The sequence below is a fragment of the Lissotriton vulgaris genome, chromosome 10 (genome assembly GCF_964263255.1).
Source record: "Lissotriton vulgaris chromosome 10, aLisVul1.2, whole genome shotgun sequence".
Taxonomy (NCBI): domain Eukaryota; kingdom Metazoa; phylum Chordata; class Amphibia; order Caudata; family Salamandridae; genus Lissotriton; species Lissotriton vulgaris.
Genome location: NC_141698.1, coordinates 17529703 through 17634505, shown reverse-complemented (window position 1 = coordinate 17634505; position 104803 = coordinate 17529703). Strand labels below are relative to the sequence as shown.

The 104803-nt window shown below is 45.0% G+C and overlaps 3 protein-coding genes across 4 annotated transcripts; 2 read left to right on the top strand and 1 right to left on the bottom strand.

The window, feature by feature from the left end:
* Window positions 1–34922: 34922 nt before the first annotated feature.
* On the top strand, window positions 34923–73841 carry RENBP (renin binding protein). Its single transcript, XM_086940246.1, has 11 exons — window positions 34923–35094; window positions 46803–46907; window positions 51753–51828; window positions 52062–52137; window positions 52861–53033; window positions 53427–53651; window positions 53841–53922; window positions 54071–54246; window positions 63570–63701; window positions 66405–66492; window positions 71336–73841. The coding sequence occupies exons 2-8, from the start codon at window positions 46807–46809 to the stop codon at window positions 54184–54186; spliced, it is 849 nt and encodes a 282-aa protein (XP_086796372.1). The 5' UTR covers window positions 34923–35094; window positions 46803–46806; the 3' UTR covers window positions 54187–54246; window positions 63570–63701; window positions 66405–66492; window positions 71336–73841.
* A 482-nt stretch (window positions 73842–74323) lies between these two features.
* On the bottom strand, window positions 74324–77414 carry METTL18 (methyltransferase 18, RPL3 N3(tau)-histidine). Its single transcript, XM_086940245.1, has 2 exons — window positions 77262–77414; window positions 74324–75773 (listed from the first exon to the last, which is right to left on the bottom strand). The coding sequence occupies exon 2, from the start codon at window positions 75486–75488 to the stop codon at window positions 74379–74381; it is 1110 nt and encodes a 369-aa protein (XP_086796371.1). The 5' UTR covers window positions 75489–75773; window positions 77262–77414; the 3' UTR covers window positions 74324–74378.
* A 209-nt stretch (window positions 77415–77623) lies between these two features.
* On the top strand, window positions 77624–100211 carry NAA10 (N-alpha-acetyltransferase 10, NatA catalytic subunit). Of its 2 annotated transcripts, none has more exons than XM_086940244.1 (8): window positions 77624–77794; window positions 87089–87187; window positions 87282–87340; window positions 87974–88019; window positions 90866–90981; window positions 94139–94183; window positions 95625–95709; window positions 99645–100211. In XM_086940244.1, exons 1-8 carry the CDS (start codon window positions 77774–77776, stop codon window positions 99900–99902), a joined length of 729 nt encoding a protein of 242 aa, XP_086796370.1. In that variant the 5' UTR covers window positions 77624–77773; the 3' UTR covers window positions 99903–100211. The 2 variants fall into 2 exon arrangements, with proteins under 2 accessions (XP_086796370.1, XP_086796369.1); XM_086940243.1 differs by having other exon boundaries at window positions 77652–77794; window positions 87965–88019.
* Window positions 100212–104803: the final 4592 nt, after the last annotated feature.

The window sequence follows — 104803 nt, the reverse complement described above, 5'->3', positions numbered from 1 at the left end:
AACGCAAAGCCCCTCCATCATCTTAATGTAACGACCCTTAAGATGACATCTAAGCTCTACCTAGGCGCCGTTCCAGGCTGTCCACCACTCCAGCAACAACTGGGCTTCATCTGAAGTCACCTCTTCACTTATTATTATTATTAGAATCTGTATTGCGCAACGAATCATCGCCACAGGGATCTCTCGGCGCTTTTGGCAGCACAGTACTGGTGGCTAGGACAGAGTTGCGGGTCTAGAACAGCCAGGTTTTTAACTGCTTCTTGAATTGGCCCAAACTGGTGCAGGTGCATAACTCATCCGGCAGACGGTTCCAGTGAAGAGGGGCTAGATGAGAGAATGCGCGCCCTCCCATTTTGGCTCTCCTGATTTTACAAGGGCGAAGCAGATTCCCATTGCTGGATCTTAGTGAGCGGGCAGGAATATAGGGTATTATCTTTCTCCTTAAGTAAACCAGTCAGTCCCCTGCAGTGCTCTAAACACCGTCATCAGGAGCTTAAACACAGCTCTCTTCCTCATAGGCAACCAGTGCAGCTGTTGCAAAAGAGTACGAGAGGGGGTACGCACTGGTTTATAAAGGACCAATTGTGCCGCTGAATTTTGCACTACTTGTAGCCTAGCTGCTAGGTCCTCCCTGAAACCTACTAGTAGTGAGTTACCATAATCAAGTCTACTAACTAATAGTGCCTGTACTATGGTCTTTCTGCCCTCCAAAGGGATCCAAGGGAAAATCTTCCTCAGCATCCGCATAATGCCAAAGCAAGTGCCTGATACTGATTTCACATGTTCCTCCAGCGAAAGTTTGTTGTCAGTCAGTATTCCCAGGTTCGTGCATGTGTGGTTGGGTGCCTCACCCAGTTCCATCGCCCACCAGTCCGAGGATCATAGCTCCGTAGCCCTCCCAAACAGGAGGATCTCTGTTTTATTGGAGTTCAGTTGCAAGAAATTCTCGCTCATCCAGGTGGCAATTTTCAGCTTGCAGGCCTTAAACTTTGCTCTAGTTTCTGCTAGATCCGTCTCGATGGGGTTTATCACCTGAGTGTCATCCGCATACGAGATTGTCTCAAAGCCACAAGATCTAATAATGGTAGCCAGCGGAGCCACATATATGTTGAACAAAGTGGGGCGTAAGATGGAGCCCTGCAGGACCCCCTTGTCTACTGCCGTGGTCTGAGAGACAAATGTGTCTAATTGGACATATTGTGTTCTGTTGTTAAGGAATCTCTGCAGCCAAGTCCAGGCCCAGCCTTCAACACCAATCTCCCTCAGCCTTATCCACCATATCCTAAGAAAATTAGGCCAAAAAAGCCTTCATCTGGTTAAATGTCTCAAAAGCACCAAGACATACCCTTCAGGAGTCTATGACCAATCGGATGGCTTTCTTTCTGGTCTATGCCACCTGCCAAAGCAACCTTAGGGGGGCAGGTCATGCCGCTTCCCCTCGGCTGCTCTTACTGTAGAACTTCCAAATTAAATGCAAATCAAGAAGCAAACAGCTGGACATTAAATTGGTTAGAGATTTTTTGGGGAGAGGTAGGTTCACACTTTCTTTAAACACACCAGGAAAATAAATGCTTTTAAACTTGCAAATTGTTAAATATTGAAATCTCTTTTCAATATTTTTATTACTTTTGCTTTGTTTCCTGACTTTCATTGTATACCAGTTTTGTAGTCTAGATATGCTGATGTCGTTTTGAGCACAGGCCTGATGTAGAGTCTGTTGGGTGGAGTTTCTGTGCACTATGGTGGTGTTTTGGTTTTATCCAAGGGATGAAACCCACCATCATGAGAGCCTATTGATAAAACAATCTTCGGTGGAAAGCTCGCAAGTGCATGTTTCTTCTGGCTGAATCTCCACCAGGAAATAAGGGAACAGGAAATATAACCCAAAAATGGGCCATGTTATCACCATCCACAAATCTAGTCCCCACAATATGCTGATGGGTGTTTCCCACCATGTTAAGGACACCACACTCATGTTTCCATGAACACATATACCTCTTCCGGATGGGAAACGGCCTTTACAACGTGGGCAGAGCCGCGCGTGCCATTTCTCCGCAAACTCCACCGCGTATGTCTTAACCATGCATATGCGGGGTTAAGGCAGTCCATGGTCTCGATGCTGGGACGGGCGGGCCCAGGAACAGGAAGATCGGGAGAGGACGCAGTGAGGCAAATGGGGCTTGGGTCAGGTTTTGGGGGTCGTTTTCAAGGGTTGGGGAGTCAGCAGTTTTTGGGACTCATGGGAGGTTGGAGTCGTTTTTTGGGCTTGTGGGGGGTAGGTAGTGTTTAGGGCTCAGGGGGTCGGGTAGTGTTTAGGGCTCGGGGTAGTTTTTGGGCTTGGGGTGTCAGGGTAGTTTTTAGGGCTCAGGGTGGTGGGTTGAGGTGTGATCATTACCACGCATCCTTTTACCAGTCATGCTCCTACCACAAAATTGTGTGGTAAAGGCAAGCGTGGTAAAGGAGTGCATTGTTTAGACACATTTGTTGTTGGGACTCCGCAGTAGCGGCACGCATAGTTTAGCCATGCGTGGCTCTGTCATACAACCCCCCCAGACATGTTGGTGGACCACCACCTTAGATTGGGCGGCCGATCTGCTTCGCCCCCCCCCCCCCCTGTTCACTAGTTTCTCTGCACTTTGCGCGTTAGCTGGACTCTCAAAATGTGGATTTTCAGCTTGAGGTGCAGGCGGTAAATCCACCGGTATCACAGTGGACTTCCTATTACCCTCTCCTCTAAAATGTAACCAGGCTCAGTCTTCTGAGGTCAGGTAGCGTCTACTTGGTTCAACAACCCCTGTGACTCTCCCCTCTCAACAGGAAGAGCACACTTCTCTTGAGATGCTACTTAATTTAGGCCTGAGTGACCCCCCTGCGTCTCCCTTATTTAATTTGTAAATAAGAGACAGAGTTCAGGTTATTTCTCAGGAAGCCACTGAGGCTCACACCACCCCTGCCAGCCCTGCAAAGGCTAGTTCCAGTGCTACCCACTGACGATCACACACTTTGACATGTTCCAGGCCAATCAAATCAGTAAGGATGCACTAGACACACTATTTTTGATTTGTTTTTAAAGTATTTGGTATTGTAAAACACAAGATGATTATGTTTAAAAAAGATAGACAGTGCCACCAAGTGGTGGACCGTCATAATTAAGTGCAGTTGTTTAGAAATAAGAGTCAGTTCTGGGCTCTGGCAAACACCGGTACACAATAAGCACCACGGTACAAGCTTCCTTTATTGTGAAGCTACAATCAGTGAGTGTGACCACAGCTTCACACATAAGTAAGACCTCCATAGGGAGCGCTTCTTCAGGGTCAGGCCTACTGAGGTAATTTAAAACAGACTTAAAATCATGTCAACACTCGCTCTGAGGACACACACAACCCGCAAACAGTCCAGGTGACTGCCAGGCCTTTCCTCTGGGCCCTGGGGCCGTCAGTGGTACTGTGGCAGGTACTATAATTTACCCCTGGCATTCCAGGCCTCAGGTACTGTTGCCTTCCAGCTGGATAACAAAGTTTCTACCTAGTACATTTGACTCCTCTTTCAGTTTAAGTTTTAGTAAGGGGGGGGGGGGTGTTTTGTCAAAATATTGATTTAAAAATATCGGGAGACAAATATTGTGATGCACAAATATCGTTGACAAGAATGTCATTTTTCGAGGTAAGCAATATCTTTATAACTAATATCGATGTGTCGATGAATCTCCAAAATAATATCGATGTTCTCCGCTGTCCACCCCCCCCCCCCGCAGCATTACTTAATGGCGCTGCTGCGCAGTAAAAGTCCACTAACCTTTTGGTGGACTTTCTCGGCGCAGCTCCTTCAGGTATCTGCTGCTGCTCCCGTTGCTGCTGCTAAGGAGTTCGAGGCCCTCCTGTACCCACAGGCTCCAGCCTGCGCCCCATCCCTGGTGGTCCAGAGGTAGGGCCTCACTGCTCTGCTGCCCCTCTGTATCTCTTTCTGCATGTCTCTCTCTCTTTATTTTTTCCTGCCTCTGCCTTTTGTGCTTCTGCTTTTCTTTCCTTTTCCCCTGTTTTTCCTCCTTATTCGGCCCTGCCGCTGCAATCCCTGAATGGCCCGCCCCCCTCCAGTGACCCTTCCCGCATTTCCCCATCTCCCAGCTATCCAGACCCCCCCCCCACCCCCAGCACTTCTTAATGGCAGCTGCACAGCGGGTGCGCTGAAGGTGTGCCAAAGGCAAGACTGTCTGCGCCCATCCGGGCGCAGTGCCAGGAACCCTGGTTTTCGGATCTTCCATCACTACGACGCAAGCACCCTCCTTACCCTCAACTCAGCACTCCACGCCGCCTGACACTTAGCGTTGCCAAAGGAGACTAATGGATTCTTCACCTGCCGGAACTACAATCGCACCATCACACACACCAGGTCCTCTTGTTACCCAGCCGACCAACACTGCACCAGACCGGCTCAACTGTATCCTCCTCAACGTGCGATCCCTCCACAAACACGACACGGAAATCTCGGACCACCTCGATGCTGCCTCTCCCGACATCACTTTCTTCATGAAAACCTCACAAATTCAAGTTCTGGACCAGACGCAGAGGCATCACCATCTCCACAAGAACACCCTCCAACTGACCACGCACCCAAACGACCCAACGACAACCATGGAACACCTCCCCTTCCAGATCAAGACCGGCCCCAAAACCTCCCTCTGCTGCACCCTTGTCCACAGGCCCCCCGGGCCCCACCCGCCCTTTACCGACGCCATCGTAGACCTCATCGCACACCAGGCTCTTGCATCCACTCAGTACATTCTACTTGGAGACCTTAACTTCCACATAGACAGCCTTGGTGAACAGCACACCGCCTCCCTACTGGAGAACCTTGCCAACATCGGACTCAAGCAGCGAGTGACCGCACCGACCTACACAGCAGGACATATGCTCGACCCCGGTTTTTTTCCTGCCATTGGGAACATCACCTACAGCCACACCACCAAACTCCTCAGGACCGACTACCACTGTGTACATCACACCTTCGCCATGCCCACTGTACACCACTGCCCCCTCCTGTCGCAGCTGGAACAAGTTCACCTAAGTTAGTCTTGTTGACCTCCTTGGCACGACCACCTCGCCAACACCAATAGACGACAACATGCACCTCACAACCATCACTAATGAATCTCCATCTGCACTGACACTGTGGCACCACTCAAGAAGACACCAGGCAAGCAACACTGCAAGAAAGCCAGCTGGTTCACACCAGCCCTCCACGATTACAGACGCACCTACTGATGACTAGAGAGAGGATGGAGGAACAACAAAACCTCAAGTACCCACACAACCTTCAAATTCGCCATCAATGCACACCACCTTCTCCTCAAAACCACAAATAAAATGGCCGTCAAAGATAGAATAAACGCCAATGCACACAACAGCACAGAACTCTTCACCATCGTCAAGGAGTTCGCCAGGCCCAACAGCGAAACCACAAATATCCCACCTTCCCAAGGCCTCTGCAACAAACTCGGCACCTCTTCCACCAGAAGATCAGGCAGATCTACAACAGCTTCGACCCTGCCGCTACGCCCACCACCACCGCACGCAACCATTCAGCACCCCTACAGACTGAGCTCAACTAGACTCCGCTCACCATAGACGACACACTCACGACCATGAAACGTATCCACTCAGGAGTACCATTGGATCCTTGCCCATATCACATCTTCCAGAGAGCAGCCGCCTCCATCGCCCCCAGCTTCACCACCTCATTGATTGCTCCATCGAAACCGCCACCTTCCCCGACGACAGGAAACACGCTGAGATCAACCCCCTGCTGAAGAAACCGGCTGTCGACCCGACAGACCTCAAGAACTTCAGCCCTTCTCCTGCCTCCCTTTCCCAGCCAAGATCATCGAGAAGGCAGTCAACGCCCAACTCTCTAAGTTCATCAAAGAGAACCACGTCCTGGCATGTATAAGAATGTCCCCCCTTTAATAGTGTGTCCAAGTTCCACTCAACGAGGAGAGCGAAGATTGTATGATTTGGGTGCATCAATTTGCATTATCCTAGAGACATACAGAAGGTGGGAAAGAATACTGTTTTTATCCTATGACTTTCGGGCCAGGAATGACGGCAGAAACCGCTGCTGGAACTTCATGGACAGTCTGACCTGGTTTAAGATTCTTATTACATTTCTGAATGCACATCCTGTTGTTTTAAACATATTATCCCAGGGCGCGGACTAGGAAGTAAAGACCTCATTCAATAGATCAGTGGGACCAAAGAGAAGCTCCCAGCTAGCAAACAAAGAAGAAACATTAAGCAATTAACAATCATACCAAATTCCTCCATAAGTCAGAATGGGATATACTTATACAATTAGTTAAGTACCTTACTACTTTATCAGCGTATTCTGATATAATATGCTTTGTACCATGAAAAGCGAAGCCATTCGTTTTTAATTTTCTCCATACTACCTGGCCCAGTAGTTCTGCTACTCAAGCAAAAATCAAACAACAAAGGAGGCAACCCCGCCTCGTGCTCTTTGGTATTGGCAGAATCGCAGGTGTGGTTTAATTAGAACAAACACACTATGTAATTAGGGGGTAGTAAATGCACTTATCGAGGAAAGTAGGCCTTTGAGTAAACTTGTTTGAACAGCCTACACATTTTGCCAGTCTACTGTCTCGAAAACCTTTTGTATGTCAAGTCTGACAGTCGCCTTCAGCCATCCTGCTCACTACAAGACCTAGAACAACCTCCTGAAACTGATCCTACCGCTTCTGCCAAGAACGAAGTCAGACCGTTCAGAATGTACCAATCCGGCTGCAGGAAACCGGAGTATTAGTTGACAAGGGTGAGAAACCGTTCAAATAATAACCACAGTCCTTGTCAGGGTGAACCACAGAAGACACTAAATTAACCTGTGCTTAACCCTCTGGCAGCTTGGCATAAAGTCAGCAGTCAGCTTCATTTATAGACAATGTGTAAAAAAATATTTATACAGCACTCAAACACTTATAAAGTGAAAACACAAGAAAGGAAAAATCTCAAACCAATTTAGAAAGATATGGAATATTTTAATAAATGAAATGACACCAAAATGACAAAAACCCAATTAGTAAAACCAGACATATGAATTTTGCAAGTTTGAATTTAAAATAGCACCAAAAAAGACAAAGCACTAATCACGGGTAACTGGTCAAGCTAGACTGAGTCAAAGTCAAAAGTTAAGGCTGACTGTGTTGGATTGGCAGTCGAATACAAGGACCAGATTCATCCCAGTGGAAAGTATGCCATCTGACTTAGAAACTTTCATGGCAAAAAAGAGGTCATCGACAAGTTGTTGGCAGGGCAAGCTGCATTCGAATTGGGACTCGACAATGGGCGACTGCTGACAAGCAGCGTCCTGCTGCAGTCATTGACGAAGTCGAAAAATCTCCGAGCATGCAGAGTCTGAAGCCCTTGTCCAGGAGAGTCTGCAAAGTCGATTGGATGCTGCTTAACATCAAGCCTGGTAAAGCCCTCTATGCTTAGAGTTAGAAACGTTTCTGAAAGTTGGTTTTCCTTCAGCAAGGCAAACCAGAAAAGTAAGGCCTATTGGTGGTTCAGCGGTGATGGCTGCGACTTTAACGGCAACCCGTTTCCGAAGGATCTCCAGGTAAAAAGTTTGCAAAAAGTTTCTAAGTCCTGCTTCTTGCAATATGGAGACTAAAGGAGTACACTCTAACTTCAGCCAAGTTTCCAGGACTCATTCCAACAAAGGGTAGGAGCATTGTCCAGGGCAGATCCAGTTGGAACTGGTCAGCTGGGCAGTTGCAGGGAGCAGGGCTTCTGGAAGCTTGTTGTGTCGCTGTAGCTCAAATGGGAGGTCACTGACGCTTGGAGTCACTTTTGTAATTTTAGATTCAAGATAAGCAGGTCCAGTCTTCCTTCAGGTTCTTCAGGCATCAGGGCAGTCCTTCTTCTGATTATTCACAGTTCCAGGAGTAATCTGAAGAGAGATCTCTGGGGTGCACATTTATGTCCAGTTCCAACCTGCTGGTGGAGGGCAATCCTTTTGCCACCCCTTAAACCAGTTCTGGTCAGTCCCTCTCATTTCTCTGGGTGCGGAGCCAGCCTGACTACAGAGACAAAGAATAGGCAGGCATTGGTGTGAGCTTCATCTGCCAGGGACAGGGAGGGCATCCTTTGAAGCTCATGAAGGTGCTGGATGCTGGCCCCAGGCCATCCTGTCAAAGAAGGAAACCTACTCCCCACATCCAGAGCCTTTCGTCCACTGTCGGGGAGCAATACACATCTCACCACAGGAGAGCCATCAGGGGTTAGGTGACAGCTGGACACTGGCAGAAAAGCCTTTTGGGTTTAGGTAGGAAAAAAACAACTTTCTATAAGTGTAATTTCCAAAACAGTAAAATAAGATCCAACTTGGCAATTAAGTTGAATTTTAAATTACTATTAAAACAAGTCCTTGAAATATTATCTATCTGTTCAAAAACTGAATTTAGCACTTATTAAATGTAATAGTTTAAATCAGTGTTAACCTATGAAAGAACCAGACTTGCAGCAGTAAAAAACGACTTTGGAGATTTTTCGCTGCTGGGACATGTAAAACATTATATATGCAGGTCCAACTTTTACATACAATGCTTCATGCCATATAGGTTTTTAAGGTCTACCTTAGGGGTGACTTAAAAGTATTAAAAAAGAAGGTTTAGGTCTAAAAAAAGGGTTATTTTGCCGGGTCTGAATAGCAGTTTTAAAGCGGCCCAGTCAGGCTGCAGTGGCAGGCCTGGAGAAGCGTTTTGCAGTGGTTCTGTAGTGAGTGACACTGTGCGCTGGAGCCCATGGATAGGTTTTAATTTACAGGTCCTGGGTACATTAAGTACCATATTCCAGGGACTTATAAGTACCTTTAATGTTCCAATCAGGGGTATACCAATTTTAATGTGTTTAAAATGCACAGCTCTAGCACCCTACCGCTGGTTAGGAGGAGTAAAGTGTGCTGAGTCTGATTGCCCAAAAAAATGGGTTCAGGAAAGGAAGGCATAAATCAGGGGTGACACTGCAGGTGGGTCAAGTTTCCAACACCGGCCATTGCTTGTCCAATCTGTCAGCAAAAACACTTCCAAGGATTTTGGCATCCAGGTTAACGAGGTTCCAGAGTCTATAACAGCCACATTCCTGACTCTTTGCTAGATTTACAAGGCAACACACCCAGCGGTAATGTAAGGTTTTCAGGGACCTCGCTACTATCCAGCACCTCTTCAAAAGTTTGCCCCCCCTCGGCCTGCAGCCAAGGCACCATACATTCGACTCGTCAAGGGTAGGAATGAGGAGCAGTTAAGACGGGAAACAGCCGTTACAATGCGACTATTACAACGCTCTACCATTACAACGCTACTTTTACAACGCAGGATCCATTACATCGCATGCCTTTAAAACGCATGACATTACATAGCAGATGCTATTACAACGTAAGTATTGGTAAGTATTTAATTTTATTTTATATTTTATTTAACATTATTTATTTAATTTAATTAATATTCAAAAAATATATATATTAATTTAAGTAATTTTTAAAAATAAGTATGAGTATAGGAGTATATGTTTTGGGGTACTGAGGTATATGTTTTGGGGTGTTTGGGTATTTTTAGGTTTCAGGGGTGGGTTTGGGTTTTGGGGTACAGGGGTATTTTTAGGTTTTAGGGCTGGGTTTGGGTTTTGGGGTACAGAGGTATTTTTAGGTTTCAGGGCTGGGTTTGGGTTTTGGGGTACAGAGGTATTTTTAGGTTTTAGGGCTGGGTTTGGGTTTTGGGGTACAGGGGTATTTTTAGGTATCAGGGCTGGGTTTGGGTTTTGGGGTACAGGGGTATTTTTAGGTTTTAGGGCTGGGTTTGGTTTTTGGGGTACAGAGGTATTTTTAGGTTTCAGGGCTGGGTTTGGGTTTTGGGGAACAGGGGTGTTTTTAGGTATCAGGGCTGGGTTTGGTTTTTGGGGTACAGGGTTTTTTTAGGTTTCAGGGCTGGGTTTGGGTTTTGGGGTACAGGGGTATTTTTAGGTTTCAGGGCTGGGTTTGGGTTTTGGGGAACAGGGGTATTTTTAGGTATCAGGGCTGGGTTTTGGGGTACAGGGGTACAGGGGTATTTTTAGGGTTTAGTTTTAAAATAAATCTTTTAATTTAATTTTAAAAATTAATTTTAATAATTTTATTATTTATTAATAATAGTTCTTTATTAATAATTGTTCTTTTAAAAATAAACTTAAAGTAATATATGTACAAAATAAATATTTAAAAATAATTTAATTTATTAAATTATTTAAATTTAAATTAATTACATTTTTTTTAAAAATAATATACTTACCTGTACTTACGTTGTAATGGCATGTGTTGTAATAGCATCTGCTATGTAATGTCATGCGTTGTAAAGCCATGCGATGTAATGGATCCTGCGTTGTAAAAAATGCGTTGTAACGGTGTGCGTTGTAAAATTTCACGTTGTAACGTCATACATCCGTTAAGACTTATGCTAAGAGGAAGGAGTGACTTTGGTACTGCAACATGTTCCATATTAAAGTGTTTGCCACTTGGTAAGCAAAGCAATGTTGCAGAGCAATTCAGGAACTTTTATTTTACAAGGTATGAGAAAGGCTTGCAAAGATGCATAGAAATGTCCCAAGGCATTTGAAGTCAATGAAACCTCCCTGTGGTACTCTGTGCAAGTTCTAGATCCCTTCTATAAAGGGGAATCTCCTCTGTAGTTTCAAAAGTGCTGCTTCGTTTTTGACCGCTTCAATACCTCTGAGGGCATAAGCACCGAGCTCAACACTTATGTTGCAGAACCAGCCCTGAGAATCGCAATCTTCAAGTACACCAGTATTGGCACGGAAAGCTATGTCAGTGGCCAGAGTTACCAAATTGTGTACTGGCTGTTTTGCCGTTGCCGGTCTCAAGTGCCAATGTTGAGAGGGCCTTTCCACAGAAGTTTAAATGGGAAGAAAAGAGCGAGTGCACATGACCAAAGACTCACTGAAGAAGTATTGTATAATGTTCCACAATAAGTTTAAATCAGTGCAGAAAGCAAGCAATAATAAAAGCAAAACATTCCATAAATACTGGAAAAACACTGTGTTGTTTTTATTGGCGCGAAAATGTGTAACCACTGTTTTTTGAAGATATTGAAATCACTTGAAAAAACTGGAGAAAAAAAATGAATTTACCAAAAATAGAAACTGAAAACAGGAAAGCCTATGTATGATACAAGGAATTACAATGAACATAGTGACCAGTCATAGCTATATCTTTCATTAAAAATATGTTTGTTATTTTTGTATGTTATCTTGCAGTCCTTTCATAAAGCAGGCAGGATGGATGGATGCCCTTTCTGCCATGGAGCAACTTTAGAGCGTTTCCAGCATTTTAAAATAAGTATTCTTATTGGGAAAACAGAATTCTTTGAGCAAAAAGTAAAATACGTTGTTGCATGTTTTGGTCACAGAAATCATTAATATACCTCATGGCGGCAGTTAACATGGTGCTTCATGGGCACAGCTCCCTCTCCAGATTTCGAGACATATATTTGCCAGAGGACGCCCCATGAAGCAAACAGCTGTATGGGGATGTCGGTGGAGTCAGTGTGGGCTATTTAATGGCGAAGAAATGTTTGGGAGGGAAACGGCCTGAGATTGTGGTCACTCTGTAGTAATGAAGTTCAGGTAGCCGAGGTGTAGTTAAAGATGATTTATTTAGTCTCAGTTACCTGTTGGAAAGTTCATGTGAAGCAGCCCCACCAGGAGGAGCCTGACTGGTGCTCAGCCCATACTCCACGTGTGACACCTCACCTCACAGGCACCTAAACATTCCATTCAGCATCGCCACACCAACATTCCATGCAGCACATTCACACTGGCTGAGCAGCTAGGGAGAAAGCAACAGGCTAAATACACATACAGGATAGTACACACCCCCTCTTAGTAGAGACTACGTATTGCACTTGATATCTGGGAGAGAGGATTACTTTTCTTTCTTCTGCTGTATCTTCCTAAAATGAATAGAATGTGGTCATAAAAATGGTGTCATCACTCAGCATTGAGCACCAGTGTAGCAGAGACCTGAGGTTTCCGGGGTCTGTCCCTGAGTAACTCATCCAGCCCAAGAGGTTTTCTCTTTGAATTCTGATACTTGTAATCCTGTGTTTATCAAGGGACAATAGGGCTTCAAGTGTCTGAATGGAAATAAAAAGCCCGGACTGGATCTGATTCTCACTCCTGGAGCCAGGGAACTCGAGTGCCCTGGTGTCCTTGTTCAGCTGCATACAGATCAATTATTCACACTCCTTGCTTTGCTTGTGACAAGGTGGTTTCTGTTTACCACCACTTTCACAATTTGTAAAGAAGGCAAGCAGTGTAGGCAGCTCACACGGCTACTGTTCTGACCTATATACTCAGTCCGCTACGTGGGAGAGTGCAGGATCCTAAAGTTGTTCTCTGTAGCCGCTCTTTTCCAGCAATGACATCCTCTGCAACTTAGGTCCTCTATTTCATGACAGGTCTTGGAGTGGAGCAGTGTTGAAGTGATCAGTAGTGCAGTAGATACAGTTACAGTAGGACCCAGGGGTATTTTACTACCCAACCGGCTGATAGGGGGCATTAGGGCCCATGACACCCTTACTACCCCCCTGGATCATGGCCAGTGGCTCTACATGGCTGCGTTTGGCAGCTGTAAATCAGACGCTTTGCTGCTAAGCATGGTTCATGGTGTCCTGCTGTCCTCTCTAAGAACAATACAGGTGTGCTGGATGTGTGCCCTGCCAGGTCAATGGTGCAAGGAGGCCTGGTTGGCTGGGCTGGTTTGATGCAAGGCTCTCCTGTGGTGCACTCAGGGCAGGAGGTGGAGCCGATAGTCAAGGTGGGCAGGTCCAGCACCCCAGGGGGTCTGAAGTTCGCTGAGAGGCACCTGTAGGACAGAGCTCTGTTCTTTGTTTACAAACCCTGGTCTGCTCTGTACTGCGCCTGGACTTCTCTGAGAAAGGCGGTGCAGGGCGTCAATGAAGCCAGACATGCACAAAAGAAGGCGGCACCCGCCATAAAACCTAGTTGGTCATCAAGGATTCATTAAAAAAAAACACATAGGCCCAATGTTTTTTCTTAGAAGTCTGCCACTGGCGCTGCCCAGTGCCAGGGTTGCTGAATACCAAGGCTGCCTGATCTTGATTCCACCACATGCCTCTTTCTTCCACCATCCTACACAACGTGGTGCATATGAACAAGCAATTAGCACCATTGGAGCGTTGCTTTTTTTGGCGCTACAGTGACGGTATGCCCTGCACCATATTTACAAAGCGCCTGCACCATATTTACAACGTGCCGTTTAGCCACCTTTTGTGGATAAATGCCACTTTGTAAAAATGTTGCCCTTTCACGCAGGTACGCGCATGAAAAGGGGCGTGCAATGGGTGTTGCTGTGAGTGTTCCACCGCAACACCCATTGCTTTTTTGATGCTGCCCCAGAGTTACAAAGAGGTGTTAATCTGTGGCAGCGCCAAAAACTAACACCATGCAAGAGCAGGCGTTAGATTGGCTCACAAGAAGAAATGCTTTTATTTCTCCTCCTTTTTGTTTTTTCTTCGTGTGCCTTCTTCAGCACACATGGAGCAAAACTCCATTAATGATTGTTTATGTGCAGGAAGGTGTGCCTATTTTGGTTCCCACTGTACACCGTAGGCCTGTGACGTAAGCGTTGGAGAGATGAGTTGCATGCAGGCTTATAATATTGAGTAGTGACTTTCACGCAGCGGAATAAAGATGTGTGAAATTGCTCTCTACGTGTGGCATAGTTATTGGAGAGTAGCTGGGCTGGCAGGACGCTACAGGCCGTGGTGGCATGGGGAGTGTGTGCTGAGCTCAGTGGATCACATGAGTCCCCGCTCTCATTCTGCATAAATAATTAAATCTTTATCATAACTATTTATGTACAATTGCTTCACTTTTGAATTACAATATATATATATTGTAAGTGATAAAGTGATCCAGTGATCAAGGATACTAAGGTATTTGAAACGCGTCTAACAATGGCTAAATAAATCAAGACCTGCTATAACCACGATATTTGGTGTCCGTTTCCCATTTCTTGGAAGCATTACCGGCTGGAGTGTGAGAGATAGCTGAGAGAGTACGACTTGAAAATATATATATATTCACTGAAAAAACCATAGGTTATAGACCATATATAGTTAGGAATTAGCATTTACAAAACCTTGAAAATTCACTGAAAAAACCATAGGTTATAGACCATATATAGTTAGGAATTCGCATTTACAAAACCTTATTTTACTCACACAAAACCATTGAAATTCCATATATAGTTAGTTGCACTAACTATATATCGCGCACCCGCAATCCACTGCTGATGATGTCACATATTACATCATTCATGACATGGTCAGTGACATCACTGATGACATCACTGATGACATCTCAAATGACATCACTGATGACATCTCAAATGACATCACTGATGACATCACTGATGACATCTCATTTGACATTACTGATCACATCACTGATGATATCATTCATGTGATACTACGATGAACCTCTTCAGACTCTAATATAACCTTAGATACAATCAGTGTAAACAGACACTCACAGACTGTCACTCATCCATGGAGTTACTCACACACCTAGTCAGTCATGCAAAGAATCAATCACACCTCCATTTCCTCAACTATACAGTTATAGAAACTTTACTTATTCAAACATATACTAACACATATTTACTCTCTTATACAATCCCTGATACAAGTTCACAATGATCCATACAGCCACTCACACATTCACTGGCTCTTATGCACAGTTATTTATATATGTCAACTCTCACATGTACTGTGTTTTACATATGTACTTACTTTGACATGTAGCACTGAGATATCCATTCACTCACCAATACACTCATGCACACAGTCAACCGCCCATACAGCTGTTTCCACATGCACTTTTGAAACCATACATCTAGTGAATCAACTGCTCACACATCTATGCACAGAGTCATACACCTCCCAGCCACCCACACACACACTCAGTCTCCCATACAAATACTTGGGCAACCAATCAATAACCCATATAGTTACTCATATAGCTACTTATCAACACATGCAACAGTTTACAGAACAACAGACATAATGATGCACAAATTAAGACAGTTTAGTCACTAACCCATGCTCTCAGTGAGACACATTTAATCACTCACTCATACAGTCAGTCATGCACCTACTAAATCCTTCATCCAGACACTTATACATCCACTCATTCTTCAATATGTAAGACATATTTTAACTTTACAGAAACATACAGTCACTGGATGTTGTCATCAGTGATGTCATCAGTGATGTCACTGACCATGTCATGAATTATGTAATATGTGACATCATCAGCAGTGGATTGCGGGTGCGCGATATATAGTTAGTGCAACTAACTATATATGGAATTTCAATGGTTTTGTGTGAGTAAAATAACCTATGGTTTTTTCAGTGAATTTTCAAGGTTTTGTAAATGCTAATTCCTAACTATATATGGTCTATAACCTATGGTTTTTTCAGTGAATTTTCAAGGTTTTGTAAATGCTAATTCCTAACTATATATGGTCTATAACCTATGGTTTTTTCAGTGAATTTTCAAGGTTTTGTAAATGCTAATTCCTGACTTTATATGGTCTATAACCTATGGTTTTTTCAGTGAATATATATATATACATACATATATAAACATATATCATCTGTATATCTATATAAATACAAACATAAATGCATGCATACATATACATATATGCATACAGATGCATGTTATTTACATGAAAGTTGAAAAAACACTAATAAAAGCAAAGCTAAAAAGCCACCTCATTACAAACAGAATGGTTTTAACTTAAACGAGGGCGAGATCTATTGCATTTTCAATGCTTGTTTACTTTGGTTCCATCAGGAAGGCATTAAGATGTGTCACACATTTGCCATAAATTCTGAATGTTAGCACTCTAGTTGAACATTAGATCACTGTAGTAAAGCTACTGCTCACCAGGGACGTCTGCTGCTGGTATTCAAAGTGCATGTTTCAGTCTGCATGTCAGAATTTTTTTAATGAAATAGAAGAGGATTTGAGAAGTCACTCAAAATGATCCCTAATTTTTCTTTCTGAAGCACTAATCATACTTTCTATGGCAACATTAACCCCCTCATGTTGTTCCTTTCTAAATTGAGTGTTTTCAGACTTACCACTTCATTCCAATCAAGATGGCTTCTGGTGTGCCATACTTTTGTCATAAGTAAGACTGTTAGCGCTCTAGTTGTTCTTTAGAACACTCTGGGACATTCTGCCATTGGGGTATACTTGGGGTACATCTCGGTGATATTTGGGCTACATTTAGGCTCTTTTGTCTCTGGTGGCCATCTTGGGAGACTGTATGTCAGAATTTTTTTATGAAATTGAAGAGGGTTTGAGAAGTCACTCAAAATGTGCCCTAATTTTTCTTTCTGCAGCACTAATCATAATTCTTATGGCAAAATATACCCCCTCATTTTGTTCCTTTTTAAATTAAATGTTTTAAGAGTTACCACTTTCTTCCAATCAAGATGGCTTCAGGTGTGCCATACCTTTGTAATAAGTAGGACTGTTAGCGCTCTAGTTGTTCTTTAGAACACTCTGGGACATTCTGTCATTGGGCTATACTTGGGCTACATCTGGGTGATATTTGGGCTACATTTGGGCTCTTTTGTCTCTGGTGGCCATCTTGGGAGACTGCATGTCAGAATTTTTTAATGAAATAGAAGAGGATTTGAGAAGTCACTCAAAATGTGCCCTAATTTTTCTTTATGCAGTACTAATAATACCTTCTATTGCATAATATACCCCCTCATTTTGTTCCTTTTTAAATTAAATGTTTTAAGAGTTACCAATTTATTCCCATCACGATGGCTCCAGGTGTGCTATACCTTTGTAATACGTAGGACTGCCAGTAGGTAATATATATATATATATATTGGCAAGACTCAGAAACCCCAAAGCTCCCGGGTTTCAAGGAATGAGAGCACTCGAAGCAAATGTGGCGTAGGTCAGCCAAGTCTTTATTCATTAAACTCCCTCGATAGTCAGTTAGCAAACGCGTTTCGGCGTTTCCGCCTTCGTCAGTGTAAAAAAAAAAAATATATATATATTACCTACTGGCGGTCGCCAGTAGGTATATATAGTTAGGATTTTTTCTCTATGGGATTTTTGAAAATTCTATGTCTAATAACTTTGGCGTTTGTGGACGGAATTGGCTGAAATTTTCAGGAAAATGGAACATTTTGTTTCTGAGCAGCCCCTGACAATTTGGGGGGGTTTCATCAAGGGGGGGCCGAGAAAAAAGGGGGGTCCCAAAACGCGTTTTTCCCATGTTAATTTCCATAGGGCGGTTGGCCTCACTTTTAGCTCGAACGGCTGAATGGATTTGTACAAAACTTGGCAAAATTGTAGGGACTGTTAGCCCGATGTGCCTTTGCTAGGTCTCAATATATGTGCTCCAGTGGATTTTGAGTAATATAGGTTCAAAAAAAGATATATATCTGGGCGGAGCCTAACCACACATCTGATCTGATTGGCTGACAGCACTTCATCCAAGAAGTGTTGGCAGCCATCTTGGGACCAATATACATGATAGCACCTCATTAAAAAGCATTGTAGTTAATAGAGGGTTTTAGGACTTTAGTTACATTATAAATCATTTGTTGATGGTACCATACTCGTTTTAGAAATTGTGGTGGGTTCTAAGGTGATTTTACCATGTGAAAAAACCTTCTGCTGTGATATCATGAATATTGTTTGAAAGAAAACTAATATCTCATGATTTTCCCACAGTGGTTTGGAAGGGGATCTATAAGCTAAACTGAAAGCATATTTTCTGTAAATTCACATTATCTTTCTCAGTCATGTGAAAATGAAGTCTGACATTCTCAGTAAAACATGTACATCCAACAAGGACGGAGACTGTCAGTTGATTCCTTTGTGTTCTACTGCAGCCTCCTAGAGTGTTCTAAAGAACAACTAGAGCGCTAACAGTCCTACTTATTACAAAGGTATGGCACACCTGAAGCCATCTTGATTGGAATAAAGTGGTAACTCTTAAAACATTTAATTTAAAAAGAAACAACATGAGGGGGTATATTTTGCCATAGAAAGTATGATTAGTGCTGCAGAATGAAAAATTAGGGCACATTTTGAGTGATTCTCAAATCCTTTTCTATTTCATTAAAACATTCTGACATGCAGTCTCCCAAAATGGCCACCAGAGACAAAAGAGCCCAAATGTAGCCCAAATATCACCCAGATGTAGCCCAAGTATAGCCCAATGACAGAATGTCCCAGAGTGTTTTAAAGAACAACTAGAGCGCTAACAGTCCTACTTATTACAAAGGTATGGCACACCTGAAGCCATCTTGATTGGAATAAAGTGGTAACTCTTAAAACATTTAATTTAAAAAGAAACAACATGAGGGGGTATATTTTGCCATAGAAAGTATGATTAGTGCTGCAGAATGAAAAATGAGGGCACATTTTGAGTGACTTCTCAAATCCTTTTCTATTTCATTAAAACATTCTGACATGCAGTCTCCTAAAATGGCCACCAGAGACAAAAGAGCCCAAATGTAGCCCAAATATCACCCAGATGTAGCCCAAGTATAGCCCAATGACAGAATGTCCCAGAGTGTTCTAAAGAGCAACTAGAGCGCTAACAGTCCTACTTATTACAAAGGTATGGCACACCTGAAGCCATCTTGATTGGAATAAAGTGGTAACTCTTAAAACATTTAATTTAAAAAGAAACAACATGAGGGGGTATATTTTGCCATAGAAAGTATGATTAGTGCTGCAGAATGAAAAATTAGGGCACATTTTGAGTGACTTCTCAAATCCTTTTCTATTTCATTAAAACATTCTGACATGCAGTCTCCCAAAATGGCCACCAGAGACAAAAGAGCCCAAATGTAGCTCAAATATCACCCAGATGTAGCCCAAGTATAGCCCAATGACAGAATGTCCCAGAGTGTTCTAAAGAACAACTAGAGCGCTAACAGTCCTACTTATTACAAAGGTATAGCACACCTGGAGCCATCGTGATGGGAATAAAGTGGTAACTCTTAAAACATTTAATTTAAAAAGGAACAAAATTAGGGGGTATATTATGCAATAGAAGGTTTTATTAGTGCTGCAGAAAGAAAAATTAGGGCACATTTTGAGTGACTTTTCAAATCCTCTTTTATTTCATTAAAAAATTCTGACATGCAGTCTCCCAAAATGGCCACCAGAGACAAAAGAGCCCAAATGTAGCCCAAATATCACCCAGATGTAGCCCAAGTATAGCCCAATGACAGAATGTCCCAGAGTGTTCTAAAGAACAACTAGAGCGCTAATAGTCCTACTTATTACAAAGGTATGGCACACCTGAAGCCATCTTGATTGGAATAAAGTGGTAACTCTTAAAACATTTAATTTAAAAAGGAACAAAATGAGGGGGTATATTTTGCCATATGAATTATGATTAGTGCTGCAGAAAGAAAAATTAGGGCACATTTTGAGTGACTTCTCAAACCCCCTTCAATTTCATTAAAAAATTCTGACATACAGTCTCCCAAGATGGCCACCAGAGACAAAAGAGCCTAAATGTAGCCCAAATATCACCCAGATGTACCCCAAGTATAGCCCTATGACAGAATGTCCCAGAGTGTTCTAAAGAACAACTACAGCGCTAACAGTCTTACTTATGACAAAAGTATGGCACACCAGAAGCCATCTTGATTGGAATGAAGTGGTAAGTCTGAAAACACTCAATTTAAAAAGGAACAACATGAGGGGGTTAATTTTGCCATAGAAAGTATGATTAGTGCTTCAGAAAGAAAAATTAGGGATCATTTTGAGTGACTTCTCAAATCCTCTTCTATTTCATTAAAAAAATTCTGACATGCAGACTGAAACATGCACTTTGAATACCAGCAGCAGACGTCCCTGGTGAGCAGTAGCTTTACTACAGTGATCTAATGTGCAACTAGAGTGCTAACATTCAGAATTTATGGCAAATGTGTGACACATCTGAATGCCTTCTTGATGGAACCAAAGTAAACAAGCATTGAAAATGCAATAGATCTCGCCCTCGTTTAAGTTAAAGCCATTCTGTTTGTAATGAGGTGGCTTTTTAGCTTTGCTTTTATTTGTGTTTTTTCGACTTTCATGTAAATAACATGCATATGTATGCATATAAGTATATGTATGCATGCATTTATGTTTGTATTTATATAGATATACAGATGATATATGTTTATATATGTATGTATATATATATTCACTGAAAAAACCATAGGCTATAGACCATATATAGTTAGGAATTAGCATTTACAAAACCTTGAAAATTCACTGAAAAAACCATAGGTTATAGACCATATATAGTTAGGAATTAGCATTTACAAAACCTTGAAAATTCACTGAAAAAACCATAGGTTATAGACCATATATAGTTAGGAATTCACAGTTACAAAACCTTATTTTACTCACACAAAACCATTGAAATTCCATATATAGTTAGTTGCACTAACTATATATCTCGCACCCGCAATCCACTGCTGATGATGTCACATATTACATCATTCATGACATGGTCAGTGACATCACTGATGACATCACTGATGACATCTCAAATGACATCACTGATGACAACATCCAGTGACTGTATGTTTCTGTAAAGTTAAAATATGTCTTACATATTGAAGAATGAGTGGATGTATAAGTGTCTGGATGAAGGATTTAGTAGGTGCATGACTGACTGTATGAGTGAGTGATTAAATGTGTCTCACTGAGTGCATGGGTTAGTGACTAAACTGTCTTAATTTGTGCATCATTATGTCTGTTGTTCTGTAAACTGTTGCATGTGTTGATAAGTAGCTATATGAGTAACTATATGGGTTATTGATTGGTTGACCAAGTATTTGTGTGGGAGACTGAGTGTGTGTGTGGGTGGCTGGGAGGTGTATGACTCTGTGCATAGATGTGTGAGCAGTTGATTCACTAGATGTATGGTTTCAAAAGTGCATGTGGAAACAGCTGTATGGGCGGTTGACTGTGTGCATGAGTGTATTGGTGAGTGAATGGATATCTCAGTGCTACATGTCAAAGTAAGTACATATGTAAAACACAGTACATGTGAGAGTTGACATATATAAATAACTGTGCATAAGAGCCAGTGAATGTGTGAGTGGCTGTATGGATCATTGTGAACTTGTATCAGGGATTGTATAAGAGAGTAATTATGTGTTAGTATATGTTTGAATAAGTAAAGTTTGTATAACTGTATAGTTGAGGAAATGGAGGTGTAATTGATTCTTTGCATGACTGACTAGGTGTGTGAGTAACTCCATGGATGAGTGACAGTCTGTGAGTGTCTGTTTACACTGATTGTATCTAAGGTTATATTAGAGTCTGAAGAGGTTCATCGTATTATCACATGAATGATATCATCAGTGATGTGATCAGTAATGTCAAATGAGATGTCATCAGTGATGTCATCAGTGATGTCATTTGAGATGTCATCAGTGATGTCATCAGTGATGTCACTGACCATGTCATGAATGATGTAATATGTGACATCATCAGCAGTGGATTGCGGGTGCGTGATATATAGTTAGTGCAACTAACTATATATGGAATTTCAATGGTTTTGTGTGAGTAAAATAAGGTTTTGTAACTGCGAATTCCTAACTATATATGGTCTATAACCTATGGTTTTTTCAGTGAATATATATATATATATATATATATATATATATATATCACTCCTTCCTGCTTCTCCCAGCTCGGCATGCAGGACACAAGGACCACCACACAGCTTTTCCAGTTTAAAGGGTCAGTTTATTATCTCCTCTCATTCTCTCTGGCATGACGCGTTTCGGGTAGGAACTACCCTTGATCACAAAACGGTACTTTGGTTTAGAGAACCTTTAAATACTCATTTTTTTACATTTTTTTGATAAGCACACCACGTGATTAATGAAAAGTGAAAACACACTTCTAAACAGTATATATAGGGTAAGTGGCTGTTTCATACATTTCAAAGCACATTTATGTAATCTCTTTCTTATTTTTAAAAACTTTTGTTTTTCAAGTTTAAACACATACTAGCAGCATAAATGCATTAGTAGTAAATCTGGACTCAATATGCATAAAAGTTTACACAAATCAATTGATATGGCACATATTATTACATTTCTAAAATGGGGTTCTAAAACCATTAACTATGTACATCTTAAAAACTGTATAAAAATATATATATCTAAATACAAAATTTATACTATTTCCAAAATAAATATGTCCATCTGTTACACACAATTTTAAGTAAATATGAATTCTAACAGCATGAACGCTATTATAAATATGTGCAAAATTATGCCATCTTGTAAACTTCACTATTTGATGTTCTGTAGTGCTTAGCCCAGTACTACCATTTGTGCAAATCTCCTGCGTAAATGCAATTACACATGTGCATATAAGCAAAAAGTGCAAAAAATATCCATATACATATATCCATGTGCAAAATAACACTAGATTCAATAATCTTAGTGTTCCTAACAACTGGTCCCAGTTGTTTGTAAACAGCTCACTTCAATTCCTATGTCAAAAAATGAAGTGCTAGGTGCTGTACAAATGAAGGTGAGTTGATGCTAAAATATACAGTATTAAAAAATGTATACATGTATAAAATATAACTAATTGTGCGATTTTCTATGCCTTAACTATAATCCATTAATATAAACATACAATCAAAAACACATTCTCTATAAAAGTGATCAAGGGGAAGAGTGGCTTATTTCCTCAGTTTTTTCCAGATAAATCAAAGTTCTGCAATCCTGCTAAACAAGTCGTATAGTTTATATGGATATATTGGAACTTGATGTTAATTACTGTTTTATCCTCTCTTCTCTCTTAATATTCCTTTACTATGTATTTTCCAAAATTTCTAGGAAAAAGGGAAAAAAATGTAAATATGAAGAGAAGGTAGTAGCCACACGGTTATAGATTCAGAAACAGATAAAATCAAAAGTACCGGACTAAGGAGACAATTTGTTTTACAGAAATGTATGTAAGTCCTCTGTGTTATTGAGGCCCTGGGGAAACTTAGAATTAAGATTCAGAATATATTTGGCCTCTAGTTGTCGCAAGAGAGTTTCCCTATCACCTCCCTTTCTGGGCATCGGGACGTGATCAATTACAAAGTATTTTAAACAGTTAATGTCCTTATTATGCACGGACTTAAAATGCCGTGCTACCGGATAAGCCGGATCACAATTGATGATAGCTCTTATGTGTTGCAGGATTCTCACGTGCACTTGTTTCTTCATACTGCCCACATACCTGAGCCCACAAGTGCACGTGAGAACATACACAGCATAATCCGTGCGACAATTGAAGTTTCCTTTAATTTTGAGTTCTTGTTCCCTGAATGGGGTACATATATACACACAGATACATTAAAGTACAGCAACACTTAAAAATCTGAGTTTATTAGATACAACTTAAATCTACTACATATATTACTTTCCTTATACCTTCTTTATATTGGAGAAGTGTGGCTCACTGGTTAGAGCAGGCAGACCCTGAAGCAGAGGTCAGACCCGGGACCAGGGTTCAATTCCCGACGCGGCAGGGTCTTGAGCTCAAATGTCCATGGACTCGATAATTCTCGCTTCGGTGCCTGACCTTATCATGGGTTCACACTCTGCAACTCTGGGCATTAAGCTTGCTTAATCTCCACAACGGCCCCCTCGCGGCGGGATGCCTGGCTTTCACCTTGGGGATGCCCTGTAGGGGCTATCTCACAGGGAAAAGCCAGGACGGGTTCCCAAAGCAAGCGCGGAGATACACCTTCGGGGGTCGATTCTGGCGCTATATAAGAAACATAATAATAATAATATTAATATAGTTACATCTAATTCAGCATCTCCAATGCACCACCTACATCTCACCCTATACCTATAGCAATATATCATCTACCTCCACTCTCTGACTCATCCCAAACCCCTTTCTACTACTGTGATCCCCAAAATAATACTTTCTAGATTCTTCCTCTTTGCATCATCTCATACCTGTTTCACTATTCAGATCTCCCAAACACGTCTTTTTAAGCTATGAGATCCCAAAAACTCTTACAAGACCCAACCCTCTTCTATCCCTCCACTATCCTTTTCAATCCATCTAACAGACTCACATGTCCACTGCTCAAATTATTTTCATATTTTGCTATACTAATTCCCCATTAATCCTGTTTGGTTCCGGATTAGTGTGCTACCCGCCAAAAAGCGCTTCAACACCTCATCAGGGGTAGCAAGCTCAATGTAAATACAAACCCTTACCTCTTCTATCCCTCCACTATCCCTTTTTCGATCCAAATACCAAACTCACGTGTTCACTGCTGAAATTAATTTTATATTCCCCCATACTAATGCACCACTAATTCTCCTTGGGTTCTGGAGTAGCGGGCTACTCGCTGAAAAAGCGATTTAACGCCTCGTCAGGGGTAGTAAGCGCTACATAAATACAATTACAATTACAGTTATCACCCAGCTGTTAACTAGTATTTAAGTACAGCACCCCCCTTGCCTGTTCACTCTTGTTTGTATAGCTCATAAGACTAGACTCCCAGCTCTCACCTGCATTTCTGCTCGAAAATTTGTCGCAAAGACCATGGCTGGACCAGTTTGTGCTGAATTCACAAAAATACAGATTTGAACAGAAGGGATCATAAAACTTAACTGCTAGAATGCAGATCTGTTTGAAACCTGAATATAAAGATGGGGCAGAAACTTATAGTCAGGGCCCCAAAAGTTCCTGACCAGACGGTTAGGGTCTCACACCAGTGCCAAATGCAGCGTTGACCAGTTTGACCTGCAGCGTTGGGGTACTGACCACCGGCTGCCCATGTCGGGGTCGAAACCAGTAATCCGGGGAAGAATTGACTCATCTGCCGGAAGGGGCTGCCTGCAGATAACCTCAAAGGTGAGAACTGACTGACTGCGCAGGTGTGACATTAATAGAGTTGGCTGTTCATGAAGAAGACGCCACTCAAAAGATGACAATGCTGGGAAGGGTCTTGGCAAAGCAACGCCACTGTTGCAACATGAGGTGTGACCTGCATCGAGAAGCTGTAGGAAGATCTTGAAGCCTCAATGTGTCTTCCCAGTAGAGAGCGAGCCAACAACTTTGATAGGGGTATCTGGGAATCCACCGGAAGGAGAATTCCAAATTTGCGACCTAGCGCTAAGAAGTGCCAAAGCACAAAGATGAACTTGACCTTCGGATATGGTCAAACTCTCAAGAGTAGTCCAGATCCACCTCTGATGAGAGGGGCGGAGGTTGAGGTTGGGCCTGTGGAAGACCCAAGCAGCAAGATCTCCGTGACTGCAAACTCCATGACCCCCAGCGCACCTCTGACTCACTGATGATGGGGCTACCATGACATGCCGTCTGCTAGGCTGTAGTCGGGACCACACAGTTTGCATACAATGGCAAGATTTGACCGCTCCTACTTGCAGTGTCTTGCGAGTTAACAATGGCAGAACTCTTTTAGCTCCTGATAAACTCCGTAGAGCTATGATGTAATGAATAGAGTGCATTGCAGTGAAGGCGGCTTTAGAATGTTGAGTTTGCAGTTCGACGCAGATGAATAAAGACATGGGATGCTATGCTGCAAGTGTGGGACAGCCATTGGCGAGTACCCCGGCTGGGAAGATGCTACACCACTGTGAGTAACGCATACAAGAGCTGCCGGCACAGTAAGGCATCTTGAGCTTTTCCACCATGTAGGAAGGTGCAGTGGCATTGCGCCGATATGGGTCAGAACCGTGTCCCGAAGGGAAAGAGCAAACCGCACAAGACTTACTCCAGTCAGCCCCACTGTGATTCCCTCCCGTACGGGAAAGGCCAAAGTCCCTGGCCAAAAAGGCTTTCATTATATAATCTCACAAAAAGGTCTCTTCCCGAGGAATTTTCACCATCTAAGTTACCACTCCCACTATATAGTACACACAAAAGGCAACCAGATGGTATCACAACCTCGCATGTGGATGGGAATGTCCAAATGAACAAACAAAAAAGGGGCATTTGCTTTTTAAAGACGAGAACCCTCACTCACCCGTAGGTGACATGTTTCATCATTGGGTTCCCTCTTGCACACAGTGCCCGCTAGGTGCACTGTGTGGGCTACAACTCTCCCTCAGGAGAGGAGCGTGTGGTGTTTTCTACTCCAATGTTTTGGGACAGTAGGGGCAGAGTGCAAAAAATATATCAAAAAGTGGGTTAAAACTGCCTCAAAAGGAAAATCTGTTTATTAAGTATCCCAATGGACAGTATTAAAAAACAGTGTGAATGACAGGAATAAGGATATTCCCTATCTGGTCAGGTCAACACGTTTCTGCCCGGATGACCAAAAGGTTTGTGGCATTCATCAGGACAATTTAAATGTCACTCTGCTAAAAGTGGGAAGAAAAAGAAAAAACCATACTTAATTCTATGGATATCTTCAGAACCAACTTCAGTCTGGTCTGTTTCAAGTCAGACCAAATGTCTGCGTCTCCCTTTACTCTGTCCTCTATATACGTGGTTCAAGGGGACCGGCTATTACTGCTACAGATCTCCAAATATAGAGGCCGTCCAAGGCTTTCACCCAGTCAGCGTGGGTGCTGTTTCACAGTAGGACTCTGTAGTAACTGCTCTCTGTGTCTTTTGTAGGTGTGTTTTTGAGGTGCCTTAGTTTCTTAAACTTGAGTAATAGCTCATCCACAGTTGATCAATTATTAAGCGATGTTTTCTTCAGTACTGAGGCCCAGATTGATCGGTCGTTTGCACTGTCCTTGCGTTGCACAAGGCGATGCAAGGTCCGCGCACGGCTTCAGTAATATTTAGAACCCCTGCGAGGGGAGGTTTGCGCCGCCTCGCGTGCCTTTGTAAAGAAATGTAATGCAATGCAGCGGCTTGCTCTGTGTTATGCTGGGGGCGTTCCTTGGGTGGAGCGCGAGCGTTCCTTCGCTTCCACTCATGGTGTTTGGTGCATTCCCAGAGTTAATAAAGCGAATGAACCTGGGAATGCGTCAAGATGCTGCGACGTCCCCAGTGAGGCGTAACGAGGAGAAATATCTTTGTTTCTCCTTGCTATTTTCTCTTTCCCCAGCACAGATGGAAAGAGGGAAATGCCTCTCAGGATTGTTGTTGTGCAGGAAAGTGCCCCTTCCTGCACAAAAACAATCCCGCTTACAGCGCAGACACTCTTGCACCATGGTGCAATGGTGCCCTGTTGGCGCTAGGTAGCGCACTGTGCACCAGTACAAGCAGAGAATATAAATGCTCCGTATCTTTGTATATATAGAACACTTCTGCTCTCAACCTTTCAGGCAGCGCTACAACTTTGCTGTCCTGCGTTGCGTGAAGGAATAGTAAATATGTCCCTGAGTCTCAGACCTGACGCCGCCTCCCTTACCAAGCCTTGGACTGCTCAGCGTTGCTGTCCTGCGTTGCATGAAAGATTAGTAAATATGTCCCTGAGTCTCAGACCTGACGCCGCCTCCCTTACCAAGCCTTGGACTGCTCAGCGTTACTGTCCTGCGTTGCGTGAAAGATTAGTAAATATGTCCCTGAGTCTCAGACCTGACACCGCCTCCCTTACCAAGCCTTAGACTGCTCAGCGTTGCTGCCCTGCGTTGCGTGAAGGATTAGTAAATATGTCCCTGAGTCTGAGACCTGACACCGCCTCCCTTACCAAGCCTTAGACTGCTCAGCGTTGCTGTCCTGCGTTGCATGAAAGATTAGTAAATATGTCCCTGAGTCTCAGACCGGACACCGCCTCTCTTACCAAGACTTGGACTGCTCAACAATGCTGTCCTGCGTTGCGTGAAAGATTAGTAAATATGTCCCTGAGTCTCAGACCTGACACCGCCTCTCTTACCAAGCCTTAGACTGCTCAACAATGCTGTCCTGCGTTGCGTGAAAGATTAGTAAATATGTCCCCGAGTCTCAGACCGGACACCGCCTCCCTTACCAAGCCTTAGACTGCTCAGCGTTGCTGTCCTGCGTTGCGTGAAAGATTAGTAAATATGTCCCTGAGTCTCAGACCTGACACCGCCTCCCTTACCAAGCCTCGGACTGCTCAACAATGCTGTCCTGCGTTGCGTGAAAGATTAGTAAATATGTCCCTGAGTCTCAGACCTGACACCGCCTCTCTTACCAAGCCTTGGACTGCTCAGCGTTGCTGTCCTGCGTTGTGTGAAAGATTAGTAAATATGTCGCTGAGTCTCAGACCTGACACCGCCCCCCTTACCAAGCCTTGGACTGCTCAGCGTTGCTGTCCTGCGTTGGGTGAAAGATTAGTAAATATGTCCCTGAGTCTCAGACCGGACACCGCCTCCCTTACCAAGCTTTGGACTGCTCAACAATGCTGTCCTGCGTTGCGTGAAAGATTAGTAAATATGTCCCTGAGTCTCAGACCTGACACCGCCTCTCTTACCAAGCCTTAGACTGCTCAGCGTTGCTGTCCTGCGTTGCGTGAAGGATTAGTAAATATGTCCCTGAGTCTCAGACCTGACACTGCCTCCCTTACCAAGCCTTAGACTGCTCAGTGTTGCTGCCCTGCGTTGCGTGAAGGATTAATAAATATGTCCCTGAGTCTGAGACCTGACACCGCCTCCCTTACCAAGCTTTGGACTGCTCAGCGTTGCTGTCCTGCGTTGCGTGAAAGATTAGTAAATATGTCGCTGAGTCTCCGATCTGACACCGCCCCCCTTACCAAGCCTTGGACTGCTCAGCGTTGCTGTCCTGCGTTGCGTGAAAGATTAGTAAATATGTCGCTGAGTCTCAGACCTGACACCGCCCCCTTACCAAGCCTTGGACTGCTCAGCGTTGCTGTCCTGCGTTGCGTGAAAGATTAGTAAATATGTCGCTGAGTCTCAGACCTGACACCTCCTCCCTTACCAAGCCTTGGACTGCTCAGCGTTGCTGTCCTGCGTTGGGTGAAAGATTAGTAAATATGTCCCTGAGTCTCAGACCGCACACCGCCTCCCTTACCAAGCCTTGGACTGCTCAGCGTTGCTGTCCTGCGTTGCGTGAAAGATTAGTAAATATGTCGCTGAGTCTCCGATCTGACACCGCCCCCCTTACCAAGCCTTGGACTGCTCAGCGTTGCTGTCCTGCGTTGCGTGAAAGATTAGTAAATATGTCGCTGAGTCTCAGACCTGACACCGCCCCCTTACCAAGCCTTGGACTGCTCAGCGTTGCTGTCCTGCGTTGCGTGAAAGATTAGTAAATATGTCGCTGAGTCTCCGATCTGACACCGCCCCCCTTACCAAGCCTTGGACTGCTCAGCGTTGCTGTCCTGCGTTGCGTGAAAGATTAGTAAATATGTCGCTGAGTCTCCGATCTGACACCGCCCCCCTTACCAAGCCTTAGACTGCTCAGCGTTGCTGTCCTGCGTTGCGTGAAAGATTAGTAAATATGTCCCTGAGTCTGAGACCTGACGCCGCCTCCCTTACCAAGCCTTGGACTGCTCAGCGTTGCTATCCTGCGTTGCGTGAAAGATTAGTAAATATGTCGCTGAGTCTCCGATCTGACACCGCCCCCCTTACCAAGCCTTAGACTGCTCAGCGTTGCTGTCCTGCGTTGCGTGAAAGATTAGTAAATATGTCCCTGAGTCTGAGACCTGACACCGCCTCCCTTACCAAGCCTTGGACTGCTCAGCGTTGCTGTCCTGCGTTGCGTGAAAGAGTAGTAAATATGTCGCTGAGTCTCCGATCTGACACCGCCCCCCTTACCAAGCCTTGGACTGCTCAGCGTTGCTGTCCTGCGTTGCGTGAAAGATTAGTAAATATGTCCCTGAGTCTCAGACCTGACACCGCCTCCCTTACCAAGCCTTGGACTGCTCAGCGTTGCTGGCCAGAGAGTCTTGTGTTATAGGATTGTCCTTGGTGCTCAGTCTCTGGTCCAGGGTGACCCCAGGACCCCAGAGGTAAAGGGCTCTGGTTCATCCAATCTGAGCCCAGGAACCCCTGACTGCCCAGGGCCTCCAGAAGAAGTTCCCACAGTATATTAAAATGTTTCAATCCTGTCTTGCTCACAGAGGGCAAGAACGAATTCCAGTTCTCTGATATAGAGAATCATGTAACATTTGTTTGCAATAAAGAGGAACGTACAGTGATGACACATCTGGTGAATGTGCTGAGCTGGGTGGAAAAACAAGCTGCATTGTCCTCCCCCTGGCAGGCAGCACAGTCAGCAAGTTTTGTAGATGAGTTACAAGCTCTTCATTTATCATCTTTAACCCAGCTGCCTGGAAAACACATCTCACACTGAAGAGAGGGGGCTCTTTACAAGAAGCATCACACAGACACTGTCAGGAGAGGGAACTCCCTGCACAGCTTACAGTAGCACAGGATGTAGTCAGGCAGACACAGGGTTACAGGCAGAGCCCTGCAGAGAGTGCAGTAACACATCAGACAGGGGTGAGAGGTCGCTCTCTGTGGAACTTACAGTAACACACTGTAGGAAGTGGGATCTGCTTTCATGGTTACCCCCACTTTTTGCTGGTGTCATTCTGTTTTTTGACCAGTCTGTCAGGGGTCCTGCTAACCAGGACCCCCGTCACTGAGCTCTCTCTCTAAATTGGACCATGGTAAGTACTGTGGTACCTTCCTAATTGACTGCTGGTGTGCCCAAGTAAGTCCCTAGTATATGGTACTGAGGTACCCAGTGCATTGGTACACCAGAAGTCTCCCATGGGCTGAAGCATGAATTGTGCCACCCAGGAGGGACCCTCCAAACTCTGATCACCGGCCTTCCATTGCAGCCTGTGTGAGCTGGTGCAAGCAACACTCACCCCAGATATACATTTCCTTATATCTCAGGTCACTGCACTTAAAACCTTTAAGTCACCCCTAAGGTAGGCCTTTCAATCCTGAAGGCAGGGTGCTAGTTTATAAGTGTGAGGGTGTCCTACAGGACACCCCCTACAAACCCAGGAGTCAATTCTCCAGGCTTTGTAAGTGCGGTCAGCGATTTTATACATATAGTGGACATTAATTCACTTACGAGATGTCTAACTATATATTGGCTGCACCGAAACCAGTCATGTTTGGTATCAAACATGTTGGAACCCTACTCCAACACTGATTCCAGAGCTGGAAGCAGGATCCCATGTACTGGGGGCTCCCCTAGGGTGTCCCCCTGTATTCCCAACACCAGCCTTTCAGGGTCTAACAGCAAGCTAGTGCTGCTGCGGACCATAGACACAGTTCTGCCTTATGCTTCTGAGCTGAGCGATAGCAGGGGAAGGCAGCACAATAGTTTCCCTGAGACAGGGAGGTGTGACCACTTCCCAGACAGGGTTTAGTGTACTGGGCTAGGATGGGGGCACTTGCCAGCACCACCAGACTGTTTGAAGGGCACATTTGGTGCCCTCCTTGCATGCTCCAGTTGGAACCAGTTCAGGAAGCCTTTGGCTCCCGTTCGGGTGCGAAACTGGACAAAGGACATGGGAGTATCCTCCCCTCTCTCCAGCCCCTCCTCAGAGAGGGACCCTTGAAGCATCCCAACCCTCTCTGGGGGGTACTTAAGGGCTTACCTGTGGGTGGCTCTTCAGATTCATTGTAGGTCAAGATTCAGATCTGAAACCACTTCTACTTCTACCACCTGGGCACTTTGGACTTCGTTGGACTTTGCTTTGTGAACCGAGACTGCACCAGGAAGACTCCTGCTGCTCCTGGGCTCGTCGTCCTGCCAGTCTTCTGCGTCGTCTGTGACTGTGTTTCCTCCAGGTTCTTCTCCAGGCCTGTGGGCATCAAAGACACCCGAAGGAATCTCCCTTGGAGCGAAGGAGTCACTCCCCTGCATCGGCAGGCACCGTAACTAAGCTGACCGGACTGCTGCTCCCAACGCCATTTGGACTTCGAAAGGCTTAGTAACAAAGGTGGTGGTTCGGCAACTCCCTCAAGGCCTGCACTATCTTCTTAGCAAGTTTGAGGGCAGTATCCTTCATCAGACCTACTGGAACAGCATTGCCTGTGCACCACGCTGACTTACCATTGCCAAGACTTGTTGACTCTCTACTCCAGAGATCTTCGGGCTCCAAGAAGCTCCAGCCTCCAGCATCTTTTCTTGCTAATATCTTCGTCCTCACTGAATCCTCTGCACCGTGGGCCTGCATCTTTGGTGAGCTGATCGAGGTCCTCTTGCGACTTCTGTGCCTTTAGCCTGTGGGTCCTCTGGGGGTCTTCTATGGCTCCAGCGGGCTCCCCTGTTTGCTTGGACCTGTTCTGACTTACCTGCCTGTGGTGAATCGTTTGGACCTTGCTGGTCCCGACACTGCACCTTCTTTGCTTTCTTCATCCGTTGCTGCTGTCAAGGCTTATTGGTGCTCCCGCCGGACACCGACCCCCTGGTTCTCAACTTCCGGCATGGGAGAGCTCATGAACGGCTCCTGGTCTTCCACAGCATCGCCTAGTCATCACAGCTGTAGTGACAAGGTCCCCGTCAACTCTCCTGCATCTCCCGTTATCGGTGGTCATTGGTCTTCTGTTCCTTCTGGTCACTCCCGAGTGGCATAGACTATGTCCCCTCCGCTTGTAGGTACTCCTGTTCAAGAATCCTCCCTTGGATTCCACCTGACTCTTTCAACTTCTTCGCCAGCGGCATCTTCACTGAAGTCCTCCATTGTGGTCTATGGCGTTTTTTGACGTCACTTTGCACCTATGCATCTAGCTTCCCTGGTGTAGGAATCCTGGTTCCTGGGGTATCCACCGGTGGGGTGGCTCCTCATTCTTCCATCTTCCACGGGGTTTCTTCAGGGTCCTCTGGGAAACGTCCTTCTTCTTGAAAACTGCAACTGCATCTTCCCCATTGACTTGCGTTGAGTATGCGGTGTGTTTCCACTCTGTACACAGCCTCTGTGGGGTTCCTGGGTACTTACCATGGGTGGTTCTTTGGGTCCCCAGCTCCTCTGAGTATTCTGGGTCAAGTCTCGACTTCGGTCACAGTTCGCATTCCACTTTATTAGTATATGGTTTGGTCTCCCCCTGGAGACCACTGTGTATTTGTGCTACTTCCCTGTCCTCCTTTTGAAATATTGTGTGAATTGTGTTTATATCTCCGGGTAGGAGATATACCAATGTGTGAGGGAGTGTGTATAATAAATAACTATTTTTATAACTACATTGTGTGGTTCTTTTTCGTTTGAACTACACTATATGATTAGTTCTGGTAAAACAAGCTGCTTCTCACTCCTTCTGGACTAAGCCTGAAGGCTGGTCTCCACAGCTACCACTTAGAGAGCTTTCTAAGGTTGTCTAAGACCACTAAAATCATCCTATGGGTTGACTGGATTAGTGCAAGGTGCGTCACTTAAACAAGTGTGCACTGTATCCTAAGCTAGTCTCCTACACACATCATACAGACAGGGACGAATGGGCGCTTTGCTGCCATGTTCCCCATGTCCATGTGTGAACGGCTGTGCCCCTTGTGTTTTTCTACTTCCATTGTGGGACTCGTGTTCAGGGTTTGTAATGAGTTAAGGGGGACTACAAGTTCCAGAATGCAAAGAGAAAATGTGGCCTGGATCCCCTAGTCTCCGGTCCACCCAATGAACTTGCACTCATTAAGGAGTTTCCTTTACCACACTTCAGACACACAGCTCCGAGGCCATCTCCCTGAAGAGTTTACATACCTCTCAGGTACTGAAAGAGAAAAAAACCTTCCTGCTCGTCAGTACCCCGTGCAGTGCTGCTGATTGGTGATTAAAGAGTAAAATCAGAGCACAACGGGGCTTATATCGGTGCAGTTCAACAACATCTCAATGCACAGATGGGCCTGCAGGCATCTTAACCCCTTCCATGCTGATGACAGAACGGTTCCGTCATCAGCTACGGGTGAGCTGTGCTGATGACGGAACCGTTCCGTCATGACTCCACCCGCGCAAGGCGGAGTCAGCATGGGCGGGGAATTCGCGCCGCACGGAAGCGGTTAAAGTAGACAATAATGTGCCATTGACAGTGGTCTCACTGCTCACTGACACCAGCGGCAGGCCCTAAAAAATGCAATAGTGGACTACAAGTACCATAATGCACTGGGAAGGAAGACAAATGCTCAATTCTGCTTTCTACAGTGCAGGGAGCGATGAGCACTGGAGAAGAGACACCAGAGTCTAAACCCAGGAACAGGCACAGATGGACCAGGACGGCTCTGGAAAACTGTGCAAACACTCCACTGCCTCAGTAGCTCTGGAAACTACAAGTACCAGAATGCACCAAGAAGACGGACATAACGCTTAGTTCTGATTTCTACGGTGCAAGGAGACACAAGAACTCTTAGACAGGCACAGGGGGAATGAGTCTAAACCCAGGAAAAACGCACAGATAGAGTGGGGCATTCCTGCAGAGCTCTGCACACACATCACTACCCTTGGTGGCTCTAAAAACGACAAGTACCATAATGCACTGGAAGGCAGATGAAACACTTAGGTTTGACTTCTGTGGTGCAAGGAGTATCAAGAACTCTTGGCAAGGGACATTAAGAGGAAATTAGTCTAAACGCGGGCAAACATGCACAGATGGAATCAGGCTTCCCTGCAAAGCTCTGCAGACACATCACTACCCCCCCCCCCCCCCCGTGGCTCTAGAAACTACAAGTACCATAATGCACCAGAGGCTGACGAACGCTCTGCTCTGAATTCTATGGTGCAAGAAGTCACGAGTAATCTTGGAACGGAGACCCAGAGGTAATGAGTCCAAACCCAGGAAAACAGGCACAGCTGGCGCGGGGAGCTGCGTTTCCCTGCAGAGCTCTGCACACACATGACTGGCCCTGGGAGGTGCTGAGTCAGCTGCGCAGCCGTCGGTCACATGACCCGGAGCCGAGGGACGCTGGCTGCAGCCTGGAGCGGAGAGTCCCCGGGTTTCTGGAGAGGAAGGACCGCTGACAGAGAGGAGGACAGACAGAGGGACGCTGGCTGCAGCCTGGAGCGGAGAGTCCCCGGGTATCTGGAGAGGAAGGACCGCTGACAGAGAGGAGGACAGAGGGACGGCTGGTAAGAGGAGACAGGCAGCCCTGGAGTCAGGGAAACATGTTAGAGTTACACAAGAAACAGAGACAGACAGACAAACATCACCCAAGCAGGAGGGAGTGACGCACGCAGAGGCCCCCCCCCCCCCCACCCCAGAAACGACCCACACAACAGAAGTTCTACAGAACTGGCACACTGCAGACTTAAAGGGACAGACACACTGGAGGAGAGATGCAGACACGCCGGGCAGAGATACCACAGCCAGATAACATCAGAACCAGGTGACGCACAACAAGTGACGCCAGGCACACAGAACACACAGACTTTTAACACAGCAGCCACGTGTCACAAGAGCCAGGTGACACACAACAGGTGCTGCCAGGTGCACAGGACACACAGACATGTAACACAGGAGCCACATGTCACAAGAGCCATGTGCCACACAACAGGTGCTGCCAGGTGCACAGGACACACAGACTTGTAACACAGGAGCCACATGTCACAAGAGCCAGGTGACATCAGACCAGGTGACATGCAACACAGGGAACCAGAGCCAGGCACACAGGACACAGGCTTGTAACACACGAGCCACATGTTACAAGGGCCAGTGGCCCTAGAGGTGGGGGGTACCAGATTTAGGTGGCAGGACAATCAGGAGATGCCTGACGAGCGGGGTAAGACACGTGATGGCTGGGCACAGAAGCCAGGTAAGACAGGTGATCCCACCGACAGGTGCGGCTAGATACGTACAGCGGCTGGAACCTTCACCTGTGGATGGAGGGAGCGCCCTGGACATGGTAAGTCACTGCTGGAAAGGCAAGGGTTGGTGATTGACAGAGTGGGAGGAAGGTGGAAGGCACACTAAGGGGGGGGGGGGGGCTCACAAATATCACGCTGACCCTAGTTTATAGGACAGGCTCATTCTGTGGTTTGTACCATAAAGCGGTAATAACGTTCACTGCTCTGTATCACCTCCCAAAATGTGACCCTGATTTCAAGGTATATTGAAATTCGTATTTGGGTGGGAATGATAGTTTCCAAGTAACTTGTTTATTGTGCATTTCCGCATATGAGGACCCATTTCACAGGATTAAGCCTATTAAAATTTTGCCCCAGCAAATGGCCCAGTAAGCGGGAATTCCCTGCAAAAAAGAATCGTGCAGTAACTCCAGCTTTCCCAGCACTTAACCAAATGCTTGGAATACCGTGCTAAATTCCCAACCTGAAATTACCAATCCCTGTTATATCAGGAGATTTGAGTGTAAATTTACTGCATCAAGAATGTTTTCAATCTCAGAAGGGGGGCCTTAGGTTGGGAAGTAGAGTTTGGCGTAGGGTGCTCCTGCAGAAACCGATACCCCGTCTTAGAAGTGCATTATATCCCATGGCACTTGTCTGGACTGAAGTCTGCCCTTTGTCCAGAGCTGGCCGACCTGCTGGCGTTAGTAAGAAGTGGGTGTCTTGCTGGGTGGGTTATCAATTTCCTTATCGAAGAGGGAGAACGCACAATGAGGGAAGGGACCCAGAAGACTGTTGCAGTAAACCAGTTTGCTCATGTTAGTGAGTAGGACTTTGGCCAAGTGTGAGGGAAGAGCGGAGAGATCTGGCGCGTGTTTAAGATTTGGAGCCTGTAGGCCATGGCAGTGGAACAAATGGCTTCCTCATGGCTCCTTAGGGAAAGGAAGGGCACCTGAAAGTTACGTGCAGACGGCGGTGGTGCCAGAGGGCACGGTGGGACTCAAATAGAGGCAGGAAAGGCACTTGGTCCTAGATAGTCAAGTATTTGTTTACACAGAGCTCAGCATGAGGGAGGAAGGGCCATACAGCATCAGGTGGCAGACAGACAACCTAAGATGTGGGTCTGAAGATGGCGGGCGAAGGATGAAAACAAGAAGATCTGAGTGTATTCCATGTGGTGGGGTTCAAGAATCTAGAGCAGGAATTGATGTCCTCTGTAGCGGTGGTGGATAGTGAGCAGAAGCCGGAGGAGGGAGTCTTGGGGTCCCCCTGGAACTCCCCTGCATCTTCCGTTATCGGTGGTCCTTGGGCTTCCGTTCCTTCTGGTCACTCCCGATTGGCATATACTATGTCCCCTCCGCTTGTAGGTACTCCTCTTCAAGAATCCCCCCTTGGATTCCACCTGACTCTTTCAACTTCTTTGCCAGCGTCATCCCCACTGATGTCCTCCATTGTGGTCTATGGCGGTTTTTGACATCACTTTGCACCTATGCATCTAGCTTCCCTGGTGTATTAATCCTGGTTCCTGGGGTATCCATGGGTGGGGTGACTCCCCAATCTTCCAACTTCCACTGGGTTTCTTCGGGGTCCTCTGGGAAACGTCCTTCTTCTTGAAAACTGCAACCGCAACTCCCCCATTGACTTGCGTGGAGTATGCGGTTGTGTTTCCACTCTGTACACAGCCTCTGTGGGGTTCCTGGGTACTTACCATGGGTGGTTCTTTGGGTCCCCAGCTCCTCTGAGTATTCTGGGTTAAGTCTCAACTTCGGTCACAGTTCACATTCCACTTTATTAGTATATGGTTTGGTCTCCCCCTGGAGACCACTGTGTATTTGTGCTACTTCCCTGTTCTCCTTTTGAAATATTGTGTGAATTGTGTTTATATCTCCAGGTAGGAGATATACCAATGTGTGAGTGAGTGTGTATAATAAATGAAAAAATGTATAAATACATTGTGTGGTTCTTTTTCGTTTGAATTACACTATATGATTAGTTCTGGTAAAACAAGCTGCTTCTCACTTCTTCTGGACTAAGCCTGAATGCTGGTCTCCACAGCTACCACTTAGAGAGCTTTCTAAGGTTGTCTAAGACCACTAAAATCATCCTATGGGTTGTCTGGATTAGTGCAAGGTGCGTCACTTAAACAAGTGTGCACTGTATCCTAAGCTAGTCTCCTACACACATCATACAGACAGGGACGAATGGGCGCTTTGCTGCCATGTTCCCCATGTCCATGTGTGAACGGCTGTGCCCCTTGTGTTTTTCTACTTCCATTGTGGGACTCGTGTTCAGGGTTTGTAATGAGTTAAGGGGGACTACAAGTTCCAGAATGCAAAGAGAAAATGTGGCCTGGATCCCCTAGTCTCTGGTCCACCCAATGAACTTGGCACTCACTAAGGAGTTTCCTTTACCACACTTCAGACACACAGCTCCGAGGCCATCTCCCTGAAGAGCTTACATACCTCTCAGGTACTGAAAGAGAAAAAAAACCTTCCTGCTCGTCAGTACCCCATGCAGTGCGGCTGATTCGTGATTAAAGAGTAAAATCAGAGCACAACAGGCCTTCTATCCGTGCAGTTCAACAACATCTCAATGCACAGATGGGCCGGCAGGCATCTTAAAGTAGACAATAATGTGCCATTGACTTGGTGATAAGCACTTGATAAATCTAAAGTGGTAAAATACTTTCAACCTTCAACACTTGATAACATTTCATTTATATGGGGCAAAGGTTACCTATCAATCCCTCTAACCCACACACATGCGAATCTTGCCATTGCTTTTGTGCGCGATCACAATTGGACTTAACCAATCCGATGCTTCTATTGGTTCAATAATCTTTTCTTTACATAATCTTTGCAATTCCTCCTTCAATTTTCCCCTCAATGCCATTGGCACATTGCGCACCTTAGGTTTGGCATCTTTTTTGACTATTATCTGGTGTTCGAATCCTTTAAGACATCCCAATTCCTCTTTGAACAAATTAGGGAAATCCTCCACCCATTTGTTAGTTTTATCCACATCTGTTAACAACACCTGTAGAGGATGGTTGGGATCCAAGATAATACCTATACTTTTCTGCTCTCACCACCCCAATAGACTTCTACCTGATTCCGCAACATAAATCTTAGCTATGGTGGAGCGGTACATGAATTGTATTTTGGCACAAAAATATCCTAACACTGGTAATTTAACTCCACAATATCCAAGTGGTTCAACATCAGTGGGAATTAATGTGATAGACCCGAAACCTTTCCAATTACTCTTATCAATTAAGGTGAAAGGGGAGCATGAATCCGCCCACATATGCACTGCAGAATTGTTAATAGATACTATGCATTTAGAAGGAGCATAAGTATCCATTAGATTATTCTGTAAGGTGTTCACATTTTCTACTACCATTACTTCAATGTCACTCTCATTCTCATTGTTGGACTTGGCCCTTTTGGCAGGTTCACCCCAAAACTTTTTGCATTTTCCTAGCCTGTTTCTGTGGCCTGGTGTTGGTGATTTTAGGCCTCTGCGCACTTTTTCACTGTGGTCCAGTGTAAAGTGTGTGCGCTCTCTGTGTGCGTGTGTGAGATTGGCCTGCCCTCCCATAGGAATGCATGGGTATAGGTGTGTCCATGGTAGTTCCTGATGTGTGGGGAGTGCAGGGGCGAGTTTGGTATGTGTGAACTCGTGAGATTAAATGCTGCGCGATAGTGTGCGCAGATTTAATGTGTCGTGTAGAAGTGCCACTTTTAGAAGTGGGCATTTCTGTGTGCAGTGTGATGTGAATTGACTGTCTGGCTTGTAAGTGACAGGGGCTGGCTGGTGTGCTTGGTTCCAGGAGTCCGGATGGGTCTGCCCGGTGGTGAATGGAGAGATCTGCATGTTGATGGAAGGGAGGAGTTGCACCTGGGACCTGAATAGGGCTGTGCCTTCCCTCCTCAACGCTGGCTCTACCTTCTGTGGTGCGTCTGATGTCTCTAGCCTGTTCAGTGAAAGGGAGAGAGGGGCTGAGCAAAAAAAGTGCTCAGGAGTTCCCCTGAACCAGCTGTAGCTGGTTCTCCCATTGCCTGCACCTTGTTAACAAAGGGAGTAGGTGTATAAAAGAGGGGCTGTGACCCCATGATTTTGTTCTTGTTTTTCAACTGGAAACTACCAGGGGCGTGCTGCTGCTGGGGCCCAGGGGGAGGCTTGCCTCCCTGGGCCATGCCCAGCCCCTGGATGCTCAGAGGATTTACCTTGTGGGGAGCTGTTTTGCCCCATCTTTGCTGCCCAGGACTTCTGGGACCTTTGGCTTTATTTTCCTTGCTCTCAGGACTTTTGCAAACCTTTTAGTGCCCTGGGAGCACTGTGCTTATCTCCTTGATTAGCCCTTTAAGAGGGAATCCCCAGAGTAGGGATCCCCCCTGGACGATAATGGCGGCGGGTGCCCACCCCGCTTATTTTAAGGTTTAATCTTGCAGGTGCCCACCCTGCATTTGGTCCACTTATTTTTCGTACTTTATAGCAGGTGCCCACCCTGCATTTTGTCCGTGTTATTTTTATTTAAATTACAGCGGGTGCCCACCCCGCTGTTTATTTTCATTCTCGAGGGAGCCTATCTCTTTCACTGCCAACGAAAGGATTCACCGCCGCTGCCCCGTTCGTCCGACCCGGAAGCCAGGCAATCCTGCCGTGACAGGGGCGGGGCCTGCAGCCAGACCGGAAGGGCGCCCAAGGACTGCGTTCAACGCGGTGCTCCCGTGTGGTTGAGGGAAGCCCTGAGCCGTAAGGAGAAGTGCCGTCTGGGGGGGAAGATAAGCACTGTGGCCGTTCGGCGGGGCTCCCGAAGTGGAGGGAGAGCCCCGCATGTGCCGCGCGCCGTAAGGAGAAGCCGCCCAGTTACATGGAGGCGGCGGCGGAAGCAGTGCCTGTTCCTTGTCCCCGGTGCCACGAGTGACGCAGAGACGCCCGAGACAAGGAGAGGAGACCGGCAGCATCGAGAGCCCGGTAAGTGGGGCTCCTTGTTCCTAGTGCCTTTGAGGCGCAGTACCTGGCCCAGTCTAGAGTGGCCCCGTCTGGCAGCGGGCTGCTCCAACGGTTCCACATGTGTTTAGAGGGCTCCCGGGGGTCCCAAGGCCCCGTGCCGCCCATGAGGGGCATTATCCTTCAGCTGCCCCACTTTGGCAGGGGTCAGCTGCAATGTCACAGGGCTAATTATTTTCAGAGCTGCACTGCTCCAGTGCTTGGGAGCATGTTCCTTTTTAGAGCCTAGGTGGCTCTAACACTTCGCATTAATTACTTTTAGAGCGTAGGTGGCTCCAACATGGGTTATATCAATTTTAAAGGCCTGTGTCCTTCCCCCGCAGCTCAGTAGGTTTTTAGAGGCAGAGGCTCCAACGTGTGTAGCAGTCGTTCTAAGGGCCAGTGAGACCCCATGCCGCATTTGGACTATCTACAGCTGCCCAGCAAGTAGTGGGCAGCTGCACCGTTTAGGCGCAATTCTGAGTGAGAGTCCCTGAAAGGGACAGAAGTGGCACAGAGGTGCCAGGCCTTCCACAGCTGCGCAGCACTTGGTGCCAGCTGCTACGTTTAGGCCCATGTTGTGGTTCTCAGCTGCCCAGCAAGTAGTGGGCAGCTGCAACGTTTAGGCTTGTGCAGATGGCGCACCCCTAACTTGCGCGCCCTGACATTCTGGACACAGGGCATTTGAGCCCCTTTGGAGATGGCCAGTTGGCCAGGGGGACTGGTAGATGTATAGGGCGCAAGGCCCTAATGTGATTGATGTGCTCATGCAATGTGGTGCTAGGAAATGTAATGAATTTAGTATGTTTTACGCACCCTGTTTTGATACCTCTAAAGTGTGGTTTATGATTATGCGTTTAATTTGCATTCCATGTGGTTATGCTAGTGAGGTTATGTTTCACTGTGTGATTTACGCCCCTAATGAGAGTTATACTTAGGAGGTAGGGTCTAATGTGTTTAGACTAGTGAGAGATTGCATAATGTATTTATGCTGGTGAGGTTGGCGCAGAATGTAATTTGCGCCTGATGTGACTGTGCATCATGTAGTTTATGTTACAGGTTGAGGTGGAGTACAGTGATTACCAGTGGTTACTGGTTGTATGTTTACGATCTATTTTTCTTTTACCAAGTTGGCTTTGTGATGGTTCTGACAGTGGCCCAGGTGGCCCTGTCCTGTGTAAATAATCCCTTGTGAATTTGCCCGTGCTAGTTGGCACAGTGTATGTTATGTGTTTACTATTCTAATGTGTTATGAGAATACAAAGGCTATTTTTATATAACCTTGTGTGGAGTTCCTTTTGTGGTGTGCCTGGGATGTTGTTGCTGTGTGCGTGCACAAATGCTTTACACATTGCCTCCAGGATAGGCCTGACTGCTCGTGCCAAGCTACCAAGGGGGTGAGAAGGGGTTATCTTTGGCATGGAACTCCCTTGCCCTGACTGGAGTGGTAGTTTCTGCCTGGCTTTGGCGCAAGCCTTAGCCAACCAGAAATCCCATTTCTAACACTCATCATCCACCTCGTCTTCAGTACAATTAATTCCAGATTCACTTATAGTATTTACAGTTTTCCTTACACCAGAAACATCATTGGTTTTACACACCCGAGAAAAATGACCAATTCTCTTGCACTTGTAACAGCGACTTTTTGCAGCAGGACACTGTATAGCATCATCACTGTGTCTGTAACTACCACACCTGTAGCAGTTTTTTTTGTAATTTCTTTCTAATCTCTTTCCTGCATTGGTGCTTTCATCACTATTAGTTTTACCACTTTTTTTGAATTGGAATTCAATGCGCGTACTTTGTTGGCCTCTGTTTCACTTTTAGAACTATATATTCAGTAACCATTGCACAGCCATTCACAAACCTCACACATATTCGTTTAAAGCAATCAATGATCATGACTGGTACTCATGCCATGGAGTGGATTCCTCTACCATAGCTTTCATGAAGTCGCTTTAGGTTTAAATCCATCAGAACTGCGGCTGTGTTCGAGATGCCCCATGCTGGTAGTTAAAACCTGCATTTGTCTTTGCTAACCAGCAACACCTCTTTCTTGCAACACACTCAAAACTGTATCCAAAAATAATGTTCATCCACCGCTGTTGCATAAATTAATATGTTGTCTTGAAACATCTGTGCCCCTGGATTGTCTTTAAATAAGGCATAGATAAAACATTTCAAACACACTTGTTGCAGAAGCCAACCCAAAAGTTAAACATAAGTCTAGGATCCAACTGGCATGACAGTCTGGGGAAAAGTTGTGATCTGTGTCTACAGCAGCCCAGTGATAAGGTAGAACATCTGGACTAGAGAAAACTTAGTTCCGGCCCCCATCGTCAGCCTCTCATCAGTTTCAGAAGTGGGGGACAATCGACCACAGTGTTACTATTTAAGGACCTCAGACTCCCACATAAATGGATTTTGATTTGAGTGATAGTCACTGCAGAAACAGACTCTGCTGTGTCAACTGGTTGATAACCTTTCTTTATACACATGGCATCCATTAATGCTTTGAAGACAACCCTCACATTGAGTGGAACACTTCTAACTTTACGCTCAAGTGGGACAGCATTTTGCTTAAGTATTATTTTGTAATCCAAACCATGCACTCAGCCAGTTCTGTCTGCCATCGCGCTGCTCCATTTTAATAAAATAATTCACATCAACAGCCTCTCACTCCAGAAGCACAACTGGTGTGGCGGTACCACGACAAACAATTCCTAATTTCCCATCATAGCCCTTAATGTTTATGTATGATGGATGGATGAAGATCACTCTGTCATTGAACCTGATGCAGTCTTCAAAGTAGCCGAAACTGTTGATATATAACACCTTGGGTGCTAAGCCTATTCCCCTCCTGTGCTGAGATTTACAGAATCCCCTTTTTCATGACTAGCTGCGCTCGTCATGAGCATCGAAGGGGTTAACTTTCCAAAAGTCATAACTCTGACATTAGCTGCGTGCAATCTACAGTTAGAGTACCTTTTTAAAGGTTTTGTCAGAAATGATGATCACCAATAAGCTTGAGTAAGCCATCATCTTCAAAATAAGACCCTTCCTTTGAGGCAATAACTCCTGCTTCCTCCACATACATTATAAAGACTAACTTCATCATGCTTCATCATGCTTCCCTTTGTTCCTCAAGGACACGTCTCAAGGGCACTAGCCCGTCAGCCCCCTCTCGTTCCCTGAAAAGTGACCCTTTGTTGCATTTGCTTAATCTTTTACCTATAACTGCACATTTGCTATTATTCCTTAAATGTGTTCCATGACCACATCTGTAACATTGGAGTTGTGATTGACAAGGTCGTTCTTTCTTATTGCCCTCCTGCCCATAAATAAAGCATTAACGCTCATCTACCCACCACACTCTTCACAAAATACCCTTGATGGCAGATCTGATCTTTCAGTGCCTTTGGCAATATCTACTGTCTGCTCCCACGTTGGATTCCTGCTGCATAATAGTCTTTCTTGAACTTTTTCAGAGTAACACAGCATTGTTCACTCTCATATACCGACCTGTCTGGTTCTCCAATGAATACTCGGGAGATCGGGTAACTCTTCAGATAGCTGTAAGTAGCTCACCTGTGTTCAGCTCAACCGAGTGATTAACATGTTTTTTTTTGGTTGCATTAAGAATACTTCCACAGATGAAAAACATGTCTTTGAGACAAAAATGTGGGTATTTTCAGAAATAATAAGTTAATGTTTGGAGCCCAAATGTATTTATTTAAAGTTGACAATTCAATGATCATTCACGCTGCATTGAGTAGACTTTCTACTCACAAATTTTCCTAGGTGCCAGACTGAATTACATATATGGCTCCTATGACAGGTAAAGGCATTACAAATTGATAAGGCATGTATTTGACATTACTGCTGGTGGCGGTCCCTTGTGTATTGCGATGGACACGGCTGGTGACCCTGCTTTGGGAGGCCACTAATGTAATCTTGTCTGATGTGGTCGCTATGGTAACAGCCATACGCGGTAGTAGCTCTATATGATTTTCATTGAACATAAGTAGCTCTTGTTATAACAAAGGCTGGAGACTTCTTGATCTCACATTTTCAAATTCACAGAAAGCAGCCAAAATACATATTACTTCTTTCTGAACATTCCTCAATGGTTTCCTCGTGAACACATCGCCTCTTCACAATGAGACTGTGTTCTTCTAAAATGCTCAGCTCTAATCTACTTATTGCTTCTCTGTTATTATTCCAGATCCCCCGTTCATCCGTAACTTCATCCGTAACTTCATCTGCAAATGATCAAATATCTTCTGTCCTTCAAATCCCAGTGAATTAAATAATAGTGCTACATTACAGTCTGGGTCATATTGCTTTCCTTCAGTTGCAACTAAATAATTGTCAAATTCCCTAAGCCAGTGGTTCTCAGCCTTCTGACTTCCGAGGATCCCCAAGTAATCATTACCGGAACCCGTAGACCCTCCCTTGAATCATTATTGGAGGGACCACCCCACTGAGTCATGACAGCTAGCCGTAGGCCCCGGCCTCAGCATTGTCGATGAGTTGAACCGCAAAACAATACACTAAAAATGTAGAAAAAAAATTCAAACAAATACACAAATTCTGACACATTTTATTTAATTCATAAACATATATTAAATTTTTTTTTTTAATATAAAGGCTGGAGCGTTTGTAAATTCAATTGAGACCACTCATCAGCCATACGTATTCTGCATGATGCTCTTGCACTGCTCCCACAAATCAATCTGAGTATACTCATTTACGTTTTAGTCTCCAATTTCAAATTAATTTGCAGTACATTAAAAAAAATCAATTATACAAATAGCTTCTTTATTTATATACACTTTATTAATCTGTTAATATTATTGAATTTTCTAAGGAGTGGCGGACCCCACTGAGGAGGCTTCTCAGGGGTCCCTGGACCACAGGTTGGGAATCACTGCCCTAATACACAGTTTGCATTTCCAACTGGGTTCCCTGAAGCAAGCAAGAAGGACGTTGGTGGTTGTCATATGCTTTGTGAAGCAGCCATTGTTTGATTGCACAGTTACACTATTTAGATTCTCTCTCCAGTGATTTTTACAATAGCACAACATCCCTTTAAGTAAAATATCACACCATCTCTGATCTACAATTCCTTCTGTACCATTTGTTTTTTTTAGTCGTAAGCGCTGACCTTCTTAATTAAAAACAAAGATGTCCGCCATGCTCCTGTGTTGCGCGTCCTCCTGCAAGGTACGTGTAGGGTCATCTTGGCGTGCAGACACTTCACGTTCCATCTGACCAGCGGGTCACTTAACACCAGGTCAATACGGTGCGTGGCAGGTAAGTACCATGAAAGAATAAGTTGAGAGAATGAAATTAAGTAAGTATAATAAAATATGAAATAACAGCATGACATAATAAGCCTTCAAATGTAAGATTCAACAGTGGGTTCTTGACCTTGTCTGAAGCTGGCTTCAGTCCCTCTGCAGCCGAGTTTGGATTCTTAACAATGTGAGGATTGTAAGTCCATGAAACATGAGCTGAAACAGGGCCTTCACTGTAGGCTGGATTTGACCAGATTTAACTCTGATATAGTTCACAAGTTCACTAATACCCCAATTAAAAACCCACCAGAAACAGAGATGTTGAGGTGCTCAGCTTCTGAGAGAAGAATCCAGATTACTCCTAGAATTAAAAAAAAAAAGTGAAAAATTTCATAACAGTGGTCCCGCCAGTGTGACTGGAAAGGAAGGTAAAGTGTGGAAGGAAAAGGGAGATGGATTTGGTTCCAGGTCTTGTCCGAGCAGAAGGCCTTGTGTGGTGTCCAAACAGTGTGTGGATCCAGTGTTTGTGCAGCTTCCAGGCACTGTTCAGGCTCTGGCCTTGTGTGGGATCAGCTGGTCAGGGTTCCTGGCCTTGTCTGGATCCCAGGCATGGTTCTCTCTATTTACAGCTCTGTCTGGGTTCTAGCCCTGGAGTAGCTGTAGGTGAGACATTTACTGCCTTTTTTCATTTTTGTCTAGAGAGATGGACGTGGCGCAGATCCAGGTCTGGAGGCGGATGATGGCTGACGACCTCGATCGAGCGATGGCCTTCTGGACCAAGAACTCACACGACCAAGAACATGGGTAGCTGCTTTTTAAAAACATGTTACCTTTTCTGTGCTTATCTTTCACTAAAGTGTACTTAAGCTTATTATATGTGCATGTGCCATGCAGTGGAAAGTACTTGGTTGGCTTGTCTCAGGAGGCTTTCTGTGGTTGACTGGGATGCAACCAAGGACATTGTCTCATAGTCATTTCCTGCAAAGCAGAAGAAATCTTGTTCCCGCCTCGGATCCCCCCAGATTCAAATCTTCAAATAATTATCATTTGACAGGACAGGGACCCACAGGCAAGAGAAGCAAAATGTTTTACACTGCAGTACTTTTAGCACAAGCGTGTTCTTTTAACGCGAGTTGAGCTTGCACTAAGGGAAGCCTTTAGCTCTTTTTGGCAGCTCAGCAGAGCAGGTCTTTGGAAATGTACTCGCTTGTGTTGTACATGACACTGTTCTCCTCCTCACAAGGTCCCTAGTAATGACCCTGTCTCCATAGATGCTGTCTATCATTTCCTTCTCGCGCTTTTGCAACAGTGCTGCTGTAAATACTGGCACTTTCGGGGCTTTGGCGCAATACACCTACGAGCCGACAAATCTGACGAGCCTTGTGACACTTGAATACTTCATTTGAGGAGGAACAGCAAGGCGCGAGTCACTTGAATACTTCATCGAAGGGGAAGGAGCAAAGCGTGTGTCACTTGCAGTGGCGGCTCCTCCGCTAAGGCGGAGGAGCATCGCCCTACTGCTCATAGAGCAGGGAAAAGGGAAAAAATAAAACAATAATAAGGTTATTATCTTTTTATTTTTGGTTGCCGCAGGCTGGGTGAGGGGGGGTGAGACGGGGGCTCATGGTGGGAGGAGGAGAGGATTGTGCACACTAAGGGGTGATTAGGATGGCGGGTGGATCGCCACTGCCAGCCCGGCGGTGGCAATCCGCCCGCCATCGTACAGTCATTTACCCACCGCCAGATTACAATGGCGGTGGGTAACGCGGCGGACGGAAAGTCTGCCGGACACTTTTCCAGTGGTCAGCAATAGGTACGATTGCCGGCCGGGCGGAGCTGGGACACCAATATGGCGGCGGTGCCGAGCCGGCACCGCCATCCATATTAGGATGCAGGGCATTTGCAGGCCTTTCCATGGTGGCAATGCCCCCATGGAAGGGCTGGCGGTGATTTGCTTTGGGGGCCCGTTGCGGGCCCCTGGGGGGTGGAAGGCTGCACTTGGGGGGTACATATGATACCCCCCTACATTGCTATGTACAAGGTGGCAGGCACAGGCGTGGTGCCTGCCATGTTCTGCATGGCAATGCACAACATGGCATTTTAACATTGCAGCGGGTGCTGCAGCCAGTATCACCCACCGCAATGTTAAAACGCCAGATGCGACTGCCGCGGTGGCAGTCGCATCATGATTGGGGTGGCGGGAGCACCGCATGGCAGGCGGGCGGTCCCGTTACTGCTAGGGTTGTGGGCGGACTAAAGTCCACCCGCTATCCTAATCAACCCCTTAGTGCGCATGACTGCTTGGCTGGCCATTTTGGACAGCCTGGTGGGGAAAATGCACAGGCTCCCTGTTGCAATCTGAGCGCCGATTAACGGCGCTCAGACCAATCACAACGCTGCATTGTAGCATTGTGATTGGCTCAGGGGAGCCTGTGTGCCGGGTGCTTCCTGCAGCTTCTTCTGGAGCAGAGAAGTGGAGGAGAAACGCGGCTGTCAGAAAAGGTAAGTGTCATTTTATTTTTATATTCCTCCCAGCCCCCCAACCTCTGTTCCCTACCAGCCGACACTGGTCACTTGAATACTTTGAGGAGGAACAGGGCGTGTGTCACTTGAATACTTCATTTGGGGAGGAGGGCAATATTTTCATTCACACAAGGTACCGTTACTGCAGTGTTCTCCATGCTCCCACAAGCATCAGATGTGGCAACTGTTGGTATGGGAGCCGAGAGCAATTTGCCACAGACATGATTGTGGCAAAATTGGTGCACTGACCCTGCTGGCAAAAGTATATGTCAAACAGAATGACCTTATTGTAAAGCATGTCCTGTTTGTGAGAGACAGAGGTCCCTGGAGAAGAAGAATGTCTAGGGAGGGAGTCTGGTACCCAGATCTATTTTATCATCTAGGAGATGCTGGAGGACCTCACGTTGCATGCATCGTGTAACTCACCCAACACCTACAGCCATCAAAATTCTTGATCTGTTAGGAATAACTGGGCCCAGTGCTACTCTTACTCCTGGTGTCTGACTGCACCACTGTGCTGGTCACAGGTTGAACCGTGCCTAACTCGGATACCATCCCCTAACCTATGACAGAGTCTGCCACTGGGACCAAACCAAGGCAATACGATGAAACCTTAAGACACCTGGGCAGACAGTCTCCATACCTTTTCTAAAGAAAACCTGGGCAAAAAAAGTGTAGGGGACTATAGGTTTCCTTAGGAGCCTGCTGCCAATGGCACCGAATGCCAGGTTTGCCAAGTTTAATGGCATCTCTTGCCTATTTCTTCCTCCGCCCTGCACTTCGTCTACTAGAGTTTGGTAAAGTTGTGTTATCATCTTTCTCCCTTTCCCCCGTGTGAATGACAAATACAGTACTTCATGCACTGAAGCTTCTAGGCCTTCCCTGCCCCACAGCCAGTGAGATGCACACGAGGCACATACAAATGGAAAAGAATACAATAGTGTGGAAGACCTGGGGGGCACATGTGTGATTTTTTTTTCCCCAAGAAGTGATGGGGCTACTTATAATATGTTGGCTAGAATTGAACACTAAGTACTGAAGCCAGTCTAGTTCAGATCCTGACACACTCTGGGTGAGACCCCCAACACGATCAGGGTCAGACCCCAGAGATGCTGTGGATCAACCCCTGATATGCTCTGGGTCAACCCAGGACTCGCTCTGGGTCCGACCGCGACACTACCTGGGTCAGAACCCGACCCGCTCTATAGGTCAGACCCTGGACACGCTCTACAGGTCAGACCCTGGACACGCTCTACAGGTCAGACCCTGGACACGCTCTACAGGACAGACCCTGGACACGCTCTACAGGTCAGACCCTGGACACGCTCTACAGGACAGACCCTGGACACGCTCTACAGGTCAGAGCCTGGACACGCTCTACAGGTCAGAGCCTGGACACGCTCTACAGGTCAGAGCCTGGACACGCTCTACAGGTCAGAGCCTGGACACGCTCTACAGGTCAGAGCCTGGACACGCTCTACAGGTCAGACCCTGGACACGCTCTACAGGTCAGAACCTGGACACGCTCTACAGGTCAGAGCCTGGACACGCTCTACAGGTCAGAGCCTGGACACGCTCTACAGGTCAGAGCCTGGACACGCTCTACAGGTCAGAGCCTGGACACGCTCTACAGGTCAGAGCCTGGACACACTCTACAGGTCAGAGCCTGGACACGCTCTACAGGACAGACAGTGGACACACTTTAGGTCAAACCCTGACATCAGATGTAGTTTTGCAGATGGTCGGGGGGGGTCTCGGTGACCACTACATACAGTGTTGCCAATGGAGAGGACAGAAGACCCCAGGTCTGCCGGCTGCCACTCATCCACCGGTGTATGGCTGCCTTCTCTAGAGGGAGACGTGACTGCTCTTTCAAGCTGACTGACGACCATCGAAGAGTCAGTGAGAACTTGGAGCCCTTTAATTCCAGGCCTTGGTGTTATGTGGAAGACTGTGATTGGCAGGGCCCTTTGTTAAGCTCTTGGTTTCTGTAAGAGAAGTGTTTGTTTGTGTGGACGTGGCATGGGCAGTCAGCAGCTCCAAGGTTTGCCACGCAAGTGGGAGGTCTCTGTCGACTGCTGCTGGGCGAGAGGGGCCACTTTCAGGATTCCTTCTTGCCCCATACAGGACACTGGGTGGGTGATTGCTTGGACTGAAACTACCAGTGCCTGGGTTGCCTGCTGAGGTGGGGTATGTTGGTGACTCCACATTCTTGCACTGCTATTGAATCGCTTTGTTGTTGAAAGTGTAAACTGCACAAGTTCAAAATTAGAAATTACAACAGGCAAACAAAAATGTGCTGTTACACACCAGTTTTTTTTTGACATGGTTGCTTCTGATATTCCTTGAAATAATCTATAGTCTATAGTGCAGAGTAGTTGTGTGCTTTTGATTAAAAAGAGCATGCAGATTTCTTTTTAAGTTTTCTGTGATGGGACAGCCAGTGTTAGCCCCTACCTGGGATAAGCCCTGCAGATGCACTGTTGCATAATAAACAAACCCACTTAACATAACTTAGAATAAACATATTTTAAGCATCCTTGTGTGTTTGCATGTCTGCATATTTATATTTACTGTCGGATAAATAACATTGATAAGGGCTCTTCCTTTACTGCTCAAGGAGGGCAGGGGAAGCTCTTCCTGGGCCTGCTGGATTCAACCACTCCTTTTTAATCTTAAAAGAGCCAGAGCGGAGACCCCGCCTGGGAGCTGTAGGGTGCAGACCTCACTACCAAGTCATTGTGTTAGTCGCTTGGGGGCATCACTCCCAGAAACTGACAGCTCATGGTAGAGGGGGGAGTCCGCCCCCAACTCTAGAAGAACCAAAGCTTCCCAGCGATAACCCAAACCGGATCATTGGTCCTATCTTCTAGAGGTCAGAATGTCAAAATATGCACTGTACAGAAAGTACTGGTTGAAATGAAAAAAGAAATAAAAACAAATGCACAAATGTCTGAAAATAATATGTAGGTTATTTGTGGTTCTTGAGAATATGACATACGGTTGTTGTGCAGCCAGACCTAAAACACAGGGTGGCCATTGCATCAGGACACCTACCTTTGACTCAGTCGATCTCACCATTGCATCAGGACACCTACCTTTGACTCTTTGTTGTTCTCTCCGCAGTGGGTTTTTCACCTGCCTCAGCAGAGACGGCGCCGTATATGATGACCTGAAGTACGTCTGGCTCCAAGGAAGGCAGGTGAATGCCCCCCCTTTGTCTTAATGCCCCACAGTCCCTACGGTGATGCTATTCACTGACACAGAGCTCTCCTCAAGCGGTACCACTTACCTGCGGCCTGCCTGCGGTGGCAACGCAGCCAATGGTGCAACTCCTGGGCATCTGTTGCGCTGTACTTGGGATCTCCTGGAATATTGTGTCTGCCCTTTATCACCCTGCTTAAGATATTCTTTTGCCTCCTTTCTCCTGGACAGGTCTGGATGTATTGCCGCTTGTACCGTAAGGTCGCCAGGTACCACCGGTCTGACCTTCTCCAGGCAGCCCTCTCTGGTGAGGTGTCGCTCTTTCTCCCTTCCTCACTCTTTCTCCATCGCCTTCATCTTTAGTCTCTCTTCCTCTCTAATCACCTCTCTCCTTCATTCTATTCTTCTCTTTATTTTCCTCTTTCTTTCCCTTTCTAGTACTCTATTCCGCTTTCTCTTTTGTTCTTTCCTGTATTTATTCTTCCCCTCTCTAGTCCATTTGTCTTTTCTCCCCAATCCTCCACCTCTCCTTGCTCCACCCTCTCTCTTGCTTCTCTTCCACAGTCCATACATGGATTGGAGTGATGGAGAACCAGGGGCATTGGCAGCCACCCTGGCTTGCTCTCTGCTATCCCTGGCACTCCCCTTACCACCCATGGTCTCCGGGATCTTGAAGGTGGCAGCAGCAGTGTTAGAAAAGAAACAGGACTGAAGAGCTTCCTTTACTTACTGGAGATTATACATCTTGCCCTCTTTCCAGACCCTCATTAGCAAAGAGGCCATTGTAAGTCTAAAGGTGGGAGGTACAAGGGTTCAATCCTGTGATGTCATCAGGTGGCCAAAGAGGTGCATGATGTCACTTCCCCAGTTGTGTCAGTTAGCATGAAGGCCACCGTTCAGTCCACAGCCCACCCGCCTTTAGTCCCTGTTTCTCTGGCTGAAGTGGCACAGGCCTTTCCTCCATGTGTGGGGGTGCTGTTTAATCACGCATGTCTTGCATGTGTATTCTCTTTTCCTGGTCTCTCCACAGCGGGTGAGTTCTTGCTCCGTCACGCCCGGGTTTCAGCAGGCTCAATGAAGTGCGCCTTCGTTCTCACTCGCGAAGGGAAGGCTGTGAAAGTCCAACGAACAATATTTAGTGAATGCTTTTACACAATGGCAATGGACGAGCTTTGGAGGGTCACCGGAGAAGAGAAATATAAGGTGTGTATCCCTCTACCCAAAATCCAGAGAGCCAGCCCTTAGAGACCAGTGATGTAACTCCCAGATCCAGGCTTTAAACAGCTGTCCTGCAGGCTAGACAAGTTCCACAGGTGGGAAGTGAGAATGGGTAGAGTTTGGGGGTTGAAAAGAACAAGAAGACTGCAGACTGGGGAGAGGAATGCAAGGCCATTTTGTAGAATCTTGTCGACGCGGGTGAGTAGCGTGTGGACACTCTGTGATGTCATGGCTCGCGCTGTAACACGCAGGGGACGGTTGGCACTGTGGTAGAGCAGATGTGTCGTCCCTACACATTTCTTTTGCTTGTTTCTCCCCAAAGCCTTTAAAAGCACCCAGAAGCTGGCCCTACCTTAAAGATTTCGCTTGTTTTGGCAGAAAGAAGCCGTAGCAATCATGGACCAAATCGTTCACTGGGTGCGAGTGGATCCCACTGGGCTGGGTCGGCCGCCCATGCCTGGCGCTGCCCCCTCCAGCAGCATGGCGGTGCCCATGATGCTGCTCAACCTGGTGGATCAGCTGGAGGAGGGGGACCAGGAAATGGTGGAGAAGTATTCGGCGCTGGGGGACTGGTGCGCGGAGCAGATCCTACTGCATGTCCAGGTAGGCGAGAAACCGCCATTGTGTCCTTGTTTAAGAGTAGACTTGAGTAGGAAGAAGGAGACTAAGTCCAGCCCCAGTAGTGGGAGGGGGGAGAGCAAATACTACTCCAGGCACTGTACAAAGACAGTGTACCTCCTTCAAACAACTCATTTTGTATATTCTGATTTTTGTTTTTTTACCGTCCACTAGCGGGATGGACAGGCGGTCCTCGAGAATGTTTCTGACGATGGCAAAGAGCTCCCGGGATGCTCAGGACGGGTTCAGAATCCAGGTACTGGAAACCAGCAATATACAAAAATTTTATGTATCCCTCCGATGGGTGTGTGCGGTGAATCTCCTCTGTATCCCTCAGTGGTAAATTGATGATATGCTGACACCTACTGCCTCCATTAGTTATGGTGTTTCTCTTTCTCCTGAAGGTCATGCCATCGAGGCTGGCTGGTTTCTCCTTCGCCATGCCATGAAGCGACAAGACCAAGTTTTGAAGACCAAGGCCATCGAGAAGTTCATGCTGCTGCCTTTCCAGACAGGCTGAGATATGGATCACGGTGGCCTTCTCTCTTTCCAAGATGTTGACGGTCATTGTCCCACTCAAGTAGGTCTAAAATCTGGGCCACCACTATTTTAGTCTCAGATGGAAAATTCTTAGAAAAAGTGGTTTGGTTATCCCATTGGTTAGTAAGATGTACCTAAAAACTCAGTTGTGTCACTTTTTCAGCCCCAATCCACCAAGTGCTAAAAATGGGACCCTTAGCCTCTGGCTTCTCGCCGGCTATGATAAAATAGATTCAGGTCCCATCTAATTTTCTAAATCTCAATAATGCCTTTTCCTTTCCATTGCCCCTTATACTCTAACATAATGCACTCACAGGAACAAACATTTTCCATTTGTTGATACTTTTACTCTATTATAAGAGACTACAATTTTTTATTTTTCCAAATTCTTATTCAGTCTTTGCTTTTTTTCAGCACTACAATATCTTTCTTTGACAGCGATGTGATTAGGATAATATTTTTGTGTCTTATTTTTTTTTTTAGTGTTGTGTTTTATGCCTTTCATCCAAAACGGCAGCTACAGGAACAAGGAAGGACATCAGGAAGCCTGGTCTTTTAATGGGTTGTGTTCACTGCTGTGCTGTGACATGAATACATGCCTGGTGTTAACACGTGGCGGCCTAGTGGCAGACAGTAGTTATTTGCTTGTTCTTTCTCCAGAAAGGAAGAGGTCTTTAGGTACTAACCTTCTATGAGGTGAGTTGGACAGCTTTGAGTAGACCAGTCCCAGGTACTGGGCGGAATAATCCCAGAGGGGCCAATCCAAGCAGGTTACAGTTTAGCAGCACTGCCCAGGTCTATAACTTGGCAAATCAACAGGGAAAAGAAGGCATTCCATTCTTCAGTACTGGTCTTTATATTATAGGCTTCCATGCACATTAGTGTAGAGTGTTTTGCTCAATGGCTCAGTGCTACCATCAGCTTGTTGTGGTTGGAAAATGGCACCCTGTGTACAGGAATACCCAGGGCTGGGCTCCCTCTGATGAGGCTGCACTCTCCCAGATATGGAAGATTCCCATAGCATTACAAAGGTGTATTACTAGGATTTCATGGTGTAGCAATGGCTGCTGTATAGCACATGCATACATGTTCGCCCATCTTGTGTTGGGCTTGGGTGTTGCAAGTTGTTTTTCTTTGAAAAAGGAGTTTTGATGTCAAGGTAACACGTGATACCTCCCTCCGAAACCCACAACTCACCAGGACACAAACTTCACCGCCAACTGTTTTTTTCTGCCAGTGGGTTTGGACGTCACAGGTTTCCACTGCTCTGCAAAAATAATATTCTCGACATCGGAGAACTGGAGCGCCAATATACCAAGGATATCAATCAATTATCGGAGCAGACTGAGCATCGACCAAAGGCCTCAAACATTTATTGATACTTCAACTTTGCATCACGAGATGAGCCGGTGGCTAGGCCGTATAAGAACGGGGAGGGACTGGGCAACAAACTATTTTAATATTGCCCATTGTGCAACTGCTAATTTCTGTCGTCTGACCAGAATCGGATCAGTCACCTCGTTCTACCAAGGGACCACAACAGAAGTGCCTGTGTGGCCTTTAATGCCTTCAGATCTAAGATACATTGGGCACTGATGGGCAGACACTGGACGCATCACTCTAAGATGCAATGCCAGGACTGACTCTGAGTCTCCCTGTAGCAGCCAAGGACTTAGAAGGACTTGAATCAGCCCCTCCACCCCCAAAGCAACATTCAATGCAGGAAGCTTAATGTCATCGAAGCTCCAGCCATGAAGCCAGAAGGACACCGAGCTTCAGCCAATGTAAACAGCAAAACACCAGACAACCTCAACTCCAAACACCAAGGAGAGCGTAAGAAATGGATTGTGGTTGATGGCAGTGAAACCATACTCAAGCAGAAACCACAATCCTTGTCAGGGTGAAGTCACAAGCAAACCCTCAATCAACCAGTGCTCAACCCTCTGATTTCTTGGTACAGAGCATTCGGGCTTAACTAGGAGGCAATGAGTAAAGTATTTATGCAGCCCTTTCAACAGTAATACAATGAAAACACACTGCAAAAATGATCCAAACAAAGGATTAAAAAAGAAATCCTGTCAGTAGAACCAGAGTCATGCAGTTTTAAAGATTTAGATGAAAACAGTGCCAAAAAGCACAAAATGAACATCAGTATAGATGCCGCCCTCGTAGGCTGGGGAACTCACATAAGCAAGCTTGTGATCTAAGGCTGGTGGTTCTCTCCAGTGTCTTTTGCACATCACTGCACTGAAGCTAATGGCAGTGCAGTTAACCTTTCAAAAGCAAATTCTTAACAAGGTACTACTTATTAAGACAGACATGATGACCATGTAGTACCTTCAGAAACAAGAAGCCATACACTCACCCCAATTCTCGAATCTTGCACAAACAATTTGGCTTCGGCCCATTCGTCATCAAGTATGCGTGTTGGCAGAACATCTAGGGGTGGACAACAACTTTGTGGCACACCACAAATGATGTGTTCCACCACACGCAAGAATCCAAGTTGCTGAAGCTTCACACCCAGGTACCCTCACCCACAGTCCCCGAGAAAACCCCTATAGATCACTAGGTCAGGGATCTTTACGTACGCATTTCCCTCACTGACTGAGCAGATGATCAGAAACATACAGCAAGCCTCAATGGCATTGGTCGACATAGCTCCCACCTGGCTCGACACTCATGGTTCATGCTACTTCTAGAGATGTCCATCCGCCTTCGCAATGAGTTACAATTGTACCCAGACCTGTCCACACAACACTAGGGACAGTTGGCGCACCCCAGCCTCAAGATGCTTAATCTTGCGATCTGCCACAGGAAGTCCTGGAATTTAGGTATTAGCAACTTCCTGAAGAATGCACGCAGATTCTGAAAGAGACTAGAAAACCAACCAGATGAGCATGCTATACTGCTAGGAGGAAGACGTTTGTTCATTACTGTAATAAGCGACACAAGCAGTGACAGTGCAAACCATAATTTGTTACTTTATTGATGTATCTATAAACGTCTGTTCTTTAGTGCATGTGCGCCTACCTACATTACCACTAATCTTCTCTTGGGGCATGAATACGGTCCTTACACAAATCCAGGGGCCTCCCTTTGAGCCCCTCCACTTGAGACCGCTGCAGGTTCTCGCATGGAGGTGGTTTTCCTTATAGTCGTCACTTCCCTCCGCAGAGTGAGTGAACTCCAGGCTTTGTGGGTTAAAGAACTTTTTTTATTCAATTCCACAAAGACAAAGTTGTCCTTAGAACACACCATTGTGCGTCAACCTCCACTTTCCGAAAGGGGTTTCCATACTTTAGAAGTCAGGAGAGCCATTATGTACTATGTGGTTCGTACCACGCCCATCAATAAAACAAAGCAGCTGCTAGTCGTGTTTGCCAAGCTGCAGGTTGAACCAGTATTTTAAAGTTTGACTTGTCAGGTGGATTGAAAAATGTATGCACATTGTCATGCTACAGCCAAATGCACATTACAGTATGCACACTGAGCACGTTCCCTCGTAAGGCAGGTGCAAGAATGCTCTCTCTAGGCAATATCCCATTATCGGAGATATGTAAGGCCTTTACCTAGTCTTCTATGTACACGTTCACTAAACACTACTGTGTGGATATATTCATGTGTAACAGGAGGCACACAGTAAGGGTTTTGGTACTGCTACAAGTTCATACAGAGCACATGGGATCTACTGCAGCTCTCGCTGCAAACGGGACATTTTATGTGAAATTATTGGTTTGCAGCTTGTAGTGCTGTAGATTCACATGCGCTCGACCCACCTCACCGGATGCTAGCTCGAGCTAGCATGTGTGGTACTTGTACTAGGGTTTATTCTATTGTCCACTACCTGTTTGTTATCCAGCTCCAGACATTATAATGCTTTGCATGTTCACGCTAACACTTTCCCAAAGGGAAAGAAGATAATCTGAGGTGGAGTCTGTGTCCTGGTGCATTGTGGGTTTCAGGGGAGGCATCATAAGTTACCACGCTACCGAAACTCCTGCAAGGAAAAACAATGTGCATCATCTGAGCCCAACACTAGATGGCAGGAGTGTGCACATCATGTGAATCTACAGCACTACACAGGCAAGTAATGTTTTCTGTGCTAAATATCTTTTGACCAAAATACCAGGGACTACATATTGTGAGGACAAGAATATCTGGAGTCAGATTATTGTCTGCAGTAATATTGTCATATAAGTTTAAGCTTAGGAAAGGGTTGGAGCTAGGCTTAAATTTGGGGCTAGAATTAAGTATATATCAGAAAAATATACGACATACTATTAGCATAGACAATATGTTGATAAAATACATGGAACATGCCAAAAACGAAAACGTTTCTTAACTACATTTTGGTTTTGATATGTATGCAGTGCCATATTTTTGTGGTCTATAAAGTTTTTTATTGGATGTAGTAATAAATTAAAATATGATACGGGTGCAACTTATCGGCGCTCTCCCATATTCTAAGAAGTTAATGTAAAGCACAATTATCATTACTTGTTAAAGTAGGGAAATGGCAAGTTGGCCACAAGAAAATCGTCTCTGCATTGGCGACATCTTTTAATGAACTCAAGTACCATACAGATACAGCAAATATGTGAGCTTTTGGGTTCACAAAGCAGGAGAAAGGAGCCCTCTCTGGGCTCAGATTGTGTATTTGTCGCATCATTTCAAGATGCCACAGCCACATATCTGCAAGCTTCCATCCTCCTCCAGTTCACAGCTCCCAAACCAATCAATCAATCAATCAATCATATAATTTGTAAAGCGCACTACTCACCCGTGAAGGTCTCAAGGCGCTGGGGTGGGGAATGCTGCTACGGCTCGAAAAGCCAGGTCTTGAGGAGTTTTCTGAAGGTCAGCAGGTCTTGGGTCTGCCGTAGGTAGATGGGGAGGGTGTTCCAGGTCTTGGCGGCGAGGTGGGAGAACGATATGCCACCTGAGGTCGCTTTTCGGAAGCGGGGGACTGTAGCGAGGGTGAGGTCGGTGGAGCGGAGCTGGTGGGTGGGGTGTAGAAGCTGAGTCGTCTGTTGAGGTACGTTGGTCCGGTGTTGTGGAGTGCCTTGTGGCGTGGGTGAGGAGCTTGAAGGTTATCCTCTTGTTGACCGGGAGCCAGTGCAGGTCTTTCAGGTGGGGTGTGATGTGGCTGCGGTGAGGGATGTTGAGGATCAGGCGCGCAGAGTCGTTCTGGATGCGTTGGAGCCGTCTCAGGAGTTTGGCAGAGGCTCCTGCGTAGAGGGCGTTTCCATAGTCCAACCTGCTGCTGACAAGGACCTGGGTGACTGTTCATCTCGTTTCCTTGGGGATCCACTTGTAGATCCTACGGCGCATGCAGAGGGTGTTGAATCAGGAGGAGGAGACCGCCTTGACGTGTTTAGTCATGGAGAGGGTGGAGTTGAGGATGACTTCTAGGTTGCGTGCGTGGTCGGTGGATGTTGGAGTCCCAGTGCGGTCGGCCACCAGAAGTCGTCCCAGGCCGAAGGGTTGGATCTGAGGATGAGGACCTCCGTCTTGTCCGAGTTCAGCTTCAATCGGCTGTTCCCCTACGTGCCCTATTCTTTTTTTAGTGTTGCTGCCTATTTGGCCCTCTTTACTGGAATAATCTTAGAGCTCATGGCTACACCCACCCTACCTGTCTTCAAGAATGCTCTAAAGAAACATGTCACAAATTAAGAGTCCCTCCTGCATGGTCTACAGGGCACGTCTCCGCAGCTCACCGGTTCAATGACAGCGGATGGTAACTGAAATATAAATATGTACATAAATGCTAATATGTATTTTGGGAGATTATGAAAGATCGTGTACATAAAGTAGAGAATTACAAATTTACGTGACATGTTTACAATTGCATTACATTTTCACTTATTAACTATTTTAGGTCACAGGTAAATCAATGGGATTTTCCCAGAGTCCACATTTTTCAGTCAAGTGCTGAAGCCAGGATTAGCACCCCGACACCAGGTCCTGAAATCCGCCTTCGAGCCAATAGACCACATCTTATGTAAAACCCTTCTATAAACATTAAATACTCAAGTAAACAAACATAACACATGTGATGGGTGAAAGGCTTGAATTAATCTGAGCCATAGGTATTTACTTGTCTGCACACCATGCCGCCTCAGTTTAAACCCAGCTATATGCAAATCAGTTTTGACCCTGCTCCAATAAGAACAGTCCAGCCCGAACTGCCAAGCCTTCCATGAACCAGAAAATAAGCAACACAGGTTTCCGCAGGTTTTATCCTAGTTATAGGCTCATCAGCCAGGTACAGCTTGGTTCCAGTGATACAGTGTGCATGAGACCCACGTCTGGACATACCCGTCCCACTTAGGGCGACACAATAAGTATATAAAACAGTGATGGATGGAATGCTTGAATTAATATCAGTTGTACACAAAGTGGGAGACCCAATATACCCTTGAGGGCTTGGGCTATATATGTGGTAAAGTAAGGTTTGCCTTCAAGGGATTTTTTTTACCAAAAATAGAAAAATTATAAAGAACAAATCTTAGGCCCTAGTGTTTTTGGCCCAGGCTAAACAATAGACAATCACTAAAGAAATTTTCAATGACTTTTTGATTTAAATGAAGCACTAAGCATTGCAACAGAAAAATATTTGACAAATATTTAACAAACGTAAAGAGCACAGAAACCAGTGTATATAAAAATATTTTTCTTTATATTTGTATCTTGAAGAGGGTACTAAGGTGTGTATATATACAATGTAACAAGAAGGGAAACAATATCCAATAATGACACCTTCACTCCAGGCCCATAGGAATGAATGGCAATTACCGAATCGGTATTTACCAATTCGGTAATTACCGAAACTTACTTATTCGGTAATTTTTTCGGTAAAAATACCTACATCTCATTTGCCTGTTCTTAAATACCGAATCGGTATGATTCGGTATTTAAGAATCGGTAATCTGGGATTACCTACATCGGGCCCTTAGTGCGGTATTCTACCGTGTGACTGTCCTGTCCTGCTCCAAGTGAGGTATTCTACTGTGCGACTGGCCTGTTATGCTCTTAGTGCGGTATTCTACCGTGTGACTGGCATGTCATGCTCCCAGTGCGGCATTCTACTGCGTGACTGGCCTGTCATTGCTCCCAGTGCGGTATTCTACAGTGCGTCTGGCCTGTCTTCCTCCTACTGCTGTGTGGCTGGCATCAGCCCTCTGTTGGCCACTTCCAGTGTTGGTGCACCGTTTACGCTGCAGAAGTCTGACAGGTGGTTTGAGACACATCCTCTAAGATATATTTGAAATATGCTGTGTTTAAAATGCACTCTCAGTCAGGCTGGGCCAGTAACATTGCTGAGAGGTTGACCGGTTGTGGCAAACGCACGTGTGTTCATAGGGCAAGGAGCAAACGGCAGCATCACGTGCAAGAGGATGTCTTAGTGATTCCCCCATATATTGGCTTGGGGGGACCAATCACAATGCTGCATTGCAGCTTTTTCATTGGTTTAGGGAGCCTAGGGGCTTCATGCGATGACGAGGAAAGGCTGAAGCTGGCGGCGCGACCAGCAGGTAAGTTTTCTTTACTTTTTCATCATTTTTTAATTTTCTAACACCCCTCACTTTCCCCTGCCCCACTGCCACTGTTCCCTACCAGCCGCTACTGTTGTGAAGATTCCTAGAGTGTGCTAACAAGCATGTTTGCATCACAAGGCCACTACTCAGCCCTGTTCGTATGTCAAATGCACGCGGCAGCTTGGCTAACAGTCACCCTCCAATCAATAACCATGACACCTGCAGGATCCGCCCCCAGTCGTGAGCCGAATGGTGGAATGTAATGGGGAGTGGCTAAGGTCTCATCATGGCCATGGTAATTCAGTCTATCTAGGGAGTCCTCAGTATGTGATCAAGAGCCTGCAGCTAGTTCAGAATGCTGCAGCGCGCACTTTGTTGAAGAGTCGAAAACACCATTCGTCTCCTTTACTCTTGTAGCCCTTCATTGGTTACCGGTATGCAAAATATTTAAATTCCAGTCCCTCTGCCTGGTCATAAAATGATGTACAACTAAAGTCCTCCCCTAATCCAGAAGCTGTAAACTCCTTACACCCCCAACAGACCTCTGCGCTCGGAGGTTCAGACTCTTTTTGAAGTTCCTACAGTCAAGAAAGCCAGAAGTGGGGGACGCTCTTTTGCCTTTTTGATATCTAAACTCTGGAACACCCTACCTCTTTCTCTCAGACTGACCAAGGGAGAAATTAGATTTAGGAAGCTTCTTAAAAAACACCTCTTCTGAAGAGTTCCTACTGAGTAAGGTAGGATGGACATGATTTCAGCGCTTGGAAACCCATCGGGTAGCCATGCGCATTATAAATGTCTATATAGTATACTGTAGTGTTCCACCCCCAAACACCCCATGAAGATACACATCTGCTTGGCCTATGTTCAAAGATAACCCTCCCCCGAAGGTTTCATGATTAACCATATTGAGTCCATGAAGAGTTAAAAAGCCCTTACGCTCAATTTAATGCTAACGTATTGAAATATTTTATTAGGTTAAGTCATTTTTGAAACGTACAAAATTATATTGTTTAATATGTACAACGAATAATTAACCTAAAAATGTAATGTGTGATGACTAAGTTTTAACATTTTAGTTGTAAAATAGTCCTTCATGCATTAAAATGAAAGCACGCCAGAGGTCGCGAAATAATACGCCAACAAGCCACTAGCATGCAGTGAGAGAGTAATACTCTGGGTGAAACAAAAGCCCTCTCCCTGTTTAAGCATTAGTAAGAATACATATCGCAAACAGCTCTAGTCAAGCCAGACCTTGCAAGCAAACGCTATCCTTATGCTAACCCCAACTTTAACTAGAATCTAAGGTGAAAATTGAATTATAATATTAAAAAAAAAAAACTTTAGATGTAGGAAAGGAGTTGTCAAGGTAAGTATTGTGAGGTAATTGTATGTTCCAGTTCAAATATAAAATGAGCATTTAACACTGTAGACCTCATCCTCGCTTCGATAGCTTCATAAAAAGAACACTGGTGGCAACGAAGAGCGGCCGCCCTCTAATCTCACACTGTGTCATTGTATTTGCCCCATGAGTGTATCTTAAAAAGGTTTATGAGCTCTCTTCTCCTTTGCCTGTGGCCATCCCATGTACCACATTGATGAGGTCATGGTGGCACATGTGGAGTTCAGATCTGCACTCCACTGCTCCCTCTGCCAGTCTGCCAGAGGGTCTTTCCAGTGTCTTTCGTATTGTAATCTATGTACATCCTGGTGCTTGCACGACCTTCCTTCATGTGGTTGCACACGAGCTCTGCAGACAGAATAGACACTCAGTCGAAGGATCACACACATGTATGACTCCCGCCTGTATCCTCTCTTGCAGCTGGAGTGGAACATGAAGATGTGGTGGCCGCACAGCGAGGCAATGATTGCGTTCCTCATGGCCTATTGCGAGACCCGCGACCCTCAGCTGCTGCAGCTCTTCCAGAAGGTCTACGAGTATGTCTCCAGCCGGGTATGTTCTGTTTGGCTGCTTGAATAAGTCCAGGTGGTTGGTATGGAGCTTTAGAAGGGTCCTAGGATGTTCTTGCTGTGTGGTGGTCTCATTGACAAAGGAAATCGCTGGGGAGCGGCGTCTCCTCCGTACGGCTCCAACTGGTCATGGCCAACCCCAGAGTTTGCTGTGGCCGCCACTGCCAGATATTCATTAGTAAAGTCAAATCTGGTTGTCCAGTCTATGGTCTGTTTAGACTAGAACCAAGGAGCGTCCTTTCAGTAGGAATGAGGAAACTACTTCTCCTGCTCTCAGTTCTAAAATGCTTTCGTGGGGGTGGTTTGTGGGGGCCAAAGAAAGCTTTCAGTTCTTCTGCACCGCTCAGATTAGGCCTGGAATTCTGTGCCAATCAAGGGTCGATCTGCTGGCCCTCTCCTTGACATTTAAAGAACATTGTAGGTCGTTCCTGTAAAGAAAATGCCTTTAAATATATATATATATATATATATATATATATATATATATATTATTTAATGCTAAATTGTTTTAATTTTTTACATTTGTTCTTTTTATACATATTCTTTTTGTATCTAATGAATGAGGAATGATAATAATGGAGTCATCTAGAACTGTTCAGAATAATGCAGGGCGTGTTGGCGGCAGGGCCAATGAGACAAGGATTGCCAGGGTAAGTACTTGAGATAAATACAAACGAATACAAACCAGGTGACTGAGTGCTAATTGCCCTGGGATGTGATAGTAATCCAAATTCACAATCTTTAAAGCTCCAAGGATAAGGTTATGGCCACCCACCCACAACCAACAAGGGTAATGTAAAACAAAACCACAAATGTCACAGAAAACAGAGTTTATCCTGAGCTAAGCTTGGATGTCAAAGAGTTTTTCAAATAAATCCCGAACGAGAAGTAATCTTCATATCTTCTTTTTATTAGTGATGTATTTCTTCATGAGACAAACTAGCCACCAACATGTGTTTCGTCGTGGTGAATAAACGATAGACTTCTTCAGGGCTACACGCCACGATTTGGATCCATTTACCGGCTTTACAACACACGTGAAGGAGACCGGGAGCTCATCATCGATTTTAAAGTCGGACCGTCACATTTAAAATGATTTAGGAACCCTCAGATTAATAATCAGTATTTAGTGTTCCTATCACTTGCGGAGATTACATTTCAACTCATACTTACATAATTTATTATAGCCCTGAAGAAGTCTATGGTTTCTTCACCACGACGAAACACGTGTTGGCGGCTAGTTTGTCTCATGAAGAAATACATCACTAATAAAAAGAAGATATGAAGATTACTTCTCGTTCGGGATTTATTTGAAAAACTCTTTGACATCCAAGCTTAGCTCAGGATATACTCTGTTTACTTGGGATAAATATATAAGAAATATTTTTACAATGGACAGTTGAATCTTTACTTCCACCTTCTGGCCCTAATGTACCACCTCATCCTAGACTTGTGACCAAGTGCCAGACCTGTAGTGACCATAGCTGTGCCTGATCCAGACCATGGGTTTCTGTGGGAGGTGCCTTGATTCATGGTTGTCATGGCAACCCATGCCTGTGTAATGGAAGGACTACATATGCAGCTTATGAACCGGTCTCCAAAAGCAAGATCTGCTCTGCTCCTCGCCATGAAGGTTGTTTACTCCCAGTCAGTGCTTAACTTGTAAGAAACTAGGTGCCAGGGCCGTCGTCAGGAGGGCACAGCAGCTTGCCTTACACATTTCCCCTGCCAGTGCTGCCAGTGACAGAACCAACACAACTACTACCCTTCACACCCTCCACGTGTGACAATTCAGACTATTTTGGCTCCCAAAGTAATAACAATGGCATGGGAATCAGGTATTAGTCATTTTTAATGGATATTGAATGAATAAATAATTGTTGTTGGGATCATCTCTAATTTAGACAAACAGTGCCACCACATGGCAGACTGTCATAAGTGCTGGTGCTACTAATTAATTAATTAATTAATTAATTGTGTGTCTTGTAAAGCGCACTGCTACCCGCACCGCAGGCCTCGTAGCGCTATAGACCGCTGGGGAACCCGTCCTGGCTTTCCCTGTGAGATAGTCCCTCCTGGGAGTCTCCAAGGTGAAACCAGGCATTCCCGGCGTTTGTGAGGGGCCGTTGTGGAGATGAGGCAAGCTTAATGCCCAAAGTTGCCGAGTGTGATCCCTGATTAGAGTAGGCACCGAGGCGAGAATTATCAAGTCCGCTGATCCTGGTCCAAGACCCTGCCGCGTCGGGAATCGAACCCTGGTCCCAGGCCGTTCTCTGCTCTCGGGTCTGCCGCCTCTAACCAGTGAGCCACACCACTCCACTAATAAAGTGCCGGTGCCGAGCACCGGAAACCACAGTCTCAAATTAAGCACTGCTTCCAGTGTAGCTTCCCCACAGCCTTTCCATGTACCTTCCCATGGAAGTCATTTCAGTTCTAAAAATGTCTCTCTCTATACACCCCCATCATGTCTCTCCAAACGGAAGTAATCCTCTTTAGGAAAACTTTGCACCTGGGGGTATTTTCTTTCATAACAATTTGTAATATCCCAGTCCTCTTGTGGGATAGGGGGTCTCCACCCTTTCTACGTGCTATGTTGGCATCACCTCATCAATCTACAGAACCCCCCCCCCCCATGTATGGTACACTCTGTGCTACACTCATCCCATCCACTATCTTGATTTCACAGTTCTCTGACCCGGAGCATGGTGAATGGTTCGGCTACCTGAATCGGGAAGGCGAGGTGGCGCTTACCATCAAAGGTGGTCCATTCAAAGGTGAGTGCCCTTTACCCATTTGATTCTCTAGTGTGAGAGGATGGCACCCTCTTTACCATCCCTGTCTTCATCAATAATTTTTTTGTACTACTGTAGCCTCTAGTAGTTTTGTGCAGGCTTCAGAATTAGTTCACACTCTAGTAAGTGTCAAGTACTTGTCATTTTCTTAATACAAAATCCATTAACTCTGATGCCAGGGTTAGAGCCCTGGTTGCACCTAGCTCAGAATGCCGAGACTCACTGAATCAGACGCTCCTGCGCCAGCCGATAAATTGCTTCATGCATCATATGGGCTTCCAGGCTTCTGAAGGATAGAATTTGGGTTTTCAGGCTCCAGTAGTGTGGCTGCACTTAAGATTCCTGAAAGGGGTATGATGTGAGACCAGATTAGATCAATGTTTATATTTAGGCGTTTGTTGCGACACTGACCTCACACGCGGTGCTGTACAGTGAAAAGAAAGGTTTGTGAGGCCCAGTAGAGGATGGGTAACAAAAACAGATTGCAATGGTTTTAAATATTGCATTTAACATATTTAAAATCTGAGGTAAAGTTTCTTTGCACAGTATCACACAAATGTTGTTAAAGGGTCAAAGCCGGGATTAGACCCAGTGTACTGGTTTGATGGTAACCACTCTAAGATTTAAGACACTTGACCACATCTCCTGAAGTACGTGGGAATATCACCTCAGCAGACCTTGTGCATATTCGTAATATCTTCAACTTGACCCTGTGCCACACTGGTAACGCACAGTGCATGACCGAGTATTCTGCAGTCCATGCTGGGGTTCAAGGAACAGCAAGACCTTCCTACCACGCGTAACTCTAGATTTGTATTCTTGACCTACGCCTAGAAGGGGGCGAAGTGTTTCAGGTTAAGAAGAGCACCTGAGTTGTTATGCTTTTTGGGGGTCAGAGTGATAGATCAATTATCGCCTGCATACATCTGTACCTCAGGAGATAATGGTTGACTGCTACAACTAGCGGTGCATTTAGAGGTTGAAACAATGCAGCCTCAAGGAATAACTTGTGGGACTCAAAGAAGATATATTTCATGGAGCAGGGCGCTGTGCCTCGCCTTATCTCTTGGCTTCATTTGTATTGAGGTGATTTAATCCTCACACGAGCAGAGCCAGACACCTACCGCTCACGACAATAACGGATCTGGAATGGAGCCATTGAACAACTGGAAGCGAATATTAGGAATCTTGACAAAGTGCTGTTCGAAAGAGAACACAAGTGGATTTTTTGTTTTTCCTCCCAGAAAACTGGAATAAACTATGACATACCTTGGGGAGGTATAAGATAAATCACATCAGATATAACATATTTAGCCTCACCCTAAACTAAACCTTATATGGGAGTAGAATCCCCAAACACCAAATAAATGCCCAATCGCTTATGAATGAGACCTTCCAGCAGAGTGGGGAACGAGAATCAAACACTAACAGATAGAGAATATACCTGGAGGCATACTTATGTCCATTACCAAATTATTAATGAACCCAGACAACATAGTGGGGCCTGTTGCAACCAATAACATGTATGGTACAGAATCTGGTAACTACCGAGGACACAAAGATCAGAACAAACCTCCTTTATTTACAATTTCCCGATAATTATGGCGGGAATTAACATACATACTCACGTTTTAGCCAAAGCAAAGGTTTGCTTGAACAAGGGATAATAACCCATAATTAAGACAAGTTAAAAGGGGAAATGAACTTCTCTGACCTCTTTAACCATTAATGATGGTGGTTTTAGTACAGAGCATCGACTAATTTACTTACTCTTTATGTATTTATAGTATTTGTAGAGCACACTGTGACCAGACTGGTATCCTGGTGCTAAGAGCAGTCATTGCCTAAAGGGAGAGAAGAAAGCAGAGAATGGTACATCATACAGTGGATATACCCGAGCCTGTTTTAATGATAACTAACTGCACATTTATTCTTTTTTGATCCCTTTATTATGTGTATGCTTGTATTGTCGTCCCCTCCCCTTTGCTCCAGCCCAGGCGTTGGTCTGCACGGGGGTGTTAGTTAGCAAGCACAATGGTGAAGCATGTCACAATTTGTGAGTGAGGCAGTTTTTTCGCACTGAGCACGTCAGTTGCACAAGATTATACAGTTACATCCTCCATTTCTACCTCACTTATGTGTGGACACAAAGTTTGGGGAAGCTGAGGTAGGAAGTAGTCCTCTCCCCCCTTTTTTTGTGGATTTCAATAGTACCTCATTACAGGCATCCGTTACTTAGGTCTTCAAAGCACCGCAGACACCTCCTTCATGTAAGGGAAAGTACAAACCCTCCGAATAATATGACAAGAGTTAAAGGAAAACTGTCCATGCCTACAATACGGCAACTGAGCATCTGATGCATCTTTGAGGGATCAAACTTACATCAGGCCAATATTTAACTCCCTTCTCTGACCCCCCCTAACAAGTGTGTGACTACAGAGACATTTACACAAAAAACTAATTTCCCTTTTCCTCTTGTTATAGGTGGAAAAGACAGACATCTTCAGACCCAATTTCTAACCAACATATATTATTTTGTAAACAAACTTTTACAAGGTGTAATCTAGCCCAAAGGGAAATTTGTTTTTGTGTAAATATCTATACCCATCCCCTTTCCAAAAAAAGGGTACCTTCCACATTACTTTTTATATTGACTACAGAGACACCCACCTCCCTCTGACGGTAAAAGGCATAAGAGCTAAATATACTAAGTAAGAAAATTGAATGTGCGTTGCATGAAATGCCGCCCACAGTTGAACAATCATTTAAGGACACCGACCAGGTTATATCCTGCACTTAAATATTAATATGAACACCTCATCTGTGGCTTGTGAGACCATTAGGAACACTGGTTTTAAAGTCTGGTGTAGTGTGTGCAGAGACCACAGAAATGTGCAAGAAAACCTGAACACAGATGTAATGTTGTTTTGATGAATAATGGCTCTCGATATTCTCTACGGATACCTATGCAGGAATTACCAGGTATTGCTTCTTGTGTATGAATGGATCCATGGTATGCACTCGATCCATCTATCAGGGAAAATATCCGCTGCTGAGAACCCTCAATTTTAAGGTTGCTATCTGGGGATCCGACTGTAAAGGTCCTGAGGAAAGTAGAGTACGATATACGCGTAACTAAAACATGTTCCTATGTGTATTAAATAGGATTCCTTGGTCTCCCCAGACAACCTTTCAATCTTTTATTTCAAGGACCATGAAAAATTATGCAAGGGCGTCCAGTGAGAAAACAGGTAGAACCCCTTGAGAGAAGCAAATGCATGTGTCTTGGCTTGTCAAGAGAGTGAGAATTTTGTAGGGAACCCCACCAGGTGCCCACTCCAGGGTGGTTTGCATTGAGGCTGGAGGAAGACCCTCTTAGTTGTATGTACTGGGTATGGGAATCTGAGCTGCTCCTTTTGTTTACTACCCATTCCAGATATCCCTGAAGGTCGCCAACACCAACAGAGCACAGGAGTGTCCAAAGTATCAATTCCTAGGGGAGGCTCACCCACTGTCCATTGATTCTGCGCTTTCATTTGCCATCTCTGGTCACAAATTCTGGTCTTTCTTCAGGACTATGAGGGGCATCTCCTCTACAAAACAAAGGTTAATCCCTTAACTGGCCGGTGGTTGGTGAGGTTGTCCTGGTGATCTACACAGAGCATCCACAAGAGGCCACAGTAAGCACCCCTCAAATATCCAGTGGGTGGTGGTCCTACCCTTCAGGGAGACTGAACTTTTCTGCTGTAGGGACCATGCAACAGGCAGCATGGGCGTTCACTCAACACCGATAGGTCGGAGAATAGTAACGCGTTATTTACAGTTCTTAGCAACAGCAGATGCGTGGTGGGGAGTGCTATGGTAAAAACAAGTGATCATCAAATATGGTTCTCAATCCACAGCTCACTTGATGAGCAAGAGCACTTCTGGGGGCTTTAATTTTGAGTGCAGAATATATTTGGATCAACAGCTGGTTTTATACCACTTGACCAGGATCTGAGCGTATTTCTACTGATGCAGTTTGTCTTGGCATACAGTCTTATGCTTTGTGGTCCTCCTCAGCACATTAATAATGTTACACCAGATGGAGATTTGTTGAGGGTAAAGGCGGATCTCGGAAAAGTACCAACAGGGTTTTGGAATCTGAAGGTTTTGGGGACATGAGAAAGGTCCTCATGTGCATGATAAGGAACGTTTGCCTTCAACAATTATTCTTCGGATAGCATCCGCGATATTGGTGGCGACAGACCGGGCAGTTAATGGATGCTTTTTGTCCTTACTAAGAGGGTCAGAAGGTCCCCAGGATTGTCATATTTGCAAATATCTGTGTTGATGTTGCGTGGAAGACATGAAAGAGACTTAACTATCTCGGAGGAATAAAATCGGATGGAAAGGGTGTACTCCACCTGAGGAGTGACACTACATCAAGGGACATTGAGAAATTAGTTATCACAGAGAGGGGAGCCATGTCTGAGGGAAGAAGGTGCAACAGAGAAGTAACTTCAGGGAGTTCTTCAAACACATAGTCATAAATGCTTGGAGGTGTGCTGGGAACAGAATAAGTGATAGATTGTAACATGATTGGGACAGAATCTGGGTAAATGTAGTGTGAACATGGAGATAAAGCTGCGGTACGCTCTGTGTGATCTTTGTCTGCTGTTGGTATCTTCGTCATGTAATGCCGTGGGAGCACAATCAATTAACTAGAACCAATCTAGTTTGCAACACGTCAACTGTGCAGGACTTGGGGCTTGGAAGAAGTGGGGTGAGTCGGAACAGCTTTTGAACTTTCCAATGAACTAACATTCTACATTCATCTCCACAGGCTGCTTCCATGTGCCACGAAGTCTCTACATGTGCACTGAGATGCTGGACCAGCTCCTGGCTGAAGGCTAGGTATCAACAGCATCTGGCTTCATGAGTGTCCCTTGGCTCCATCTTAACACAAAGACTGCTCAGCGTCACACATGTGCATTAGTCAACCCTCTTGTGCCTTCAATGAACACTAATATGCTTAAGGAATATGTGGCCTTTCGTTCCTCAGTGTACACGGGGATACCCCTGAAGGACTGCTGCCCTGGTCAACAAGGAGTTGGAAGCGGTCAATGCCATTTCAAACAGCAGCCTTCAGCAAGGACTGTGCACTGGGTAAGGGGAGGCTCAACATCACAAAACACAGATTTTGTAACCGGCCATTGTGTTCGACTGGTGTACAGGACTGTGGTGGTGTCACTCGCTTGTTACTTGACTGAAACCCAGGTCTTGACAGCTTTTCCGAGGCAGGTCGCAGGAAATCTTTTAAGTTGCTTAGACGTGTACCATCCCAATCCACAACCCCAAAAATTAAATCACTGCATGAAAGAAACAGTATTTCCAGAAATCCATTTGGGTGGAGATTTATTAAGAGGATACCTTGTGACTGATGTAACGTCTTTATAGTAAAGTCACCAGAGCTCAGTCTGTTGCCACGGTTAGTTGTGGTTTCCGATTTGTGTAATGGCTTATGTGTGATTTAAATGTTGTGCTGCAACTACTCAAAGGAACCGCATTCAGTGGCAAGAGATGGGCCACTGGATGATCTAGTGTCGTGGATATCTGTAGATCCATCATTGAGAGATTTCCTAGAGAATCTACAAGGCGGATTGCTTTTTCCGTACTACCTTTCTGCCAGTGGTAATTCTGCTGGTAGACACTCCATCAGCTGCGATTCCTCCAATGTAGGATTTCCCACTTAAAGCACAAATTTGTTGATTTACAGTAATCACCCATCGCCTGTTTTATCCATTTACAAAATGTCCCTTGTAGCCCAAATCCATGCAGTGTGCGAAGCTGCAATCTGCTTTTGTTAGCATCTTGCAAACTTTGGATTTTGGTTGCCAAAGGTTAGGCGCATGCTTTGCCGCTTGGAAAGGCTCCTCTGTGAATCAAGTTATTGCTCATTCCAGATGTGGTCAGCAGATGCCACTCACAATCTTTCCCTTTGACTGCACTAATTGGGTTTCTGAGACCCACGAAGCTTTGACTGGGCATGTAATGCCCAATGTAACCCACAGCAGGAGGCTAAAATGGTTTATTGTAAAACTGAGAGGTGTGGCCTAGGAGAAGGGTAAGAGAAACTCTTTTACTGGCCAGAGGCCTGGGATTTTGTGTGAAGGACAGACCATTAGTCAGACAACATCTTAAAACGTTAAAAAAATATTTAAAATGACTTGGCGGATTTTTGTAGGGTTGGGTTACATTTACTGGAGCATTAACTGTATTTGGCTAAACATCCTCAAATGTAGTTTTTTGTTGTTAAATATCTACATGATAGGTTTGTATACCTTCTGGTGTTCTGTTTGGAGAGGCTTCGGAGTACAGAGTAAGAGAACTTGTTGGGTGGGTGCTGGGTTGTTAAAGTAGGTGGAAGAGGACGGTGGACCATCTTGAATTCAGAACATAGCCTAGGTTGGAGCCTGACTCGAGAGGAACTTAAATTTCGAAATCTAGAGACATGTTACTGCCTTGAAGAAGCACTGGCCTTTATGGGGCCATCTCTGGAGTTCCCTGTGGACCGCTGCTCTTACCTGGGTGATCCGAACCGACTGAAAGCTGAGGGGGATTATGCTATCGAAAGAATAAATGTAGTTGCACCTCAAGAGGCCGGATTTGCTACAACTTCAGGTCCAAGAGGTGCCATATGCAATGCTGAGAAGTGGATACTGCGGAGAGACTGCGCAAAAAGGATCCTTGCTCTTTTTAGCAATAAATGCTGCCATGCAATGCATACAGGAAGGTTTACCGAAAACCTTGATTTCTGAACTAGACTTCCTAGAAGAGCTGCGGTCTTGTCGATAATGGTAACCCCTCGAAAGACTGCAGATCAATCAAGCTTTTGGAGGGGCTACGAAATCTCTTTGGACCAGCTAACCAACCCAGAGGCCCCAAACTGTATCTTAAGAGCAAACATACTCTTAATGTCCATTAGGGAACCTTGGAATGGAGACCACTTGAGCCAAAGCATATTATGGCTTTTCACCTAGTGCCTGCAAGAAGCTTAATAAATGTTTCTAAAATTCTGTGAAGCCTCTTTTCACTCCAAGTGAATCTGTAAAATCCTTTTCATCTAATGAAAGTCGCTAAACTTGAGCACTATGTTATGATGTTTTTGTTATTGTCAGATTTATAATACATTAAAATGAGCAAATTATAGTTGTGGCTCAAAGAATAAATTAACAAATTCTTATGTTGCTTTCTGAATCTTGTAGAAATGATTGATACTTTGTTATTAATATTGTTCATTGTGAATATTGAATAAACTATTATTAAAAATTCTATTCTTTGATGTAAAACATTAGGATAAGTTGGTCTCCAAATGATCATTGCTGTATTGTTGTGTTCAGTATAGTCATCCAGGTGTGAAATAAATCGAATTAATGCATGGAAAATAAGAGATGGCAGAAGTACCACAGCCATGTGTTGAGAGTTGGGCAGCAGAGGTGGGAGCCAATAGAGAGTGAACTCTGCAGTGCCCACTGCATTACTGGCATCAGTGGGGACGCCACTATTGGCTGAACTGAGTGCAATTGAGTGGATTTGTAGATTCAATTAACTGCTGCAGTGAAAAGACCCCCATTAACTTCACCTCGCCTACTTTAAAACACTGTTATGTTTACCCCTTTTCTCGCATTGACTAAGTATGCCAGCTAAACCATATGGACGGTGGCCCCTACCCTGGGTCAGAAAGGGTGTATTAACTCATACACAGCACACACCCTCAGAAGATCACTAAAATATATGCACAAGAAGATGAAAAAACATTCTTTACAGATTATTTTTGAACACATATGCAATTTAATTCATTTCAGAATGTGGGTGGTCTGATTCCATTAATATTTACTCTCCCACGACATTTCAATAATAAACCTCTGAAGACCTTCTTCAATTACCTTGAGAGTTCGAGTTTTAAAGATATTTCTTTCTCTAACAAATTTCTCAAAAAGGGCAACACCACCTCCCACCCCAAAATAATGAACCTTACTTGCTAAATAAACAAGTCCGTTTTCATTCAATAACTTTGAAAGAGTATCGTGCAAAGCACTATAATAATCAGGATTGTATATAGTTTCCGATGTGAGAATGAGGTCATATTTTATAGGTGGGTTTTCACTTTGTAGCAGCTGAGTAAACTGTGACCACTCCCCAGAGAAAAATCTGCATCTTTGGAGCAAGCCAGGCATTGAATTTGACGACTCAAACTTTTTTAAGTCTGGTTCACTGGACTCCAAAGGACTCTCTGGCACGGCTTCCATGCCACTGTTTACCACCACATTTGGTAGAGTGATTTCATCAATCACAGTGCCGTTATAGTCCTGAAAATGAACGTTTCTAGCTTTTCCTTTAAGCGCGACTACTCCCAGCAAACCTGCTCCACAACCAAGGTCCAAGACACTTTTGTCATCAAATGTCACACAGTTATCCTCCAAAAACTTCATAAGGTCAAATGTGCACTCCCAGATTTTTAATCCTCCTTCGTAGACGCCTGAAATTAGATCAGAGTGGGAAGAAATAGTCTTAGATACTATGCCTTCTGCCTCAGCCTTTTCAATAGATGTGATACTTTCCACCACTGAAATATTCACAAACTGAAGACCATGTTGCATTTCCACAACTTTATTCTCTAGTACTCTGCTGACATTCTCTGGTACACTGTGCTCTTTAGCAACATTACAGCACATGTGAGTTTCTAAGGGAGTGAGCGTCTCCTTTTTATCTGCCAAATCTAATGTAGATGATTTAGTGGTTTGCTTATTTGTGCACACCAACTCCGGAGGCTCTTTGCGTCCTTTTGATGAAATATTCTTGGCCTTTGAAGAGCTGCCTTCGCTGTCCAGCACTGCGGAAGGGTCGCCAGAATCCACATCAAGGTCTGCGTCACTAGAATTATAAAGCTGGTTTTCTTCGTCTGCATCCACATTAAAATTAAATTGGAATGCCATTTTAAGGCACTTTCAATAGCTTTTTGTAGACTGTAAAAAGATCTACAAAGACATTGTATGTAGAACAAAACAAATTGTGGGATTTTTGCAAGAGTTGGCACGGCTCAGTTTCTATTGGTAAAATTAAATTAGCCCATGTTCAAAAGGCACCAAGCCATTGGTCTTGTATGTTAGCCTCGCACACATTTAAAGCTTTGGAAATAAAATGGGTGGCTGTCAGTTCTTGGCCCACGGTCAAAGTCAGTCACTGGATGCTTCAGCTGATCATGGTCTGCAACAAAAGTTCTGCAAAAATAAACAAATATGCTCATGGGTTAGACTAAATTTACAATGAGAGTGATTGAGATATTTATCTGATAATTTGTGTTTCAAATATAAAATATGAATTCCAACGAACATCAATTTATCAAATGACCATCTCACCAAGGGCACAATGCTCTGGTTCTATTTTCTGTGAACATCATAATGCTTTCTGAGACTAGACTGCTAGTTCATTTGTTTTTATAAGCTTTGCGCACTGTTCAACATTTATTTGGCTTTGTTGTCTAGAGTAGTGGAGCCATGGGGTTATAATATTGTGTCCTAGGCAGACGACACTCAATGGATGTTAGCATTTCACCAAGTGGATGACACCGTAGCAGCAAACTTTCAGGGCTGCCCCATGGCTGTTGCAAATTGGATGCACAGTAGTTGTCATAAGCAGACAGGAGGACATTATGAGCCTATGGCCTGATGGACTGTGGGAGCCTTCAATTTCAAATTCAGAGGCAAAAAAATTAAGGGATCAAATTTGACCAGGACTGATCTTATTTCAATCTGCAAGTACAGACCTTGACGCCCAACTGCTTCTAAGTCCTGAAATCTTTAAAAGAGACCACTCAATTCTCCCCGTGCACAAGTGGAAAGACATTGTTCATGCATTTATCATGGCCAGATTAAACTATGCCAATGGTCTGCAGATGGGGGCGCCGGAGAAACTTCTGAACAAGCTCCAGCAAAATACAACAGCACATCTTATCCTAAATACCCTCAAAAGGCAGTTCATCTGCAGGGTTTTAAAGGCACTGCATTGACTTCCTATTAGGCAAATAGCCACATTTAAGACACTAACAATTACAGAGAGCTGCATAATAAAGGCCCAAGCTACCTATGAGGAAAAAGTCACACTGTAAGTATCTAGTAAAGCACTTCATCCGCTAACCAGGGCCTTTCATGCATTCATAAGGTCCTCAAAGATAAGGACGGCTAAGCAGTGGAATTCCTTATCAAGGCCTTTATGGAGACCAAAGCGGAATCTGTTGGTAAATCTGTCCTTCAGTCTTGCACAGAACGATCCCCTCATGCAAGAGTTGTTCTGTGCAAGTTTTTGCATTGCATTCTGGAGCTTGTAGTCTTGACTTTACAACCTCCTATCTTGACTACACAAGAAGAATACATGAAACGCTGGAGTGGAGCAGCTACTCATTCACGGCACCAGAAAACGTGCAATGAACTATAATAAATGGCTAGGATAAAGTAATACATGGCTGTATTGGATTGCATCAGGGTGCTTTGCAGAGAGCCTAAAAACTCTGCAAAGCACCCTGATGCAATCCAATACAGCCATGTAATACTTTATTCCAGCCATTTAACCGTAATTCCTTGCATTGATAATTCTGGTCAAAGTTTGATAGGGGTGTCCTGAAAAGGGGCATTAGCCACAACAGGCACTTTCGATCTGGGTGCGACAAATGGACAGGAAACAGCGAAAAAACGAGCAATTTTAAGCCTTACGTTTCCGGTTCACCGCCAGGCGTCTCTGAGGTCCTGATCCTGGGCTTCAAGGCGCTGGACGGTCAGACACGTGCTGATCGACCATTTAAATCAGGCTTTTGCCCAGAAAATAGCTGCTCTGCAGCTGACAGTGAGTCTGTCTTTAGTGTCTATGACTTTTCTCGTGCACTCACCTTTCTACGTTACCCTAAGACCGCCATCTTGGAACGGGCGATTTCGGCTGAACGCAAGCTAGCTAACTTCCGACGGGCAAACCCTACCCGTCTCAATATGGCCACCACGTCCGTGTAGCACCGCCCCTTTTCTGGGCTGCATTAGACCTGGCGAGAGTGCCTCCAGGGACCCGCCCCCTCTCTTCTGACTGGGCAGCCTTCTTTTCAATCACTCTGCCGGTACTTCCGGTTTCCTGCTGCCTCTGAAAGCAAGTGTGCGGCTTGTCGGACGGTTCCCGGTGTGGACTCCAGCAGATCCCGACCGGCGCCGGAAGGAAGGGCCCCTCGTCAGCCGCCGCCATGAACATACGGAACGCGAGGGTGAGAGGAAAGACCGGGGGAGGGCGGGGCGGTGCAGTGCAGCCTCAACCCCCAGAGGGGGCGAGCCTCGCGCCTGCACGCGCACAGTGACGTCAGGCAGCGCCGGGGATGACGTGAAGCACTTTGTGAGCTAGATGGCTCTTCTTCCTGGAGCATTATGGGCCTGGGTGGACTGTCTAGGCCAAAAACATTATTGCTGAATTGCATCTTTTAGCAGAAGCTTGGAAGGTGGAGGCCCCTGTACTCCAAGCATTCTGGGACATGGTGGCCCACTACCTCCCGGTGCATTCTGGGAGGGTGTCTGTCACCAGAAGCAGTCTGACAAGGGGAGGCATCTGTGCTCCTCCAAGCTTTCTGGGGCATGGTGGGCCCCCGGTGCATTCTGGGAGGGTGTCTGTCACAGGTATCAGCCTGGAAGGGGAGGCCTCTGTGCCCCTCCAAGCATTCTAGGACATGGTGGCACAACGTACCGGTGCATTCTGGGAGTGTCTGTCACAAGTATCACAATATACAGGGGGGGGGGGGGGTTGACAGGGAGCTCTTAGGAAGGAAAAAGATCCAGTACCAATGCTCCCAAGGTCTAACGTGGTACTCACTAGGTGGTATCTGTTCCTACAGAGAAAAGGACAGACAACCTACTCTGGTTAAGGGGATAGTTATCAGCCTGGCAGGTGGAGGCCTTTGAGTCCCTCTGAGCATTCTGGGACATGGTGGCCCACGGCGCATTCTGGGAGGGTGTCTGTCACCGGTATCAGCCTGGCAGGTGGTGGCATGGCTTACCTGCAAGGCATTATATCAGTGGCGGGTCTTCGTGGGCTTCTGTTTTCCTGCTAGTTGGTCTTTAATGCTCACAGTGCATTTTGTCTTGTGGTGGTATACAGATCTTTCTGTGAGGGGGAGGCCATTAATAATTCCCTACTGCAGTGTGATGTTTGGCTGCCTCTAACCCGGAGTTTGAGGGATGTTAATTTTAAGAGACCCAGAACGTTCTTGTGGTGGTTGTGAGAATCTGTCACCGAAAGTCCTCTAAAAGGTGGTCAGCCTGATCCCTCTCCAAAGCATTATCGGAAGTGGCTGGTGTGTATCTGCCTCTCCAGTGTCATGAGCGCCAAGAACGCCTTAGGCTTCCCCTACATAATTGTAAAACAACGTTCGGCTTTATCGCCCCCTAAAATTATTCTGTGCATGATTGACCTTTTCCCTCGATATCCAAGCATTCACATGGGTGCTAGGCCTGTCCGTCCGTTGAGATGCCTGTCTTTAGAACTGTGGAGAAGTGTGGCTCAATGATTCGAGCGGCAGACCCTGATGCAGAGGTCTAGCCCGGGACCAGGGTTCAATTCCCCGCCTCGGCGGGTCTTGAGCTAAAAAATTCCACGGACCTGATAATTCTCGCCTCGGTGCCTATTCCAATCATGGAGTCCCACTCTGTGGATTATTTATTTATTTATTTTATTTTGAAACTGGGCAATAGCTTGCTTAATCTCCACAACGGCCCCCACAACGCTAAGGATGCCTGGCCTCCACCTTGGGGGTGCCCGGGAGTGGACGCCTTGCAGGGAAAGCCAGGATGGGTTCCACAGCGGTATTCGTACAAGCGATTTGAGACCCTTGCGGTGAGTAGTGCACTATACAAGAATCAATTTACATTTAGAACTCTAATTTCTAGCCTTCAGATCCTTTCCTGCAGTTTGGAAAGCCTGCACATCAAACACATTAGTATGTAAGTTTTTATTCATGTTGTCCTCGATGAATTTTGTGTATGGTGATATTCTACATTGATATTAATAGGGCAACACTTGCAAATACTGATATTTACATACTGTTTATACATGTAACTGATATGCGACAGTCAACATGGATCATCCCACAACCCCACCCTTTTAAACATACATGACACCGCTCGCCAACATCATCCGATAACAAGACATCGCTGTCATCTATGACGTTGACACCCAACGCATTCGCCTCCTAACGGACAAGACAACCACCACCAGGACCAAGTTGTCCAACTGTATTACCATGGTAGCAGACTGGGTGCGAACCAACTGAAGCTCCACTCCGAAAAGACAGCAGGACTGGTCTTCGGCAACAAGACCTCCCTGTGGGACTCCACCTGGTGGCTGTCGCAGCTAAGACCAACACCCATAGACAACAGGCTCAAGTCAACGCAGTGTGCACCTCCTGATTCCACATCTACGCATGCTGCAAAAGATTTTCAAATGATTGCCTCAGAACACTAAACAGACAGTTAACCACACATCACCAGCAGGCTGTATTATGGCAACGCTCGCTAGACTGGAATCTCCAAACTACTCCTACACAGACCATCCAGAACACTTCTGCAAAATTTATACTCCACCTCCCACGCTGCACCCACCTCGCACCATACCCCTGGAAGCTCCCCATTCACAAGTACAGATAATTCACATTCTTCTTTCATGCATACAAAGCCCTACACAACAAGGGACCGGAATCCCTGAACAGTTGCATAAACTTTCACCAACCCACCACACAGCTATGCTCTTGCCTCCCTCTCTCCCGCATCTGCAAAAGCAAAACTGGGGGTCACTCATTCTCCTACATCGCACCGAAGACATGCACAACCAGTTCAACCCATCCGAGCTTCCTTCTCACTTTTTGAGTTCGGTAAGAAGCTGGCGACTAGAATATTTATTAAGCTCCTTGGGGATCACACACCATGCCTAGCGCCTGGATACCCTCTCCAGTGACTAGTGCGCAATACAAATCAACATAACTTAAGTTGTATGAACAAATGCTGTTTATTGCTTTAAACCCTTTTCTGTTGGATTTGCCAGTGCTGGGAAAAGGTAGCAGAAAAAGGATTGCTTTCTTTATTATAGAGTGCATGTAGTGAGTGAGGGGGCATTGACAATGGTGAGTAGTGCTGAGAGATTCCCTAGGGAGGGTTTTGATCTGAGGAATGACATGTTAGGTGTAAAACAGCATCTCACTAAAAAGTGGCTTTGAGAGAGTTGAATTATGGGACGAGGGTACGACATCGGCGTCCTAAGAAGTGACTTTGAGGAAGCCGAGTATGTCTGTGAGATCTGCATGGGTGTTATGAAGAATGACCACTGTGGGATTCTGCATGTACATAAGAGATAAAGCAGGCTTGGTGGTTTTGGATTTTCTGTAATTCCCACTGAAGATGTTGACGGCATTGCACCTTTCTATGGAGTACGGTTTTAAGGAACAGGGGTAATAATTCTGGGGTTACGTTGACTAGTAGTGGCAGTATTGAGTGCTTACCTTATGAGGAGAATACCCCTATGCCCACAACTATGACATATATTTAAGTATGGTAGAGCATGCAATTCTCAACAATAATGTGGTTTGATATACATTGAATACATATTTATAATTATGCTTGTTTTTCTCTTGTCTCTCCTTTTCGCTTGTATGTAATATTCATCTATATTTATAGTATCTCGATGCTTGAGGCTTTGGCTTGCACTTGTGTATTTTAATTGGGGGGTCAATGTTCAGGTAGTTTTTCTAAAAAGTGTTGTTGTTTAGAAGATTGTTAGTGTCACAGGGTCCAAGAATAGTTCAGTCGTTAGGTTGTCTATGGACAAGTCGTTGATGGATTGGAATTTTTTTGGTATTTAACCTAGTTTGTTGATGGGATGCCTTGCGGGGAGATACGGATGGCCAACCAGTCGTTTGAGTCCTGGGGCACGGGTGGTTTGGATTGAATTGTTTGTGATGTTGAGTATGTTGTCTTAAGAGTGTGTTGGTTGTGTGACATGTTCTACCACATTGAGTGTGTCCATGAGGTTTAAGAGGTGTCTTTTTTTTAATGCCTGTGTAATCTGGAAGGTTAAAGTTACACAAGACCTGGTGAACGCTTGGGTGATGAGGTGGTGATATCTGATTAATCACGCATGAATCCTAGTTCTGCCTGGAAAGTCTATAAATAATATGGAAGATGGAGAATTGCTAAGAATGGGGAAATGGCATGTCAGCAGCTCCACGGAGTTGAGTGTTACTTGCTTAGGGTGCATAACCAAGTGGACTTATGGATAACCGCAAGGCCTTCTCCTTTATGTGCACAAAGGTTGCAGTACCCTATGAGAATAAGGATGTGCTGTGGTGGTAAATCATCTTTCTATGATGAAGAGGGCATCAAGCTTGTAATAGGTGATGAAGTCAGTGACGTCTGATGCTGGAGTACTGCAACGTGAGCGTTAATTAGTATTAGTTTAGATGTGTGTCCTATAGTTTGAGGGTGTGCATTTGTGGAATGTGTATGAGGTTTGGTCTATGTGTTTTGTGAATTCTTTGTGAGGGTTTGTCATCAACATCTGGGTGTATTTGTGGGGCTTTGACTGTACTAGGTGCTGAACATGATTTTAGCTCCACTTGTGAGTTTCAGTGGAGCAGTGCTTCTGTCCCAAGGCCTAAACAGGCAAAAACCATGTCTTTGCCCACCCTATTTTGGGGATGCCCTGAAGAGTGGGATGAAGTAGGGAGAATGCTTCATTCAAACTGAATAAATTCTCCTTGGAGATCGGGGAACACCATAGATCAGAATCCTCCAACCAGTGAAGGGTTTACAGGCAATCCCAGCCATCTTTCTACCTGCACAAGCTACAACCAGAGGAAGCAATGGGAGGGTTCTTAAGGAATGTTGACTTCTGTGCCCTTCTAATGGTGATGTAGGTGGAGAAAGGCATCTTTGCGTAAATGACGAGCAATTCTATATTCTTTGAGTTTAAAGGTTCACTCACAGGGTCATGTCATTTAAATGTTAATTGCATTGTTGATGGGTATTTCTCCGGAAGCGACTTCTCACCAGAGCAATGGTTTCCTGCTTTTCAGAAAATGTTCCCAATGGTCTTCTACGTCAGCCCTTCTGCAGGTGGGAATGCATTTAATAGTCCTTATTGTAAGGAGCTCTTCAGGCCATTTGACAGCAGCCTCACATCCAAGGAAAAATGTTCACAGCATATACATAACTTAGTCCAGTAGATGTCTAACTCCAGCCATTTCCCCTGCTTTGTCTTGTCTATACCTAATATTCATAAACACTGAATTCCCTAATCTGGAGGCGTGCAAGGAGTGCACAGAAAATGTGAGGTAAAGTTAATTCATATTACCAACTGTAATGGGAAAGGCAGTGTGAGTAACAGATCTTGCCTAAGAAGTAGAGACCTGAAAGGAAGAATGACAACTCCACTCAAATCAAGCGTTTGCAATGAAATAGGTCTCATGTTTGGGAACTTATAAGGATTTAGTAATGCAGCATATTGTGCGGCCCAGAGCTTTCAGTGTGCTGACTCGTTGATAACCAAGATTCCTTCACGATCACCTAATGCAACCTGGGTGGAGTCCCCCACTAAAAATTCATATAAACAGGTAGTGTATCCTGATAAATATATCGCCCACAGATGTTTTTATTTATAATTATTTATTATCAAAAATATACTTTTTTTCCTTTTTTGTATATAATACATAGATAGATTTCGACACAAATTCTAAAAAACACACTTATACATATAATAATCAATATACTCCACCTATGTTGCTTTATGTTGTACTTTCCCCTGAATTTTCCCCCAGAACCTGCTTTGTTCTCAGGGACCCTCTTCTGTTGATTGCAATATTCCTTCATGCCCACTTCTGTCACACCATGTTTAAATCTCATTTACAAACCTTACGCACCTTCAATACAAAACTTACTACAATCATCATGATTTTCAGTCACACATTCCAGAGGGTGTCTTCCAAACACTGAAAACCACAGCAACTGAGAAACTGTTAGGAGCATAAGTGTTAAATCTAGGTTACAATATATTTAAAAACAGCACCACAGGGCAAGTAGGCTGCAAGAAGCAATGGTGAAAATGAAAGTGGTGTCCTGTGATTTGGGCAAATCACTCAAAATACAAGCAGCGATCTCTTTGGTGGGGTGGGGTAGGGTGAAGGGATATATGGCACCGGGTGAGCAGGCTGCCATGCGCAGGAGACAAGACGATGTGGTGAAAATAAAAAAAGTTGAGGGCTGGGGAGAGACTGCATGCAATATAACTTGAACAGCATTTGGGCTTATAGATGACTCCATCTGGCAACATTTAAAAAACTGCAATGAAACGGCATTTAACATGCTGTGAAGGATTTCGGGTCAGAGCTGCTTTCTCTGGAGTTCGAGGCTCTTTTTTCACTCAACATCCTCTGATTTTGGGCAAATCACAAGGAGCGATCTCTGGAAGGGTGGTGGGGAAAGGGTAAAGAGAGAGACCGCACAGTGGGAGCAGGAAGCAAAACACCATGGTGAAAATGAAAGTGGGCACGTCATTAATGTTCATATTCCAATCAATGTGTAAGCTTTAAATAAGATCTAAAACTGAAAAGTGTCAATAAAGTGAAGTACTACCAGTATTTACCATTAGGCCGTGACAGTTGATGCATACATACATGCACGGGCAGTTAAAGCATTGAATCATGAATAGTGACTTAGTATTATACAGATTTAAGGACAACATTTTAATTAGTCATTGAGCTAGTAATTATGTAAAGTGATAGACGTCAAGTAAAAAGAGACGAGACCAGAGTGAGAAAACAAAGAAAAAGAGGAAGGGCAGGGAACGGCTACAAAAAGAAATACACTGCTATGCAGTCATATCGTGACTGTAACTCATGGGAACAGTTATGATCATGGTAACTAACATACATGTCAATAGACCCAATACAGACGGGAGACTGGATTATTAAAGCCGAAAATGACTTAATTGCCTCACGCCTAAAATTGCCTCGGCGTTGACAGAAGTCAATGGGGAAAATACATTCTCCCTATTTTTTTTAAGATCTCTCACTTACCTCTCCTAAAATGTTGGCTTGTATGTGGTAAGCACATATATCTTCATATCCAAGTTTGTTATAGGAATTCTGAACCAGTGTGTTTCACCTAACTTTGGTCTTTGGAGATAGACAATTGTTTGCGCATTGAATCCTGCTTCATTGAAAAGCAAGGTGATGCGGGTTGAGGTCCCTCACACTCGCAGCTCTCCGGCATGGAAACAGCATGTCAGTTACAACAGGTTAAGGAGGAACTTGTACCACCAGGTTTTGATAATCCTAATCCAGCCTTTTCGATATGCGCTGCAACGTGTTGTGCTTCACAGTGCCCTGGGCTTAAGGTCCGTGTTGAGGCACCACTTTACCTTCCCAGCCCAGACAGGGTAGCGTACCGCAGCTGTTGTATGATGCTTGAAGCATGGGTCCCTACTGAGCAGCACCACAAGAGTCTGTCTTCCAAGAACACCAGACCCTTTGGAGTTACCTCTTGTTTGTGTGGAAATCTAGTACTGCGGGAGCTCCAGAGAAGGATACCTGGGCATTCAGAGCCCATCAGGATAGAAGGAAAGCTTTGGAAATGCCCATCCAAGCAAATAGAGAAATCTCCAATTCAGACTGCTCTTGCCATCTCTAGTGATTTTTATCATCACAGATACTTTACTTTCTATTAACACCTACATAAACTAGACCGATAAAACATTTAAGCTTGGAACTACAAGGTTGTTTTAGCAAAAGACAGAAAGGGCAACTTTTGTAATGCGGGCCAGTTTTTGAATACCATTATTCTCATTCAGGCTTGGCCAGTATCTGTGTGTTACATCGCATGGCGCAAGACCTTTTAACTTGACTTGAATTTTTTTTATTTAAATAGCATTTTAGAGAACTAAAATGGCTCCCAATTGAAATGCGTGCGAACTTCAGAACTTCTTGTCTCACGCACAAAGCTCTACACAGCGGAAAACCCGCCTACCTCGCCGCGAAACTCAAAAAAGCAGGCCAGACAAGAAGCCTCAGAAGTAGCAACACTAATCCTCATCCCCCCGAGAACTCGCAAACAAAAAAACGCATCTGGATCCTTCTTGGGAAATGCGCCCAAAATCTGGAACTCCATCCCAGTCCATATCAGGACCACCCCCTCCTTTGTAAACTTCAAAAGACAACCCTTACACCTCTTCCTCAACCAATCCCTTCCAAATGGATAGCCGCTCCCCAAATACAAACTCATTCACACTGCAGCTCTCAGCCACCTGAGCATTAAGACTTCTTCACCACCCAAACGGTACATGGGCCTCCTCTCCTGAAAAAGGTCCTCTCTCAAATCAATCTGTGTTCCTCTCTTATATAATGCGTTTTCATCCCAATAATGTGATACTATACTCTCAGACTTTTAATTCGCCTTGACTCAATATGTATTATATTGTTTGTGTGTTATATCTCAATATGTATGACATTCTTTGACTGATTTCACCATTACTATACCTTCTGGTTTTGCTAGCGCTATATAAAACTCCTAAATATAAATATATAATAAATATATTTGGCTTATTTTTTTTAAAGGGCTCAAAGCGTAATTGTGCTGACTTCTATCCTAGAGCAATATCTAGTTACAGTAACATCACTGTTAAAGAATGCACGGTATGATCAGGATAATCCAACCCTTTCCCCCCTGAGGTAAAAAGTTGATTTGCAGCTCGTTATATTTCAAGTATCCTAATAATTCGACAGATGGCTGCTCACGTGGTCCAAGTTGCAACACTTCATTTTCTCAAAACATTTCTTTATATGGTGCTTAATACCAACACATTAATCGGCGTGAAACCAAGCAATGTATGGAACAGACGCACATTGATTTTTGTACTGACGGCCCATTTCAGGTCACCAGTACTTTGTTTTAATCATGTTCTCGTCTCAGAGTGCAGATTTCTGGATTGAATAACCACACTTCTGTGTGTTATGTTGTGCATAGACGCACCCAAAGCATTTAAGTTGTTCATGAAACTGCTGGGCCTCTCCTGATAGAATTCAATTTTTTTCCCTTATGGCTGGTGTTTCCTCTTCAGCAGCAGTTAGGCCAAACAAGTGAAGACCCGAGATGTCAGAAAGGATGCACCCTGGACTCTGGCTTTTTCCAGTAGTAAGAGGCTGCTGCAGAGTCCCTCTGCTTCAGCTGCCCAGACTCCTCTCATAATGCCCGGCATCTGTCTGAAAAGGGGGACTTGCGTCCATCTTGTAGCAGGAGTGACCCAGGCTTGGGGAATTAACCTGAGCGAGTGTTTACAGCTCCCCCCCCCTTTTATTGACAGGAGTGTAGCTGGGAAACAGTATGTTCTGACCAGATTATTGGAACCTGTTTCTGCTATTTTGTGGGTGGGTGGAGGGGGGTTGTGCAGAGGTTTGCTCCTTTGTGCAATTAACAAATGCAATTAACAAATGCAAACGTTTCCCTTTTTTGTTCCTCTCTCCTCAATGCAGCCGGAAGACCTTATGAACATGCAGCACTGCAACCTGCTCTGTCTTCCTGAAAACTACCAGATGAAGTACTACTTCTACCATGGGTTGTCCTGGCCACAGGTTTGTGGGGGCTGCTCTTTGTTCACGGGGGGCACTGCTGAGTTTCCTGCCTTAGGAGCATCACGTCTTATAGATGCTTTCTCTTCCCTTTCAGCTTTCTTACATCGCTGAAGATGAGAATGGAAAGATCGTTGGCTACGTCCTGGCGAAAATGTAAGACATGAGATAAAAGATGTGAAGGTTCCTGTTTCCTTGTGTTTGTACCCTGCATTGCCATTCTGTTACGAAACCGCATTAGATGCAACGCCCCAAAGAGTTGTAACTTCTTTAAACTCCCAACTCCATATCCCCCCAGGACGCAATACCCCAGTCCCGGGTGTTCTTTTACAAATCATTGTTTTCAGTTGTGTTAGTTGAGTTGAAGTTAACCAACATCACAAGCCCCAAAATGCATTAGGTTGTAAAACACAAAAACCAGGACAGGAGCACCACCTCCTTGTGACATGGAATCACCTTAATTATAAAGGATAAAAAAGATTTTTGCACAAACTGTAAACAAAATAGCTTGTTTCGTACGAGCGTTTGTGGAACAGCAGTTGTCTTGGAATCTGTGTACAGGGCATTTTTCACTTGATTGCAGTGATCTTAAAATTACTTTTTTAACAAAAACTGATTAAGAGTTACAAAAACAGGCCAGGTAATGCCGTTGACCTTAACGTGGATGTAAATCTTACATTTTTCATGCAAATAGTAACTGTTTTGTTCAGTAGAGACAGCGGCTTGCAAGTTGTTCTTGCTGAAGGGAAAGAATTATTTTTTTCTTTCTTGCGGTCTTTGTGCTCTTAGGGAAGAGGATCCGGACGACGTTCCCCATGGACACATCACCTCATTGGTAAGTACTTTTCTGTTCTTCTTGGGTAAATGCTTTCATCCAAATCTTCCCTTATTCGGGAAGTGCTCAATAAATTCAGTAAGATAGTGCCTGCCCTGCTCTTAATGCAGCTTATCAATCACGTTTTCACAAATCTATCTGACAGAAGAACACAGCGGTCGTCCTTAAGATTCCAGGAGATGCTAGAACTTCTTAGGTGAGACCCTGATCTGTCTTTGTGGCAAAGGCATATTCTTGATGTTGCCTCCAGTCTGGTTTTCCCACATGCAACCAGTGCACCTGCGGGCAACACACCTGTGTAGGCTATAGGGGAGCGCAGACAGAATGGGCGAGAGCCTTGCGTCTTCGAAGGTCCAGACGAATGTCTCCAGGTTGTTTTAGATGCAATACTTTTGGCAATGGTCAGCCCCTTTCTGCCTTTTTCCCCTTCTACAATGTCCCTGTACGATTGTTCTCAAAAGGCTATTTGCTTTGTGGCAAATAGTTACTGTTTACATATTTAAAAAAAATATATATTTCATATTTTGAAATGGAAAGTTAGTTGTCCTGTATGGGCAAATAAAATGCAACCGCCATTTTCCCCCACGTGTTGACCTCCTTTTGACGTTTTTTATTTAAACATTTCTGAGGATTAATGCACCAAGAGAGTGCATGTGGTGTGGCTTCTGCGTGGCCAGTAGTGTCAGAAGGAACATTCACTTTCCTGACCGAGGCCGGGCTGGGTGAGAACACTGCATCCACCACAGACACGCCAAGATCCACTTTTCTTTTTTTTTTTCTTTTTTTTTTTTTAAAAAAACCTTTATTTATGAGTGCACAGTACACAGCGTCTGCCTACAACCCCGCAGGGCCGGCCGCTATGACATAAACGGATGGTTGAAAAGTAAATTTGAAGACAGTACGTTGTTAAAGCAATCTCTCGAGACTACATTGTCGGATGGAACATAGCACCATATCAAATAGGATAGGAAAGGTTTAATTTTATGATTTTGTCGAAAAGAACAACACACAAACACATGGTATCATAATGGCAAGGGTCGCAGGAGGGGGGGCAAGGGGGGAAAGAACGCTAATAAATAAAGGAGCACATATGGCGAGGGGGGGGCGAGCACGAGGGAGAAAGCAGAGGCTATACTGGAAATTGGAAAAGGAACGTCAATCATGGCAAGATCCACTTTTCATTGTGTTCGTGTGAATCCAGTTATGAAGTTTCCCAGGTCAGCCCAAAACATTGAGGATCAATACCCAATCGACTCATGCTCTATCACTAAATAAACCTGTAAGTTTACTCTGCAGGCTTAAAATAATTGAAGGGCGCGTTATGCTGCAGTCACTAAACAAGAGATGCACCCTCTCTCTCACAAGTGAACTAATGAAATGCTTCCTATTATTGTGTTCAAGAAATTGGCTTTCCAGATGGTAGTTGCAGGAGAAATGCCACTGATTCAATTGGAAACAAGTTCCCTCCCTGCCCTTCTGAGCCCTTTGAGGCAGGGGGTGCCCGTGCAAGAAGTGGCAAGCATGGCTATCTTGGTTGAATTCTTGAACATATGGTCAAGTACGAATTTCAAAGCACAAAAACTAGCTCAAGTTTTGAAGAAAACATTATTCCCATCTAGGGTTACCTGCGTTTCAGTACAGAGGAATCTTCAGGGTGTGCGGCGCTCTGGCGCTTCGGGGTGCCCAGCGCACTGGCGCTTCAGGCTTGCTGTTCCGATTGAAGCATGACCATAGATGACGTGTCTAACAGGGCACAATGAGTTTAAAACAAATGGTCTGGATTGTGGTGTTGACTGATAATTCAAGCATTCCACACACAACTATCTATTTTTTCGTTGCTGCTTTTAGTGGAAACCTCGCTCGCTTAGTTTAGGGGTACTAGCTATTTCAATTCATTGTTTTAAAATCGGGCTAGTTACGGTTGTAAAACTAAACAATGCAGTTTGTAATTTTTTGTTTTTAAATCCGGTTTTCGAAAGATTGACATCAAATAGGCTGTTTTGTGTAAGGGAAAGATTTTCTCTGAGTGTCCCTGAATATCAGTAAAGACAAACACCACAAAGAACCTATCCCTGCAGGGCCTTCCATGCGGTTCTCTTGATGAGCACCATCTGCACCCTTTGCAGTCTAGTGAGTTCATCGAGCCAGTTCAGTTTATTAATACTTTAGGTTCCTTCGCCCTTCCTGGTGTCCCCAGTAACTTCCCGGAATGAATCTGTGCATTGCTTTCTTTGGTTAAGCCTGGCTGGTGCTCAAAGGAGGTGTATAGGAGACCGGTCTGGGTCCACTATCTGACAGACTTTATACTTTTTGCTTATTAAGGGTGCCTGATAGGCTGGGTCTTTTACCCCTGCCCACCAGCAAGAGTTCAGTTGTGCTTGAGTTCTACTCCTGACTTCTAAAGACCACTGTAGGGTGTAGCCTAGATGCCCCCCCCCCCACGGAGCTAAGGATGCGATGCAGCTACTGCAGTTGGTTAAGTCTAGTTTGCCTTCTGGAAGTGAATGTGGGTCTGTTTGCAATGGGCGCTGACGGTGGGTGGTGATGGGTAGATACAGCGTTGCTGCTGCATGGAAATAATGCACTACATTTCTGCCGCAGCATCCAGCGCATGGCAGGAAACAGCAGTAGCAGACATTTTCTTTCTGACTTTCAATCTTTGATCCTCATGCCTCATTTAAGCATTTTTGTTGTTAAGCAGCAGTTGTTGCCCTCCTTTCTGTGAATTGTCTGTGTACTGATGTGTCCTGGCTGCAAGCCCCAGCCAGAGAGGAGCCATTCCTCTCAAGAATGGCTGGTGTGATTAGTGGAAGCTGTGGCTGTTCATCTCTCCTCTCCATCCTCAGGCAGTGAAGCGGTCGCACCGGCGCTTGGGACTGGCGCAAAAGCTGATGGACCAGGCATCCCGAGCCATGATTGAGAACTTCAATGCCAAATATGTGTCTTTGCACGTCCGGAAAAGGTAAGTGGAACAGGCTTTCTGTACCGGGACACAGAATGTTTCCAGCATTGCTATTGGCACTGAATTCCTTTTGCCTCAGCTACCTTCCTGTCTGCTTCCTTAATCCATTCCTAAGTAGAAGCCTTACAGTGTTTGGTCATATGCTGAATCTATGATCTGGCCACAGCTGTGAGCATTTTATTTGGGGACCATAAATTATATGTACTCATTGAACTCCACTTTTTCCCCTAAAGGGGAAAACTCTTAGCGAGATCAGTTACTGAGTGAATGTTAGGACTGAACTCTAGCTCCGAGAAGGTGTCCTGCCATAGACTACAGAATTGATGCTGGACTGGCAGGAATAGTGAATGCACAGCCGATGTACTAGAAAGGAGAAGCAGGATACGCCAACTTGCTTTTATTGACCACATGTATGCCTTTTACCTATGCATCTAATATAGGATTAAGACAAAGCAATCTTTGGTGGTCTTATTCCGTAGAAGGAAGACCATGATTATCTTCTTTTCCATTATTGTGATCATGATGGCCCTTATCAAACATTCCTGGTGTTTCTTGCAGAGCATAGTACCCATTAAATGCTACGCTTACCTAAAAACACATTCAGCTTGAGCCTAACAACTCTGAGCTGCTGTTGGCCCTCCTAAAGGCATTCTGTTGCACAGCGTCACTGTTTTCACTAGACACGTTTTTTTTTTTTACAAACCTATTTCATTATGTGGATGGTCGTAAGTTCTCTCTTGTACTGCTACTCGCCAGGATCACGGACAATTTCTGATATGCCCTTACACATTGGAATCCACTCTCCCTTTCTCTTAAGGAAATCAATTCCAGTTTGTTGTGTTCTGCTGTGTGCCTGAGTATGGGATACGTTTGGTAGCTCGGTGAACTCCTTCTGCTGTGGGGCTTTGGTCAGGTATGTTGTGATCAGTGTTTTAATAATTTGGCCTCGTAGTAGTTGTTTCTGGTATTGCTGTAGACTTAAACCTCCTGGTTGATGGTTGTGACAGTGTTGTCTTTTCATAACTAGTCTCATGGTGACAAATTATTAGGATGGTGCCAAGAGGACTGGCTGTGTTTTGAGTGCTTTACTGAATGAAGGCTGGTGTCTATTCTTGGTATGAATGCTCTTTGGAAATTTATCCCAGCAGTTAGTGGTGTGCATGAATAATGAGGCTCTTTGAAAGAAAATTCTCAGACGGTGCGGAACAGAAGAAAGGTTGCAAAGATCTTTCAGAGGCACTGGAGATTTTGAAAGCATATCCTTAAGATGGTCGGCTCATTTAAATGAAAATCCGAAGCAGCCTTTGGTATGAACTTCGGATTGGTTCTTAAAACAACACTATTATGTCTGAACTGCGTGAACAGTTCTTAATTTGTGAACGCTTGAATATCATAAACTCTCCTTGCTGATGTGCGTGTTGGTGAGAGTGCCATTTTCCATGTTAAGAGTTTTAGATCTGCTTTGTGAATGGGTTCAAATGGGGCTTTTGTCAGTTGCCCAAGTACTATGTTAAGGTTCCATGATGGAGGAGGTGTCTTTACAGGAGGAAACCCTCTGAAAAGGCTTTTGAGAGTCTGCTTGATCACTCTGCTAGACTAAAATATAGGGGATTTATCCGATCTTCTCAATCCTAAAATCGCTGCCAGATGTACTTTTATTGAAGTATGACCCAAGTGTACTTTTGCTAACAGAAGCTGATACGGGAGATGTTGCTTTGCTCTGGTGGTGCTGAAATGGGATGAATGTTTACCTCCTGCCACTAAAAACGGAAGCCTTTTAATTTGAGTTTGTCTGTTTTGTTGGTAGCGTCGGCTCAGGCCCTCACAAAGATTTCTCTGCAATCTTTTGGAATACTCAGTCTTACACTCAATGTATTCAGGGGCCAGGCCGACAAGTGAAGGATGTCTGGTTCAGATGAAGTAGCGTTTGTATTTTCTCCAACTGGATGTGGGTCTGTTCTCAGAGTAGCAGGAGCTCATTGAACCAGACTACCTGGGCCTCTGGTGGCAAATAGAACTATTCAACAAAGACCCCTCTACCATTTTCTCGGTAACTTTTGGGATCAATGGGATTGGGGGAAAGTGTACTCAAAGGCCCCCTATCATCTGATTGAAAACGCATCCCCCTCCCCGACCCCTGCTATGGGTGCCAGCTTGCGTACAACCTGCATTTTCGATATTTCCCTTGTCACTAACATATCTAGGTTTGGTTTTCCCCAACAATCGAAAATGCTGTCCAGAATCTGTTGGTTCAGTTCCCATTCGTGACAGCTGGTATTTGTTCTGCTCAATGTGTCTGCTAGGACACTGGTTGTTCCTGGAATGTGTTCCGCTTTGAGTGTTAGTTGATGTTGTAGAGTCCGCTTCCAAATTCCTGTGCTTGTTGCGATAAAGCTTCTGACCTCATACCCCCTTGCTTCTTTATATAATGCATGCTGGTGGTTTTGTCCGTATGACTTAGTACTGATGATCCTGTTATCCTTTGGACAGGTTTGCATTCTGTATCCACCATTGCAAAGATGTTATCATGGTCTAAGTGATCTGAATTACACCGTCGAAGGACCCTTGAACCTGCAACTTGTGTGTCTAGTTCCTCCTGCATAGGTCGCATTTGCAGGCAGAAATTTGGCATCAGTAGCATGCTATAGGATAGTGTTCTGAGGAGTGATTTGTATAGGTGAACTGATACACTTTCTTCTAAGCAATTTCCATAGTAACAGTTGAATCCGTATTTGTCTTTCCTTTGAGACGAATGCCTTGGATTGAATTATGTCTAACTGCTCACAAGAACGTTTAAGTTGTTGAAGTCTTGCAAGACGATTTTTGTTTGTGGACCGTAAGATTTTAATCCGAAAGGGAACATTTTGAATTGATAGTGAGTGCCGGCTACTCTAAATCTTAGAAACGTGCGATGATTTCAGTGAATTTGGATATGGAAGTAAGCATCCTGGCGATTTTAAAGCTGTTATGTGAACTCCGTGATTGAGCAGATGTAGGCTATCCTGCAGAGAGACCAAATAATGATCCTACCAAAGGCCATGGATTGAGAGGATTCAAGCAATTCATTTTTATCTGTCTTATGAAATATAATAAAGGCTCTTACAGGTGCATCACATGTACAAAATTCAAATAATTGTGTTTTCTGTGTTTGTTTTAGTAACCGAGCTGCGTTGCACCTGTACTCGAACACTCTAAATTTCCAGTAAGTATGTTATAGTGTCTCCTCTTTCACTGCTTGACTTAACCTATTTTCGCTAATACTGTCGTTATTTTTTCATTTTTTGATCACTTCTTTGCGGACCAGCCTATGAGAGAGCCACATTAAGACCGACATTCTTCCAGAATGTACTTTTTTTCCTAAGGGTCCACCATCCTTGGTATTGTCACATCGCGAGGGATTCCGAAACTTGATTACTCAGAAAATTCTATCAATGTAAAAACGTTAAAGCTAGAAAACAGTTTAGCTGAACTTATCCTGCTTTGACGCACAAAGGTTCCAATGCAGGGCCCTGTATTTATCCTGCTTTGACACACGAAGGCTTCAATGCAGGGTCCTGTATTTATCCTGCTTTGACACACGGAGGCCCCAATGCAGGGTACGCGCATCCCTCATTTTAATACCAGACGCATGCTCCTTGTTGCATTTCAAATGGGTGCCTGCTGCTGTTCATGTCGCAATGTCTTTTTTTTATCCTTTCTATTTAGCTTATGTTTTTGGAGTTAAGGCTCTTACTCTAAAACCTAACAGCTTGCTTATTGACCTAGCTGTGCGCATTGTAATGGACAGTTTAAAGAGACAGACTGCTGGGTTAGCCTTGATGATTGACAAATGACAGTAACGTAGCTATGTGTGACTGCACTTCGCGTATCCCAACATTTGATAGCTTATCCCCCAAATACCAATTATTTCGGTGCAAAGCAAAGGCTACAGTATTTGCTCTGTGCCAGAAAAATCTACACATCTCAATAACGGAATGTTATGCCTCAATTGGACATCTGTCATTGTCAGTGATGGTGCACAACGTGAGAAATGGACCATTGGCCTTCTTGTCTGCCTGCTCTAATGTTTAAACATGCAAAACCAATTCATAGCCACAATGAGCACATTTAGATACGTTGTAAACTTGGGGCATCCTGCAAGGGTCCAACCGAGCTGGATCCGTCCAGGACGAACATGACAGAAGAAAATAAACCTGCATGCTTTGAGTAAAAACCTCCATGCATTGAATTTGTGTGTGTGTGCACGCGCTCGCAGGCGAGAGGAGGTGTGAGTGAGTATGATGCAAGTTTTATTGAGTGAGGGTAATATGTTGAGAGGCTTGGGCTTCTTCCAGGACTACTGTCTTTTTCAACTAAAAAAGGTCTCAAACATTTTCAAATAATAACGGAGACTAGTACACAAACACCCACCACTGACCGAAAGACACGCGCACAGAGCCGACAGCAATACAATCAGATTTCTATAAGCACTGGAAAAGCCTCCGAGTAGCTTTTTCTTTTTTTTGGCTGCAAAAAAGGGCAAACCAGGGTAACCACTGCTTTTACAAATTTTAAAACCTGGGAAAACACTTAACACACCACCAGAATTCCCAACAAATAAAAACTGGAAATTGAAACCATTGTGTGGTTCCTTCCTTTTGCAGGATCAGTGAGGTGGAGCCCAAGTATTACGCGGATGGGGAGGATGCCTACGCCATGAAGCGGGATCTGACACTGATGGCTGATGAGGTAAGATGAGATGCAATCATCCTTCTGATTAGAGTGGTTAACACTACCCTGAGCGCTAGCAGTGGAGAGAAGCTCCTGGCTGCAGAGCATGAAACCCATGTACCACAGCAGCACACTGGTAACTGAAAGAGTTGGTGCTGCACTGTAGCCTAACAGCATGCAGGGGTTTCCAGCATCACAGGGGGAAGTTTGGGGTCGAAGTCCTGCACCAAAGCAAAGGAGAAGGGAATCTCTAACATTACATGTGTCATGGCCTTGCACAAACTATTCCACGCCCTGTGACTGGGAATGTTACGATAGCGTTTTATACAAAGACAAATAACTTGGAGCTTGTAATATACGTATCCTATTTCCTGGGTCTGCACTGCAGCCGATCAAGTGGATAGGTTTACAACTCCACTCTCCCTGGAGACCACCATACACACGATATTCCGAAGCACATTGTGGTATTGCCATAATATGAAGTATCTGTCCGCTGCAGCTTTTTATCGAATTCGCTCAGAGATGATACCTTTTCTGAATTTTCCTTCCCCTTCATTGAAGGGATGCTTCCCTGTGGCTATTCCAGTGAAAAGCTTTAGATTTCCTAATAAATGGGATGGATTTGCGTCTCCATATAAGTCCACAAAATCACTTTTAGGCTGTGCACTATCTTGGCATCAAAAATATTTATGCTGAAAGTCGTCTCAATTGTGCTGATGCTAAGAAAATAAAAAAAAGGATTTAAAAAAAATATATTTATGCTGAAGACCCAGTGCATTTATCACTCGCACCGCAGCTGTTTGAGATAGGATTTTAATATCTGCTGATTATTCCCAGCTGTAATCCTCAAGTGTAGAGATTCGTTTTTAACCAGAGTTCTCCCTTCCTCAGGAGTGGAATCTACCACGTTTGCACCTCTGAGGATAAAATAAAGAAAGTTAAAGAATTCCTGAGTGTAAATTGTTTTCTCCACTTCTGGAAACCTCTATCTTCAATAAAGTAAAAAAAAAAAACATAAAAATCGCCCCAATCCATAGCTCTACTTCCTTGTCGGTGGGAAGGCCTTTCTCTCCTCCTACCTCATTGATGATGGTCTCATTCACAAGCGCCTCTTCAGTACGCCCATGGAAGAGGCTTCCTAGTCATGTAGTGCCTGCATCACAACCTCTGGGACCCTTTGGGAGAGTTGCGACTTTGCTGCTATCTCTGCCTAGGATGAGGACGAGCTCGGTAAAGCAATTTACCAACATTGATGTGTAGACTGGGAGTAGTAGTGGTCAATCTCTGAACAGTGACTGCTATTAAAGCAACGACCAGAGCAGCACGACTGTGTTTTGTTTATAGAAGACCACCCCCCTTTCGACTCCCGTTCATTCTCCACCAGATGAAATTACAAAATCTTACTCCACGCCCAAAATATTCCAAGCAAAATGTTATCTTGGTTTGATGAGAAAAAAAATGAATGCTTCCTTTACGATGACCGGGCAAAAAGCTTGCAAGATGTTGAAAGCTGTCCAGTTCTTGTACCGCCTTTGGCAAGAGGGTCCATTAAAGATCTGGTTTAGGAAATACAGATACCCAGATTAATTCCCTCGCACATTACTGTTCACATGAAGCCGAAAGCCCTCTCCAGTGGCGTCAATAGAGGATGATTTGAGTTACAAGTTGACGGCAACAAGTACAAGCATTGGCCCTATCTGTCTCCACCTTCCCAACATCTTTACTGGATGTTCCTTCCAAGAGCCAGTACCTCTGCTTCTGGTAATGACACATCTGGAAAGTGTTTTGGCTCAAGGTTGCTCGTCGCAAGAAAGACCGATGTTATTTTAAGGGATTGTTTAGATCAACATTCCCCCCCCCACACACTCAGTAAGCATTGTTTAGAAGCTACTTAATTTCAGGTGGGGCTCCCTGGGGTGCCTCTGCTGGTTGCTTAGAGGACACTTACTACTAGTGCTACTTGGATTGACAGGTTCTCAGCACACTAGAAGATCCATCTTCAGTTGAACGTCTGAGGCTGTGTACTAATCGCGAGTCCTTGCTATGGCTGCCTCGGTATTTCTGTGTGCTGGAAGATTCAGTGTGTGAAGCAGACTGCGATCTCCACTTGCCCACAGACCTGACCGGAGCTCAGCAAAGTAGGTTTTTCATCCTTGGGGCCTCTCTGCTTCCTACGAGGTTGTTCATGTGATTAGAACTGAACATTGAGTGTACGCTGTAGGTAATGTAACCCTGCTTAGGTTACACAGAGCCTTGCTGAGGGTGTGCATGTACACAAGGAAGCGTTTGAATGACTGATGTCCACACATGGACAGCAACAAGTTCCATTTATGTAAACTGGACAGGAGCCGATGGTCGGTTCAGTAGAGCAGTGTAACTTTCCGTCACTAAGTACGGATCGGAATACCCAATGTGAGCTGGTGCATTACTCCCATACCTGCTGCTGGTACCTCTCTCTGGTCTCAAGCGAGCTTCTTGTTGGGCGATAAGCGCTGCTATGTAAAAATGCATGTTAGAACCTAGTGACACATGTGCATTGGCTTAGTATATAATACACGACTTTGTGCAAGGGCTTGTCCACCTAGTGGCAGAATCTTCTTCCTTGGAGGACAGAACTGGTTTCTTTGTGCTAAACACATGAGTAGCAGTAATAAAATGTGTCATTTGGAAAAAGGCACTACTGCTGGCCGTTGCATCAGCCAGACGTGTTGGTGAAAATCAAACGTTCTCTTGGAGACACTTCTTAAAACCTGCAAACATTGTAATTTTGGAAAGGCGGACCACGTTTATACCCCAAGTGCTCTCCAAAAGATTCTGCATTTGGATTTCCTTTTTTTTTTTTTGTAAACCCATCAAACTCTGTCAAAGTGCATGCTGCTCACTAGATCTAAAGAAAGCCATCAAAATCTGCCTGGAGCAGACAAGGCATTTCAGATCCGATCAACTCTCCTTCTTCATCCACCCCAGTAAAGGACGGATGATGTCCAGTCAGGGGACCGTTTGCTGTTTGTGGCCTGTATTTCATTGTCGTAGCATGGTGAAGAGCTGCTCGCGCGAAACTCTCTGCGCCTTCCATTGGAGGAATAGCAGGCTCTACAGCACACACCCCTCTGTTTCCTCTTGGATATTTCCAAAGCTGCAAAGTCGTGGACAACCTACATCTTTTACAAAACACACTGCTTATACTGACTGTCAAAACAGGGTACTGAATCCAAATGAAACTCCAAGAAGCCTATTTCACTCTCCTCCTCCTTTTTATTGTACTGCCTGCTAGCCTTCATTCAAACATACGAATGCATGAAAAACCTAGGAAATAAGTTCCTTGCCTGTAACTGTAGTTACTTAGAATGGCTTTTTTTTAGTTCACTAGTAAACTTCCCTCCACCCATTAATCAAGCCATAATTTAATTCCTTCACACATTTTGTCTGAATTTCCTGGGTATGGTGCCTTCAGAAGAAAGAAGCTTTCACCTAATGAGCTCCATTGCAGACCCAGACATTGGGGTCGATGGGCTGCGAGCACTAGGGTATTATATGTTTGCGTTTTGATACAGTTGTGTGTACAATTCTATTTGGGGTTTCCAGTCCTGACAGCTGGGAATGATGCAAGCAAGTTAATCTATGAAAGATACCAATGCTGGAAAACTGAAGTTGCAGGCAGATACTTCAATCTCGGCATTTGCCAGTTATTGAGCAGCAGGCCACACTGTATGTATGTGTATAGGTATGTATATATATCATACATAGGGAATTCCAGGGTCTGTTTTGTTCCGTAACTCGGTTGCACATGCACAAAGTTCCACTGTGAGAGTGCTGGATGATGATTAAGCGGCTGGCGGCTTTCTTTGGCCTGTGTATATTGACAATGCACTACAACCTCGCATAGACACTTTAATGTTCTTGTGACCATGGGCGCACAGTTTCAGACTTGTAAATACTGTCTTCTATCACAGCAACACAAGAAGCACACGGAGGTGAAGGAGAAAGGCAAGCAGAGCGCACTGGGCTTCATCGACAGCAAAGCAGATCACAAGTCGAACCATGTAGGCGAGTGCTGCCGGGATGAGAAATGCACCAGCGGAGGTGGAAACGCGGCGAAGGTGGAAGGGACTGAAGACAGCGGGGACAGCAAGGATGTGAGTGAAGTCAGCGAGGCCACAGAGAGCACCGATGTCAAGGACAGCTCGGAGGCATCAGACTCTGCCTCTTAAAGGGACATATAGGAATACATACTCTCTCATGGCACAGAACCCTGTCCATCGGGGTCCGCTGGGAGTCCATGGCGTACAAAAGGAAACTAAAGACATGCTTTGCATTTTGATGCCTGGTGGAGGGAGTTTGCTGTGGGGCAATTCAGGGAGAAGGAACACAACCTTTTTATTGTCGAGATGTAAATGGTGCTCATTGAGACAGCGGCTGCTCCACATCCAACCCCGCAAAGAACTCTACTTTTAAGTTGTGCAGTTTTCATACAGGTTTATGCTGGAGAAATAACAATAAAACCAGTGTGTATTTGAAAATGGTCAGTGGGCCCATTTCTCACCTCATCACGTGGACAGGGGTAGGTTGGGTTGTTTTATTTGCTGTTCTTGAATGCCATGTCTTTGCTGATCTAAACGATTCAATGTCCTCCACCTTGAGTTAAAGTAAAGCCCTTGATTCGGTTCCAGATGGAATATTGCAAGATTCACAGAATTGGCGTAAGTGTTAGACTCATAAAACCGTGTCTCATTGACCATCACCACTGTATGCTTGTCACAGGACTTCATCTTGACCAGACATCTAGTGCGAGCTCACAGCATCACTCCTGGGCAGAGCTCTACAGTTTTGATGCTGCACTGCTGAAAAGTGTGTTTGTAGAGCAAGTTAATCTATTCAACAAGGCTGGCGGGGGATGTGAAAAGCACCTATAATCAAATCTGTGTTGCTACAGGCTTGACTGAGGAGGATGCAGAACGGTATTGGCTTCAGAGCTCTTTAAAAGTGGGGCGGGGTCTGGCTTATCTTGCCAAGGAGAAAGGTCTGACACAAAAAAGAGGCCCTCTGTTGAATGGGCCTAAATATCTGCAATCAAAATCCTAAGGTAAGTCCAAACACGCACAGTCATATGGCCTAGGAGTGTGGTGTTCAATATAGGTCTGGGAGGGGTGAGTAATGCTGTTCTTTCACAATAAAATGACGAAAAGTAAATGCATTTGTGTGTGACCGATTGGGAAATCTAGCATGGATTTAAACTCTCGTGAACATCCACTGAACATTCCCGCAATGGCAACTAAGCCTCACTCGCTTCCGAAGACTGATTAGGTGTTGTCTCCTCATTTCTCTTTCACCATCAGTCATTTTTTTACAAGTTCTCTTCAAACTCCATAGATGGAGAAATCCTCACCATCACCTTTTGTAAAGGCATTGGCTACTTGCCCAATGAAGGCTACAGAAGAGGAGGGAGTCCTTGTGCTATGAGATAGAAGACAACTGCCAGTCCCTGACCACTTCAACACAGGGCTGGACATAGCTATAGTATATAGGGACTAACAATAAAAGAAGCATTGGCAAAGCCAATAGCTCTTGCCTATGCAAGAGTTAGTGGCTTTGCCAGTGTTGTAATAGCCATGTGGTTCACCAGCCCGGCTACTGTTCAGCATGGTTAAGATTTAGATGCTTGGAGTAGGGTGTCATAGACTTAATGGAGTAGAGAACAGTGTTGTTGAGTTGCGCAGAAGTTGTAGAGTGGAGTCTCGTAGAAGCCTCGAAAAATATACTCGCCCACTTGCTCTGGTGAGTCAGATTTTATCAGGACGAGATATTTTTAAGGCCATCTGGCCCTTTCTGGTGAGAGAGATCAGTCTGACAAAGGACAGGCATCTGTTCATTTCGGAAGTGAATGAAGAGTAAAAGATGAATTAAAATGTTGTTTTCATCTTGTCACATTTGCCATGGATTCAAAGACAAAGGTCTAATGTCCGCTTGCGTGTGCTGCTTTTTGTATCCCGAAAATTTGGTGTTTGCAGTCAGAAAAAGATACGGAAAGTTGGAGGATTTTATAAAGTGAACTGTCTGAGGAGTGTGAAATGAAAGCCTTAAGGATGTCTGTTTTATTCCAACAGATATTTAAATAGCTTGTAAATAAACTGTACAAATAATTAAAACAGCTGTTAGGAAAACTCATTGTTTTGGCAATTCTGAAATGTGATGGAAACCGATTTTAATGGGATAAATGAAATAAATCAAACTTTACTTTATAAGCAAATAAAGTTTGCTGAAACCCGAATTCCAAACATTGCTTGTACATTATATAGTTTTATATGTAAAACCGCATGTCTGGAAAAGTGTGTGCCAGTTCAATGAAACACGCTGTCTGTAAATGACCGTGCACTATCACATTACACTTTAGTAATAGATTAAAAGTAAGTTACGTTTTTAGGTCTCGGCCTGCGAAAGACTGCGCACGTGCGCAGTCGAGCTGGTGAGATTTAATGATGTAGAGTGAGTTTCACTAGTGAGGTTAAGCCCCGCCCCTCTTTTCCATTGGCTGGCGTCACTGTTCATGCTAAACGGTGGCCAGCCATTGGAGAAGAGGTCCTAGTGACGTTCTTCTTTCTCTTTAAGCCCCGTCCTTTTCAGACTAGGTTTCTTGACTAACTGCTGGCGTAAAAGGTTTCTTATCTTCTTTATGGGTTCAGATGGCCCCATAAAGAAGATAAGGAACCTTTTACCACAGCAGGAAGTCGGGGCACCCAGTCTGAAAGGGACGGGGCTAAAAGAGAAATTTCTTTCATGTTCGTATAATCACGGCACCCACGCTTTACTTTTAAAATGTTTCAAGTAAAGCGCGGGTGCCACGATTCTACCAAAATGAAATAAATAGAAAAAACATCTATTTCTTTTATTTTAGTATCATTGCGGCAAATTTTCAAACATTGCTGACGTCACGTTCTCCTTATCCAATGGGTAAAGGAGCTGCACTGTTTTGTAGCAGACATTTCTAAGGATCGCAAGACCATTGCTTCCTCGAGGGTGGTCCCATGTGTCAGGCTCCGCCTCCCTCCCCTCGCACTCTCACCTCGATACCTGCTGACCGTGTCAGGTGTTTCTTGGCAGTCTCTGCTGTGCCTTGCCTCCGCTGACCGTATCCAGGCACTCTCAGGTTTCTGGCAGCTTTGTGCAGACTCATACCTGCGCTGGCAGTCTCCGCTCTGCCGGAAGTCACACAACCTTCCAAGTGCCTGGCAATCTGCCGGCAGTCACACAGCGCCTTTAAAGTGCCTGACGGTCTCTCACCTTCTCTGGTGCCCGGAAAGAGCTAGTCTTAGACGGTTCCACTTTCAGTTTCACTCTGAGTCTGTGGGGCGGAGACAAAGAGGGACTAAGAGCAGAGTCCAAGAGCTGCAGTACGCAAAGTGCTCACTCTGCAGCAGTTTATCCCTCACTCAGTCCAGGCTCAGCCCTCACTCATCAGCAGTCACCTTAGGAGGGTCCCAGGCTGAGCCCTCACTCGCCAGCAGTCTTCACCGCGGGAGTGTCGGAGGGTGAGTGTTCCCGCGCCATCAGTCTCCTCGGAAGGGGCCGAGCCCTCACTCACCAGTAGTCACCCGGGAGGGTTCCAGGCTGAGCCCTCACTCCTTATCAGTCCCTTTCGGGAGGGGCCGCGCCATAACTCACTTGTCGTCCTGCAGACCCAAGCCTCCAGGTCCGTTGTATTTTTCTAGTCTTCTACACCCCAGCCCTTCTATCTATCATTACACGAGTGGTCGAGGCTTCGGGCTCCGGCTCGGGGGGGGGGCTATATTTTCTTAAATGGACCGCACCACCGTCATTTTTAAAAAACATTTTCTATTCCCTTTCCATGTTTGCCAATACCAAGCGAGAGAGAGGGGGTTTCTAATGTTAGCCTAGAGGAGTTGTGACTCATGACTACCGAGTGGCCCCTGTCGTGTGTGTCGAGTGGCCCCTGTCGTGTCTGCCAAGTGGCCCCTGTTGTGTCTGCCAAGTGTCCCCTGTTGTGTCTGCCAAGTGTCCCCTGTTGTGTCTGCCGAGTGTCCCCTGTCGTGTCTGCCGAGTGTCCCCTGTCGTGTCTGCCAAGTGTCCCCTGTCGTGTCTGCCAAGTGTCCCCTGTCGTGTCTGCCGAGTGTCCCCTGTCGTGTCTGCCGAGTGTCCCCTGTCGTGTCTGCCGAGTGTCCCCTGTCGTGTCTGCCGAGTGTCCCCTGTGGTGTCTGCCGAGTGTCCCCTGTGGTGTCTGCCGAGTGTCCCCTGTGGTGTCTGCCGAGTGTCCCCTGTGGTGTCTGCCGAGTGTCCCCTGTGGTGTCTGCCGAGTGTCCCCTGTGGTGTCTGCCGAGTGTCCCCTGTGGTGTCTGCCGAGTGTCCCCTGTGGTGTCTGCCAAGTGTCCCCTGTCGTGTCTGCCAAGTGTCCCCTGTCGTGTCTGCCAAGTGTCCCCTGTCGTGTCTGCCAAGTGTCCCCTGTCATGACTGCCGAGTGCCCCCCCCCCCCCTGTCATGTCTATCAAGTGGCCCCTGTCATGACTGTACTGGCTGCGCTCATTTGCGGATTGTGCGCAGTTGTTTGTGTGTGGAGTAAACGTGTGTGCGCATGTGCTTGCCTTTGTCTTACAAGTGTGTTGAAACCGGAAGCCAGAGTCCTCAAGCGTGAGGCGCTGTGCTCAGAGTAACAGGTGCCTCCTAATCTTACACAAAAATGGCTCTTTTGGAAACTGTACATTGGCGGTATCACATGGCTTTTTTTTTTTTGGTACTATTTAATAAAGTTGGCATCTGTAGATTTCACCTTTACGGCCTGCGCCGTTTAATCTTGTGAGAGGACGGGACAGTGATTGGGGAGGTAGCTAGGGAGATAAAGATGAAGAGTTGCGGGGCAAATAGGATGATTGCTAATGGGATAAGGCAATGGGGATACTGGTGTAAGCTTGAGGGCCCTTGTGAGTGGCATTGAGCGATTAGGGCTTTGGTCTTGAGCACACCGCAGAATGTACACTGTTATGCACCATGCATGCTTTGAGGCGAAGGCATTAATACTGCACATGCACAATAATACTTGTCAGTCCTATTTATCTATGACGTCTCAATCCTAACAGGATCCTATACTTTGTTCTTCCTATGA

Bases quoted from the DNA above. Each gene is read 5' to 3' on its own strand.
- RENBP (XM_086940246.1), top strand. From the start codon at position 46,807: ATGGACGTGGCGCAGATCCAGGTCTGGAGGCGGATGATGGCTGACGAC. The intron at 53,034-53,426 runs GTGTGTATCCCT...TTGTTTTGGCAG, and splicing joins CCGGAGAAGAGAAATATAAG to AAAGAAGCCGTAGCAATCAT. The intron at 53,652-53,840 runs GTAGGCGAGAAA...ACCGTCCACTAG, and splicing joins AGATCCTACTGCATGTCCAG to CGGGATGGACAGGCGGTCCT.
- METTL18 (XM_086940245.1), bottom strand. From the start codon at position 75,488: ATGGCATTCCAATTTAATTTTAATGTGGATGCAGACGAAGAAAACCAG.
- NAA10 (XM_086940243.1), top strand. From the start codon at position 77,774: ATGAACATACGGAACGCGAGG. The intron at 87,341-87,964 runs GTAAGACATGAG...TTGCGGTCTTTG, and splicing joins GGCTACGTCCTGGCGAAAAT to TGCTCTTAGGGAAGAGGATC. The intron at 95,710-99,644 runs GTAAGATGAGAT...CTTCTATCACAG, and splicing joins TGACACTGATGGCTGATGAG to CAACACAAGAAGCACACGGA.